The sequence below is a fragment of the Melospiza melodia genome, chromosome 10 (assembly GCF_035770615.1).
Source record: "Melospiza melodia melodia isolate bMelMel2 chromosome 10, bMelMel2.pri, whole genome shotgun sequence".
Lineage (NCBI taxonomy): Eukaryota > Metazoa > Chordata > Aves > Passeriformes > Passerellidae > Melospiza > Melospiza melodia.
Genome location: NC_086203.1, coordinates 27,930,463 through 28,052,358, shown reverse-complemented (window position 1 = coordinate 28,052,358; position 121,896 = coordinate 27,930,463). Strand labels below are relative to the sequence as shown.

The 121,896-nt window shown below is 43.6% G+C and overlaps 3 protein-coding genes across 3 annotated transcripts; 1 reads left to right on the top strand and 2 right to left on the bottom strand.

Annotated features, from left to right (window-relative positions):
• Positions 1–15,595: 15,595 nt before the first annotated feature.
• PPP4R2 (protein phosphatase 4 regulatory subunit 2) lies at positions 15,596–43,762 on the bottom strand. The gene is made up of 9 exons (XM_063165030.1): positions 43,640–43,762; positions 42,859–42,940; positions 25,596–25,766; positions 21,122–21,215; positions 20,280–20,317; positions 19,890–19,964; positions 19,387–19,530; positions 18,849–19,117; positions 15,596–17,913 (listed from the first exon to the last, which is right to left on the bottom strand). The coding sequence occupies exons 1-9, from the start codon at positions 43,671–43,673 to the stop codon at positions 17,600–17,602; spliced, it is 1,221 nt and encodes a 406-aa protein (XP_063021100.1). The 5' UTR covers positions 43,674–43,762; the 3' UTR covers positions 15,596–17,599.
• A 3,852-nt stretch (positions 43,763–47,614) lies between these two features.
• GXYLT2 (glucoside xylosyltransferase 2) lies at positions 47,615–68,624 on the bottom strand. The gene is made up of 7 exons (XM_063165029.1): positions 68,443–68,624; positions 62,249–62,438; positions 61,925–62,056; positions 55,945–56,196; positions 54,432–54,555; positions 51,421–51,593; positions 47,615–50,815 (listed from the first exon to the last, which is right to left on the bottom strand). Exons 1-7 carry the CDS (start codon positions 68,622–68,624, stop codon positions 50,633–50,635), a joined length of 1,236 nt encoding a protein of 411 aa, XP_063021099.1. The 3' UTR covers positions 47,615–50,632.
• Positions 68,625–72,226: 3,602 nt separating this feature from the next.
• Positions 72,227–110,322, top strand: SHQ1 (SHQ1, H/ACA ribonucleoprotein assembly factor). Its single transcript, XM_063165028.1, has 12 exons — positions 72,227–72,271; positions 74,153–74,335; positions 74,795–74,859; positions 75,309–75,431; positions 76,208–76,356; positions 77,034–77,146; positions 78,998–79,125; positions 83,609–83,763; positions 85,022–85,075; positions 86,911–87,034; positions 89,715–89,835; positions 109,155–110,322. The coding sequence occupies exons 2-12, from the start codon at positions 74,193–74,195 to the stop codon at positions 109,801–109,803; spliced, it is 1,824 nt and encodes a 607-aa protein (XP_063021098.1). The 5' UTR covers positions 72,227–72,271; positions 74,153–74,192; the 3' UTR covers positions 109,804–110,322.
• Positions 110,323–121,896: the final 11,574 nt, after the last annotated feature.

Genomic DNA, 121,896 nt, shown 5'->3' with positions numbered 1-121,896 from the left:
AAAAATAAAAGCTCATTTATAGCACATAGCATCGTTTGAAGAACAAACCACCATTGGCTAATCACAAGAATTCTTAGGAGTGGGAAAAAAAATAAAAGAGATCTGTAAAAATTATTTTTCCAGCATTTGCTAAAGAGTAAAGAAAAAAGTAAAATAATTAGCTAGCCAAAACCAGAGAAGTGGTGTTGACAGTGACTGTCTTTCCTTATTTGATCTTTTCTTGTAAAATGGTTAAGCAAACTCCTTAGCAAGTTAGAGTAAGGCAGAAAAGCAGGATGGGAGTTAAGTGCCTGCATTAAATAAACTTCATTATATCCACCACAGCCAGGGAGACCAACTGAAAGCCAGCATGTTAATTATTTATACATATTTATAGATTTTTTTTATATTTATATATTTTATATGTATGTGTGTGTATATATATATATACACTAAATAGCTGTGTCTGAATTGCCAAGCCAGGATGTCAAACCCCCAGAGGCAGGACACACATCTCTGTCACAGCCCATCTTCCAGCCCTTCAGAGGACAACCAGGATTCATCACAGGGTCCTCAGAGAGGCCAGGTGAAATCCCAGAGTTGCTGAAATCCACAAGAACACCCACATTAAACTCTGGATTCATTCTGCACCTCCGTTCTCCGTAGCAGCACAGCTCACCAGCTGGGCACTGCACACAAAACCTGGATTTCCTTTCAGTTCTTCTGACTCCAGTGGAGAACCACAGCCCACCAGCAGCCTCCAGAAGAAACAGCTCCCCATTTCTGGAAATGCTATCTTGCTCCACACATCACATCTTGTTCTGTTTCCTCTCTTGGCAGTGCTGCAGCCATCCACTGCAGCACATGTTAAATTAGGAGTGGAACACTTCACTGAAACACACTGAAACAAGTTCTGTTCCTCTGCAAACCCCTCCTGTAAGTGCACACACGCTTCCACTTCCAAACACAACAGCCACAGTCATTTCTTTCCCTTGCAGAGCTGGAGGAAGGGGCAGTTCACATCTTCTCGTGGCATGAAGTTTAAATGAAGTGTTTGAAAAAAGGTGTCTCGCCGGAGCTGTGCAGTTTCTGCAAAGGTGATCAAATCACAGCAAGTTTGGGTTTCAGTGTGAGATGTAAAGAATTGGACTGCATTTTCTCAAGTCTGCAAATCTTCTTGGCAGATTTGAGCTTTAGCTCAAACAGATCTGGCCTGATTTATATTTTGTTTGAAACGATGCCCAAAACTATGATTAAGTAAGGTTTCCACCAAGCCCCTCAATTCAGCTCGGTGGAGTGCTCTCATTTTTCCTGGGAGACGGGAGTTCTCCCTCCAGAAGGAGACAGATGTGCAGAAAACTTCTCGGGAGACCGTCAAGATGACCAAAAAAAGAGGTCCCAGAGACAATGATGCATAACACAGAGCTCAGCTTTGCATTTCTCATGATTTATATCCCAGCCGAGGAGCAGCTCACGCTGGATTTGCGCAGAACACAGAGGGACAAAGAGGAGCTGGGAAAGGCAGTTCCACAAATAAATTCCTGGTTTGTTTTCCTCTTTGATATGAGGGAGCAACGCTTGGAAAGCCAGGTGCTTTTTTTTGGAAAAAGTCAATGCAGCAGTGGAGGGAGCAGTGACTGAGCCAGCAGCTTTTTAATGCCCTTTGTTGTCCCCACCTGCAGCCCAAGGAATGCAGTGCCACAGGGCACCCTGACACAAATAAAAGTGGCAGTCTGCCACTTCATGTTAGGTTTTGCATTCATGTTAGCAAATTATAGGTAATCACATATAAAAACCCTCCCTATATCCCAACAGATTTTAAAGACTAACCAGAAAACTTCAGGGGTGATCAAAAACAAAACTTCACTTTTAGGACCCACTCTAATGATCGTTAAAAAAACTTTTTTAGGATGACTAGGCCTATACATTTAGGACTTACTATTTCTTCGTTGCACTGCTTCATAATGTGCTGCCAAAAGTCATAGTTCACGTTGAATTTTTTAAAAATCAGATCTGTTTAGCACTTTAATGTCATAATGCACGTTACACAGCAGAAGCTGAATTGCTAATTATCAATTTATGGGAAATTTTAGTTCCATGAAAAAGGTCATTTGCATATATATTAAATACAGTTTGCATTTAAAACTGCTGGGAAAGTTATGTAGTAATGTTCTGTAACAAAGTTGAATTTTGTATTATCAATACATGGGGGGAAAAGAACCAAAGCTGAGTTTCTCTAATACCTAAAGTAACAGGTTATTCAATCCTGACTGAAAATACAATTAGTAAGTGGTATTTCAACTTGACATTTTAAACCATTGTGGTGCATTAAGAGCCTTAGGAATAAAGTAATTTCTACAAAAAGTTTGTGTTCATCTCACCACAATATAAAGGCTAAATCTGGAAGGAGGGGGTACACACTGAGAACTAAGCTTCCAATTAAGAAATTTTCTGGATAGGAAAGTGACTCAGGGCTATGAGCACCTCTAACTGCACCTCAGCTTCAATACTAGCAGGAGTCACAATTCCAGACAAGAATTTCTGCAGCTCTTAGAATCACAAAATTTGGTCCCTCACAACATCGTCATCTCCTCAGGTGAGCCAAGCTTTCATTGCCAAACTGAATTCATGTCAGAATCAGTGTTACCAAACATGTGGAGGCACAGCCAGTGCAGCAATTTGTATTCACTCTGAATTGCTGCTTTCCAAAGAGCAGCCCACAGTTCCTGTGGAGAAGAGTCAAAATAATCCTAATATCCCACAGGAGATGCATCTTCCCCAGCCTCCAGCAAGCCATTCAGGGAAAAATCAGTGTTACTCCTGCCTGCTCCATTCCCCAGTGGGGACATTCCCCTTTGGAAGGGCCTCAGAAGTTCACATTCATGCTCAGAAATTCACATTCATCTTTCTCCACCCTGGGCTGGGGCACTGACCTGTTTCTCACAAACTGAAACAGGAGCTCCCCCATCAAGTCCCTTCTCCCTTTGCCAACACCAGGTGAGCTCTATTTGCTTTTTTAAACTAACCTTCACCTCAATATATCCATCCTGGCCAAGTCACATCCTTATAAATAGCAAAAGGAGCACTCTTATTCTTAAACCAGAGTTCAGAATCCCACCTGCTTTGCCTCAGAGGCTCAGGGTGGCATTGCCAGCAGCAGCACACAGGAGCATAACCACTCCAATTATTTGCTATAAAGGTGCCACACAGCAGCTCCCAGGAGGGCTGGAATTGCTGAATGCTGCAGTCTCCACGAGGAAGGAAATGCTGCTGTGGTGCTTATGTGAAAATTCACTAAGTTCCTGCCCTCAGGGGAATAGTTTCCTCCTGTGATAATGCTAAGCATAAAACACATTGAATTTTAGGGCTGGTGAAAATAAAATTGGTGTGAATAAATTATTATTTATATGAAAATGCACAGTCAGGACAACGACTACATATGTAAGGCCATAAAATTTAAGTATCTCACTTTGTTGTTTTAGCATACTGGGGAAAGCTATTGTCCATCTGCGGCCACACATTTATCCTCATTGTCTAGCAGGCTCACTGCCTGAGCAGTGCATTCCATTATTTAATGGAAAATGAGGTAAAACTACTTTAGGAGTAAGCTGTGAGTTGTTGGATGAGCAGTGAGACCCACTCAGCTCCTGGGGATTCTGGTTTGTTTCCCCTTTGCATTTGAACACTGCATTTCCCAGTCATCACTTGTACTATTACCAAGAATTTAAAACAAAGGGAACATGCTCTGCCAGAAAATTGCTTTAGCTTAATTTTCTGTCGTTGCTTTTCTTCTTCCTCACAGTCTCTGCTTCTGCTGAAAATTCTTCAGAGGCGGAGGTTGTGACAGAGATGATAAAGATGCAGAAGGCAATGCCTTTATAAACATGCTGTTGCATCAAGGTGACACAAAGGCTTAATGGTGTTTTAAATAAAGTTTTCTTGCTATTTTCAAGGAAAACAGTATCAATCTAAAATCCTGAAGTAGAAATAACTAGTGTGGCTTAACTCACAACTGGAATATAAAAACCTTTCCTTGAATTGAGAGTCGCCAGTAGGAAAACACACTTCCCACAGAAGCTTCTGGAAGGATTAGGATCACCCTGGCAGTTGCATGGGAAGAGGTAAAATGCTTCTGACAAGTTTCTTTGCTGGAACTCGATTCAGCAAAGCCTCTCAGCAGATGCTCCTGAGCCTGGCTGAAGCAGAGCCCAGGAGCGACACCCCAGTGACAGCTCCCCTGTGCCTGCCCAGAGGGGAGTCACCCCTGTGGGGACCCTGCAGGAGGGGACACCTGCCTGGGGGTGCCCCTGTGGGGCTCTGTCCCTGTCTGAACCCACCCAGAGCTCCTGCTGAACCACGGTGATGGAGCTGCTGCCCAAAAAGCACCAAACATCTGCCTAAAACCAGGCAGATTTCGCTCCTTCCTCGCTGGCGTCTCAGTGTCACCATCCCTGACGTGCTGCCCGCTGCACGCTGACAGAAATGGCTGTTTCTATAAGCTTAAAGAGACATTTCAGAGCTGGGTGTTTTGGCAAGCTTAAAGAGACACTTCAGAGCTTTGCAGTGGCTGCAAATTCCTTGTAAGCTGCACCGTGTTGTCTGCTGCAAGGACAGGTTCAGAGGAGTTCATCTGGGTAGCAGCTCACAAGAATTCCTGGTGTGCCACGCTGCTCAGATGAATCAGCCCCAGTATCTGAATTCTTCATTTCAAAAATCCCCCACTGAGACAAGCACTGCCTGGGAACTCTGGGCTGCTCAAGCACGCAGAAAAATTCAAACTTTCCCCATCTCTAGACAGATTCAGTGTTTGTAGGTCACAGAAACTCTCAGTCTGCTTCCAAAAGAGGGAGAAAACAGGGCTGTTGGAAAACCTGCTTTACACTCCTCAAAGCAAGACTTAAAAAACCTCTGTCCATTGATCAAAGTAGCTAACTATCAAATAACACATTGAACAGTCTAGAAGGGTGAGATATAAAGAGGAAATCATACAGTGGCCTATTGTCACCATGATATCTTCTGGAAAAATACCCTTGCCCAGGATCTTCTCCTGGGAAATTGAGAAGCCTCAGAGAAAAATGTAAATAAAAATTATCTGATTGCTTCTCCTGTGTTTGCTGCTTTGGAATGTGGTCTGGAGAGTGTTTACCAACAGGTGATTGTTTGATTGGTTCCATGTGAATTGTTTTTACTTAATGACCAATCACCATCAGCTGTGTTGGACTCTGAGGAGTCAGTCACGAGTTTTTCATTATCATTCTTGTTAAGCCTTCTGTCTGTATCCTCATTCTTTATGGTATAAATATTACTAACTAATAAAAATATTCCTAACTAGAGGGATGAATAGATAGATAGATAGATAGATAGATAGATAGATACATACATACATACATACATACATACATACATACATACATAATGATATAATGTAGTAATATTATATTATGTAGTATATATTACTAATATTATATATAGTAATATATATAGATTATATATATTACTATATAATAGTTATAGATATAATATTACTATATATATAGTAATATATGGTTATACTATAGTATATATATAATATATATAGTAAAATACAGTAATACTATACTAATATATATAATATTAGTATATATATAGCAATATGTATATTACTAATATAAATATTACTAATTATATTTATAACTAATACAAATATTACTAAGTATATAAATATTGCTAACACCATAAATCCAGAAGTTGAAATCCAAGGGCCCTCCAGATCCTGACTAATTCAATGTTTGGCTCTCCAAACACACCTAGACACACTCCCCAAGCAGATAATTAGTATAGATTTAGTACAGCATAATATAATATAATATAATATAATATAATATAATATAATATAATATAATATAATATAATATAATATAATATAATATAATATAATATAATATAATATAATATAATATAATATAATATAATATAATATAATATAATATAATAATAAATCAGCCTTCTGAGAACATGGAGTCAGATTGTCATCTCTCACCTCACCCTGGGGACCCAGCAAACACCAAAGCTATTGCTAAGGACTGGCAATCCAACACCTTTAATTGTTGTTTGAAGCCCTGGCTCAGTGGGCTCCTGGCCCAGCCCTTCCTGAGAGCCTGAAGCCCTGGGCACAAGCTGGACCCTCATTCCCAGCCCCTATCCTTAAATACCTGTCTGGATACAGCCTCTCTTTGTGCCACCATTTTAATTGAATACTAAAAAAATAATAGTTCACCCAATGCAAGATTTACTGTTAGGCATAAAAATAAAACGACAATAAAGTCACACACATAAATTAGGCAAGAAGCCCTCTAATCTGGTCTCTCCCACTGCTGCATTTTCTCTCTTGCCTCTGTCTCTTTCCTCACCTTCTTTGAAGTACAATAAGTTACCATTATCGGTAAATATTTATATTCACTTCTGCAGTGTCAAGATTTAAGATGAGTCTTCCAAAAAACGTTCCCATCTTTCCAAGACAAGACAAATATTTATCATATATGTCTTTTTGAAAGCTTGTGCCTTTTTGGGAATGAGTTTCAGGATTCTCTTTATTCTTGTCTCAGCAACTTTTAGCTAAGGAAAATAGAACAAATTAGGACTCTGTAGCCACATACACACTAGTTAAAATCAATAGCTTTAATTTTCACATTTAAACCTACAATTTTCATCTGACAGGCTCAGCAGGTTTTAATGCACACAACAATTTACTTTTACTGTTTTAATTGTTTTTAGTCAATCACTTTTATTGCTTCTCTGCATCTGACTAAACAAATTAATAGAGCTATGTTCATAAATGATTACCTTGTGAAATGGCTTGATAGATACATTTGCCAGGCTCACCTTCCATTACTGCCAACGTTAGTAACATTTATACCAAAATGCACATTTATCCAGGGCTTATAATTAAGGGAGGAGTAGAAGGAAAAGAATCCATTTCCTGAGCACCACAGTATGAAATTTCATGTTTCTAAGTCTTTCCTCAGGCCGAAAGAAAGCCACCAAGCCCTGCCTGCATAGCTGGCTGGAAAAGCCTTTTCTGGATCACAAAGAATCCTGTCCTGCCATGGACCTGATTTTCTGGGAGAGGAAAACACAGAGAACATCCAATGCACTGCTCAGGATGGCACAGTTCCGTGGCATGGATTCATTTCTGTGCTTTGTCCCTTGGCCAGGGGCAGTGGGGCTGCAGCCAAGGCTCTGTGCTCCCTCCTTGTCCCCACCCAGCCCTGCTTGGCCAGGCACAGCAATGTTAATAACCCAGACACAGAGCCCAGCAGAGCTGTGCACAGCCCAGCCTGCAATATTTACTAACTCACCAATCAAAACCAACATATTGCCCCAATATCAAGGAATTCTCCTTCTGTGGATGCTGCAAGAGTCATTTTTCACTGACTGGGAGCTACAAGGGCCTTCACCCAGGAGGCTCAAAACCCTGGACTCTGGATCTTCTATTTAAATTCCAATTTTATTTTACCTAATGAGACAGAACACCATAAATCCAGAAGTTAAAGTCCAGGGGCCCAGCGGATCCAGCCTAATTCAACGTTTGGCTCTCCAGACACACTCCCCCAGCAGATATTTAGCGCTTCACCCACAGCTAACGTACCAATTCTTCTGCACCCATTTTATCAGCACTGCTGTGGTACCCCGTGGATTTTGGGAGAGCCTGCCCACCCCTCTCAGTGCCTCTGAAGCACCCTGCCCTGTGAGTGAGTAAATCCCCCACCAAAGCTCTCCTTGCACCTTCACAGGGCTCCTTCTCCTTCCCAGCAGAGAACCAAACCAGCGCTGCTTCTGTGCAAGAGCTGAGAACGACCCCATGTTGGGCAAAACTGCTGACACCAAGCCAATTTCTCAGCTGATATTCCCACAAAACATCCCTCACATTTGATTTAAGCCTCCAGTGAACCCTCAGAAGCTGCCTGGGTCTGAAGCTGTGGGGAGCTGATAAAGTGCAGAGTGTGGTAGGAGGGCTTTTCACTGTTCCTTTAGAAACCTGCACAATATCTCATTTGAAAGAGCCCTGGTCTCTGGCTGAGGCTGCTAGGTGCTTCATGAATATAAACTGAATATGTGAATTGTACTGCTCCTTAAGCCTACACTCAGCTGTAACAAGAAAAATCATGAAATGCTTGTATGATAAAAATATATGTATATAAGCTGCAAAGAACAAACCTGTTTATTTCCTGAGGTTTGTGAAAAGTTATAATTAGGATTTGTTTTAGCAGTTCCGTGTTTCTTGAGTCAGTTCCCTGGTCTGGATCCACATCATTTTTGTTTTAGGTTGCCTGGTATTAAGCAGACACTTCATCCCCCAGCAGTTTTCACAAACCCATGCCTTGCTCCCCTCCCTGCAGTGAGGTAACGCAGCTGCTCCCAATCCTGTCTTTTTATCTCCAAAATGCCAAACTGAGCACAACCACCTTGCTAGGATGACATATCCCAGGGCATCTCCATTGCTCAGGACTCTTCAGTAAAGAGCTAAGGCTGGAAAAAGGCTAAACCAACAAATCTTGTGTCCCAGAGTACCCAACTGCTACTGCTCAGCACAGGGAGAGCAGAGAGAGCCCGAGGTGGGACAGCCTCTCCACCCACAGACAAATATTCCCATTTCCATCAAAGCCAGCCCTGTCCCACCACTGAATTCCAGCAGGGAGGATTCACAGAGCCACAGCAAAGCCTGGGCACATCTGTGTTCCCAGGGAAAGCAGGATCCCAGCCCTGTGCCCTGAGTGCCAGCTCAGCTCCTTTCTCAGCTTGCCTTGAATGGTAACAAGCTCCAAAAATCACTTTTGTTAGTGCAGACCCCCCCTGTGGCCACAGAACCTCTGCAGAGGTGTCCAAGGGTGACCCTGGGTTTCTCTGCACCAGACTCACACACACACAGTGCTGCTCTGACTCATGAGAGGCTTCACACAGCCCAGCTACAGCAGATCTCATATTGCTGTCAGATACTGACATCATTTCCTAAACACTGCTAAGAATTAGTTATAGAGTGTGATTTCAGGGCCAGGTTCCAAGCACAGGCAAGGGCACCCTTGCTGCCCCATGGATTGCAGCAGCCACCCAGCCAGAGCTGATCACAGCAGCTGGAAGCTTCCAGACACCACATTTTGCTGTTTCCCTCCACACACGCCAGAGCCTGGTGCTCTTTAATAACTCCTGGGCAAAGGCCTTTACAAATAAGTTCTGCTGAAATGCTGTTCAAGCTCACCTGTTCTGCCACAACACCTAAAAAACCTAAAGAAGCTCAGACCTCATTGCATTAACCCAGTGTGCAGCAAAACCTGTAGGTGCCACTCAATGCAGCCCAAAGAAATACAACAAGCAGCAAGTGGGCCAATAAGAAGTTCATATAAAAATAGAAAAGATATAAAATAAGATGCAAATAAAATATAAAAATATAAAAATAATAAAATAAAAATATTGTTTAAAAGTATAAAAATAATTATTAAAATTATAAAAATAATTAATTTAATTATTAAAGTAATCTAATTATTAATTAAATTAATTAATGCAATAATTCATTTAATTGTAAAAATTAAAACTATAAAAGTTCATACAAAAAAGTTCAATAAAAATTGGTTCACCTTAGGTCACATAAAATCTGCCTCAGAAAAATCAAGAAGGACACTGTCTTACTGTCAAGACCATCATTTCTTGCTCTTAAAATCAGGAAAAAAAGCACAAGGCATCAGTCTCCAGCACTATTATCAAGACTAATTAATTCTGATTTCTGGAGGAGGAGCTGCACTAAGGAACAGCCTGGCCCATGTGGTCGTGTTGGAAATAAAAATCAACATTTAAACTTGCTGAAGTGAGTGAGGAGTTCGCGGCCTGGCGGGGCCTTTGCCCCCATCCCCTGTGCCCCAAATGAGAAGGACTCAGTGCCAAGAGCACCCACCCAGCCCCTGTGCCCCACAGGGTGTGACAGGGCCCGTTCCCAGCACACCCGTGAATGCTTTGGCAGTGCCCTCTCCCTGCCCTTCACTGCACCCGTGCACACCCACAGTTCACCTTACAGCCTCCAGAGGAGATGGAGGAGTCACGTCCAGGCTGTAAATCATATCAGCCCACTGCAATTAAACACACTGAAATTCTGAATCCAGAAAAAAGGCAGCCTTGGTGATGATACAATTGCCAGCTACATCGCCCAAACACTCTGCTGCTGCCCTTCAAACGTGCTTCCCATTTACAAGCTCACAGGAGCAGCTTTACTGCCAATTCCTCCATTGATGGCACATTTTATTGACGAAATACAGCTGAGCCACCTAAAGCAATTTCAGCTACAGAATAACCTTTCACACAAGAAGTTAACCAGCTCCTCCATCCGTTTGCAGCAGATGTAGATTAGCAAACCCCACACAGACACACTCAGATCCTTTGAACAGCCAGCTGATGGCTAAGGACAGGGAAATGTTAAACACCATTTCATGCTTTGAGCTCTGGGAAGCAAAGCCTTCTGTACTCACAGGTAAAAGATCTGGATTCCCACTCTGCCACAGAATGTTCCCTCTCCCTCTACCTTTTCTCACCCACCTCCAGTTTCTCCTTTTCTCTGGTTTACCTTTCTCCTGCACTATAATTTTTTGTTACACTTCTACAAAGATTGTTTTAAACTTAAACAATGGTGATTAATAAATAAATAAAAGAAAAAAAAAAAAAGCTGTCCGCTCTTCCCACAAGCTTAAAAGACACCAGATGTGCACAAGGCTGTCCAGAGTGCAACCACTGGCTCTGGGGTGGTACTTTTAACAAGCAGCCACTCAAAGGGAGGCTGTGCAGCCACAGCTGACAAGTCCCCCATCACATAAATACTTCCAAAGCATCAGACTTCCACATAAAATTATGCCTCTCTTTCAAATACAGTTGTATAAAACATTCCCTCTCTATGACTTATGGAAGAAATCACAAGCCTTGAAATGTGCCAAGGTTTGGAACTCCAGTTAAAGAAACTTGCGAGGAAGAGAAAGTTTTAAATGCCGCTTTTATTGTCAGGCTTAATTCTGCATTGTCAGGCTTAACTCTGCATTGCTGCCAAGCCTGTCTGCAAGTGGCTTTGCCTGACCAGAGATCCCAGGGCTGACCCCTCTGGGCTGGTCCGTGGGTCACCAAGAGAGCTCCCCCAGCACAGCTGCTCTGAACATCTGCCCTGCCCTGCCCTGCTCAGCTCAGCCTGGCCAATAACCCCGGGGAGTTATTCAGGGAAGCAGAGAGCCCCTCCAGAGCCACACAAAGCACTGCAGCCTGCTGAGGGAGGGGAATTTGCTGGCACCTCTGCCCCAGTGCCAGATTCCCTCCGGGCAGGGATTCCTGCAGCAGCAGTGCCGCTGAGCCGTGCTTGGAGCTGAGCTGCAGCTCTCCAGAGAATATCACACACACACAAGGGCAAATTCCTCCCCCACGGCCACAGGCAGGGCCCTGCCCTGCTAGATCCATACATTTCCTAAATTCAAAGTTCCTGTTATTATTTTAAAATGCTGTAAGGATTTAAAACTACATAAAGGTGAAATTCCCGCTGTAAACACTCGAAATGATTGGGAAGAAAATGTTTGTGTTTAGAAGCTGGTTATTTAGAGTAAGTTGTCTCCCAAAGGTCCCACCTCTCCACAGTCACACACAGACACACAAGACAGCTCTCTGTGCCTCAGCCATTCCTCCAGACTGAGGAAAACCTGGTGAGGGTCTGCAAGAGACCCCAGAGAGCTCTGCAGTAATGCCCTGATAAAGCCAAACCCTGTGCTTGGAGAACAGCCCCTTCAGGATCACAGTCCAGAGCTGTATTTTCTGTGGGGTGTTGTAGCAGACAGAGGGAGATCTGAGGAGGAGGAAGCCTTTGGTGCAGGGCACACAGCTCCTCACCAGTCAAAGAGAATGCAGAAAGGAATAAATAATCAAAAGATCAGGAGTAGAAAGAAGTTGGTAAGGCTCTGAGACACACAGATCTGTTCTGGGAGTCCAACAGCACCAGGAGTATGAGGCATTTCTTTTGCTGTGTAAAGGGAATGTTGTTCTGAATTACACAATTACATAGAGAGAAGAGCCTAATAATAGCAGAATTCTGTTTTTCCACATGACTTAAGTTTATCCTTGTACAAGAGAAGAGTCAAAGTTTGCAGTAATTGCGTATCTTCTAAACAGAGATGCAGTTCTCCCAGGAAAATCCAGGGAAGCTGTGTAGATGCTGTGAGAAACTTAGACTAAATAATTTCAAAAAGTATTATTTCTTTTTCTGTAGCTATTGTTTATAGATATAGTTCTCTAGAGGGTGTTATTCTAGTTTACTAGTGTGAGATAGTGTGAGATATAATAGTGTGAGGTGTTTCTACTCTAATCAAGTATCACCTTAGTGAGTCACATTATAAAAAATCTGCTGCTTTCATTAAACACTTTTACGTTCTGATCCACCTGAAGACTGGAGTCTTCTTTCTGTCCCTAGCTCAACAGCATCAAAAGTTGTCTGTTTGGCCCAGGAAAACAAATAAAAAAGCAAGTTTGGGCATCACCCTCTAGCCCAGTCACATTGTCAAGGAAAACATGTGCCAGCCTCCCAGATTATTGGGGAATTTGCATTAATCACTCCTGGAATAAATTGAGGGGTGCAGCAGTCACCGACCAGGGGCTGATTCCTGGGGACTCCCCAGCAGCAGAACATCCAAAGGGAAGGTCCTGGCTGTGGAAGCTGCCTGAGAGAGGCGCCTGTGGGAGGGACTGTCCCTCCTGGCCGAGATTCCCAGGCAGATAAGTGACGCCAAGTGCCGCAGGAGTGTCTGTGTGTCTGTCTCCCCCATGAACAGCCATTCAGGGACGGAGAACAAAGCATCTCCTCAACGTCCTTCCAAACCGGGACAGGAGAAAAGCAAAACAACTCTTGCACCTCCCATCTCTGGGGCTGCTGCTCCTGGAGCATCTCCGTGCCCGTTTTCCCTCGGTGCGAGGTTTGTCTGTTCTAAAGCTCCATCTCCTGGAGCCGCGGCATTAACACAGGAGCGGCTCAGCTCCCGCCGAAACCCGGGGGGAAGTTCGAGAGGAAAGTTTGCAAAGCTGGGAATTTTAAAGGGGCTAGATTAAAAAATATGAAGGAGACCCTGGTTTCTGTAATGTGGAAGGTTGCCCGACCTTCCTGGGTTTGGTTTCGGGACAGGGATCTGTGGCAGCGCTGCTGTGGCAGCTCCTGTGATGTCCCAGCACAATCCCCCGTTCCCGAGGCGGCCTCTGCCGGCCGCGGATCCCGTCCCTGTCCCTGTCCCTGTCCCTGTCCCGGCCCTCCCTGCCCTTGGCACACGGAATGTTGAAAGAACAGAGCCCTGAGCTCCGACACGTCCATCATCGGGAAATGTTGCTCTCCATCACCGGGAAATGCCCCGCTCCATCCCCCGGGAATGCCGCTCTCCATCCCCCGGGAATGGCGCTCTCCATGACCAGGGAATGCCTCTCTCCATCACTGGGAATTCCACTCTCCATCACTGGGAATTCCACTCTCCATCACCCCGCTCCTGCAGCGTCTCGAGTTCCCCTCCTGCTCTGCCCCGTGTCCGGAGCAGCTCCACAGCCCGGGTTTCCCATCATGGGAAGGAGCTTGCACAGGAGTTTTCTCACCTCTCCAAGGAATCCTCCTCCTCCTGCTCGCTCATGGCCGTGCTGGGCTGTGTGACCTCCCTGCCAGGCCAGGCCAGGCCGTGCTGGGCCCGCTGTCCCCTCCATGTCATCCCAGCACATCCATCGTGCTGCTGGCCCACTCAGCTCTGCTTTCTCTCTCTTCTCTTTTTACACCCTGTATTTTGCTTCCCACGGGATTATAGAACTGCTTCAAGAAGTCCTTGAGGTGAATGAGGATGAAAAGTTGATTTAAAAGAGTTTACAAGTTACACAACATGGGCCTCCCATTGGTAATGGAGGGACGCCAGCAGCAATCTGTAACTCTTGTCTCACTGAAAAACACGACCTGAGACAGACAGAGCTGCAAATAACCTTTAAACTCATCCTAGAAGTGCACTGTATGCATGAAAAATGTCAGAGTGCAGAAGGGTGTTCTTTACAGTTGCAGTCAATAGAAGGCATCAATTCTAGCAAAACAAAATCTATTTATTTTTAATAAATCACTGTGTTGCCACTTAACTATTGCAACAGAAAACTCACAGAACCAAGACTCTATCAGGCTTTTGCCCGGGGTTGGTTATTTCCCCATCACATACAATTAACAAAGAAGCTAAAAATAAAAGCTTGATTCTTTTGTACCAGACCCAGGATAGTCATGATGCAGCTTCTCAGTGAACTGCTTGAGCAAAGGACAGCACACACAGAAAACAACTCACAGGCTGAAGCAGATTATTTTAGCCCATTTCCTGCATCCCCCAGGCCAGGCATCAACTGAAACACAATTCCAATTTACTCTTCCAGCTATGAGCATTTCCTGCTGAAATGTTTAAAAACAATACTTGGTGCTGCAGAGGTGCCCCAGCCTTGGAAACCTCCAGAACACAATTTTTGTATTAAAAATAGTTCACTTTGTGGGAGTCCACAGTAGATCCCAAAAGGATTTTCCAAAGAAACCCCAGTCAGTCCTGGAGCTGGTCAGCAGTGCAAAGAGCAGCAATAATCCCTTCCCAAAGCTTTGGGCTGGCAAGGAGCTGCAGGCAAGGACAGCCCCAGAGGTCCGTGGGCTTTGCTGTCCCCAGCTCCATTTGGGACACAGGAGGATTCCAGGATTTACTTGTCCTACAGCAAACCTCTCCCACTGGGAGCAATGCCCTTGCATGGTCTCTCATGCTGCCCATAAATCAACCCTGAAATCCAGCAACCTCTGCTCCATTCACTCAACTCAAAGATTTTTTGAACATTTTAAATCCAAATCCAGTCTCTACAACCCCAAATACAGGCTGTATTAGAAAGCTCTCCCGGGGGCAAGCTTTCAAGTATTCCCTGAGGTTTGGAAATCAAGGTTGACAGAGAACCTTGGATACCATAAGGAAATAAATTTTTAACTTTTTTAAGTATCAAGAGCAGAATTGAGTGCTGACTTCAACCTCATACTCTGAAGAACAAATTCCATTTCACTTTCTATTCTGTCATTTTTTAATAGGAACCCCACCCACAAACACCACCAAGCACACGCTGGTTGAACCTCACGTTTCCTTCAAGCAGAACCCTCCATTTGGAGTATGCAAACACAGCATCACAGAGTGCCAGAATAATTTGGGTTGGGGAGGATCCTAAAGCCCACCCATGGCAGGGACACCTCCCACTGCCCCAGGTGCTCCAGCCCCAGTGTCCAGCCTGGCCCTGGACATTCCAGGGATCCAGGGCAGCCACAGCACCATCAGTCAGGACTTTCTTCCCCACATCCAATCTAAACCCACTCCCAGTCTGAAGCCATGTGCTCTGGGGTGTGTAATTTAAACCAGATTTCATTAAATGTAGGGTGCACATTTAGGATTAAGATCTTTGCTGTGAGGTTGAAGCATTATTTCAACTTTTATTAGTCTTTAAAATAAGTTGCAGATACAGCAATGGATCCATACCTCCAAATCCCTCTGCAGGTCTCTGCAGGAGTGGCACTAAAGCTGCTCAAACAAACATCTGGAAAGGTCACAGGTGCTTAAAGAACAAGTTTATTGACAATATCGTCACAAATAAACAATCTAAAGAAAATTTCAGAAATCTCTAAACTTAGAAATTTTAAAATTTTCTCATTGGCAAAATATTAAAAAAAAAAAAGAAGTGTAAGATGTCACTATATTCTTAAACTTTCCTAATTTCAATATATTGGTTCAGTCCTTTAATTTGATAACACACATCCAACCCTTCAGCACAATGAAAATGAGTCAAAGTACAATTTTCCTTCTGCAAGGGGATCTCGATCAAGAAGATTTTTATTTTTTTTTTGCAAGCGTCTCCCTGAATCCTGTCTGCTCACAACTTGATAGGTAACATCAGCAAGAAATTACTTTATAAATAGTCCAACTGAGCCAAATTAATTCTGGTATTAACCAAAACCTAAATTTCCCCCAAACAATACAAAGCAGACCATGTAGTACAAGAAACTATCAGCATGCATTTTAGAGGTCATTTTTGTACTTCAGGTACATGAACTTAAAACCAAAGAGGGACAAGTGTGATAAAAATGTACTCAGATATTTCATAACATTAATATTTATTGCTTTATATGAATACTGTATTGAAAGCCCAAGCATTCAGTTTACACACAGAAATTATACAATTATATACCGTTTCACAATGGCAGTGAGCACTCATTACAATCTACAAAAAATCTACTTTACAGAAATTTAAAAATTCTAAATATCAAAAAGGTACAGTTGAAGAAACAGGTATAAATTTGGCAGCCAGTAATTGTGACTGGGAGGTTGCAGCTTGCATGTCTTTAAATATGGGAACTGGAAAATATTGAGTTTAAAGCAGTAGTTTGTGCTTTGAGCTGGTTTGAAAAAAATGTAACACTGGCTGTCAAAGTAACATGTTCAAAAATATTTAGTTCACTTCCAAAATGTTATACAAATCGTGGTGATTCCTCTGCACCCCTAACCCTTGCAGCTCAGGAACATGACCAGGGTCACATCTCCATCCTTCCCATCCCGTGGTGTGATCAGCCTGATGCCACCTGCAAACCTTGGAGGAACTCTGAGACTTCTCTACAATATTCACAAGCTCCAAGAAGCACTCAAAAAGGCAAATACCTGCTCATTTCTTCCAAGGTATTTTATTTTCAAACATTTCTTCTACAAAAGTTTAAGCTAATGTTTTGATTACAACGTTCTCAACAGAAAGCACATTTTCTCATAAATAAATGAACTCCTTTCACTCAGGCACCTCAGAAGTATACAAAAATGTTGTCATTGGAACAGTTTTCTTGGAATGTGTTTACTCTGGTGTTTTCAACAATGTTAGTATTTTCAGGGTTTCATATGGGCCAGATTTCATGTGTTTTGTTTTTCCAGAGGCAAAGCAAAGTGCCTTGAGAGGTGAACTCAGTCTTTTCCTATAGAAAAAGTATTTGCTGTATTTATCTTTTATAGAAACAGAAAAATATACCCTTTCCCCCTTAGAACACAAGGGTACATGCTGTGTGGATATGTGTGTGTGAAATGGAACACATTTGAAACACACAACAGAAGGTTCCTTGGTGTGTATTTAAATAAAAATCCAGAAACCAGCCTGAAACCCCGAATTTCACATGTCAAATGTTGAAACTGTAACCAAAAAGTGAAGTAACTGCTAGAGCTGTCAGAAAAAGACAAGACAAAAAGCTTTCTTGCTTACATACAACTAGGTGTGGTGATCTCCAAAAAAGTTGTCAAAATTATAATTACCTTCCAGTTTAAAAACTTTTATTCTAAATAAAAAAAACTATACACAAACCACTGATTTGACCAAACGAAAGTTCAGCGGTAAGCAGGACCTGAAGGAGCTGGTATTCACAGTTCTTATCATGTACAACTCTTTCAAGGTTCAATCCATGGAGAAGTTTATTTTACAACCTGCTTCTTTTTGTAAAACTAAAGGTCCACTTTATTACATAAAATTATTTATACAGTGTAAAACCGGAGCCTTATGGAAAATACTGCCTCTAAGTTTATTTAAATTAGTCTTGCTCCATAGGTTCGTCTGCAGCTTCTGTGGCTTCATCACTGTTTTCCATCGGGGTCTCTGAGGAGTTTTCTGGAGTTTCACTGGCATAGGAGCCCAGCTCTTCTGTGTCACTGCAGCCAGCTCCCCTGGTGGCAGATGCACTGGTGTCACTGTCAGCAGAGTGCAAATCCTTCTGTGCCCGTGGCTGCTCAGACTCCTCCATGGCACTGCTCTCCTCAGAGCTCCCTTCAGCCACGCTCGAGGAGTCACTGTCTTTGTCTGGATCCTTTCTGTCCGCACCAACGCTCCTGGGAGACATGAAGGACTCTGGGAACAAAAAGCAAAGTGTTACCAAGGGGTTTGCCCACATCCCCTGATCATGCTAATTTCCACTATGCTGAGCAGAACTTCCACAGCACAGCCAAGGGCAGGAAAAACAGACAAAGCCCAATTTTATTAGAAGAGGTAAAGAGTCAGAGCCACCTCTGTCAGGATATCCAAACTATCCCAACATACAATTTAAAAAAAGTTAGTTTATTTAACAGGTAGCTTCATTTAATTAAGTTTCACTGGATAAAGACAAAGTTTAAGAAGTAACTTTTTTTGGCTTCCCCACACCCTCCACTTGCTTTCAGAAGCTGTTTTTTGGAAATTATGAAGCCACAGCTGTTTCAGGTGTAAAGTCATCATGATCTACAGGAACATTGTACAAATACATGAGCCACAAAAATAATTCAAAGTAAACTTTGAAGAATATGTAAAAAATTAATTAGTCTTTTAACTGCAGTTATTTACTTTTTTTAACTTATGTACAGAGCCTGCCCTACAGTAAGATCATTTTTACTATTCTAATAGGATATGGAGATATTGTTGCTCAGCCTCCTCAGTGGAAGAACATAAATTTGTATCTGTATTTAAATAAATTCCATAATTAATACAGATAAACAGAGCTGTGACCCATCCCCACTCTGGAGAAAGGATGAGAACACCTGATGATAGCCTAACACAGGGATTCTTGAATTCCTGGTGCATCCTGATCTAATTCATGGCCTCAGAAGTTTTAAGTACCCCTGTGTAAATTTCAAATTGAGCACAGAACCAAGGAAAAGAACAGAATTGCTAAATTATGTAAAACTGAAGTATGAACAAGCAGCTCTTCTTTAAGCACAACTGGAGACCTTCAGCCATCCCACAGCCCTGGTCTCCTGCAAAGAAAATGCCAATTCCTTGGAAGCAAAAGAAGACAGTGAAATCTGAATTACCTTCCTCCTCTTCCTCTGTACAGTGCTGTCTGGCACAGGAAGCATCTTTTTCTTTATCCTGAGATGTAGAGGATGCTTCTGTCTCTTCCCCCATGCCTGAAGAGACTTCACTGGAGGCAGTTTGGTTTGGTGCATCTCTGGCTTCCCCCTCCTTGTCAAATTTAAGTCTTTTTACCTCATGTCCTTCTGCTTCTGCAGGATCATCCTCAGAGTGCTTATTTTTCACGGGGCTGCTCTGAGCACCTTCTGATTCAGACGCTGGTGGTTCACTACAAGCAACAAAACCAAATGTAGCTTTTATTGAATTCAAATGTTCTGTAACTTGTCACACTTTTAGAAAAGAGTAGCAACTCCTTTGATTTAAAAACATTAAGTGGTAACAAGAGAATTTGCTCCACTTTCTACATAACAAAACCTCGAAGTCATCACTCCTGATTTAAGACTCTATTATGCATCCCTTAGAGGGTCAGTCTTTTTAAACTATTTTTACAACATAAAACAAAAAACCTGAGCTTCAAACACACTCCTCCAGACAAACCTGTGTTTCTTCTCCTCTGTTTGCTGCAAGCTGGGCTCTTTATGCTCTGTGCTGTCTGGCAAACCGTTGGTTGTCATGGGAGCTGACAAGGAAACCTTCGTCCGACTCACGGGTCTGGGGGTCCCAGGGCCATTTACATTCGATCTTTAAAAATAACAATGAAAAGTTAACCCAGCCTTTCAGCCAGGTCATTTGTTCCTACTTGGCAGAAAGTAGTTATACCTCTTCTTTAAAAGATCAACAGAACTAAACAAACAGATGAAGGGCTTTGCTGTTTTATATTAAATAAAACATTCCTCACCTGCAATGTGCAGATTTGATAAAGAATTTAAATAACAATGAAGTTAAGAGAGATCAAAATACAGAGTACACAGCACACGTGCTCCTGCTCCCTCTAACCCCATTCCTCAGTGTCCCATGTCACACCTCATTTTCAAGGGTGCTTATTCCCAGAACTCCACTGCTTTGATCCAGTACAGTGAAACCCCTGGAGCCAAACTCACCTGTCAGTGTACCCTGGTGAGTTCCCGGGGAACATAACACCATTCATCCGATTTAAACTACTGGAATTGTTTTTCCTAACAAACAAAACAACAACAAAATATTATGAATAAAGGAACTTTAAATCACTTTAAGCTTGTTTGCACAGAATTTCCCAATCCCAATCTTACAAAGCCCCCACTGTCAGTCCCCAAGGGTTTTTTATTTATTCCCAAATTATTACACTTGCAGCCACCATCCCTGCTGATTGAACTGTTGATAACAAAAGCTGAACTCTGCATGTTTGGCTTTTAGACACAACTACTGACAGCAACAGAGAGACATCAGACACACACATCCTCCCTGTTACCAACACAAGCTTGAAGTTTCATGGAAAAGAGGATTATACTCACTCTGAAGATGGATATACACAGCTGACAACCATGACATTCTGTAATATACAAACACATTAGGAGATCAGAAACAGAAGCTTCAGCTCCTGACAACATTCCAGAACTTTTAAGAATTACAGGATTTTGGTCCTATCTGTTAAAATACCTCTGCTCCCTCTGACAAGGTCAGGCCATAATTACACTAAAATTCAAGATTTTATTAAGTTTGTTACTGTCCAGCACATTAATCCTCAGGCCTGAGTGTCTGTAATTCCTAACTGAGGGATCTCTGGAGAACAAAGTATTCAGAAATACTGAAGCACCCTATTGTGGAACCACATTCTCCAAGTCTCTTCCTGGCTCCTGAAGGATCCCACGTTCTGACACAAGCCATAAACTGCCAGCCAAGACACCTGTGTGCCCTTCTGAAGGCACACTCTGCTACAGCACAGGATTTAAATACTGAAACAAAGGACACTGGAGGGAAGGGGCGTCCCTTCCTCACCTCTGGATCTACTCTGAAACCAAATGAGGGAGGAAATTCCTGATCAAAAGATTCAGGGTATTTCTAACAAGGACTCCATACAAAAACTGCCAACCTGCACCAACTACAGGTGGAGCACTGCACAGTGATTGGGAAACACAGCAATTGCAGCCCTGAGATTCATTTTTGTCTGCAGTTATTTTTAAATTGTTTTTTGCTGCTGAAAGCTATGAAACAAACTCAGACACTTAGGAGCAGCCATCGGGTGCACTCTGGCTCTGAGCCCCAGGGAAAGCAGCAGACCTTGGGGAGCAATTGGGAAGTTATTAAGTGGTGCCTGTGACTGTGGAGCTGTGTTTTCTCTCACAGAAATACATACCTTTTCCACACCTCTTAGGAATTTGTCTGTTCCTGTGTAATTCCTCCTAGGATCTGTCAGCAACTCACAGAGTCGCTGGATAGTGAAGGGGATGCTGCAATGAAATAGATTTGTAACAATTTAATTTTATTTTATAAGTGCAACTGTTAGGAAGCAACAACATTATCACTTTCTCCCCTTAACGGAGAAGGTGGAACAAAACCAGGACTGAAATTTGTTACCATGAGCAATACTGGATTTATTTTCTCCTGTCTCATACAAAGCTGTTTCCTGTGCTCACCACCACAAAACCCAAGTAGAATCCTAAACACATCATCCCACATCTCACAGGATTCATTTAAACAATGAAAAGGAAATCAGATCACCAACAGTAAACTTTCTGACTGTACTATTCCAATACACAGAACAGAAATTGTAAGGGATTCAAAACAAATTTGAGTCATACACACTAGAGCTAAAAAAGTCTCAACTTGTAGTTTATTTCAGGTTTTACAAAACACAGTTACAGAAAAAGCAGTAAATGTTGGAATTAGTGGAACCATTATACTTCAGCTGTTACAAATAATCTATTTTGCTGCAACTGGACAATGTACTCATCTATCAAGGAACAGATCAGGAAAAATAAGTAGTAATAATAATAATAATAAGTGATGTGTAAGCCCATAGGAACCACATAAACACATTTTTGGGTTTGACAATTCTGCACTCAGTTTTCATCCCTGGTGAAATGAGAAACTGACCCTTCAGACAAGCAACACTTTACAAACAATTCCCAGTTACCTGAGGTGTCACACACTTTCAATCCAAGTTCAGTGTCACATTTTAACAAATTTCTGTCCAAATTATTTCAGTAAAATGATGAAGTACCACACATTTTTATAGTTAACTATTGGAAGCTGAAGCCATAAGCATTTAAAAGTTATCTAAGAAGAATGTTTGGTACAATACAATATTTATGAACCATGTCATGGTTGGGAATACAATTGACACCAAATCCAGAGCAGCATCAATCTGACATGTATGTGTGTGTACATCCCTATACTGCAAATTTTTGTCCAAATTGCACATTTATTATTTTCTGAGGAAGTCAGTACATGGTATCTCCAGCCTGTGTCAGGAGCTAACACAGCATGGATCTCCAGCTTGCTCATTAGCTAAAAGCCACATCAGAGATGCCCAGATCTGCACCAGCTCAGTGCAGAGAGGTCAGCACAGCTCCAATTCATCATCCCACATGACACTGCACTTCACTAAAAGCCAGCAGTACTCAGAGAGTGACTAAGTATCAACAAGTTAATTACGTTTTCCAGAACTGCCTGTACATTATGTTACTGAGGAAGTCCTAATCCCCAACAAACCAGAAAAACCAAGTGTTCCTTCTAATTCAGTTTATTACATGAAGGCTCTTAAGCTTGACAATAGTTTTGGCATTACTAATTTCCCTTACCTTGCTCTTCATGGGTCAACCAGCAATGTTTGACATCCAAATTCTTCATAAAATCATCAAGCTTAGAAGAGACCTTACAGATCAAGTCCATACTCACAATATTCAGATTCTGCACAGTGCCTTCTTTTAAGTCACAAAGAATTTACTCAATTTGTTCATCTTTCCATATAGATAAAATATTAAATTGATCTTATTATTTCTTGTGATGGTCATTTTGGTTTTAGGTTGGAAACTCATAATTGAAGAGATTTTGCTATTTTTTTAATAGAATAGACAGTCCATTCAAAAATCCATTTATTCAACAGAAACAAAACCATACAGATTTAAATTATTCTTCATCAGCCAGATCTGTAAGACATGCTGGGGAATCAGTGCCTGGCTAATTTGGGTTTAGCTGTACTTTTAGCTGGTCCCCTGGAATGCTGTGACAGGGAGTGTTTTGGAACATCAATGCAGGGCTAACTCCCCAAGAACAACAGAAAATTCAAGAAATGTGCAGCCTGCAACTGACTCCAGAAGGAAAAGCTGTAAAGCTGTGGTTTTGTTTTGTTTTTTTTTACTCTCTGATATAATAAGTTAAAAAGAAAAAGGAAAAGCCAACTCATTTCCCTCCAAATTCTTCCCAGCAAAGTGAACTTCGTGCGTTGAGCAGCAGATGGCACCCGGTGCCACACAATCACCCCTCTGCATGGAACTCCTTCAACATTTACAAATGCTTTCAGTTGACAAAACCCAAAGTTAACTTCACCTCAGAAACTCTTTCTAGTGAAAAAACTATTGTTTTAAAATAGTTCAACAAGGTGATTTTAAAAGAGAGGCAATTTAAATCGGTGTGAATCTATAAAGAAACACCAATGTCAAGTTTGTGAGCAGTACAAGAGCTGATTGTAAATACTCAGAAATTCAATTAGCTCAGCACATGAGCTGCATGAATAGTCCTGATCTAAGGTAACCACTTAAAATTCTATAGCAACACACTCAAAACTGCACTTCCAGCACTACAGTCCAGAGTGAATAACAAACCAAAAATTCATTTGGACAGGACTGAAGAGGGATCTGGGAACACTACTTATAGCAGCTATATTAAATTGTAGTAAGAAAATAACCCCAAAAATGAAATTTGGATTATGATTATTTTGTTCATGCTGTGAAAACTTCTCTATCATCAGAGATCCCCAATAACTTAGAACTTGGAACTTCCTTGTTTCACTAACAAAGGATAAAAAAAATGACAGAAGTTCCTACTCCAAAGCAATTGTAAGAGAGTTATAAAGAGAATCTGGCTCTGCAGACCTGTGCAGACACCATGTCAAATAAGATATAAACAGGTTAAAAGAGCCAGTTTGTCTCTTAATGTGTTCGTTCTTCAACTCAAAAGTTTTTACAAATTTGCCACTTTGAACAAACTCTTTCCCTCTCTCTTAGACAAACACTATGTCCCAATAATAAAGTCACATCAAGTAGGTTCCTTGTCTGTCCTGGTACCCTGAAATGACACCCACAGCCCTAAAGCAGCCTGGATATACAAATCTCACAACCCAAAACCTGCTGCTGCTGCTGCTTTTTGGGCAGATCTTGACATGATTCAGCTTTTACAATCACACCCTCCCTGTGGGGGTTACAGGACTTACTCTGCAATCCCAGATCCTGAATCACCCCCAGGCATTATTTCCTTTAAGGTAACTAAGGGATGCAGTTTGATTCCTCCGAGCCTGGCAGTTTCAGCGCAGAGCATGAGGCAGCTGAGCACCCTGAAGTGCTCCAGCAAAGGAGGGACACAGCACAGGCACAGCCCAAGCTCCAGACCCTCATGCAGAGGTTTGCTCAGCGCCCTTGGGAACAACAGCAGATAACAGCAGCCCATTCATGAGCTGTCCCTGGGAGAACATGACCCATTCTGTGGGCAATGAAGCATGAACAGAGAGCTGGGGGAGGCGGGAGAGAGGCAGACTCGAGCATAAAGGATAGGTTTGTTTTGAAATTCCTGCAGTGAAGCAGCCCGGTATAAATATTGGGGAGCTGAGAACAAGCTGAATTTCACATTCTTAGAAGTCTCCTACATGAGAGCAATCGTGGGGGGAAGAGGAGATCTGACTTAAAACTCCTAAACTGCAAATAAATGAAGTAGCATGGAACAATGCCAGTATAAATGATAAATACAATACTGAGGACCTGCCAGTAGCACCCCTGAACCTGAAATTTCAGAGCATCAGGAAAGGCAAGATTTAGAACATGCCCATTTATCAAGAAGCTGAGAAAAATGCTGAAAGTCTCTTAACAAGCACTGAGCACCACAAGCAGGATGACTCAGCTCATGGCAAGTTTGTAATCCAGTTTAACAACAAAAATACTAGGTAAGCTAGTAAAAAGGACACACCAAATAAGACAAAAACATCAGGAGCTTTATTTGAAAGGAAACAAAAACTTCCAAAATTAGAAAACCAGCAAAGGGCACAGATACATTTCGGTCTAGGACACTGTCATCAACAGAGCAAACACCCCATGTCCTTCATCAGTATCACTTCAGCTAGAAATCTGAATCTGGCAGAATTTAGTAATTCCAGCCCAGGTACACCTTTGCCTCCTGGTCACACCCTGCTTCCCACAGCATGGTTTCTTCAAAAGCCAGTGAACTGCCACAAAACAATCAGGAACTGAACACCAGAAGAACTCTGTCCATTTGGTATTTCAAAATGCACTAAAAGAAGTCTGACTTGACTGTCTATTTAATCTCTTAAATGCACACAGTAATATGATACTTCTTTGAACTGCACTGTGTAAAAACTAAACACATATTGAAAAAACAAAGTGAATGTCGGCACAGCATGTCACATGTCACACTTTTCATTCAGTGACACAATAATAAAGTTCAGAAACTATTGTAATGTATTTCCAAAGTGTATATTTGCTTCTGCTCATCCATTCAAGCAAGCAAAATGAACAGTCACAGAGACAGTACAAACTACTATGTTAAAAACAGGGGAAATATGTTTGTTATCCTGATCATAGAAAACAAAGGATACATACCCATTAAATCCAGTAACAATTTTCAGGATTCTTTCTTTCATCTCTTCAAAGGGAATATATTCCACGTTTGGATTGGGGGGCCCTCTTGGTTCAGGAGCTGAGGTTCTGAAATCATCCATGACTTTCTCCAGTTTGAAAATAAAATAGCCTTTAAACTGAGACCACTGAACCCTGCATAAAACACAAGCATTGAGACACAGGCAAGTTAGTCCTAAAGCCAAGAACAACAGTGTGAGTTTATGTTTGCATAGCAGCCTTCACCCTGGCATGCCAGCCCTGAGATAAACGAGGCAAGTAATGCAGGGCTGTTTTCCTTCCTGAGTTTAGAGCACGGGAGCTATTTCAACAATTACATGGAACAATGGAGCACAAATCAACTGCCACCAACAGCAGGGGAAGCCATTTCCTTAAAGAATCAATAACTATGGACAAGGCAAACCTAAACCTGAAATATACACGTGTCTATACAATGCAAGGGAGCCTACAGCTTCACTGAGCTCATACGAGGTGGAAGGGGAAACAAACAAACAAACCACAAAAACCCACACCAAAAAAACCCACCACACCAAACCATGAAGTTTTTCAAGTTTGGAATCCATAGAGCAACTATACACAGCATTATCTGCTCCCCTCACAAACCCTTACCAAAGGCCTTTTGTAACTCCACACACCTTAAAATCATCTCATGGTTCCTTTCATGGTACCTCTTTTTCTCAAAAAGGCAAATATTCCTGTATCACAGCTGGCACTTGCTGACAAATAACTGAGCAAAACTCTGACTCCCAATAAACATTCCCACACAGTAAGCTATTAAGATGGCTCCACGTTACCTCCTGCCTTACAGCTTCAAGTTTCATCATTGATAAAATTCCAGATTTTGACATTTTCAAGCAAACAGGTCCCTCTCACTGGGTACAAGTCCCTGCCCACCCGTGGCAGCCACAGGAGCCATTCAGGGCCTCCCTGGGATGTGCATCCCTGGGCAGCACAGGGAGCCACGTGAGAGCAGCAACTGATTCAGTTCAGGATCGATTTGTTTCTGTTCCTAAAGCAGGAGCTTGCACAGCTCCAGCACAGAGAAAAAGAAGAAACAGGGAATAACAAACCAACAATAAAGAAAGAGAGAAAATGATCTTTGACATTTATCTGTAACACACACGCTCTGGCAGGAGCAGGCTCAAAGCAAACCAGTGTAAAATGTGAGCCCCTGGACAGCCCTTCAGCTCCTGCTCAAGGCAACATTCAATATACAGAAAACTATTTAGCAAAGGCTCCATCTCTGCAGCCCTGCCCATTTCTGACCCCACACAGGGCTGCCCTTCTGTGGGGCTGACCCAGCTGTCTGTGCTGTCAACCATGGATGGTGATGTTTGCATCTCCAGCACCACCAAATCCCACACCATGGGCAGGGAAGCTCTGGCAGCCTGCCTGCACCACAACAGCAGGGCCACATCATCTCTGCCTTTATTTTCTCCTTTGTCTCAAAGAAATAATTATGAGATGAGAAGGGGGGAATACAGCTCAGGTTTATCTACAGAGATCCAAACACAAAGCCCTGTCTTTCACCAGGAATGATAAATTTTGCAAGAATGGGGGAATTCCAAAGAGGAAAGCAAAGCTCTGTTTTCCTTCACAAGAGACCTTTAGGCACCTCACAACAGGAGGGATCACAGGACTTAGTGAACAATAATAAAATTGAACAAATAAATAAACATCAGGGTCCCAAAAGGGAATGTATGGATTAAAGAGCACTACTGAGTCTAGCTGGATTGTCTCCAAGCAGCATTCTCCATCCAAAGCAGAACACTATAATGTTCCACTGTACACTATCAGGCATTACTACTGCAAATGTTAAATTAAAAAGCTGTACAATTCTGCAGTGTCACCACCATGAAACCAAAGTGTTAGTAACAAATCACAGATTTAATACATAAACAAACCACAACCACAGTAAATAACCCCATGACAGTGTGGGATTACTCCCCACAGAGCATCCCAAGAGCTTTCCTTGCCTCATGAAAGGGGATTCCACTATTATTCTAAACATTCCTTGACAACCCCATTTGGATATATTTCCACACTGTAAAACTTCAGTTGTTCTTTGTTTTCATTGTTACTTGTTTCTTGCTAAATAGTAACACTTATCTTTTCACTGACTATTAACCCATCAGTGTTTGAAATAAATCAACAACATGAGGTTTAAAATTGCAATCTCCTGCCTGAAAGCAGCACTCACCAGCTCCTTTACAATGCTGGAACTACAGAAAACAAAGATTGTAATGTTGTCCATATTGAGATGTTGAGAAAACTATCACTTGTATTTTAAACTACAAATTTTAATTAGCATTTCTCCCATTATAAAAAGGCTAAGAACTCACATCTGCAACACACTGAACTACTGACACAGAAAGCAGCTCTGAACCTGCACTCCAAACCACTTGCTCAATGGCTGCTGGCCAGGTGACACAGGCCAGGTGACACTGGGAGGCAGCAGGGTTTGGGGATAAACTCACCCTGCAATCAGTCACAGGGTGAGCACAGCTCGCCCAGAGAGAGCAGCAGCAGCTCCAGCCAAGCCAGCAGCTGTGCAGGGGCTGCAGGGGCTCAGACAGGCTCTGTGCTCCCCAGCACTGCTGGGCTCCCTGCTGCCCAGGCTGCAGCAGCAAAGCTGAGCTGCTCAAAGGCCACTGTTCCACCCAGGGCAATCCCAGACAGAGCAGCACTCAAACAATAAACACAGCTGTCCTGTGCCTCTCCTGACAGCAGTGCTGCTCAAATAATGAACTCATTTCTGACCAAAAGAACCAAAATTATTTCTGCAGGCACAGTAAGATTTTCTCAGTTCCCACTTACTCAGTGGAAGTGATCAGAAGTGAGTGTCACAAGAGCCAAGTCACCTTTCCTGTTTTACCAGTCCATGAAAATGACACGTACAATTGGCACCAGCTGAACTTTACAAACTCACGTGTCTCATCCCAACCCTTCCTAACAGTGGGTGGAGCTTGGCAGTACAAAATTAAGATTACAAGTCACATATCCTGCCAGCTATCAAAGCAATCTTTATCTACAACTCTCGAATTTTTTTCCCCATTCATGGAAAGACTGGTTGCTTAGAAATACAGACAACACAAGAGACAAACAAGTGCCAAGTATCTGTTTTCTAGGAAAAGAAAAATATTCCACATGTATCATAAGCTTCCTGAGAAAACCCCTTTTTTCTCTGCTTTGTTACACAATGTGAGAACCAAAAACCAAGAGAAAAGTTTGGTCAATATTTTCTATAGTTAGATCAAGAACCAAACAGAAGCAAAAGAAATTTTTTCTACTCTCTGCTTTATGTACAAGCTCACTAAGTTTTATACACTGGAAAATAACTGATAAACAAGATAAATTCTGTAAGAAAAACAAATTGAAGAAACTCCATGGAAAAAATACTGTTGATACTTTTTTTCAGAGCAGGCTTGTTTATAAATACTTGCTCTTCCCACTCAGCATTGCACATAATCAGCCTTTTCTTCCAAACCATGCTCTTCCTGCCACCACACCAGCTTGGGAATTTGTATCAGCAACTTTGAGAGCTTTCAGAGCCACTCAAAGAAAAAAGTTACTGAGAGCACTGCATGATCTGAAACAACACCTTCAAAAATAATACTTACAAAAATTAGCTGATCCCAAAATGTTTTAGTTTGCTGTACTTTCCTTTTAGAAAATGATGGCTTTGTAGTTCTATACATTTTCTGTACATCAAGGCACCTTTCACTACAATATCTGGGTCACCCTGTGTAAATGTACCTGCACAAAGAGCTCTCCTGGGCTAATGAGCCTGGAGTTCCACACATGCTCCAAAAAATTTAGGAAAAAATGTCAGCTCATCATGAGAGTCCTCTGCTTCCCTCCAAAGGGAAGATTCTGCACCATCCTCCCCTTCATCAACCTCAATGATTTGCCCTGGCATACAAAAAACCAAGAGGAAGAAACTGATTTCAAGTAAAAATCCCCTAACAAAAAAAAAAAAAAAAAAAAAGTCAAAGTCAAGGAATGGCTGAAGAGGAACAATCAATCCCAGCCCTGCAGAACTACAGCTTGTATCCATACAGACACCACCCAATCCAAATGTTCCCAGGGCAGACACAAATGTTGGTAGTTTAACTCAAAAATTTCACTGGTTTTAAAAAAGCACCTTTAAAAGTCAAGCAACAGAGTCCAACAAATTCAGTCTTTCTACCTTACTTAAACATTTGATACATGGTAAAAATGTGCCTCAAGGTATGAGAAGATGTTTAACACCCCAGTGCAGTCCCTGACCTGGCACTTTCATTGAGCATTAGAAACAGAAGAGAAAAATGGATGAAAGATTTCAGTGTTTGAAGACACTCAGCTGTATTTTCAAAGTCCATCAGGAAAGCAGAGAGCACCTGACCAAACAGCCAATCCTACAAAGAACATCAGCAAGTTTGGAGAAGATTTACATATAATTAGAGAGACAAGGTGACAAAAGGCTAGGAAAGGGTGAGGGAAGACATGAGACATGAAATGAGCCACAAGGGATTAAATTAAATGACAGGCTATGCAAAAAATTGCTAATAAAATTATTTTTTTCCAAAAATCTCACACATAACTAACAAAACCCCAGAATGGGATCAAAATTAGTAGATGAAGACAAGAAACTTCAACTCTAAGAGAAAAGCCACAAAGGAGGGATGGGGAACTCCAGAGTCAGAACATGAAACAGTAACACTGAGTCACTGAGAGTAGATGAAGCAGCAAAAATATCTCCACTGCACAGAGGAGAATAATAAAATACAACAACAAAAAGAAGAGAGATTAATTTAGACACAATCTAACACTGTCAGAGCAGAGTCATGGAAGAACACAACCCTAAATAGCTCTGTTCTCTAGTAACAGCAATCAATCTATTTCACACCTGTACTTGAATTACATGATTTGCTCTTGGAACTAATCCATTACTACAGATCAACAGAATTTGCCAAGCAACATCAACCAAGTTTAGAAATGCACCAATTCTACTTGCTGAACAGAACCTCAGCAGGGAACAGGCCACCTCAGACACAAAGCAGGGCAAAATCTGATGCAATGCTCTGATTTCAAAGAATTAGTAGCAGAAAGTTGCTTGCAAGGAATGACTGTGTCTCTGCTAACATGATTTGCATAGGATTCATCCTTTCAAACATGCATATCCAAACAAAATTGAATTTTACATGGAAATAATCTGATCATCTCATTCCCAGGGTGTAAAAGACATCCCCCCATTCCCTTATCTCCCTGCTCATGCAAAATGCTTGTCCTGGAGAAACTGTGAAAGCAGCTTTCTGTCTTGCCACAATGGTCACTGGGGAGGAGGAGACCAGCTCAGTATCTGCACTGCTGTGTGTCACAGAATTAACTGGTATTTTCTTCTGACCACTGGACAAGTTTTCATACTTGATTCTCTGGGCACTTGTTATAGTCATAGGGAGATAAGGTATCAACAAAAAGAGCAAAAATATTTAACAAAGTTGTTTGGGCAAACCCAAAACAAAGATAAAAATCCCTACTATTTTTAAGGGAAAACAATCCATGTTGAACAAATGACATGGCTCCCTCTCCTGTATTTAGCACTGCAAGGCTTTGCTGTAAAATTGGAGGCTGGGCTGCCAAGTCTCCAGGAGTGCAGAAGGCAACTCCACTGATTTACTCATGTCCCTTTTAACAACTGACATAAAACATCAGACACAGCCCTGGGGGAGTGCATATGGCTCATCCACTTTAGACAAACTCTGCAGATTTTAAGGTTCAAACTCCAGTAAGACTTACTGAAGCAAAGCAGGACAAAACCTAAAATTGACTGAAGAATGGAGGAAGAATTCAGAGTGCCTGAAACAAGGCTAACTCCAAAAATGAAAGTACTGCAGTTGTTCCATAAATCTTTCTGGAATTGCCTTACAGATTAGAGGTTTAATTAAGAAAAACATTATATTGAAGAGATGTTAAGCTTCCAGAGACCCAGCTATGTACTTAAAACATGAAGAGTCCCAGGAGTCCTGGTGGGATGTCTGTCTTCAGATTTCACAGTGTTTAAGTTCATTACAAAATTACTTGATTTAAATTTTAAAAGGATGCCATCTGTTTTGGAGAGATGCTGAATACCACACAGAACATAAAATGAAACCAAAGTGGATCTACTATTGATTCTGTTCATTGAACAGGCCATAAAAGAAATATCAGAACTTAATAAAAGGAAATAGTTCCCTCTCCACACTTCTCCCACTACTGGCTCTCTGACAAGCAGAAATTTAAAAACAAACAAACAAAGAACCAGCACAAAACAGAAATACCCCCACCAAATTAGTATATTTAGGATGCAAACATTTAATGTCCAGCTAAACTGATTTTAAGGCAATGTCCTCAGAACACACAAGGAAAGAACCAGAGGAAACCTCTGAGGGAGTCACATCATGGAACAAGAGATGTCAGTCACTGCTGTTACCTTTGCCCCTCCAATTTTTGCTGACTTAGATGACAGTCCGACAGACACCTGCTAGTAGGAAACAGGTGTTTTGAAGTGATTTGCCAACTTTAGTAATTGTTTCTTTTCTTTTGTGTCTTGTTCTAGAGCTCATAGGAGATGAAGATATACTCTAATACACAGTAATGTCCCCAGGCTGTCAAAGGCAAAATTAAAGTTTCGTCCAAAACAAGTGAATTCCTTCGCTATTCTGGTCAATCAATGGGATCTCCAGAACTATTTGGAAAGTGCAAAGGCAGAGAAAATGAAGTGCACTCAGCAATCACATACCCGCTCAAAGCCCTTGCAAGGCAGCGAACTTTGCAGCACGGCCTTGGTGCACAGCCCGCGGCTGCCAGCAGGGAGCAGAGCCCAGGGCAGGCAGGAGCGGCCCCAGCGCGGCCCCTTCGCCCGGGCTGTGCAAAGAGCGGCGGCGGGGAGGCAGCGCCGGGAGCCTGCCGGGCACTCTGTGCTGTGCTGTCCTGTCCCCCTGCCCGGGCACTCTGTCCTGTGCTGCGCTGTCCCTGCCCGGGCACTCTGTCCTGTGCTGTGCTGTCCCCTGCCCGGGCACTCTGTGCTGTGCTGTCCTGTCCCCCTGCCCGGGCACTCTGTGCTGTCCTGTCCCCTGCCCGGGCACTCTGTGCTGTGCTGTCCTGTCCCCCTGCCCGGGCACTCTGTGCTGTGCTGTCCTGTCCCCCTGCCCGGGCACTCTGTCCTGTGCTGTGCTGTCCCCTGCCCGGGCACTCTGTCCTGTCCCCCTGCCCGGGCACTCTGTCCTGTCCCCCTGCCCGGGCACTCTGTCCTGTCCCCCTGCCCGGGCACTCTGTCCTGTCCTGTCCCCCTGCCCGGGCACTCCGTCCTGTCCTGTCCCCTGCCCGGGCACTCTGTGCTGTCCTGTCCCCCTGCCCGGGCACTCTGTCCTGTCCTGTCCCCTGCCCGGGCACTCTGTCCTGTGCTGTCCCCCTGCCCGGCACTCTGTCCTGTCCCCCTGCCCAGGCACTCTGTGCTGTCCTGTCCCCCTGCCCGGGCACTCTGTGCTGTGCTGCGCTGTCCCTGCCCGGGCACTCTGTCCTGTGCTGTGCTGTCCCCTGCCCGGCACTCTGTCCTGTCCTGTCCCCCTGCCCGGGCACTCTGTCCTGTCCTTTCCCCCATCCCGTCCTGTCCCCTCCCTGGCAGCAGCACCCAGGGATCCCCTCCACAGCCCAGGACACCCAAGGACTGCAGGCCTGTGGAAAACGGCACCAAGGCCACGCTCAGCTCTTCCCTCGGGTGTCTCTGTTCTACTCCCACTCCCTCCACCTTTTCATGGTTTTGATTCAATCCTAACCTTATCCAGCACACCCAAATTTGAGATCTATTCAGTGGCTGTAAACAAGGATACCTGGACATACACAATTATACAAAAAGGGTGCACAAGTTAAAAATTTTAACAACTGCCTGTAAAACACAATTCCCAGCATTTTGAGACCAGCAAATGAAAAAACCCAAACCTGTTGCCATTTGACATGTTAGCTTTCATACAGGAATTACTCTTTCATTATTTAAGACAGAAACAGATTGCTTCTTAAACAGGTGTACTTTCAACTTTTTCAGGAAATACCACTGACCATTTCTGGGATAAAAAGCTGCAGCACTGAACTCCCAGTAAGAGGGAGATAAAAATCCTGAGCCATGCTGAGGTTCCCACAGGGATCCCATCCCAGGGCAGGGCAGGGGGGTGCTGGCCCACCAGACACTCAAGCCTGTCCTCTGTCTACACCAAAAGGGGCAAGGCTGTTCTGCTGCTCCCACACGTTCCTGTGATCCCACACACAGGGAGGTGAGGCAGATCACTGATCTAACCACAGAATTAATGCTGCAGATAAGGCTGAGGAAGGTGTGTGATGTGACTAGTAGGGAGCTAAGCCATTTCTTTAAGCAGCAGCACTCATTTATCAGGTAAAAGAACATATTTCACCTAATTCCACTCTTGTGTCAAAGATTCCTTGTATTTGAAACCTATTTTTCTATTTGTTGTGCTTCAACAGTTTTTTGATGCAATTCATTTTAGTATAATGATTTTGCACAGTGCTGCTATTTTCACCATTCACACAGTGCAGATTAACAGGGGAAATTCCAAACAATGACAAGAAATTTACACTGTAAAACCCCCTGAACACCAATGGAGAGTGGCTTCTGGCAAGCAAACACCTCAGCCTAACATCAAATCAAAGCCTTAAACAAGTGCTAGATCCTTTCTGAGTGTTTCTAAACAATTTCCAAGCTGAGGTGCTGCTGTAGGGTGACTTTCCTGGAACACTGAGCCGTGCTGCAGTGTGCTCCTGCTGGGAGAACACTGGCAAAGCCTCGTCCTGGGGGAGCGTCCTGTTCCCTTTCACCTGATAACTCATGTAAAATTAAACACTCACATTTTATCTGCAGCAGGTTTTACCTCATGTTACCTTTCACTTTAATTAAAAATATATTGAAGAGTTCAAAGGAGGAAAAACTGGTATTTCCCACAAGCACAGGAGGTGTTTTTCCATTTTCACTGATTGTTGTCAGCCTAAATCCAGCCTTTGCTCTCCTTGGGAGCACAGTGAGCTCCTTCCAGAACCAGGGAACTGTCAGACATTGGAACTACAACTACTTCAGTAGTGAGAGTGTTCACCTCTGCTGCTTGCAAATATCCACTGCTCTTGCCAGGAACAACAAAGATTAAGACTTAGTTATGGAAACAAGCAGCTGAAGAAGACATTAAAGCACTATCTGTAATCATCAAGGGACTAATTCTAATCTCTGCTGATAAATATTCAGCTGACTCTAACAGAATATAGCTGTCCCACAGAACAGAAACAAAATTTCAGGCCAAAGTTTTCTAAGAAGTACATCTGTGAACACAGTTATCTAAAACCAAACCCAAGTACCTTTCGTTTTCTTTTACTTTAAAGTCAAACACTGACCACAGAACAAAAAAGTACAAGATTACAACATTCTTCATTCAAAAATGAACTTCCTTGTAGCAGAGTAGAAGGCAATACAGGACAGCAATGTTGCTTCAGGTATCACCAGAATAACCAAATCCATACAAGAACAGTGTGGCTGTCACTGTTGGAGGAGCTGCAGCCACACTACCATAACATGATCAGATGTTTATGGTGTCAAGCAATAAAGCTGGGAGAGCAGATCAGGGAAATGCACCCTGTGCAGCCCCTGCTGGATCTCTGCTGCAGGGAGTCCCTGTGCCTGGCACCTGATGCAGTGCCCCAGAACCCCACAGGCCCCACTCAGCTCTCACAGCAGTTCTGCTGGCACCAAGGAAATTGCACTGCTTACTGATTCCTTCCAAACCAGAAACAAAAGCCACCCAAGTGGCTCCTCCACAAGGCAGCTCAGCTGGCACATGCTGAGCTTGGCATGCCAAGGTGTGCCCTCCCTCACTGCCCTAACCCACAGGCATTAGGGGTTTGTGCATCATCACACTCCCCTGCCACTTCAAGCCAAGCATCACCAGGTATTGGCATCATGGAAATTTTGTCATTGTCTTCAAGGAGCTTTATTTCTAAAGCTGAGACCTGCCAGACATGTATCAGCTTTGTGGAACAGCAGCATCAGTCTGGTTTATCCACAAATTGAGAATCCACCTTCCCCAAGCCAACCAGACTGTTTGTACCCCTCCTTCTGTGGGCACTATTGCCCTGTTCTTTCCTCCAGGTGCCACCAGGCACAAACCTTGCCAAAAGCTTCACACAGGAAGAGGGATCAAGGCTCACCAATTACAAAGTCAAAATAGAAAAACATCCTTGCCACAGAGAAGTGTAAAATAGAGTGAACAAGACCCAAATGCCTGGGAAAGTCCTTCAGATGAAATATTAACAAGTACAGCCCCCACAGAACAGAGATTTGAGGCCCACTGGAAAGTATCAGGGGTCACACTGAGGCAGCCACTACAGCAATGTCACTGAAAGGTGAAGGTACAAACCAGGAGAAACCCTGAGGGTGACAACAAATCCCATCAAGCAAGGCAGAGAAGTGAGCTTGAGGAGAAGGATGAGCACAGAATACAAGTAAAAGTGATCACCAGAAACACATGCAGCTGCAGGAACTACCAGAGAATGCATGGTGGGGGGTTTCCTGTGCAAAGTGACATGGACTGGCTGCCAAAAAGATTATCAGGAAATGTGCTCACAAGAACTGTGTATAGCAACAGGGAAGGAAGGCACACTAACACTGCAAATCTGAAAGGGCAAACAGCTCCATTTGTGATTAAAACAGTCCAATCACTCCAAAAACCTCAGTGCTGCAATCACAGTTTGCTTTCAGCCTTTCCTTACACGTGTTCCATAGAGAGACCAATGTTTATTAGGCTCAGTTCATCACACACATTTTACAATGGCAGTTGAAGTCTGACCTTTACACTGTAAACTCCACTCCCAACAGATATGAAGTGGCAGCACTTAAAATAAAACACTACAACAGTGTGTGCTTCCCAAAGCAGCAAGTGATTTCATTGATACTGCTCTCAAATACTGCAGCCACACAATTCACACAGACAGAAATTTTTTTTATAATAGAGGTAAAAGAACAAGGAAGCTAAATTAGTGTTGACAAAGGTACATCAGCAGGCTTTCTGACCAAAGATTCCTCTCCTTTCCAGACATCAGTGGAATGGGAATTAGTAGGGGGTAATTCCAGATGCTGAATGGAATGGAGTTATTGAGGAGTAATAGTGCACAACAATGCAAGGAAGTTTACTTACATCTCTTGCTTTACTGAGATCATGGAAATGGAACAGGCTTACACAATCAAAGGCACACAGAAACTGCTTTCAGAAAAACAGGATTGTGCTTATTACAACAGAAACCTGAGAATTGTTTTATTTCATGTTTTTTAAAAAATCATAAGGAATTACATTCCCCAAATAGGCATTAAGATTTCCAGAAAGTAAGTCCGAAATCAGAAAAAATGCTAGAGCACACATATTGAGCAAGACAAATGCTCACTGAATAAAAGCAGAGAACATAGTTAAAGGAAAAAATAGATTTAAATTTAAGCATGTGAAATAAGCCAGAGAACATATGGCTAAAAAAATCTATACATTTGTAACAAGAGAAAGGATATTACACAAGCCTTCACAGTACATAGTTAAAACGCTTAAACTGAGATGCAAACTTGTTCTTGTACGAATTCATGGCTACTGTATCTTCATTTACCTCTCCTAGTAAACAAACTATTTCACTGCCCTAATAAACAAATAGGAAAGTTAAACTGATTCAAAAAAAGCTTTAAAGTGTAATAAGAAAAAAGTTCTCTGCTACATAAATACATGAAACAGCATCAAAAGGTCAAAAGTATTTTTGCCATTATCTTTGGTGGAGCTGCAGTTACGTAACTTACATTTACAGTTATGTAATTTACCAAAGGCAAATCATCCCTGATCCACCTGACGGCTGCCGAGGAGGGAGGACCAGAGAACGCTCACTCAGTTCACCCTGAGCAAAGCGAAGCTGCAGCCCCAAGGCAGCCCCGGCTCCGCTGCAGCGCCTGCGGTGCCAAAGGCCGGCCACGCCCAGTGCCACAGGCGGGGCTCAGAGCCCGGCAGGGACCCCTGTGCTGGCTGGGAGCCGAGCTCTGGTGCTCAGGGCACCCCCTGTGCTGGCTGGAGAGCCGAGCTCTGGTGCTCAGGGCACCCCTGTGCTGGCTGGGGGAGCCGAGCTCTGGTGCTCAGGGCACCCCTGTACTGGCTGGAGAGCCGAGCTCTGGTGCTCAGGGCACCCCTGTGCTGGCCTGGGGGAGCCGAGCTCTGGTGCTCAGGGCACCCCTGTACTGGTCAGGGAGCCGAGCTCTGGTGCTCAGGGCACCCCTGTGCTGGCTGGGGGAGCCGAGCTCTGGTGCTCAGGGCACCCCTGTACTGGTCAGGGAGCCGAGCTCTGGTGCTCAGGGCACCCCTGTACTGGTCAGGGAGCCGAGCTCTGGTGCTCAGGGCCCCCCTGTACTGGCTGGAGAGCCGAGCTCTGGTGCTCAGGGCACCCCTGTGCTGGTCAGGGAGCCGAGCTCTGGTGCTCAGGGCACCCCTGTACTGGCTGGAGAGCCGAGCTCTGGTGCTCAGGGCACCCCTGTGCTGGTCAGGGAGCCGAGCTCTGGTGCTCAGGGCACCCCTGTGCTGGCTGGGGGAGCCGAGCTCTGGTGCTCAGGGCACCCCTGTACTGGCTGGGGGAGCCGAGCTCTGGTGCTCAGGCCCAGCAGGGCACCCCTGTACTGGTCAGGGAGCCGAGCTCTGCCAGCCCTGCTGTGAGCAACACGGGCTCTGCTGGTGGAATCCAGCTGCTGAGTGCCACAGGGAAGGGCCAGCTGCAGCCAGGGAGATGGAAACAGGCTCCTTTCTGAGGGCCCAGGATGCTCCATGGAAATGCTCTTCCCAGTGCACATGGTTAAGCAGTAAAACGGAGCCAAACTGAGGGTATGGAATTGCCGTGGCTGGAGATTTTCAGAAATGCTGCACAAAGCCCTAATCCATTTTATTTAACTTTGGAATTAGCTCTCCTTGGGCACAGGATCTGCCTGGATCACCTCCACAAGTCACTTCCAACTAGTCTATGATGACAGCACCAATGTCCAGATGTGTCCTACAATCACATGAATTAAACCTGGTTCAAGAAACTCTGCAACACCCACTTATGTTGGCCCTCCATGAAACATGCAAAGAAACAATTTCTGTTTTCAGGCCCAGATGAGGTTCAAATAAACATTTCAGAGCTTCCAAAAGAATTTCATTACAGGAAGAAATAAAACCAGAATGTATTTTAATGGATGTTTAAGCTGCACTGAGGGGAAGAACCAGTGTAACTGCATCACGTCCTGGGCAGTGCTCTCTGCTTAGGCCCAGAAGGATTTTACCATTAATCACTCCTGCCTACAAACTGCACTGCTCCAGATTTTGGTACTTCACCACTTTCTGGATTCCTTCACTGGCAGTAAGCTTCTGCATTATACTTCCCACTACAGTAAGCCATTAAAACTGCACTTTATAGGTTCCCTGCCCCAGGGCAAGAGTGAGGGAAATGCATAAAAAACCAACATAAAATTTTTGATTGCTTTAGTTTTCAAAGTTTTATTTTCCACTTTAGAAAAATCTAGTTTTCCTTTCCAGTCCAACACATTAGATTTTCTTGGTGAAGTACCTAAATAAATGGTTTTAAAACATTTTTGCTATTGAAGGGACAGAGTGGTTCTAAACCCAAGACAATTTCCTAAGAGGTAAAAGAAAACATCTTAAACACAGGACACAAGATCACAATTGAGAAGTGATCTTCATAACTATCTTTAAGAATTCTTCAGAAACAAGAAAAAAATGTCACTGTTGCATTTTACTTCTAGAACTGCAATGCTCTGATTTCTATACCATCCTTTAAAGCTCTTTCTACTTCAGAAAAAATAGATAAGTGGATTTCTTACCAAAAAAAAAGAACACAAAACCTCATCCTGTTTCTAGAGGTCTTTCAGACACAGCTAAGTATCAGGACTAACAAATTTCCTCCCTCTTCACTTTCCTCAGTGCTGCAAGTCACACTGATCTGGTACAAACTGGAGACAAGGAGGTTGTAACAAACTTCCCTGACTGTACTTGGTCTCACAAAGGAAATTCCAGTTAGCATCTCAGTAAAAAGTCAGGTTCATTGAGGAGCATGTTACTCTGAAAAGAAGAAAAAAATTCCTAAGATTCAAGACAACTTTAAAAAGGTTGAACAACAAACTTTATATTATGTTCCACCTAAGGCTGAGTCTTACCATGGCAACTGTTAAAAAACAAAAATATTTCATAGTAGCCAAGCAATCAGACTTTTGCTTCTGTCACCTCTAATCAAGGCAGTTTAGACTGGCTCCTGTAAATGCAGGCCATAATCTCACCAGCAATTAAGTGAATGGTTAACTCTGCACAAGAGGAAAACTTCAAAAAGATGAAGTGAATGCACATCATTGTATGATCAGGGCTTTACCGCACAGCACTGATAACACACCTAAGCTTACAGTGATAACAGAACCAAAATCAGCAATGTTTTTGTTCCACACCTCCCTCATAAGTGAAAAAGACCTCTAATTACAATACAGACACTGAGAGCCTTATCACAGGAGCAGTGGAGGCTTTATCACCTCTCACCCTTTGCTCCTCCCCTTCACCACCTCTCCAGGACAGAACACGAGGATCAATGAACTGAGCCTGTCCTGAAGAGCCAGGCCCGTGAGCAGCTCCTGCCCAGGCTCCTCAGCAGCCCAAGTGGAACAGTGACCCAGGGGCTGCAGCAGGCAAGGCTGCTGCCAGGGCACTGCCAGGGAGCTCAGAGCCTCACCCAGACCTGCGCCTACCTGCTCCCAGCAGCTCCTCAGATGAATAAGCACTTTGGAACAAGTGGGGGCAGGGAGGCGCCCAGCGACCTCACCTGGGTGAGCTGCCTGTGATCAGGCTTGGAGGAGAACCTCAAACATCACTTTAATTCACTTCATTACTACCTTTTCAAACTAATTTTACTGAGTCACCAAGATCTGCTGCAACCCTGTCTGGAAACACATGGAGGATGAGAGCATTTACCCCAGGATACAGACTGCAGTTCATCCTCTAAAAATCAGAATTCATGATGAAGTTAAAAAGCTGACAGAACCCCCATGAAGACCATGTAACTCTCCCAGAACTAACAACTGAACACAAAAATATTTCACATTTCACTTGTCCTGATTTGCCTCAGTACTTTTTGTTTGTTACATTAGGAACAGGCTGTGACTGAGTAAGATCCATTGTTGTTCAATAATCAAGTCTGCAAAGCACGGGTGTAATTACCCCTGACTAAACCATCCTCACTGCTTGTTTTATTCAAGCTATACTCTGAACTTTGTAAAAATCCCAACAAATGTCATGGCAAAATAGTATTTTATCTTCTCACTCCAAAGTATCTGCTGGTTTAGATTCATTGTATTACACAAAGTTATTTTTATATAAGGGAAAATAAAGACTATCTAGTGCATTTTAAACTTGCATGTATTTGGTAGGTCTGCCTATTCCAGAAGACTTGTGTTGTCAAGCTGTACCAGCTCAAAAGTACATTAAGTTCTTAAAAGGCATGTTGGCAATCTTCACATGAGTGATTCCCAGGAGATTTTAATTTTTTTACTCATTTTTTCCCTGATATTTTCACACATAACACATCAGTGAACAAACACACATCTTTGATGAACAAATACAGACTTTGCTAGATAATCTGAAGCAAATTTAGTATTATAAAACAGTATTTCCATGCCTACCTCCAGATTATATTAGGCACTTCTGATATTAACATCCAACACCTTTTAAAAAACGATTTAGTGCACCTGAAAGGTTTAAGAAGGCTGAAAAGAGCCACAGACCTCAAAAGAACCAAAAATAAAACTCTGCAAACATAGAAGGCAAGATCTGTACATTAAATGACAGACCCCAGTTCATGTTTAAATTTGTACAAATAAAAAAAAGAATAAACCTAGATTTCCTAAATGAAAATAAAATCAGAGAGGAAATCATTTTCCCAAAAATTTGCCCCTATAGAATCACTTTTTAAAAATTAGTTTGGATTATGCATGATAGTAGCAGAAACAATAAAAAAAAACCTGAAGAAATATCTCAGAATGGGGAAAAAATTTTAAGCATATTTTTAGTATGGGCTTACTGTGGTGAGTTTTTTCTGTATAATAAGCACTACCCCAAAACATGAAGCATTACAGTTGTGTATGTCTGCTGAGCATGAGCCTTCTATTCAAAGAGCAAAGTACATTTCAGAACTTGTTTTTCTTTCTAAACCATTAATCCAAGCAGCACTAGCAAGCTACCAAAAAAAAAGAAAAAAAAAAACCACCAAAAGCTACAAAAGCTCTTACAAGTTCGCGGGACTCTAGAAACTCAAACAAAGCCCCTGCGGTCACTGGCTGATCACAAAACACTCGCAAAAGCAAATCTCCCCTGCTGGAGCCGTAGTCTGGCACTAGGCCTCAAAAACAAGGAGACAGCCTGGGCGCCACAAAGTGAGCCACGCTACGGCAGCGCAGCCGGGGAAGCCTTTCCCCTTCCTGCCAAATAGTGAGCCCAAGGAAGTCAGCACGGCGATCCCTGCAAGGAGCGCGGCTCCCTCAGCTCCCGGGCGGCAGGGGAGCGCCGGGAGAGGAGAGGAGAGCGGCACCGGGAAACTCCGCCGGGGGAACAACCGCGGCAGCTCCGGGGGAACAACCGCGGCAGCTCCGGGCGGAACAACCGCGCACCCCGGCTGCGAAAGCGCCTCCGGATCGGCCCCGTCACCGGCAGCGCCCTGACACAATCGCAGGATGGTTACAGAGCTCAGAGAGAAACAATGTGAGCGGCTGATATCTTTATGTAAATAACACAATTAGAGACTGCGAACACAGTTATACAACAGTGTACGGCAGGCGTTGCGACAGCAGCTGAACTCGCCACTTACAAAACCTGAATCTCTGTTAAAAATTACAGGGAAAGCAACAGGTTTTTTTATTGTGCTGAGCAGGATCAGTAAGACCTGACGGACACCCCAGAGCAAAGCCTATACCAGAAGTCTCTCCTCATTAGATCAAACTATCAGCAGACTAAATTAATCCATATAAAATTAAATGGGACCTAAGGAAAGCTTATTCAGCTCGCTGAAGCAACCTACAGGCAAAAAAAAAAATCCTGGTAAAATCGCATTGACGTAAATGCAAGAATTGTTTTAAGTCACAACTGAGGACCACCAAAACAGTCACACTTACATCGTCTCTCCAGTCTTAGCAACATGACAAAGAAACTGATCCAGTATTGGACACACTTCCTTCTTTCCTCTCTTCTCAAAATCTGTTGGCATGAGAACGACACAAAAAGAATGGTAAAAGAAGACGGGACAGAACAAAAATTCACAATAATTAGCGATTTGCTTGAACTATCAGTACAGCTCCCACATAAACACTGTTGTGTTCTCACAATGCTCCGGCTGTTCCCATGAACTCCACCAGCTTCCCAGCCCTGGGAAACACTTATTATTTTTCCTGCGGAGAAACCGCACGCACCAGAGTGGCAAAAGTTGATTTGCAACTTCTTGTGAGCAGCTACGGCACAGAAAGAGACCGATTTCCTCAGGCTGAGCCCAGAACAGAGAGGGCTGGCGAGGGAGAAGGGGACGGGTCCGGGCTGGGCCGGGATGCGAGGGAAGGGGCCGGGATGCGGGGGAAGGGGGAGGAATGAGGGAGAAGGGGCGGCCAGAGCGGGGAGTCCAGGGCGGCAGCCGGAGAGCCCCGAGAGTCACCGATCCCCTCACGCAGCCCCGAGGGTCGTTGGGTAGGGAGATCGGGGGCTCTGCCCTCCGCTTCCCCACAGCGACCCGCGGGCTCTCCCCACTCTGTGGGACCCTCCCCAGCGAGCAGCCCCCTCCCCACAGCGCGGGGACCCATCGCCCTCAGCGAGGGGCGCTCCCCCCACAGCGTCTGAGGGACCTCAGTCTTCCCCTCCGCGCGGCGACACCGCTCCCCCAGCCCCCGCCGCCAGCCTCGCCGCCACCTTTCAGCGCCTCCTGCAGCCTCTCGACGTCCATGATCCGCCCGGGCGATTCCCCCGCGGCTCCGCGCGGCTCCCCCGCCCCAGTCCCGCGCAGACCGGGCCGCGCTCACAGCAAGACCCCGCGCTCAGCGACGCTCCAACATGGCGCCCGCGCCGTGCCCGTGCGCGGCCCCGCGGCCCCGCCCGCTGGGGGAGGAGCCACGGGGCGGAGCCAATGGGCGGTCCCGCGGCGGGGGCGGGGCTAACGGGGGTCCCGCGGCAGGGGGCGGGGCCGGCGGCCGTGAGGGAGGGGCAGGGAAGGCGGCGGGAAAAGCGGCGGGAAAGGCTCGGCCGCAGCGCCCGGCTGAGCGAGCAGCGGGCACGGTCCGAGTGGCGGGCACGGTCTGAGCGCGGCTCTTTTTGGGCTTCTTTTCGGGCTGCGGGTTATCGTCCTCCTCATGCCGGCCCCGCCGTGTGGATCCTCGGGGGAGGGAACGCGGAGCCGTTTCCCCTTCACGCGCCGGCCCCTCAGAGAGCTCTTGTTCTTTCCTCTCCGCCCTCAGGCTGAGGGTGACTGCGCTCCCCGGTTTGTGCAAGGACGTGCTTGTCTTTTTATTCTCAAGATCCCCAGTTGGAAGGGGTCCACCATCCAGTCCAGCTCCTGATCCTGCACACACTCCAGCAATCCCACCCTGTGCATCCCTAGAGCACTGTCCAAACGCTCCGGGAACTCTCGGCCTTGGGGCTGGGACTATTCCCTGGGGAGCCTGGGCAGTGCCCAACACCCTCTGGGAGGACCAATCTTTTCTTAATATCCCGCCCAAACCTCCCTGACAGCTTCAGGCCATTCCCTCGAGTCCTGTCACTGGTCACAGGAGTGAAGACAGAGATATTGGTACGTGTCCCCTCAGCTTCCCCTGGTGAGGATGCTGAAGATGCAGGTGGGGTCTCTCTCCCCTCAGACTCCTCCAGGAGACTCTCCTGCTGCCTCTCCCAGCCTGGCACATTCCCCGTGAGAATCCCCTCGCCCATCCCGTGCCAGCTCTCGGCTCTGAGGATGTGGAGCCCTGGCAGAGCTGTCACTCCTTGCTGGCCAAGCTCCCGAGGTGAGGCAAGGAGTAGACAAGGCTCCAGCCCAGGCACCTCCACTAACTGGGCAAGACTTTTCCTGTTCACCTTTTTCACCAGTTCAAATCACCTTTTCCTTCCATTCTCAAAGCTGAAACATTTAAATGTAATCCCAGGACACAAAAAGCTTGTAGGTAGTTTCATCATCAGTTTGTTGTGTGATCTCAGGCAAATGGGTGAGGCAATCACACCTGAGCTTCTTCATTAAAGAAACATAAATTATAATTACTCCTTGTAAAGTATTTGACACACCTTGTAATAAAAATGTACACAGAGAGGATGATTTCATTTTGTGTCAGTTCCCAGCCTGCCTGTGTTCACTGACACCCAACAACAAGAAAAATCACCTTGCTGGGGAAGATGTGGTGGTTTAAACATCCAAGTAAAGAATAAAGAGAAACTGTTTAATAATCCAGGGGTTTTTTTTTTCTTCCACTAAACTCACACAAAGCCTTGTTAAGATTTACGCTTCAGATTTAAAAACATACTTTTTGAGAGTTATAGGCTGTTCAACCCCTGGGCATGGATCAATAATTAAAATTATTTGTGGTGTAAGACCAGCAGCTACTTCTGCTCTCAGTAATGAAGCTTAGATTAGGTATCTAGAGAGCCCTGACCCAACTTGACTTAAAGCCGTTTCCCTTCACTGAAGTGTGACAGCAATTTGTAAGGTATTTCCACCCAGTTTGAACCAAAATTGATTGTTGTGCTTTGAAACAATCTGTAGCAATTCAATTCAGCATTCAAGCAAGGGAGATGCAGCAGAATCCAGTGAGAACAATAAGAAAATGACAACAATCTTATATTTCAAGGCCCACTTAGTTCTTCAGAAAATATTGTACATCCATACACATCAAAGGATTTAAAAAAGGAGCATAGAGATTTTGTTTGGTTTGTTTAAATTTATAGCTGCAGAACCTGAGTATGGTACAGTAACTTGACACTAAAAATCATGGATCTCTGGAAGTTGTTGTTTTTTTTCTATAAAGTATATCACAGCCACCTTGAGACAAATTATGATTCTCCTGTGAGAAAATGACTAAAAATCTTTATTGTGCTTTTAAAAAATCTGGAAGACTCGGGAGTATCGAAAGATGAGAACAGCTCACACACAGTGCCTTAAAAAAAGAGGCTGAAAAGAGAAAAATTGTATTTGTGGGAGCTGTTTCTTTTGAAAGATTACCCACAGGAGATACAAAAAAAACCAAGGAATGTGACAAACATTCCAGGCTTTACCTGGCTCAGCCACTGGCCCCAGCAAGTCCCCAGGGATTGTCTCCTATTAATCCAAGAGCAAACTGGCCAGCCGAGTTTTCTTTCCCAGCAGTATTTCACACCTTCCTCCCAGTGCATCCCTGTGTCAGGAGCTTCCTGACATCACTCCACAAACTCAGACTAAAACCAGCACTGTTTTCTCACCTGGAGCCTCAGGTATGAGAACCAAGGTGCCCTCTAGAAGTGCTGAGCAGAATGGGAAGGAGATCTTTCCCTGAAGGTGTGAACCCTGACAAAGCACCTGCTGTGCACAGTTCTAACCCTCACAGGAGGGAATTAACATTCTCAGGAGGATTCAGGAAAAGATGCTTTACAAGAAGAGGTCTTTAAAATAAAGAGCTATGTCATTTCTGTGTCATTATTTCAGCATTAATGACCAAAATTATACATACACACTTTTGGACTACAGCGGAGTAACAGCAGCAATTAAGGTAAGTTCACAGAAATGTGAAAGTCAAACCAAAATATTTTACCTCAAAAGAAAACATTAACAAAGTGCTTTGTTCATCTTCCATGCTGATTCTCAATTTGGTGTTTTGTCTCCATTTTCATTTCAAAGGAAGTGTTGACAGTTTGGTTTTTATTCTGATCCAGAATGAAAGCAGAATTTCCCAACATCACTCTTTCTTTTGAAGCTGAGATAACAATTCCTTATCTCGTGCCAGCAGGAGGTGCAGGCTGATCCCAGCACACAGGAGCACTTGGCCCAGGAGCAGTGGGGAATGTGATCCTGGTGACTGCCCCCGCCCACCTCTGGAGCTGTGCTCACTCTCTATTTACCAGCATCACATTTTATTGTACCTGATGGAGAGGGGAAAAGGATTCTCTGACAGTTGATAAAGTGTCAAGATTTATTTCTTTCTTTAGTTGTACTTTATTCCCAGCTTGGGAAATCTCTCTTCTCCCCACAGCAACACTGGCTGGAGCCAGGTTTGCAAGTGAAAACCCTGGATCACTGAGGAGTGTGACTGAGTGTGTAACACACCCCACACACCCAGAGCCTTCCCAGAACCCAGGGCTGGGGTTTTACAGCTGGCCCACCCTGCCCATCCATGTCAAGGACAGTTTTATTCTTGATTTCAGAGAGCTGAGGCTGAGCCCAACACATCAGCCAGCTGGGAACAGTGTCAGCACCAGGATCTGGCTGAACAGACAGCCCAGAGCTTCTGTCACACAGAGATGTCACGAGCAAGGACAGCACAGCAGTGACCACACAAGAATGTCAAAAATGCCCACAAGAAGGAGGGAGGGGAAATGATGCTAAATGACCTCCAGAGAGTGAAACGTTATGGAGAACCAGTAAAGAGTAAAAGATAAAACCCAGTTTCCTTTGAGAGCAGGTTCTGATCTATGCTCACTGTAACACAGCTGGAGCTGCAGCATGACACACGAGCACTTTGGGGGAAGTTAAATGTATTTGTCTCTTTATATCCAATTTCAGACTCTTTCACTACAGTAAAACTGTAAAAGAGGAACATTTATCTGTGTTCCCTGCTGTCAAACCCGGTATACACACACTAAAACATCACACCTACAAAACTCTATCCCAACCAGACCAGCACAAAATCTTGTGTTTAAAAGAAAACTAGCAAATTATAGAGCTTGCTTAAAATTTCATTTATTTGTATTGTAAGCCAAGGGATCATCCTCAACTCAGAAATGCACTGCTCAGCCTCCTTGGGAGCTGTAACAACCAGTGCATTTGTCAAAGAAAAATCCACAAGCAATTCAGTGACAGAGAAAAGGGACATTTTTTACACACATGCTCGTGCTGTGCACACACACACACACACTGAGCAGTTTCCAGTTTCGCTGTAAGCAAAATGCTGCTGAGCTCTATCCATTATACCACTGGAGATAACTAAAACACAGGAGAGGAAGGGGAAATGAGGACATAAAGTCTTTGTAAGTATTTACACATCCCATTATTAAGATAAATGAAGGCTAATTAACATGGAATTAGCCACAAGTATGAAATACAAAATGAATTAAAACTGGTTTCTAAGTAAGATGAATATTACAATCAAGTACTGTTAAAAATAAAATATAACATGGTTTTGGAAGCTGCAGTGAAATATAAATTAATAATTCTACTAACAACAAAAAACAAAGTTACGTAATTGTTTTAAAACACTTTGGAGAGCTCCAATTATTGCTTTTTTAGAAAAAGCCCAGCAGGGGGGAACCTCCCCCATTCTTCCTGCCAGCTGATATTACATTAACAAGAGTCTTCATGTTAAAGCAAGTACTTCATATATTTAATAGCTGTTGAGAACACAACTCAGTTCTTCCTAAATAAAATGTAGCACCTCCTGTGAACATAAAAAGCACTGCTTTCATCTCTTATCAGTTCATATGCAATAATGCCTTTATTTCGTAATGAATTCCACTCCTTCATTTGAATGTGTGTGTAGTTGCAGGGTTCTCTGGGCTGAATCACAGCTCACACAACCTCAGCCTCCCAAACTCCAGAGCACTGGGGCTGCAACTGTCTGGGCAGCACGACTGTGCCCTGCAGCCCTCTGTGCCTTGGAGACACCATGGAAATCAGGAATTCAGCCTGCCCAGCATGCAGCTCCACCAGCTCCTTAGACGCGGCAGCTTTACCCTGATGCTTGAAAATAAAGACCAAAAGCAAGCTAATACTTCATACAAGCTCTCAGAATTGCTGGCCTAAAGGTTTACCTGTCATACATTATTTTAGACTTTTTAAATCAGCAGCTTTACCTTCTTTTCTCCGCCTTCTGGTTCTGAAATCTTCAATGCTTATTTGGGTTACATTTCAAACTTCTCTCTGTAGGTAGAAGTGTATTCTTGCTTAAAAATTGGCAACTGAAATAGAAAATCCTACGGCAAGTTGGAAAGGCATCTCTGCTCAAGTTTAAATGACTTTCTGGCTCCCAGGCTCTCAATCACAACAGTCGAGTTAGCTGCCTCTGTCCTTCACATGTCAATTTACACTCCGGTGGCAAACACTGCGAGATAAGGGCTGGAGTCGGAGCACATTGTTTAACCAAACTGTGATTACGACTTGCAGCAGAGGTGCAAACAAGGTTTCTGTTCCTGTCACTCCTGTGAGGTCCTGCAGTTCTGCTGTCCCTTACTGCAGGCCCCTGTCCCAGTGCTGAGCTGCCTGCAGCCCTGCTCTCTGCCAGGCTGTGTCACACACACCCTCCCACTCCAGGCCTTGGGAAAAGCTTCCTGGGACTCCATCCCGTGCACAGGCTCTTATCTGACAGCCTGGGATGGCACCAAGGTCGTGTTTTCCCTCCTCTCAGAATTGCCACACAAGGAGAGAGAAATGTGTGAGACAAAAGGGAGACTCCTGGTGTTTTCTTATGAAACCCTGACTGGATAGGGGAGAATGCCCTAAACTGCAATTCCTCAGAAATCCTATTTTAACTTTGGGAATATATCCTTTCCCTCATCCACAGTCCCCAAGAATTTCTCTCTAACAAATGTACGATACATGTACAGGATATCCCACCTGTGCCAGTTTTCCTTTCATTAGGGGAAGGCTCCATTATCTCACCCAGCTCCTGCTTTGCCTGTTAGATACAAAAATGAGCAGTTCCAAGTAATGGCTGATGTTTTCTGCTCAACAGACTTGAAAAGTAACATCATTTTCTCTGCTGCTTCTTCCTTGAAGCACTCCTACACACACCCATGGGGCTTACACCTAGAAAATGCCCTCTGGGAGTCTGCTCTTGGATCACTGCTCTTCAGGAGTGAGTCTGCTCTTGGAGAGCTGCTCTGCAGGAGTGTCCCCACTTCCAGTTCCCCAGGGAATGGTCCCAGACATCTTTCAGCTACTGCAATTTAAATAAGCTCTTTGTGCTTATCACAAGATGATGATAATACCTTGGAAATTTAAGCTAAATGAAGTATTTTAAATAAACATCAAAGCCATTTTGTATCCTCTTCCACTTAGAGGCTATTCATTTTGATCCCAGCATAAAGGTCTCAACTTCCCCACCCCTGGAAGTGTCCAAGGCCAGGCTGGACAGGGCTGGAGTAACCTGGTCTAGTGGAAGGTGTCCCTGCCCAAGGCAGGGTGTGGAACAAGATATCCATGATGGTCCCTTCCAACCCAAACCATTCCAGAATTCTGTGGTCCTGTGATCCCAGAAAAGGAGTGCCAAGCAGAAATACATTTCCATGCAGGAGAGGGGAGTCAGGGGCAGCACTGGCCATTTCCCAAGGCAGGGATGGAAAACTGTCTGGCAGTGGAATACTGCTGTTACTGTGCAGGGAATAGCACTTAAAGAGGAGGATGGATCAACAGTACCTGGGTTTGTACTCTTCTCTGACAATCTTGGACTGTGCCTCTTGCAATTCACATTACCAAGCCAGAGAATACATTCTTAAACTGTAAGGGACTGGGGTGGCAGGCCACAATTTTTCTCCACAAAGAAAGGATTCTCCTGCTGTTCTCAGCAAAAATCTCAGTAGGCTTCTAGGATTTCCTGCTTTTTGTAATTTCAAGGGTTATTAGAAAATTGGAAAAAGAAATACTTTAATTCTGAGTTTCAGCAAGAGTTCATATTCTTCATTTATATCCTTCATGAAATGGAGTGCAAGACTTAAAACTTCTGTGTAAGAGAGCCACAGTTAGTATTTGTGGTTGGCCCCCAAGTACACAATGACACGATTTTCATACACCTTCTTCATTGTTTTCTCAATTTGCTTCAAAAACACTTGCGGAATTCTCCCACATAAAGTGTGCACTGTATCCAGAAACCTCGACTGCAGAGGGTAGTACAAGGACTGGAAGAGATTGTCTTCAAATGGAAACTAAGGAAAAGAAACAAAAAAGAATTTTTAGCTTTCAGAATTTGTGAAAGGGCAGTGTGCAAGTTCTGTAAGAGAAAACCTTCCACAGGTAGGGAATGTCTTGTCCCTCACCTGCTGAGTGTCACCAACCCCATCACTTCACATCCTGCCTGCTTGAGAGCGTGCATTTACAGGAATTTTATTCATGTAAGGATAGTGTAAGGAAACAGGAGTTTTGGCAAGCAGAGCTGTACACACACAACATCCAGCCTCTGCCTATGGATAAGATTCTGCCCTCTATGTGCCTGGAGGCCTGAGGTGCTCAGGGAGGAGAAGCTTTCCTGGGAATTTATGGACCAGAGTTGCAGCCCCAGCATGAGAAACTTCACTCCAGCTTTTCCTACCTTCAGTACTACAGCAAAGCAATTGATCAGCCTTCTTGATTACTATAATACAAAAAAAGAAACGTTTAAACCACCTAAAATGCACGAGAAGCCAAAACAACCATGTTGATTTATGCCTGGGGGGCTTTACCCAAACACAACCACCCATCCTGATGGCTGGCAGAGCAATGTGAGTGAACCCACCCCGGGGCACAGGGAGGGCTCTGTGGAGGCAGCACTTACATCCCGGATCACCTCGTAGAGGGCCTTGAAGGTGGGCTGCTTGTCGTCGTGGTAGACGCCTCTGTTGCCGTGCAGGATGGAGACGCCCTCGTCCTCCGCGCCCCTGCAGTTGCTGCCGTACATGCAGTGGTCAGGCCGGTAGTTCCACTGGCAGGGGAACACGTACAGACACTCTGCCCACGGCAGCAGGGCACGGGGAGGGACAGGAGATACGTCAGACAAGAGTTACAACAAATCAAACCAGCCTGGCACCGATGGTCGGGGAATGTCCACAATGCCAGTATCCCCAACAGAGTCACCTCCTTCCCTCCTTCCCCACTCCCCAGCTGCTGGTCCTGAACTGGGCTATTTGCTGGGTCCCCAGGACGAGGAGGAATTGAGAATCTGACTCCATGTTCTTAGAAGGCTTATATTATATTATATTATATTATATTATATTATATTATATTATATTATATTATATTATATTATATTATATTATATTATATTATATTACACTATATCATATTACACTATATCATATTACACTATATCATATTACACTATATCATATTACACTATATCATATTACATTATATCATATTACATTATATCATATCGTATATATTATATTGTATTGTATTGTATTATACGAAAACTATACTAAAGAATAGAGAAAGGATACATACACAAGGCTACAAAGAACGATAATGAAAACTCATGACTGCTTCCAGTCTGACACAGCTGGCTGCGATTGGTCATTAAGTCAAAACAGTTCATATGAAAACAATCAAACAACCACCTGCTGGATAAACAATCTCCAGAGCAAAGCAGCAAAAACAGGAGAGAAGAATGAAGTAATATTGTTTTCATTCTTCTCTGAGGATTCTCAGCTTCCCAGGAGAAAAATCCTTGGCAAAGAGGATTTTTCAGAAAATCTGACAGTGACACTGAACAGACAGGACAACACAGAATGTGGGACTGAACACGACCCAAGGGAGCCCTTCAGAAAGCTGCAGCGAAGAACCAAAGCAGAGCACACAGCAGGTGGCAGTGTCCAGCACCCTGTGCCGTAGCAAGGAGTCTCTGGAGTGACAGGAGCGACTGGGGAAGCACACACAGCACTGGGGTCATGAAAAATCCAGTTCCTCCTGAAGCCAGCAAGGGAAAGCTTACAAAGTACATCCAGGGTTTGCTGCCGCTGCTGTCACAGGGGCCATGACAATTTGTTACACAGCAGAGCATAAGGGGTGGTGTATTTTATCCACAGCTCTCCAAAGAATCATCATCCATTAATTTCACAGGTCTAGGTTATTTAGAGATGAGCCTAATTTCTCAAAAGGGCTCATAACTCCCCTTCTCCTGGTGATTTTTTATAAACTCCATGCACACAGTGCTTGCAATCTGCTTGTCATAAATCACTCCAGTCCCTGCAACCTTTCTGCCTCGGCCCTGGGGAACAATGAGTGATGGCTGGTGCCAGCAGGGCATGGCAGAAGCACTGAAGATTGAATTCTTCCCTTGGCCTTTCCCAGCTCCCCTGGAAGCCTGCAGCTGGTCTCGTGTGGTTCTTGAAAAGCAGAAGAAAAACTTTCTGACCTTTTCTTCCCTTCAGGCCTCTCCAGCAGAGTTGTCCACAAAGGGAGAGCAGTCTTTGGAGATGGGCAAAGGGAGCAGCTCCTCAGGCCCAGGGAGCAGAGCTCTCTGTGGTTTTACCTCACATCCATAAAACGGCACCTGCAGCACTCTTGGCCAATTCCCCTCCCAGCCAGTCTCAACAACCCAGAGCTGAAGACTTCAGAAAATCCAGTTTTCTGTGCTAATGGTACACAGTTCTTTCATTTTCTTTTCTTGAGCAGTCTGATATTACACAATTCATTAAAAATTCTTTACCAGTTCTGAGGAAAGGACAGACTGTGGTGCAGAGGACTCTCCACATGTAGCTTTGATAGAGAACACTCACCACAATATTGATGTTTTTCTGCAGTCTTTGTTTTTTTCCTGCACACTTCAGGGTCTGACTTCACAACTAATCTGGCTCCATGTTTCTCTCCAGAAGACCATGCTCCTATAACATTTGTTTCTTTTTGGAAACTAATTCCCACTCTGTTTTTCCCTAGGACTGGGGGTAATCTATGGGACAGTGATGTTTGACATCTGTCTGCAGTAAACACATGTTTGCCTTTTGCTTTGCTTCTCCTCACTCCAGCAGTTTGCCTGGATTTGGGTATATCCAATTACCTACTCTGTGACTCCTCAGAGAAAAAGAAATGGGAGCAGAATAAATAAAGACAATTCCAAACTTGGTTTATTCTTAGGATAAGTTAAGGTGACAAGGTCACATAGGAAACCAGGAGAAGCAGCAGGGATGGATACCCAGCATCCATTCAGAAGCATGAAATGAAATTCTCAGCTTCTCTGGGAAGTGTGTGCTATGCTCCAGTGTTTAAATCCCTGCATTTCCCACCAGCAGGACATCAGTGACATCATCTGGTGCCTGCTGAGGCGGGTCACTCAGCTCAGAGGCTGGAAGCTGCTTTAGATGAGATATTCCAATGGCTGTGTCCACTTTCTGTCTATATTAGCTTTGTTACTGATTTGCATAAGTATCACAGGTCAGTTGAATTTCAGAAAAAGTGGGCTTAGCTTTGCAGAAAGTTTGGCACTTTCACATCCAGATAAATATCTGAAACAAAAACATTTTTGCAGCTACACCCTGGTCCAGTGACACCTTGAAGCTCACACTTGACATGAACTTCACCCCTTCACTTCATCATTACTTTTACACCTCATTATTTTTTCAAACCTCCAGAAATCAGATTTATATATTCAATGGAACCAAGTCCAAGCCCCATTACCTGCAGCAATGTCAGAAATGTTTTCATAGGTTAAAAATCCTTTGAGGATACAGTTACAGAGTAACTCCATACCAGAGTATTTATGCATATTCAAAATAACAAATAGCAGTTAAAAAATCAAGCTCAAAATATTTTCCCAACACAGATAATGAAGACTCCAAGATCATTCCTTACCTGGGTTAAAGTAAAAAATTATATTTAGCAGATCCTGGTCTCCCCATGTGATGTAATTTTTGTACTTTTGGTACAATGGATACAACATTTCCTCCCAAGTCAAGCCACCTGGTATCAGACTGTTCTGCAGGGCAGGAAAACAAAAGCAAGGGGTTAAAATCATGATCAGTGCTGTGCTGTGGTATCTGACCCAGAGAGGGCACACACAAATCTCTAAGCTTTGCTAAGCCATGTTGGACATCCAGGTGAAAAGTGAAAAACAGCCAGGAAATGTTGGACCTGGACAGGGCTGTGACAGCAGAACTCACTGTGTTTATCTGGACAGGAAAACAAATCTCCTGGGCCCAGCTCTGATGTCAGCTCCTGCTAATCACAATCTTCCTATTCCAAGTAACAGGAGGGGAAAAAAGTGAAAAAGTGGAAAATGCAGGGACAAGGTGAAAACCAAGGTATAAAAGCAAGGAAAATTACAGACTAAACATCATTCTCCCTGGGAATTATGGTAGTAAGAGCAATGTTTGGGGTTTTTTTCCTCCAGCTGTTCCAGTAACAATGCGGGAAACCCCTGGCATTGTCAGAGGAACCCCTTGGGGTATGCAAAGTTTTAGTCATTACAGAATATGTGCTCAACAACACAGATGTGTCATGAAAACGTTCCCTTCTCACTTACACCAGTTCACAGAGTCACTTATCTGCAGCAGGATGCAAATTCTATTTACAACAGATGCAGAATTCACCAGCTTCTCTGGATATTCACACCAAGCTCTCCAGTTTTAAAAACAACACAGCTACTGCACTGAAGATCCGTGAGTTTGTTCTGTCATGTATCTTTTCACGGAAACGTAAGAAGCTGGGGAAGCCATTTTAAACACTGCTACCAGACTGCTTCAGCTGCAAGTTCTCACTGCTCCAGCCTTGAGGAAGTTCCATTTATTTTAATAATCACGTTCACAACAGCTTTTAGTATCCACTCATACATATTCCATATTTCTCTGATTCTTTGTATTACAAACTTCATGCAGAACACTGAGCTTTCCAAGATGTGAAAACATACAGTATTTGCAGGGAATGCCATGACTAAGGAGAGGAATGATGAGGACTCCATTGATACCAGAAGGCTAATTAATTACTTTATTATACTATATTATTCTATATTATAGTATATTACATGTAAACTGAATCTGCCAAGCACTCAACTCTGCACACCGCTGCACAACAACTTGTGACTGTCAGCCAACAGTTCCAACATAGACAAGCTTGGCCCTGATAGGCCAAGGAAACAAAACACCATCACTCTGGGTAAACAATCTCCACACTGCATCCTACTTTGGCACAAGCAGGCGTAGCAAATGAGACAAGAATTGTTTTGATCACTCTCTGAGGTTCAGAGAACGTGAACCCCAGAAATACTCTTGGGAAGACTGCCTTGCTTTTCTCTGTGAGGAGAAACACGGTGACACAAGCACACCAGCACACCAGCCCTGAGTGCGTGCAGGAGCTGCCCCTCTCTCACCTTGAAGCGGGCGCTGCGGATGCGTGTCAGGTTCATCAGCATCACGCCCGAGTTGAGGCCGGCGCTGCCGTAGAAGGGGTGCCGGGCGAAGCGGCTGTACCAGCCGATCTTGGGCATCTCGTGCTCGGGGGCCATGGCAGCCAGCTGCGTGGAGTTGAACTCCCTCAGGAGCTGCCAGATGTCATCGATGGGCCTCAGGAACAGCACGTCAGTGTCCACGTAGAGCAGCGAATCCACGTCCTTTAAAATCACCTTTGGGGTTTGTGCACAGGATGAGAGGCAAACCAGAGAGGCGAAAAACATAAAGGTTAAAGTAGAAGTCCCTTTTGCCAATAAACTGATCATTTGGGAGAGGTTATTGATTTATCAGCTAAATGTAACTACACAGAGGAACAACAGTTATCAGATTATTGGCTTCTTGTTTGCTGTGGGGTTTTTTTGAAATGCACAATAAAGCAGCTACCAGAGCACTGAGGCTGGATTAACCTTCCTATGAAGCAGCAATTCACTGAGCTCCCAAAAATACCTGCAAGGAATACTTAGTACCTGTTCAGAAATTACATGTAAATAAAATGTATTTACAGAGCTATTTTCAAGATCTCCACTGGCAGAAAGGGGAAGATTTAGATTTACCAGGAGACCAGAAGATTTAGATTTACCTTCATATATAATTAATATATACAACTGTTTCACATTAATCAAGATAACCCCATTGATCACCAACATATGTGCATCCCCCTGAAGAACAAAATTTGGTTGTTAAACAGAAATGTCACATTAAAATACACCAGGTTGTACTCTGAGCACTGTTACCAGATTCTGTATAAAGAATAACCCCAGTAAAGTTGGTCAGGTCAGAAGGGTGTAAGTGCAGATTAGAGCCAGGATATTTCAGCGGTTCCTGCTGACCATGTTCCCCCTTGTGGCTGCCAAAATCCTTACCACTCCTTCATTAATATCCATGGGGGCACAATGACCTGGTGCTTCAAGTCCTTGTAAAGGAATAAAGATCATTACCTACAGCTGACCACCAGTGCCAACTGCATTTTCATTGCTCTTCTTCATTATTTGCTAAAACTGTCCAAAATTTCCTTAAGTACTGAAATCTTCTTACTTTACGTACTGAAATCATCTTACTTTGGTCTAGCCAAAACCCCTATTTGCTTATCTCTCTTTCTTTGAAAAGCAAACCCAAAGGGCTTTGGATTTTCACCATGTGGAACACAACAATCATTCTCTTATCCAACTGCAGGACAAACTCTCCTATTTATGCAGGTGAAAAGAAATTCTACCAAAGAAATTGGGTTTTACATAAATTCTAATGTATTGTGACTGAGGATTACCTGTGAAATAAGAGTGAACAACATTAGGATTTATGGGTGGAAAAGTGGGTGAAAAATATCACCTCCTAAGCATGCTCAACAGGAATCCACTAAGATGCCAAATCCCTGAGTAAAGACTTAAATGAGATTTTTCACCTGACTCAACACATTGGGATTCAGACTGACATTTAGTCAAGTTTAACAAATCCCTGACCTGTATTTCTGACAGGATAACTACATGTTCTTCCTACAGAACAGGGCAGCCAGGAGAAGGAACTGTCTCTGCATTTTAAACAGAAGTTAGGCTTACAACAAACTCTAAGTAAACACATTCAACACAGTCCAGATCTCTGCTGGATGGAAGATTATAGAAATACAGCATTTTCTCACAAAAACCTCACAAACTACCACGTAGAGGTGTCTGTAAGTAAGTGACAAAAATTGTACAGTAATACACTAAGAGCTCAGAGTAAATATTGGCAGATGTTAAGTATCCTCAAGTCCAGTATTAAAAAACCAAACCAATAAAAAAAGACAGGTACTGTAAGAATAAATCAATAGAAGATTTATTTAGAAGTCTGAAAGGAAGAAAGGTTTTCAGTTTAAGGATATCCTGGGTATTATGTATTAATTATTCTGCAGCACCTAGGAGCCCTGATTCATAGGGACCTGCTACATGAAGTCAAATAAAATCAAAATGCATTAGAAAAAGAAAAATGACCCCCAAATTTAGTCTGAGACAGGAGGTAACACTGGAATATAAGCAGAGCAGACTTTGCCTGTGGATCCACAGCACACTGCAGACCATGCAGGATTTTTTGTCTAAGGGGGCCTTGGTAAAAAGGCAAATTGAGGCATTTTCCAGCAGGAAAAACTGACCCCAGTTCAGGGAGAAGTTTAATGGGTACCTACAGACCCTCCTCATCCTGCCCAAGCATAAGTGACAGCCTGGCCACTGCTTCTTCCAGCAGAAAAACCCATTCTTTCAGCAGCTTTCAAAACAAATAAATCTAAATCTGTGGAAGTCCATGGAATGTTATAATTTTCCTACAGCTTCAAGCAGGTATTGCAGTTCTTTGTGCAGTGCCTGCCAGCTCCTGACCCCCCCTTGCATTCCTCCTCTCAGGATTCACATGCTCTCCTTTCTGCTGGCTAAAAGATTCTTCCTCTCCTGTGTCCAAGGTGCTGCCCTGCAATGACACCCAAGTGGCTAAAAAAAGAGCTGTGCTAGCTCCTTTAAGCCCTTCCCACTTTCACATGTTGAGTGTTAAGACTCCTTTAAAAGCTGCAGATGTCAGTTTGAATTGCTCACATCTCTCCTGGCTGTGCCTTGGGTAGGGGGGATTTAATTTCACCCACTGCAGCTGTAGGAGTTGCTCACAGAGCAGGAACCTCAGTGCAGGTTAGAAGTGACCCACAGCGACCTGGAGCAGGAGCTCTGCCAGGCTGTGTCTGCAGGAGCTCATGGAGCTCACACAAACCATGCACACACACCTGACAGCCTGGGATTTTGGAAAGGGATGGCCAGAAACACAGCAGCCTGCTCTGCTTGCCTTCCCCTTGCTCTGCAGGCACTGACATCTCAAAAGTGTGATTTTTTTTTTTTTTTTTTTTTGCAGCTATATAGAGTATTCTTAGTAAATCTGTCAAAAAGTTCTGCATAGAACTGGCTATATTTAGCCTGGCACTTCTCTTAAATACTCAATTATCTGTAATTTGATTTCACAACTTCTGTCTCCATAGAGTCTCCCTGTGTTAGCAAGGTTGGCAAAGAATAACACACTCCTGAGCAAACGCACACTGGTGCACTGTGAAGCTGGGCTACCTAAGGGTTTGTGAGGGCTCATGTGGCAGCTTAGCACAGCTTTATGCAAAAGTAGGGACAAATCGCCAAGCTTAATGCTAGAGTAACAGTGCCACAAAGTTGAGTTACTAAACCTCATTGTGGTAAGAGATTAACTCAAGTTACAGCAGAGACTTTTGTTTAGATAAGGCCCTGGCATCTATTCCCCCTGGGCTGGATACTTGAGCATCCCTCAAGAGGAAAGTGTTATAACACAGGGATATTGCTAATCTATCTTAAAAGCTCTTAAGTAGATTAAGTGTTTTGAGAAGGGCTCTAAATGTTCATCCAAAAATCATCCAAAAATCCCTTAGGCATTTCAGGATACTTTAGCTGATTGTTTTGGTAGCTCCAGAAGAGCGGCACAGAGACAGCTGCAGCCAGCCCTGAGGGACCAACATCCCTGGGAGCAGAGGATGTTCCTCACCTGCTGTCCTAACACCCGTGGCAGGAGCACAATCCAGTTCCCAGTTTAATGCCCTCCTAGTTCAATGTTAAAGTTTCACTCTGTGCTTACAAAAAGATCTACATCTTCCTTCCCGTGTCTCTACAAATGCCCTGGATGGTTGTGCTGCTGCAGAGTGCAGCAAGAGATTGACTTGTGAGATTACACAGAGGCTCCATCAATGTCCCCTGCATCGAAGTGGCAAATGTGATGTCTCAGAATGCCTCTGAAAAATGCAGGATGCTGTACAGCCTTCCTGAATATTTCGGCATCCTGGGTAAGGTCAACAAGTTGGGAATGTGCACTCCAACCTGTGCCCAGGACAGAACAGTTCAGTTCTGCAAACTGCAGGGTCACATCCCACAGCTCTGCCTTCATCACTGGGTAAAAGCACTGAAAGGTTCTTACCCCATTTTCCCTGAACACATTCCTCAGACCCTCCTGTCCACTTTCACACGCCTGCTGGTGCTGCAGAGGAGATTTCTTTGGCAGGAAAGGCAATTGTGAATCAAAGACTCGCATTCCACTCGGGTTTAGCATTATCAGGAGCAAGACAATTTGCACAACTGAGAGCTAAGCAGCTGATAACTACTGCTCTCCTGGGGTCCTCCCGAAATCCAGGCACATTTCATGCTGCTGCAGGGAAAAGTGCTCTCAGTACAGAGAAGGGTGAAAAATACCCAAACTGATATTCTGCTGGTAAAAGTCAAACTAGTTCTCTAAACAGTGAACTAGTGAACACTTGGAATGCTCCGCTCCCACTGTGCGCTGACAGTTCAAGTGGGATATTAGAACGCAGTTATCAAACACTAAAAAACCAAAATAATGGCTGGAATTGCCCAGAAACAGCCTAAGGTTGTGCCAGCCTGTCAACTCGAGCACCAAACCTTGAGGGTCCCCCAGGACATTTGCCACCTCAGCTATGATGATAGCTTGTTTATTATACCCGCATCAACTCCGAGTCAGCTGCAACTCCTCTTGGACAGCCCCTCCTACACAAAGCCATAAACCTCAGCCTGACCACACACAGCACTTTGCAACTGCCCCTAGAGAAACAAACATCCACAGCTGCCCCCTCATTCTGCTAACACAACAAGCAACAGCCTAATATTCCTTAAAAGAAGTTACTGGAGGAATTCAGCAATGTCTGAGTGACAAAAGGGATCAGTAAAAGCACTGCCCAGCCTGAAGGAATCAGCATGAATGCATAACCTCTTCCTGTCATCAGAACAGTGAAGAGAAATAAAAGTTAAGTAATTCTTATTGGTCTCCCAAAATGACAGGAAGTATCCCAGAAGAACAGAGATTTCTGTTCACCTGGGACATCCCAACACTGTATGGAACAAACTAACACTTAGGGATTATATTCCAGGTGATGCAAATATTTACTCAGGGGAGAGAGGATCCCTGCTGCAGTTGGAGTTACTTCCAGCCCATCTGGCCCTTGTGCTGTTGATAGTCCACCCCTAAATGGCAGATCAGCAGAACTGCTGACAGCACATATTTTCTCACATATGTATTCACAGGCTACGTATCTGGACATACAGCTGTCTCTGATTGCTTCCATCTGAGAGGGGAAAGATTTCTTTGTCCCCCCTCCACTTCTCCTGAGACAGCCATGAAGAAATCTGGACCATGTGAACAGCTTGTCACTTCACTAGAGTCACCCCAATCAACAGCAACCCACGAGGTATTTTTGATAGATGTTCTCAGTTCCACAGAAATTGCTTTACGCAATTTCACTGCTGATATGCAAAATCGGTATCAACACTTCCCTTCTCTCCAAGTTTACAACACTGAGTATAAAATAACTTTTCAGTGAACTTCAAGAGTCCAGGATAGACCAAGCTCTTGCATGAAATCCAACTTCAAACACACAGGAATTATTATCTTAAGGGCAATTCTAACAGTCTTGGAAAAAATAAGTAAAACTCAAGGAAAAGGGAATGCTGAGAGCATCAGTTTAAGGGATAACATATGGAAAGGAAGATGGTGGGTAAAGAGGGCATGTTGTAAAGAATGTTATTTACTAAAGGCACCCAGCATCTACCCCAAAAGAACTGCCGTGACAGAGTTCTCACATTTTCTCTGGAGTCTGGAGAGTCTGGAGAGCCCAAGGGGCTCATGGAACCAGAGACAAATCAGAAACACACATCGTTTGTTAGCCAGGAAAAAGCCAGGCTGGATTTGTGCGTTGGTTTTTTTTTTTTTTTTTTTTACAGTGTCTTAAAGTTCACACTAAAATTATCTTTAAGCAGATGTTTCAGCCTGAAAATGGTTTTAATATTACACCAGCAAAGCAGCAAAGCTTCCTTTCTGTGGAATTAACCTTTTCCTGAAGCAACCTACTCAGGAATGCAGGTGCCTTACCGGAAGAAACAGGCGCTGGGCAGCACATGGTTTGAATAACTTCTTCCATTCCTGAGCATTTCCTACTGAGAAGGTTATTGGGTAAATGTTGAACTCAAACTTCTTTGTATATGAGGAAGGCCACTCCTTTAACTGAAAGACATGGTGGGAGGAAATCAGACACTACACGTTATAGAGCTTTTGTAAAAAAATGCATGCATAAGGAATTTATAAATGTGGACAGTAAGCAACGTGCTCAGCTGCTACTTGTTAATGTCATCTTCTCAGAGATTTAAAACTTACAACTATTTATTTATTTATTTACCAAATGGCAAAGAAACTCACCTTTGTCTCAAATTCAGGCTTAAGGGAATCCTCAGCGAAGATGTGGAAGCAGAGCCTCCTGCTGCTGAAGAGAACTGCTGATTTCAGCATGATCAGGGTCTCCTCCAGCCGGTCCCCACATGCCACCACTGCCAGATGCATGCACTGCAAGGACGGGGGCTCCTTTGGAGGTTTCTGCTCTCCAGGCTTCCTGAAAATTCAGGGAGAGGCACACAAAAATTACTGAGGTAGACAGGAAGAGAATCCCTCATTAACAGACATCAGGGTTGGTTTTTTTCTTCATCATTCTGCAAAGGATCAGGAGGGTTTTTTTGGTTAGATATTTACAGAACAAGCAAATAGCATGGTAATTCCCGTCCATGATACAGATCAACAGTGTTACAATTATAACATAAAGAAAAAGGCTATTTTCAGTTATTCCTACATTTCTGAGCTTGCAAAAATCACTGCACTACAGACACAGATGAAGCCATTTCACAGCACCTCCACCTTGCTCTGTGCAAATGACAGCTCTTTCCCCAGCCCAGAGGTCACAAATCCAGAACAGTTACAGCTACCCAGCCAACTTTCTAACACAATGCAGAACACACAACTGCATCCAGCAACTTCATTTCCTAGCCCATAATGGCTAGATTGGAAGAAGACATCCATACTTAAAAAAAAAAAAAAAAACCATTGCATCCATATGTAAATTGTTCTAACAGTTAATTAATTTTCTATTAAAGATGCATGCCTTAATCCTGGCCTGAAGGCACTGGCAGAGTTTCAAAGGACTGCTCTCCATATCACCCCATGGAATCCATGAGACTTTGCTAAAATAGAGATTTTTGAAAACAAATAGAGTCACATATCCCAGGTGAATCAGACTATATTCCAAGGGCCAAACTGGGATTTTCACTTAGCACCCACCTGTGTGGGCTTTAAATACATTTCATCCACATATAGGGAACACAGCAAGAGGCACAATGAAGCTTCCAGCTAGCCAGAAAATTCAGGTTCCCCTGGGTAGCTAAAGACCTTTTGAAAGCAGTCTTTTGGTTCTGAGCTTAGTGTGGAGGTAAAAATTGCATCCTCCAAGAATGCTTGCACCATGGTGTATCCACATTCCAGCACAGATGGCACTTAGCCTCCATCACACAGGATGGAGCTGACCAAGCCCCCAAATCCCAGGCACAGAAGTCATTCCTGGGGAGTTCAAAAGGCAAATCATAGATCACTGCCTGCTCTGGACATACCTCTGAGCAGAGCACATCAATCCCAGCCCTGCTCAGAGCGCACAATTACACACACAATTAATCACTGGAGTTAATGCTACAAACAGAAGTTCTAAATAAGGAGAAAAATGACAGTTTAAAGCTGTTATTATTTTTCCAGACACTGAAGTGCTGCTCTGTGTAACAGCAGCATTCTACCCTTCAGAGTAACCCACCTCTGTGTAAAGGAACACCAGGCACTGACACTTCACTGACTGTACACAGCAACACGTTTCATTAAGGGTTTAAAATCCTCTGCTTTAGTCCTAATTAACCCCCAATTTCATCAGTGTATAAATAATGGAATATTACATCTATGTGAAGTGGTATTTACTTTCCAACCTATTAGTGTAAAAATTGCTGAATTATTGAAGTGAATAATTAGCTTCTCATACAGATCACCTTTCCCCCTTCTCTCCATCTGTGTAATGTTTCCCCTTAATTGAGTCTCTAAATCAAGCCATGCACAGGCTGGGAGCTGCTTTGATGTAGTTTCTGGCAATGGAATTCACTGGGAGGGGGACTAAACCCTGCACTTTTATTGGAACATTTCAAAACCCCACACCAAAGCACTCAGCTTCCCTGGGCAGTTCTAGCCACAGTGAGCTCTGCATTATGCAGCTGTTCTGCAGTGAAAAATCCAGTATGTGCAGACAACACCTCCAAAGGACACACGCAGCAGAAGCAATCCCTGGTGAAAGCAGAATGCCTGGAAAGCCCATGGGAGTAGGGATAACAACACACATCCAACACAGACATCCTGGAGGAGAAAGCTGAGCCTTGGAGGTGAGGGATTCCCAACATTGCGGGGGCTCAGGAGCCTGGAGTGGCCTGAATTGGAATAAAGATCCCAGAAAAAGGAGCTGTTTGAACTACATCAGTCATAGACTGGGACACTGAAGGCAATAATCAGTGAGAGAAGTAGCAATGAGGTACAGAAGAACTTTGGGACACAATATTTTGCATGTCCTTTGTAAGTACATAAAGAAACTTAGAGGACAGTGAAAACAAAGGTGAGCTGCAATGGGAGATAGTTCCACAGCAGATGCATTTGACTGCAATTTCAACTTAGCCTTTAAAAATAACACTTATCCAGAAGCCTGAGAAGAGCAGGTGTAGAAGAGGCAAAGTCAAACTGCCTGGAGGGCAAACAAGCAGATAGATCATGGCAAAGAACATCCCAGCTCCCCTTCTCTGCCCTGTTCATGCAGGTATCCCATACAGGGCACGGACAATGGAAAGGGCAGGAGGAACAGCTGATGGAAGGACATCCCTTAAAGATGTGCAGGACACAGCCAAGCCGTCCCACCTGTAAAATGGGAACAGTTTTTACAGCTGTAAGAATTTCCCACCTCAAGAGACTCCCAAGACATCAAAAAGCCCAAAGACCAACAGAGTAACGCAATTATTACCATTAGCCAATTCTTCCTAAGGTTCACACTCATTCCTTTATAGTTCAACTTGTCTGTTATGAACAGTCTCTAGCTGGATTTTATAACCTAAATTAAATAATAAAGCACACTGAAAGCAATACAGAGACCTAGGCTCTAAAGTTTTAATATGTTTGAAAAGAACAAATACACAAACTAAGATTAAGCACTCCAGAAACCATCACAAAATACTTGCAGAACACATCCCCACAGAGTGGCTGAAGACTGAACTCGACAAGATGGAGCACAATAAAATGTTTACAGCAAAGACCTTCCAACAATACAGAACAACCCCCACCCAGTTGCTCACTCGTATTTTATTTACTGAATACAATTTCTGCAGAAAGGCACTGACACAGCAGGAGCAGCCTGAGTGCTCAAGCACAACAGTGTGAATTCCTAGGTCTTAAAGTTTAGATTACATGTAATTTTCTTATTAGTCACAGCCAAAGTGCCTCAAACATAATTAACCCAAAACCTGTCTAAATCAATCCAAATCCATTCAAAATAATGCATTCCCACCTCATTTCAGAGCCTGCCAATCTATTGAAGCCTTCAAATTTATTCCTGAAAGATAATGCATGCAGACACTTCCAAAATGCAATATAGCTGTTGATTTTTGAAACCTTCTTCCCATTATGATCTCATTTACTTTTGCAGCACAAACAAGGGTAGATTTAGGCATTGTATCAAAACTGGTGATTCACTGAACAGGCTCCTTCCCTGAGAGCCACCCCGGAGCCAACGTCCCAACAACAGCTCCACGATGTGAAACACATTTTCTTGCACACTTTGAAACACAGATTTTTTTAAATCAACCTTTCTCACTTTGCAGCACTTGCACAAAACCAACTGGAGCTGCTGTCAATCCAGAAATGGTTAAAGTTTCAACCTCCTCCTACCACTGACAGAAAGGGGAAAAAGCCACACAAAACCAGAATGGATGTTTCTCTCTCCTATTATGAAGTGGGTTCTTTATGAAACAAGTATGAAATACTTGGGGTTTCAGCATGTTATTGCCAAACTCAAGCCAAACTTGCATCTGTGTGCACAGAGGCTGCACAGAAAGAAAAAGTATCTTGACAGGTTGCCATGCAAGGGATGTTTTGCATTGGAAAAGTTACTTTCAGGGAACTGAATGTGCTGGAGAAGGTTCACTTCCCTTGCCTTGCCACGCTGGTTTAAGAGAGAGCATGGTCACATCTGCCCTTCAAATGTAAAATGATCCTCCTTCTTTTTGATACTTTGCACACATGGGTTTGGCACGTATTTCAAATTCTTTATATAAAAAAGTCTTACTGAAAGCATAGAACTTGCTACTTCCAACAGGAATGAGCAGTAAAAACACCATAAAAATCAAGTTTTCAAAGCTAACCAGAAACTTACCTAGATTTGTCAAAATTACCTAATGACCAAAGCAGGACACATGAATGTCATTGCTAACATTTGTGAGGCATCAGCCATCTAATGACATGTGCCTACATTAAGCTTTATGTACAGCTTCTTTTGTTAAAAGAATTCTGCACTGCTTAAAACTTAAAATCTGATGTATTCTGATATTATGGGACTACAGAAAGCAGTATTACAAATCCCAGTCAAAATACAATTCATCTTCCCTGCATGATGCTGATTCTCATGAAGCAAACACAAATCCTAAGTTACACCTTTGTTTCTCAGCTGAGCTCAAAACTTGCATCCTCTGACAAACCACCCTGACAAAACTGAATTTGAATGTTTTTCATTCAAGTTCTGTCAATCAACTCTGCAGTCTCATACAAGCCTGTACACTGTAAGATCCTACAGTCCTAATTAGATTTGCTATCCTGAATGAATCAGTTAGATAAAGTGGGATCTCTTGCATCAAATAAAAAATAATGTGCTTTTGCTCATAAGGAGGAACTGAAATTATAATCATGGCCTGTTTCTTACAATCCAAATTCAAACCCCCCACAGTGCTTTCAGTTTAGCTTGGATCAGGCTTTCTAAACCAAGCAGATCCCACCACCTGATGCCTTTCCATCACCTCCACTTCAAACCACTTATGTCACACCCTGCCCACAAAAATTCTTTTTTTATGGATACCCTCACCTGAATAAACTGCAGTAGTAACTAATATAACACAGAATCTTTCAGGAAATGGCTGAACAGGACCTACAGAATTGGGCTGCTCAGTTTTACAAACTCCTGCTGGGGCCAAAGGTGCAGGATGATGCAGGAAAAAACAACCACCAAGCCTCACAAACATAATTCTGAAGAAAATTCACACTTTGAATACTAAATTCCTCCTTTTTTGTTTTTTTTTTTTTTTGTGTGGTTTTTTTTTTGCTATTTTGTTGCAGACCTTCTAAAAAGGACTTGCAAAGTCAACAAATAATCAAAAAGTTAGATAATGTCAAATTGTGAAACATGAAGATGCCACTGCAAAGCGCTTTGAAGTGGAATGGTTGTTTACACTCTCTGGCAGTTCCACACTTCCCGGGCTCCCTCCTTCAGTGTTCTTCTTGATTTCCATGATAATCACAGAGATATGCCTTAAAGAAAAATGACTTCAGGACGTACAGTTGCTAGTGGAAATAATCCTGCTTTAATACCGGCATTTAAATTCTGTCCGTGGCCCACTCTCAGCCCCAGAAAACATCTCCTGCATTCAGTGGGGTAACAATGCTGGGAGAAACCAACTGCTTTAATAAGTTAAGGAGTAAGAGCTCAAGAAACGGGAATAGTCTTTCATTCAGAACATCTCTGTGAAATCATGAATCAGAGACACAAAGACATACCAAGTTAATTAGATATATGAGGTCACACTGACCATAATATAATTGGAATGCAAAGGGGAAAACAAGTCCTCCACCCACTGAAAGCTGCCCTTTTTCTCTACTAATTAGTTTTTAAAAAAAAATACCCTGCCTGTAAGGTGCTGGGACAGGAAACACACCACACCACGATTTAAAACACCTTTAAAGTTCTGCTGAATTAATTTACATTTAAAAAACATTCAAAACAAAAAGCTGGAAAGTTTAAAATCTGCCAGTGCCTCCGCAGTTCGGAACCCGGCGGCAGCACACGGAATGAGGAGCCGCATTCCCTTTTCCCTGGCAAACCCTGGGAGCGCACTCCGGAGGTGACAGCAGCCCCTGAGTGCACACAGCAGCAGCACAGTGCCCACGTCAGCCTCCCACACAGGGCCAGGAGCGAGGGAAAAGCCGATATTTCAGAACCTGCTCCCGGAGAGTAGGGAACCCCCGCCCGGGCACGGGGAAAACCCTCCGTGGCACCTCTGACAACTACGCTGCCAGGGGAAACGCGCACGGAAAGTTTGTACTTGCGAACCTCAGCAGTTCGCAAAGGGTCTTTCATCGCCCATCGCCAGCGGGGGAAGAACATCTGGGAGAGGGAAGTGCCCGACGGGACACCGAAGGGACACCGCCGAGGGGAGCCGCGGGCGGGCACGGGCACACGGCGGGCGGGGATTCCCGAGGGCAGGGGCCGGGGCACGGAGCTTCCCCGTTACCTGGCGCTGGCGCTGCCGCCGCCCGCGGGGCTCCTCCTCGGGGGGCTCCGGCCGAGGCGCGGCGGGCGGCGGGCGGGCGCGGAGGGCGCGGGCGGCGGGGCCGCGCTGCCCGCCAGCAGATAGAGCAGCAGCAGCACGGCCAGGCACAGCAGGGCCGCCGCCACCTTGCAGGGCCGCCGCATGGCCGGGTCAGCACGGCCGCATGGCCGGGTGCGCCCCGCGGCACGGCCGGGCCAGCAGCGCCGCACGGCCGCGTCCCGCCGGCCGCATCGCCTCAGCCCGGCCCGAGCGGGGACGTGGCCGCACGGCCCGGCCCGAGCGGCGCGGGGCGGGGCGGGGCGGGGCGGGCCGCGCCTACCGTACTGCCTGGAGTAGCGGCCCGGCCCCGGGAGCGCCGGGCTCGGCCGAACGCCGGGCTGTGCCTCAGGCTGGCTGGGTGCTCCTAACGCGGCACCCACTGCGGGTACTCAGAGGGAGCTTTGCTTTCACGAGAGCGTGAGTGTGATCAGGAGAAAAACGAGAAGCTCGTCTCGACAGCGCCTTTCCTCCGCCGGTGCTAACGGGGAAACCGAGCCTCCCTCGCCTTGCTGCCCCGGTTTATCCCTTGCAGACAGCGCGCACTCCTCATTGCATCTGCACCCAGGGCAGGTGAACGAGAAAGCGCAATGCTTGCAGGAGGAACAAGGCGTTCACTCACTTGTGGGAGGCTTTGTCCCCGTGTGACCCATCGGAGCCAGTCTGCTGTGGGACATCAGCAGAAATCACAACACTGAATTTCACACAGGTAAATCCTGCTTGGGGTCATAATCTGATTTACGAACTGAAATGTACAGAATGACAGAAATAGACCTTGAAATGTACAGAATGACAGAAATATACATTGAAATGTACAAAATTACAGAAACAGACCTTGAAATGTACAGAATGACGGAAATATACATTGAAATGTACAGAATGACAGAAACAGATCTTGAAATGTACAGAATGACAGAAATATACATTGAAATGTACAAAATTACAGAAACAGACCTTGAAATGTACAGAATGACAGAAATATACATTGAAATGTACAAAATTACAGAAACAGACCTTGAAATGTACAGAATGACGGAAATATACATTGAAATGTACAGACTGACAGAAATATACATTGAAATGGACAGACTGACTGAAATACAAGGATTCTTGCCGCCCCGTGGAGCTGGAGAACAAGCTGTGCAAAGAATGGAGACGCCAAAGAGGAGAGAAGGGAAAGTGGAGCCCCACAAGTTTAGTACTGGAGGAGCCTCGTGTCCCTCATGGAGCCCCTGAAGTGACTCTGGCATTCACTTGGCAGTGGAACTGTACAGCCTTTTACACTGTCACATCACAATGTAAATTACAGTGCATTTTACACTGCTCACACCACATGCCTTCGCCAGTGGTGTCCCAAAATGTACTTTGCCTCAGCATCAGCCCAAATGCAATGAACAACTACTGTTTCAAGAGTTTCATCCAACTCGGATTGTGGCCAGATATGAAAACGTAAATTACTTCATGCTAAGAGAAAATAGCAATACTAAATGAGAAACTACAGAAAAACCACAATACATAAACATATGCTCTTTCCCAAGAATATATGGACTATAATAAAACCCTACCAAACTTTATACTTAATGAAAAAGAATACCAGTGGCTGACATCCTTGAGCTGTTCAAATGTGTGATTTTTGTATCACCAATACAATCACTTTCTTCTCTAGATGTATCAATTAAGCCCTTTTAGTAATTTTGTTTTGGATTACCATTTCCAAGGTTGCCAGATTTACTCATTATTATTAGCAATGTAGAGCAAATTGTCCCTATCAATTGCAAAGCTTCATGTTTCTGTTTCTCAAGCAAACAGCAAGTTGTCATAATTACTTGCCCAAAACATTGTAGATAATGCATTTTAATTCTTCTGTGCTCCATTAAATACATACTAGCCAAATTCCCTTCATCAGAGAGATGCACTAATAGATGCATCTTTGTACATTTCCAAATAATTTTTTTTCACTGCAGCTCTAAAAAAATTCAGTATGTATTTTGCAGAACAAAACAATACACATTCCTTGGAGATGCTACTTCACCCTTTACTTGGACGGAAAAGCAGAATGGCTGATGCACCACTTTCTTCACTAAAATCAATATATAAATAATTCTGTTACAAGGAAAGTATTAGCACCCCAAAAAAGGCTGTGAGTTCTTAGGCTCTTAAAAACCAATTCTGAGGCAGGCTTGGAAAGTGTCAGTGAGACAAGAATAAATTCTCAGATGAAAGTTCTTTATCTTTCACAGGCTTGTCCTGCAAATTTGAATTTATCCAGAGAAGATGGTGCCTACTGGTTCATAATCCAGTTTTCTGTCCAATATACTTATTGCAGATTACTTTGTAAGGTCTAAAAGTTAATTAGTGCTGAAGTTCTCTGGAAATTCATCAAAAGTTTCTGAGGACATGACTGAGGCCTTGGTCCAAAACAAATCAGCATCTGAAAATAGATCTCATTAACTTCTTAACATGAAATAAAGCTTTTTATATGCCATACATCTTCAATTTCTGCACGTGAAAAACTGGGACACAAGTTTAGGCTGAATATTAAAACCATCCATCAATTTTAAATCAGTGGGGAGAACTATCTATTTTGAAGCAAATTGTTTAATTTTTGTGCAGTACTTGAACTGCTGGTTCAGTTCAGTACATATTCAGTGGATTTCCAGTGTGCAGGATTATCTACTTTTTTTTTTTTTTTAAAGAAAACTTTATTAGGAGAGGTTACATAGTTATGCTTTTTTTCCCCTCCAGGAAAATTATTTGAATGCATTTCAGAGAGGGCAGTAAGGCAGTCAGCAGCATTTTAAAATGTAGAGAATTATCTAGAACCAGAATACATCTCATGGTCCAAAGGCAGAAAAATTAGATTAATTCTATATTAGGTGGTACATTTAATAAATTACACCTTTTATAAATAAATAAATAAATAAATAGTTACATTTAATTATTTAAAAAGCAATTGTTATTACTTTTAATAAATTACAGCTCTTGGATCTTCCTGTTCTCCTTCCTGCTGTATTCGTTTTGATCCACCAGGATCTGTCCCCTGTTCACCCTGTCAGTGTTTGCACTAATCCAGTAGTTAAAAGGAGCTTTATGTAATTGGGAATTCCTCCTCTGACAGTGCTTGTGGGGTCACTCTTCTGTTTACTCATCTTCCACCTTATCTGCAGCGAAGGAGAAGGCAGAGGAGTGTAAACATAACAGAAATAGCACATTTGTTCACAGGAATAGTACTGGATTAACTAGCGGGGTCACAGAAAGAAACAAACCATCACCTTAACACACTCGAGTTCAATTTCCACACTCAAGTTCAATTTCCACACTTCTTTATGAAAAACAGCTGCTGAAATAAAATACGCTCAGTCTGTGTACGATGTTTTATGCAATCACAGGTAAGAATGCATTTATTTGTCCAGACGATGGATTATGATTTTCACCCTAAACGACCCAGCTTTACACTGCCCACATCCGTACTGCCTGCTAATCACTCCCTTTCCAACAGCTCCTGCAAACATCAGGAAACTCCACCAAATTTACGGGCAGCAAGAATTTACAGCAGATCTTTAAATTTCTGTACGTTTCCCGCAAAGGAACGGAGTTACAAACACCGAGCAGCGGGGCAGAGCCCGCCGGGCCGCTGAGGGCCGGCCATGAAGGGCGTGCCCGTAACGGGGCGGGTCCGCCCGAGTGCGCGCGCGCGGCTCCTCCCCGGTGCGGGCGGGCGCGGGAAGTGGCGGCCGGAGCGGCGCGGGGCTCAGTGAGTGACGCGGGCGGGCATGGCCTGGGCTGTTCCCGGTGCTATTCCCGGGGTTCTCCCGCTGCCAGCCGCCTTGCCCGAGGGCTCTGTCCTCTTTCAGGGCTCGCTGCTGGGTGGCTGAGGGAGGGTACGGCCGCAGGTCGGCGCGTGGCCCGGTGTGACGCACCGGCGGGGGGCTGTGTGTAGTTTTGGGCTCCTGAGTGTAGGAAAGACACGGAGAGGGTCCAGCGGAGGGAGCAACGCTGATGGGGAGTCTGGAGCCTCTCTCTGATGGGGAGAGACTGCGGGAGCTGGGCTTGGTTAGGCTGGAGAAGGGAAAAATGAAATTAATGTACATAAATACCGCCAAGAGGTGTCAGAGCACGGGACTAGACTCTGTTCAGGGGTGCCCAGCGATAGGACGAGGGGTAGCGCCCGTAGAATGGAACGCAAAAAGTTTCTCCTCAACGTGAGGAAGGATTTTGGCATGGCGAGTGGCAGAGCACTGAACAGGCTGCACTCCCAGGGAGTGTGGAGTGTCCCTCTCTGAGGACATTGCAAGCCCACCGGGGTTCCTGTGTCACCTGCTCCAGGTGACCCTGCCTTGGAGGGGTCCCCAAACCGAGCAATTCTGTGTTTCAATGTCTCGCATGCACCATCCTTGACCCTGCCCTGCTCGCTCTGCCTTGCCCTGGTGCACAGGAGAGGCTGGAGATGTGATTATTTGGGATATCTGCGGTTCTGAGTGTCGTGTCCCAGTGGCTCCTCAGCTGTGAGATATCGGGGGTTTGGGGTGATGAATTTGGGCCAGGGATGCTCCAGGTGCAGCAGGAGAGCCGGGCCTGGTTTTGGAGCTGCTGTTTATTTGTGAACCTCTGGGTGGGGAAAACAAAAATGCACACTGGCAAGTCATCCCTGAAGAGTCCTAATGAGCTATTGGGGTTTTGGTGCCCCTTAGCTGTGCTTATAGTATTGGGAGAAGAAGAAAATCCACAGGAAAGTGCATCTGGTGTACAGGTGTAGGTGTTCTACAAGCCAGGTGTTTCCTATTTAGATACAACCTGGCAGCTTCTCAGCCTGGAATGGGTGGGAATGTTACCCCTGGAATTAGGTGATATTGTGAAATGGGAAGTTTTAATGTTTTTCATGCATGCTAAGTAAGGCTAATTGACCATATGAGGAAAAAAGGTGCTCAGTTAATTTAACCTCGTTAATTGTTAATGTTTTCTGGCTGTTCATAGAATTGTCAGAATGGGGATATGTTTAGTAAAGGTAACTGAAAGTGAGTGAAAAGTAGTTGTTTCCCAAATAATAGTTCTGTTCTGGTAGTATTTGTTTAAATATTTAGAATACTTTTTGTTTAAAAAGCTAATTTTCAAAGCTGTGTGACCTTTTGTAAACACACCTTCCAAAACAAACAAAAAATCCTCAAACAATTCATAACTGGGTTCTAAATTTAACATGAGATGAGAAGCTATTGAAAGGTCAGACAGTTGTATATTAGATAAATTGTATTATATAAATTCCTTTTCTTGTGCTAAATATATACATACATACATATGGTTCTGAGGGAATATGTTCTCAGGCAGTCACCTCAACTGCCCTTGAATCTGTTGCTCATATTCTGGCTAATATGTGTGTGAATTATAAAACACAGCTCTATTTGTTGGAATTATTACTTGTTTTTAGGATTTTTAATAGTGATTTGTGTTCAGTTCACTAGAGAACTGCAAAGGTCTAAGATCTGCTGCTGTTGCTGTTGTCCTCTGTTTTCTTCTTGAGCATGTGGAGGGTAATTAATGTGGGAATCTGAAATGCTCTTACAGAATTTTGGAGAGGCATCACTTGCTCTCCCAAATTGGAAGCTACAATGATCCTGTTCTTCTTTTCCTGTTTCTGCAGGGCCACACAAGCAGTGTTTGCTTTTCCTGCTGGATTCATCATGATAACTCCAGCTTTTGAGCTGACCCAGGACCCGGATTTCCTTACAGTGAAAATCAGAGTGCCTTATGCCAGAGCTTCAGAGTTTGACATTTACTTTGAAGGGGAAGATTTCAAGTTTTATGCTAAGCCATACTTTCTCAGGCAAGTAGTAGAAAAAGTTTTCAAAAGTTGGTCTTCATAGTAGGAAATGAACTTAATTTTGGTCCCTTCAGAATGTTCTTCATTTGCAACTTTTATTCTGTTGACTACAGACAGCTCAGTTCATGCAAAGATTTGGGTTTTTTTGGATCTGGCCTCTTTGTTCCTAGGCATTAAATCATGTTAAAGGGAATTGAAAGAAATACTTTTCTAAATTTACTGTACAATGGCTTTTTAATTGTAGCTGGCCAGACAGCTCTCTGGGTGTAAATTCTGTAGAGTGTGTCATTTGCTGGGAGGAATCCAGGGGGACTGAACTGCTTGGATTGCATTACTGTGAAGAGGAGTGTAGCTGAGTCCCTTGTGCTGCTTTTGGAATGTGCCTTACATTTTTATAGGCTGAGACATTAGCTTGCAGAATTAGTCAGGCTTTCAGTGAGGCATCTCATTTTTTGCCTGCAGATTGACACTTCCTGGAAGAATTGTAGAGGATGGCAGAGAAAAAGCATCTTACAATACAGATGAAGGTATTGGTATCTGTGTCAAAAAATGTTGCTATTTCCAGTAATTTATGCTTAAAAAAAAAAAAAAAAAAGAGATAAAGCAATAAATTTGTTGCTTGCAGAACCTTTATTACATGACTTAAGACAAGAATCAGATTGGTGAATGTAGCTTCTGTGGATTGTTTGGTGTAAGGATTAAAAATTAAATAAAGCTTGCTTTCTTCTGTTGCTTTTTGTTTATACAGTGTAAGTCAGGAGACTTCAAGTAGTTAAATATTCTCTTTCATGTTTTATCATTAAAATCCTGAAATGTTGTGAAAAATAAGGTTAAAAACATGCATGGGGATCAATGCAGAATAAAATGTTACCTGCATGTGTCCTACTTCCTCTGAGCCTTTCTCACAGAGGAAGAATGCACATTTGCCTGTCTCAGATATTTTAATGCAATAATTATATTCCTACTCTCTTTTAAGGTACTTTTACAATTCAGTTGCCCAAGGAGGTTCCTGGCCAATATTTTGAGGGGCTGGACATGCTGACATCTCTTTTAGCACCAAAGAAATCAAGATCAGCAAAACCTTTGGTAGAAGAGATGGGTATGACAAAATCAATCTTGTTTATACAAGATGATACATGTGTGTAATGAAACAGTTATTGATCTATAGAGGGATACATGTAGAAAAGTACAATATTTTTATTATTGACTAGTCCAAGGTATGAGAAGGGTGTAAATAAATAAAAGTATGTATAAGAGCAGAAATAAATATCTTGCAGATCATGCACATGTCAACTTTAGGGGTTTGGTTATGTTTAAATCTTTCCAAAATATGCTTAAAATGTGCTTTAAAAAATGCTGATGTTCTGTAGGGCTTTGTACCCCTCTAGTGGCTGTAGAACACACACACAGTTGAGTCTTCTGCTTTCTACAAACTACAACTGGACTATTAGCTCAAGTGAGAAGCTGATTAAAACCACAGGTTCTGGTGCATGTCTTGCTTAACATCAGTATTTAACAGACAAAAATGTTTGACTGTCTCTTTTTAATTCCTGCCTTAAATTATTGATAACATCACTTGAGTTCTGTCAGAGTTCTCCTAGGGTCAAATGCTGATCTTACTGAATTCAGTGGAAGATGTTTTTCAGTCTGAAGGAGTGCATTTAAAATTTAGTGTTCCTGATGGTCATTTTTGGAAGTTGGGGAGTTTGAAGCAGGACTTCTGGGTTACAGATTTGTATGACCCAGAGTTGAGTGAGATTTCTTAAAAGATGCAGTAAAATAAGAAAGGCAAATACCAGTAGCACAGTAAATCTTTCAAGGAAATAGCATGCATTTTTTCTGTGTAATCATTTTCTTTTTCTGACCATGCTGTAGATGCAGCTGCCTCTGCTGAGCTGTGTGAAGAGAATGAAGAAGAATTTGACTGGGAAATGGAACAGATTCCTTATGAAGAGAGCCCTCCACCCCTGCAGCACCCCTATGGGTTTGGGAATTTGCGCTCAGGGGTGTTCCAGAGGCTGCAGGTGGGTGAACTTTGTCTTCTCCTGTCCTACAAGTTCTGGGTAACTCTGTAGGCTTCCTTGCTCACAAGACAACAACTTTGGAAAAGGGCAACTCAGTTATGTAACTCTAACTTGCTGTTGTAGGAATTACAGTATTCCCAGGGCATGGAGCAGGATTGCTGTTTATGAGTAAAGTATTTATATTGTATGGACCTGCATGCTGCTTTATTACCATGAAATTTGTGAGGAAATTTCCCAGCAGGAAATGGGATGGGAAATAACTACCTAATGATGTTTAAAAGGGCACTGCAATTGCCTATTAATTAATATACAATCACTTCAGAGAGTGAGAGAGTTCTCAAAAATCACAAATGGTGTGTGATTCTTGTCTTTGTTGGGGTTGTGTGCTTTTGTTTAACATTGCAAATTTATCATGATGCAAAATAACCTCCCTGTCTTATGATAAAATGACCTGAATAGACTTGATAATATCATGAGTTCTAAGGAGCTTCAAATAATTGCATTTCCTTGGAATTTTGATGTTTTATTTGCATAGTGGAGCCTGAATTTGGAGACTGAAGCTTTTCTAGGGGAGCTTTTCAGTGCAATTCTGATAAGCATCCTCCTTAAATTCTTCCTGAATCAATCTTGTGTGCCATACCAGAGGCTTGGTTCTATGACTTTGTTGCCATTTGCAGGATGAGCTCAGTGATGTTATTGACATCAAGGATCCAGACCAGACTCCTGCAGAGGAACGGAGGAGGAGACGTTTGGCAGCTGAGGCTGCCAAGTTTGAGCCTGATCATTACCTGTGAGTGCTGATTAGTGCTGATTAACCTCACCTGGCCAGGTACCTCTGAAACACATTCCCTCTCACAAATGATGGTTTGAAGATCACTTCTGGAAAGAACAGCTTTCCTTTTGGTCTGGTTTTGTCTCATCCTTACCTTAGTGGGTATTTTTAGTATGACACTGACACAAAACATTGCTCATTTGTTCTGGGGTTACTCAATTGTTTAATTACTGTATTTAAAGGGGGCTGCTGTCAGCTGTTGCAGAACTTTGTTCCATACTTCGCCTCTTCAGCAGCTGAGCAGCCACTCCCTGCTGGCATCTTGGGTTGACAAAATCACAACTTTTTTCCACCTTAAAGAAAGAAGGATTAATAAACCACACTTGTCTAAGAGGGGGAATTTGAGTTTTGAAGCTATGAAATCTTGTCTTTGCCTTCATCATGTAAAACTTGTTTTACAGCAGAATGAGGAAAATGTCCAAACCAAAACTTTGCATTTCTTTTATGCTTCATTCCATGTAGTGAGGTGAAAATGATTCTTTGTGCCTTTCAGGTTGGAGTATTTCAGGTCAAGTTAGGTTCAGATAAGTAAAATAAATGCAAGCCATGAGATTTATTAATTGATTCCTGCAAGATGGATCTGGTGGGAGAAGAGGGTAGTCCCCAGTGGGGAGAATTGGTACTGTGGTGTGTTTTGTGGGGACAGGAAGGCCTAACCCATTTTGGGTTGTGTCAGAGGGTAAATTTGCAAACCTGGATTTTTTCCTCAGTTGGATATTTCAGAGGCATCCTCATATCTTCCTGTAACACAAGAAGTGCTTTCTTGAACTACATTTCACTAGAACTGAAGTAGTTCCTAACCTCTAATGGGATGCAAATTGCAGTAATTTCAAGTTTCAATTTTAGACTCTGTGTTCTGGCCTGGTAGAGCTACAACATTTAGTTTAATGGCTGTGTCTTGGTTGTTTCAGAACAGATGATACCAGCCTTTCTTCAACAAAAATTGTTTTCCTGAGAAAAACAGAAGCTCTGGTAGAAATGGGGGCAAACAACTGTTCTGGTGGCCTTGAGGAAAGTGTACCCTGGCTGATAAGTTGCTTTGACATTGAAGGGAGGCAACAAAAAAATCTGTCAGTGTGAGAGAGAAGCAGATTGCATTCTGTGTTTAGGTTTTGTGTGGTGATGAAGAAGGTATTAAGAAATTTCCTGTGTTTTTTTTTTTTTTTTTTAATTCTCAGTATTTATACCATTGTTTGGCTTGAAGAAAAAGTTCAGCTGGTAATAGGAGGCTTAGAACTTGAATCCTTTAGGATAAATCCTCCCAGAACTGAGATTTTCACCACAATGGCTTTGTGCTGAGATGGAGGTGATCTCCCTTCCAGAATTCACGTACAACTCTTCTTTTTCCACCTTGCTGCTGCATTTCCTTGCTTAAGTCCATCCCCATCCCTGCTCCACCTTTACCCTTCAGCTGCATGACTTCCTCCCAAAGACTTCCCTGGCTCTTCAGTGGGAGAGCCACCCAACAAAGTGACTTGTCTGAGAAGCCTTTGGAGCGTTTTCCTTCAGCTGCATCCAGAACAAATCAGGTTGGTTCAGCCTCATGTGATGCTGCAAGCTCATAAATTCCTGGGCTTCTGGGTGGCTCAGGAAAGGTGGAGGAGGTAAGGAAGGAATACTGAAACATAGGAGAATATTGTGCTTTCTTAGATAATTATTATTTTCTGCTTTAAAGTCAAAGAACATATTTCTAACATGGAAAATAACCTGGGGCCAAGTGAGATGTATTCTATGGATGTGTTAATATCTACCCACATATAATATGAATTGAAATAAATAGCATATGAAAGTTCTTTTTATTTTCCCTAGAGCTGATTTTTTTGAAGATGAAGCTATTAAACATCTTTTAAAGTACAAACCCTGGTGGATTGATGCTCATAGAAAGATGACAGCCTTGCAGGGAGGAAGTCATCAGGAACATGACAGTCCTGCATTTGGTGAGAATATACATATATATAAAAATATATATACACACATCTGTTGCTTGAATGCTAATTGCTGTGGTGCCATGTTATAGCTTATTGTTCTTAAAGCAAATTTATTGCTCTATTACATTTAATATTTATTACTGTATTACATTACTTTATGTGTCTCAGGAACTTTTTATGAAAGAAAACTCTTTGTGTCCATTTAGAAACCTAAAGAGATGTTTGCAGGGTGAGTAGGTGACCTTGTGGGAGCACTGCTAACAGATAACTGAGACTGCCTCCCTGCACACAGTGATTACTGAGAGCACTGCAAGTTACTATTGAGCATTTTCTCCTATTGTTCTTTGTTCATTTCCTATGTTGTATGAAAATCTGATATTCCTAAAGCAGATGATGATAATCCCTTCACCAGGGGCTCTCAGTGCACTGATAATACCTGCACTTCCCCATTTTCTCTGGGAGAAAAATAGAATTTGGATAGATGTTGTGTATTTTACTGTGAATGTAATCTGATCTTCATTCCTGCTGTCTTTTCAGCCTCTGAAATTGTTAATTATGTCCATCATAAACACTTGATTTAAAAAGCAGTGGACAAAGGTACAAGAGGCTTGAGAATACAATAATGAGGGCTTCCTTTGTTTGTTATTTTCCATTCACTCCCTAGTGAATGAAACACTACTCCTGTTTGCTTGGCTTAAGGAATATAATTAAAATGAAGAGCTGCTGGATGATTTTTTTTGATAAGGAATGTTTCTCCTCCAAATTGAGGTACTGAGGAAAAACATGTCTGTTGTTGGGTTTTAGGGTCAAAAAAAAAGGAAAACTCCTCAAAAGCCTAGTAAGGCTGCTAAAATGGAAATTACACAGAAAAGGGACTTCATAAAGGATCATCTTTGCTCTAAACCATTTATTATAACAGATATCCATTTATTAATAAGAATGATCAAAAAAATCTCACCTTCATGGGGCTGAGTGGAGGGGCTCATGCTGTTCTGTCAATCTTGAGGAAGTTTAAGTAACAAAAGAGGCAATCTGGAGTTTGGGTGATGTCAATGCCAACAAACCCACCCATTTCCTTGGAGAAATCTCCAGCGTTGGCAACATTTGTGCTGTTGGAGTAAGTGACTGCAATCAGTGGAGGTTCCCAGCCCTGAGAGAGCTGTGGTGAAGGAAACCACCATGAGAGGGAGTGCAGGTTCTACTTGAAGCTCTCCTGTGCTGGGGAATGCAGGGGGGCAGGAGCTGCTCCAGGCTGTTCCACCTGGGACTGAGCATCAGCAGGATGTGTCCCCTGGGGTTTGAATTGCTGCACCCAGCCAAGAGAATGGTGCAGTTAAACAGCAATTCCTCTCTGGCCTGTGGGAAGGAAGGGCTTGGTTTTGAATAAAGACATGTTGCTCCTCAGGTTAAATGTAAAAGTGAGTTTATGGTGGGAAAATGACATAAAAACTAGCATATTCTTTCAAAAATTATTTTCTTATTTAGAAACACTGAATAAAGAGATTTTTTTTTGTTCCTTTTTCTGACTTACATTGATATCTTTTCAGTTGTTATCTTTATTGGCTTCTTGGAACCAAAATCTTGATTACTTTTGTCTTTATAATGTCTTTGGCTGCAAGAAGTAATTAGAAGTACAGATGGCCTTTTTTATTTTTTGTATGACATTGCAATTAACTAAAGATTTTCTTTGGTTGATTACTGCTCTTATATTTATCCCTGGTTATTTCCTCTTTGTTTTTACATCATCAAGTTCTTCTAATGTCTCATTACCAAATTTTTTTCTCTTTTTGGTTCATCTCTTCTCATTAACATTTAAAGTTTTCGTCTCTCTTCTGTCCTTACTTTGAATCTATTTTTATTTGACCTTTTTACTTTTTCTCCAGCTTGTGTGCATGGTTTGTGTATTTTGCCTTTTTAAAATTTTTCCTTATCCCAAATGTCTTTTCTTTTTGTCCTTTTTGTACATCTTGCTGTGCATTCTCTTGTTCACACTTAAAATGTCTCATTCAAGTCAAGTAATACTCCATAAAGCCTTATTAATTACACAGCCTTTCCCATGAGGGGATAACATTTTTGGAAAGCTTCCTTGCTGCTGCTGCTGAAGTTTACATTAGTGTCTTGCTTCTACAGATTCCAGATGAAAGGGTTTGTATTTTCTAACAGTCACATTCAGCTTGGTTAAGAGTTCATTTTTATTCTACTTCCAATTGCACTACTGGAAAAAAACTCCTCTTTAGGCAACACAGTAATCTTCAAAGGCTCAGGCTGACATATGTATTTAATCTAACATTTATATGCTCCAAGGATATCTTATTTTGTTCAGGGTAACCTCTCATGCTTACAGTGACTGTTCTCTTTTTTATTTCTTTATAGAAAGAGAAGCAATTTCCTCTCAAAGTTCCACCTTTCAGTAAGGCTTGGCTCAAATATATGCCATTACTGGTGGATTCATAAGTTTAAGATGGATTACTTTTCTTTTTTTATCAAATTTCTGTCTACCTGGTTTGCTCAGTTTTTGGGGCTTTGCATCTTGTGTTTCTTCCTGGCTCTGCTGCAGAGCAGTTTTTGTTATTTGTGAGGAAATTCTGCTTTTTATTCATACAAAGCTCCTAATGATTAGGCTCCACTGTAAAGTATCCCTGGTTTTAAAAGGCAAGATAAATATCAATGATTAACTTGATTCTGACTAACCTGCTCTCTGCTGACTATTCTCCTCCTCCATCTGATGTTGCTCATTCCTTAGCCTACAGGGGTAGATGCACACATTTTAAAACCTTACAATTGTAACATAATATTTCAGTTTAAAGAAAAAAAAAAACCGTAAGGAGGGTTCAGTTCTGCTCAGTTCTTTCCCTTTGGGAGAGCTGTGGGATTCAGGACTTGGCTTGACAGGATCATGAAGTGAGGCTCTGCTCTCACCAGCAGATTATCAGAGGTGCTGCCTGAGCTGTGCTTTCCTGGCTGACCACTGAGTCAGCTCCCTGTGTGGGTCCAGCACATTTTATCTAAGTGCCCCTAACACATTTAGAGCTGCAAGTGTCATGGCAGTCTGCAGATAGAGATCTCCCAGTGATTTAAGTGGTGTTATCACAGTGTAAAATAGCAGTAGGGCTGTAACAAAACACCCTCTGGCTGTCAGACCTCATCCTCCCCTCAGAGATTAAACTCTGCTTCACTGACACTGCTACTGGAGGACAATTTGAAGTATCTTCTTTTTCAACATGAGGAATGGCCAGCTTAAAACAAGTAAAAGAGGTGATTAAAATGTAAAGGTAATGTCTGCAGCCTCATCTGTCAGAAACTTTGTGAGATGAATGTCTGACTCCTTTAGATGTGGGTATATTAACACACATTTATATTCTGGCATGGTTTTGCCACTGGCAAATGCACAAAACAATTTTAAATCAAAGTTACAAAAAAGTTGCCAATTTAGCTTACTTGATAAGTAGCAGCAAGTGCTGCTTTGCATCAGATTAATACTGATGGTGGTACAGATTGTTAGCTGAAACTTGGCAGTGTAAGTGTACAAAAGTGTACAGGCTTAGTACAGCAGAAATGTAATTACAATTTTAATTGTTCTGATAATTTCACACCATGTACTTAGAAGTACAGGGAAAACAAAGTAGGTGGTGGTTTGGACATGTTAATAATGAGTTTCAGGCTTGGATAATTAATTTTCAAAAACTTCAGGCAATTGATAGAATTTTTTTTCAGCATTGAAGTATTTTCTCAGAGAAAGATATTTTATTTAGAACACCTGGCACTTGGCAGCAACTTAATGAGCATCTTGTAACATTTACCTTTGGGAATTGTCTAGTCTACATCTTGTTTGCTGGTATGTAATAGACCTGGAATTTCTGTGTTTATTGTCCAGTTGTAGATGCTTCAGAGTTTGAATTTTAAAGGAAGAAAACTTTACTGCTCTATTTCATTAATTTCATTGGGAGTTTCTCTGGTGTTTAAAAGTGAGTTATGGTTCATATTTACACTGAAGAATCAACTTCTGAAGAAATTTACTGATAGAACAGAGATACATCATCTATAGTTGTGATTCAAGGGGTGATATTGACCTGCTTAGCATGAACAGAAAAAACAGAGTTAGAACTGCCATGCTCTTTCTAAATTGCCTCTGGATTTTTGTCCCATACAGTGTGGGCTTCAGAATCCTGATTTTACTTGGACCCTGATTGTGCCTTTATCCCTGTATAAGATATCCAGGCATCCACAGAAACCCTTGGCACCTGGAGAGGGTCAAAACCATGAATGTGTACATGCAGTGCTGTGCTGGAGCTTGACATTGAAATGAATATACCACAGCTTAATAAAAGTTAAAAGGGAAAGTAAGAGTGATTTAGGCTTTTTCTTTAGTGATGGGTGACTTGTGATTAGTTACCTGCTCCTTTTTAACACACTATTGAGGTAGTATTACCACCTATTAAAGTCAATGTGCCAGCTTTAAATTCATAATCAATTATCCTTTTACTTTTTATAGTTGTCTTCTCTGAGGCAGAGAGAGAGCAGATGAGGAAGTTCACAAATAAATCTTTTCTTCTGGATAAAAGGAGCCGCCGCCATGTGTATCTTGGATTAATTGATATTCTTCTGGCATATTGCTATGAGACCCGTGTCAATGAAGGGGACAAAAATGTGAGTTAATAAAAGTAAAAAATAGAACATGTTTTAGGAACTTAGTGCTGGAACCTCTACTGCCATTTAGGGAACTTACCTTTTAACATGAACTTATTGCCAGGCATTAAACTTACGTGATGAAGTTAAAATGAAGGACTTTATCTCTAAATTTGGTGCACATGGGGATTAGCAGGATTTCTAAACGCCTCTGTTTTTCTGCAGCAGCACTGGAATAGGAGAGATGGGGAGTAGCAGGAGATTCCAGACGATTCTGTGCAGTTCTGATTTCTGTTATCTTGGTTTAGGCAAATTTAACAAGTAATTGTTCTTTTTTGCTCTGCGTGGATACCTTGCCCTCTTGGAATTGCTTCCCAGATACAACTCTGTGCCTCTCCTGTGCTGATACTAACCAAGGAGTGGTGTTCTCAGTGCTTTTAACCAAAATATTGGCACATGTCATCAGAGCCATTCTGGCTTAATCAGACTGACACACAGGGCATGGGCTGAAGCATGACGAGCAAAATGTCCAGACCTGCTGGTTCACCAGAATAATCTGGGATTGTGGTTGTGTTGCATATTAGAGCTGCACAGAATTGCAGATCTACCAGGACCACAGTTGTGCGATTCTTTATTGGTTTTGCAGTAACTGTATGATGTGTGTGGAAAACACACTGGAGTTTTTTCTCCTTTCCCTCCTGTCCTTTTTTTTTATTCCTATTTAATAGGAAAACCAAGACATTCAGGCCACACAAATCTTTACTAGAGCCAGGATTATAGATCAAGGCTTTCTGGCTTTTTGCCCCAATCATCCCACTGGACCACACTTCCACTCAAATGCTATGAATCTGTCACATATTAAGAATAATGACATTTTACATGTACTGCTGGCTTCAGGGCCCTCTCTGCAAGCCAAAAGGCTTGAGCTTTTTTCATGAAACAAGGCATTTGAGCTTGGCTTTTGTTGATTCAAGTCTCTGTTGCTTTGTGCAAAGGGACAGAATTCCACTAAAATACCATTTCTCTGTGTATTGTTGTTATGTTTTAAAGATTTTGTGCATGGGCTGGATCATCCTGCTATGGAAAGCAACTCAGTCATTCAACATCTGCATTGCAATATAATTTTAATGCTGTCCTGTGGCCATTTCAATGCACATAATGTAATTACTGCTTCTTATTCACAAAGGTTCTTAAATTGCTGCCAGAATGTTATCTTAAATAGTTTGCCAGCAGTGTTGGATTAGATAATACTTGTTTTACTGTCTTCTGTTAAAATCAGGTTGAATCATCTTGGAACATCAGGAAACTGAGTGCAACATTGTGCTGGCTGGAGGTAAGGTAAAAGTAAAGTTTGTGTTGTGTTTTTGCTGGGTTACTGGGGTTTTTTTGGTGTTTTGTGTTGTTTCTGTGCCAAGTTTGTTCCTTTAGGATTGAAGATTGATTGTCCTGTTTTTGATGGTACCAGAAATTGATTTCTGAGCTCCAGAAGTTATTGGGCATGTATTGGTTTACCTGCCCCCTTCTTTTCAGCCCTACTCTTGGAATAATAAAGGTTGGAAAAGACCTTATAAATCCTCAGGTCCAACCATTTCCTGCACAATCACCACATTCACCATTAAACCATGTCCAAGTGCCACTCCCTGTTTGAGCTGCTGCTCATCCTTTGGAACCAGCAGAGATCAGAGGAAAGCCTGTATTCCATCTCTCCAGTTCAGGTTGCTCATTGAAAGCACCCAGGCCTGTGCAAAGAAATTGTTACAGGGCTGGGGTGGGAAGGACTGGACCTGAAATCCATTAATTGTTAAAATGCAGGAAGGTGGAAAGGCCTGTCCAGCTCTCAGCTGAGTCTCCTGAGCCAAGCCTCACTCGGCAGGATCAAAACTGAAACTGGACAGGATTTTTGAGTCCAGTTCTTCAATCTTTTCCACTAGTGTTGAATGTTATATTCAGTTCTAACTTGTCCTGTGACAGCAGGTTTTGAGTTCTGCAGTAGCAGGTTGCAAAGGAGTGCAGTAAAAATGCCCTGTCTTAATTTACAATTTTTTTTCCTTATCCATATCCTAACATAGTGAAGGAGTTTTCTGCATGTGCTTACCCTCTGATAGGGCAGTTCCTGTGCAGCCTTTGCCAACAGTGTATTTCACACCTAGAAAACTCACACTCCTGGCACCAAACTCTTAATAACTATCTCTGTTAGATAAACCATTAGGGCTGGGAGCTTTCATCATTCTGTACAGAAAAGAATGGCTCAGCTCTGGTTTGTTTGAGCTGACTGCCATTTTCCTGGCCATGACATGTACACACCTTAGCCTCTAAATATTCAATCACAAACCATAAATGATTTAAATGCTTGCTGGTGATCCATTAAAGTGAGCAATGGGTTGAGGTAGTCACAGAATGCAAAGAAATGCTGGCTGTCAGCAAAGTGCTTTTATTAATTTTAATAGATTGACAGTTCAAGATGAAATAGGTTTTTTTTTTTTAATTCATTAATAAATGGAGCATTTTGTCTTGAAAAGTGAAAGCTGGAAGGGAAATCACTTTTAAAAAAGTCTTTAATAACTCCTTAATGCCTCTGGCCTGAGTAAATTAGAGGTGTTCCTCACTCATGAAGGAGGACAATGAACTGTTCTCCCCAGGCAGGTATATTTATCCCTGTCCTGAATATCTAGAGTTTTCATGAAAAGCAGAGTCATGTATCATTTTTTAAGCTCTTACATGTACACATGTATTTGGTTAATATCATACGGATTTAATTTTCCTTTATTCTTAAAAGGCTTTTTATAGCTTCTTCTTAATATATGTAATAATGTGGGACAGATGTAATTTATTGCTTTAATCTAAAGGATGGCAAAGTCTTGACTGAGATGTTTTATTCCCATGTTCTTTAGGTTTTTTTTTTAATCCCAAACCACTAAAATGTACAGGACTTCTGTTATCTTGCCATGCAAACTCAGTGTGCAGTGTCTTGTTTCTATTTAACATGTACATTTCCTATCTGTTCAAATACAGATTTTTAGAGGCGTAATAAATCAAAATGTGGGGTTTTTTCCCCCTATTCTGCTATGGCTTTTTTTTTCTTAAGGGAAAACAAACAAGCACACAGACTAATGCAGGTTTTTCAGTGATGCACACAGACTAATGGAGATTTTTCACTGATGCACACAGAGTTTCTCCAGCATCCATGATGTCCTGGTGTCTTTTGGAAGAAGAGTGCTGTGCTATCCCCTGTTCAGGCATTTTGAGCTGGTGACATGTGCCCTCAGTGACACAGTCATGATTCTGCAGCTGGGTGAGTCTTTGGGGACTGGGAGTTGCACAAAGCATCTTTACAGCTTGCCTTGTTAAAGTTACCTCAGCTTCTCTATTTACATGAGTTCCTTCTTTGAGAAAAGCATTAGATTTGTTTTTTGGACAGAAGGATCCCTGAGAAGCAGTGCTTCAATGGTTTATTTTAAATGCTTGTAAGTTGCAGGATTAAAAACCCACACAAATGGCAATATTAATCTTTACTACTGCCAAAAACTGTTGCTGATTGAAAATCCCATTGACATTTTAACAGTCAGGGAGTGAAGTTTTAAGGGGAAGATGGATGCTGTCCCTCCTCACTTATCTGCACTGCCTTATGTTGCTGTTCATAAGTGTGAAAAAGAAAATTCTGATAACAAAACTGCAGTGATGCAGTGCTGACAGCCTTTTTCTGTGGGGGATATAGTTCATGTGAGGTAAAAAATTTGCTTTTATTTTAATGTCACAATGGAAAATGGTATTGCAGTGAGCATTCAGTGATCCAGTGAAATATTGCCTGGCTGGGTAAGTTACTATACCAGGATATATTAAATTAGAAAGTTTGTAGATTTCTTTCCTTATGTCCCAGAATACTGTTTCATTAAAAAGTGAGAAGAACAGCAAAGTTCAGTTTATCTGTAGATGAATGATCCTCTTTGAAAATGTGGAAAACACATAGAAGTCTGTGGGGAAGAGGAATGTAAAATAGAGATATACGACTTCAACTTTCCTTCCAAATACACAGGAAGAAAGCTGGTAGAATTTCATGATGGTGTAAAATCAGATTATCATATCAAATGGCACATACAGAGCTGAGGTCAGATTTTATCCTCATTTTGAAATAGTCTGTGGGAAGGGGACTGGATTCTGTGTCTGTAAAATTCAGGTTTCAGGCAGCTCTCAGCAAGGAGCTCCAGGAGGATCCAGTGATCTGCAGACACCTCCTCTGACCTTCCTGCTACACACATTGGGAGCTTTTTTATTTGTGCTTTTAAACACAACTAGTGGGGTTTTTTGAATAATCAGAAAGTAGCATCTGTACATAAAAAGCAGTTTATTTATTGATCACTGTAATGCAGAGCTGTAACTGTGCAAAATCTGTTAAATATCATGGGCCATGTTCTGAAAGCAGACATTTGATAGTTTGCCTGATGCAGGATTCCCTGTTTCAAGTCTGGCAAGATTTGCAGCCTCTCATTAGAGACCCATCAAGCTACTGTAATCCAAAACTTTGAATTTATGAAGAAAGACATTTTTAGTTGGGAATTAGTGTAACATTCACTGATGTACATTGTTACTTGGCAGATGAGTAACAGGAGTGGATGTTGGAAATGGTTTGGGCTGACAGCTTGACAGCTGGAACCTGAAAAAATCAGCAAAATTTTAATTCCACACATCATTTCTTTGTGAAAGAGCACACTTCTTTTTAGTCAAAATAGTGATGCTTGACAAGCATTGATGGGGATACAATTGAAAAGTTATTAGTTATATTTGGGGTTTTAGGTTTTCTTTGCTGACTTGGTTTCCAGAACCAGTGGGTTTATTCTGTTCTGTTTGCCATGGCTTTTTGCTCTCTCCATTTCCTCCTCCTTATTGCCATCTTCCTCACCTTTAGCTTTCATTCTCTGGCTGTATCTTTTTTTCAGCATGGAATTACTTACAAATAAGCAAACAAATTTTGTGCTTGAACAGCAGGGGGAGTTCTGATCTTTTTTGTTTCTTTTTTTTTTTTTTTTTCCTCCCTCTCCTCTAAATCTGTAAAATGTAATTTCATCCCTGTTCAGGTTTCATAGCCTAGGAGGAGCCAGCCTCTTGGGAGAGGGTTATTAGATTCCATTTGCAGTGGTGGCTGTTTTCATTTGAATGTGGGTTTTTTTTTTCCCCACCATTAAACGGTGAAAATAATTTTTTTTAAGGGTTCTAGCACTTAACCCTTTAGCAACTGTCATCAGGAAACCGAGGGGGGAGATTCCAGCTAATTGGAACTTTGCATAGGAAGGAAAAGTCAAACTGACAGCATAACAGTCCACACTGGTTGTGTACTGAGAACGCATCTTTAATGTTTCACTGTGTTTATTGACTGTGTCAAATAGCTCCTTCCTGAACACGAAGTGAGTTTTTTCTTTCATTTTGCATAACTATTCTGGGACTAGCAGAAGCAGGAAAAGCTCTCCCTAATTCCAGGCCCTGGTGGGTAATCCTTCCATTGCCTCTCCCAGTTCCCTGTGCCTGGCCCTGCTGTGAGCTGTGTGTTCCCAGCACTGGTGCTTGTGTAGGCACAAAGGGAAAAATGCTCCTCTTGAGAGATGTGATGGGCCATAACTTCTTGTGATTTGTGAGCTGCTTTTCAGCTTAGTTTGTTTCTTTCTAAATAGAGTTCCCTGCCTGTGTGTGCTGCACTTTGGAGCAGGGGAGGAGCTGGGGGAAGGGGCTGCTTCAGCTGTGGAGAATTTCATGCATGGCTGGGCCTGCAGAGATTCCTGCTGAACCCAGGGCTCCCCATCCCCAGGGATGGGATGCTGGAGGACACAGTAACAGGGCTGCTGTTCCCAGCATGGGAATCAACCCCACTTTCCAAGGAGGTCGTGGATACTGTGGGTATTAAACCGTCAGGCGGGACAGGATAAAGATGATCTGTTATTGTGAATTTCTTGTGAATCACAAAAACAAAAATCTGCTTCCAGGGAAAGCTGCAGTGCTGAAGTGTCTGCTGGACATTCACAAGATTTTTATGGAGAGTGACCCTGCTTACATCCTTAATGATCTCTTCATTACAGACTACTGCATCTGGATCCAGAAAGTCAAGTAAGTTCTTCAGTAGTCACTGATGTGGGAGATGGTTTTAGCACGCTTCATCTGTGAACAAATATCAGTAAAATAAATTGTCTCCTATACATGGGAATGTGATCAGTTTTTTCATTTAGTAACTGTGTCTGTCCAGCAGTTCTCGATACAGATGCAAAGACATTCAGTGCATTTTTTTAATACAGGGATGCCATTGGAGAAGGGAACGAGGAACTGGATTAGAAATAAAAATGTGAATTTTCATTAATATATTAATAGGAGTTTTGGGGGAAAAATAGCTTCTGGGAAAATCTCATTCTATAGTGATCTTTCCTATGAAGAGAAATGTTTATGTAGCACTTATGTAACTTCAGGATAAAGGCTGGAAGGAGCTTTCACTTCAAAAATGACAGCACATGCAAAGCATTCCCAGCTGCATGGAGCATTGATTTATGGGCTGTAGCAGTTGCACCAATTGATTATTAACACCAGAACAAGTGTCACAAATCCCCATGTGCTCTGTGCCCCTGCAGCTCTCCCTGGCACTGTGGGAAGCTTTGGCTTCCACTACTTGAGAGGAAAGACAAAACCCCTGCACTTCTGTGTCTCACCTGTGTTCTTTTAATGGACTCAGCATGGCTTATTCCCAGAGTTTTGGGTAGCTTGCAGACAGACTGGTTGGAATACCAGCATGTTTTAATGGCTTAAAACCAAAAGTTCCAGTAGGAAAACAGTGGGAAATGGATTAAATTATTAAAGCAAGCTGCATGTTCAAATCTTACTAAGCTTTATGTTGTTCTTGTCAGATTCACTGTTTTTTGTATTATTTTTCCTTCCTTTTTATATCTTCACAGCCTTCTCTGAAAGCCACAAAAGGTGTGAGTTGGAGCAGGCATGACTAATATACACACAAAAAATGTCATTGTCTGTTAGTTAATACAGCAATGCAGACTCCTGAACCAGTGGCTAAAATAGTCTTTGTATTTACCAGGAGACTCTAGGGGATAAAATATCTGAAGTGCACAAGGGAGTGAAGGGGATCTAGAGGGAATTTGGTAATAATTGTGATCAGAAGGGGGAGTGAGGCAGAATTGAGGCAGCTTGCACAGGCTGTTACATTTAGGTGTGACCTTAGCTGTACTTCTTGGAGAATTAAAGACCCTCAGTTCACAGCTGTTCATGATGGTTTGTAATGTTGATTCTTATTCTCTGTGTGCTTTCAGTGTCTCTGTTCCTATAGGTAACAATATAGAAAATACCTTGAAACAACTGGAGGTGTTTCTAAATATTTTGATTCATCAATCCTGCTGAATTCCTGAAACAGCCAGTTCATTTTACAGTGTCAAATTTGAAGAGGCCTTTTTCAACCACACCTGACATGTGTGGGAAATTCACCAGGTATGGGGAGATTGAGGTTGAAGTTGAGTAGAAAAAGTGCAGTAAATAAAGGAGAAAGTTATTTCATGGGTCTTTCACAAAGAAATGAGTCATTAAGCAGTAATACCTCTGCTGCCCATATCAATGAATATAATGACTAGCAAGTCAGTCATAAACCCAGTTTTCTTTAAATGCAGCCCAGGAAAATGCACAGTAGCTATAAGTGACTGATAGATTAACACATTTCCTCCCAGACTCTCACATTATGTCCCAGTTAAGCAGAACTGACAGCTGCTGGAAAGAGGGCAATTAAGCTATCTTATTGTCAGAGTGACATGGCACAATGGCTGTCTGTCATTAGAGAGCAAGAGAGAGAGAGAGGAGCTGCAGAACCCAGTCCTATTTTTAGGCCTGAATCAGGACAGCATTTAAGCATATGCTGCAGTTATTGCTGTGCAGTTCAGCAGTGTTTGAAGTTCAGCAAGTGCAAAGGGAATGGGAACGCTTGGTTTTGTTCCTTTATGTGGAAGGGAACAGCCGAGCTCACTTGTCACTCAGGACATGCCTTGGCAGGGTGGTGATTTGTGTGTTCAAGGCAAGGGGACCCAGCTCCCCAGGGTGAGGCACCTGGAGAAGAGGGTGGTGTATCTTCCCTTTCAGGGATGAAGGCTGTGACACCCCTCTGGCAATTCCCTGTGAGGCCCTGGCACAGCTGTGGCTGCCCCTGGATCCCTGGCAGTGCCCAAGGCCAGGCTGGATGGGGCTTGGAGCAGCCTGGGACAGTGGAAAGTGTCCCTGCCATGGCAGGGGGATGGATTGAGGAGAGCTTTGAGTTTCTTTCCCACCCCAACCATTCTGTGATTATATAATTGCTGTTGTGGTGGAAGAGTTTTGGGAGGGGAAGGTATTACTGTGATGGTCTTTCAATGTTAAAGCTATTTCCATCTCCAGTCAGTCTGGATACTTCCCCTGTTTTGCTTCTTAACTATTATTTGCTCCATCAGGCTTCATTAACCTCCTATGTCTCCATTTCCTCCTGTCCTTTTGTGGCTGAGGATAATCTCAAAATCCATGGAGGGTTTTCCTTTTCTTCTCCTCTTTCCCTATAAGCAACAAACTCCTGGTGAAGGTTGGGGTCTCTGTTTACACAGTTAAAACAGAATGTAGGTTCTTTTTAGTGAAGAATATGGGCACTTTAAAAGCAGCTGGAAACAAACTCTTCAGCTCACCTGTGCTGGCACAGATCTCTGGGTTTAGGAGGAAAGTTTGGCACAGGCAAAACCATAATGGATATATCCAGTGAAAGAGAGCACTCAGTCCCTCAGAGCTTCATCAGTCATCTTCCATTCCAGATGAAGAGAATCACCTGGTAGGTATGAGCTTTTAAATATGCCATGTGGAAACAAAATCCTTATAGCCAGCAGAGTGTCAATAGCTGATTACAAATTTGGTTTGAGATCATAGTTTGGCTGTGGGTAAATTAGATGAATAAGTGAATGTGTCATTGGGCTGGCAAAAGCTGATTTACTTTAAGCACAGTGTATCTGGAATTAGAAATGATGAAGATGCTGAATAAAACACACACAGGTGGCTAATAGTCAGTTGGGGATGGAGAGTACAAGCTAGGTCTGGAATTCTAAGGATTTTTTTGTTTAGATTTTTTTTTCTCCCAGAAAAATTACTTTATTCAGGTGCCTGTTACTAAGAAAAAAGTAGATTCCAAAATGTCTTAGACAATGGAAGATACTAGCAAGTGTAGCTGAAATGTCATCTTTGTGCTTGCAATCTTAAAGGCAGTTTCACCTGCTTTCCAGGTCCTCAGTATTTCCCTTCAAGCTGCTTGTGGAGTGACTGTTAATAATTCCATCCATTGTGGAAGGTGGCATGTAAATCCTTTTAAGTGTTGTTAGGTTTTAAAGACAGGGAGCATGTTGCTCAGCCAAACTTCTCAGAAAAGAGGGAAAAGTAAATGTTAACCTGGCTAACAAAAGCTTGACAAAGACCTATGAAGGCAGCTTGTGGTAAATCTCAGCAGGTGGTGTCAACATTTCTGTTGAAAAGCCAGATGCAGCCAGATGGAAAATTGTGTCTTTAACCCCTGAGGTCATAATGACATGTCATCACTTCATTTCATCCCCCTGCTAAGTGAGCTTATCATCCACCCTGCTGTCACTTCTGTTATTGCTTTCATTTCCATAATAAAATTAAATTTAATTTGCCTGGTTTGCATGCTTTTGTTCTTCAGGTCCAAGCTTTTACAAGCCACTCTGATACATATGGCAGCCTCTCCAAGGTGAAATTAGAACTGAATTTTTCTTCTGAGTCTGGGATTTTCTCCATCTTTCACACCTTCCTTGAAGCAGAAGGGGGTGAAGGAGAGGAGAAGGGTTTTTGGGGAACCACTGGTTGGTTGATGGCTGCAATCTGGGCAGCTGGGACCAGGGCAATCCAGGTGTGCATTTAGTGCAGGAGAGCTTTTCCTGCCTCCTGTCAGGAGTCTGTGTCTGTGACCCCAGGAGCTGTGTCCTTTAGAGAAGCCAGAATAGTTTACCCACTGTCTCTTGCTGTGCTGAGGTTCCTTTGTGTGGCCTGATGTCTTTCTCCAGTGTTTTGTGCTCCCCTTTGTGCCAGGCTCTATTCACATGGGTTTTTTGGCTGCTGTTTGTTGTACATATGTGCCTGCTGGCCATGACATGGGTGGGAGGCTGAACAGCTTCCTCCAGTCCTTGGCAGTACAGGCAGTTCTGCACCCCTGCTCAAGGGAATAGCTCCAGCCCATGGCAATTTAAAGGATTTTTACCTAATATTTACGTGCATATTTAGCTTTAAAAGTGTGCCACTTGTAAGTGTGTATTGTCTGTGTTCCTGAATTGGAGGTGAAGCTCTGAGTGTTCTGGCAGTTTCCCAGGGTTTGGTGCTCTCAGTATTGAACCACAGAGTGGTTTGGATTGGAAGGGACTGCGGACATCATCCAGTTCCAACCTTTTGCCATGGGCAGGGAGGCTTCCACAAGACCAGCTTACTCATCCATCCAGCCTGTTGTAAAGTGGTTTTTTTCTCATAGTTTTATAGGTATGACATGTACAGGAGAATGTTTGATCCCATGTATGTTTTCTACTTTCTAACTTAGCATAAGATTATAAAGATCATTGTTTGTGTTGTATTTTGTAGTAGCTTCAACACGTGCAGTGAGGGAGAGCTGCGAGCTGAGGCAGCTGAGCTCTTAAATTGCCTTGCTGTGTTCTGTGCAACTGTAGCTGCAGCTTGCTTTGTTATCCTTCACAAATACGTGCTCTGCACCCCGAGACAAATGTGATGGTGCTAATTTTGGTGACTGTAGGTGTAACATGCCTGTTTGAGCATGGACTCCTTGATTTAAAGTGAAAACCAGGACTCCTTGTGGCATTTATACAGTCTCTGTAGAAGCTGCTGTCTTCATTAGTACTAAGTAATTTAAAATCAGATATTCCTGAGTGTGTCATATTTGCTTCTCCTGGTTTGCAGGTGAGACAGCCCCTGAAAGGTGGGTTGGCCTCATAGGTCTGTTTTCCTTTTCATCTCCTCCTTACAATGGAAGCCTTGTCCTTGTTACACTGTAATTACCCAGTCTGAAGCCAGCAGGGAGTTGCTGCTTGATGTGTAGGATGTGAATTTCTCCTAAATAAATGTAGGATTTATTACATTCACAGCATGTCACGGAGGTGATGAGATTGACTGTGATTATTCAGGCCCCCTTTTCTTTTCCCCAGGTTTTCTGAATCCCTTGTTTAATCAATACACTGTAATGCTGCCCTGATGCTGCAGAGGCATGAAGGAGTCCAGGACTTTGAGAGAGGAAAAAAAGATTTGTGAGATACAGGATTTTCACTGCCTGTCTCACATCAGATCCTAAAGTGCACAAGGGAGTAAAGAACTCAACTTTTAATATTGTAGTTTCAGTCCATTGCATTGGATTTACCTCGGGCTTTTCCTGGATTTGGGAAAATATTTTGTAACATATAAACATCTTTAAGCTTCTGCAGTCAAATATGATCTTTCAGTGAATGTAAATAGAATTTCAACATGCATTCTAATGGTGTGTTAAAATAATTTGTGAAATGGATCATTTATCCCCAAACAGAAGAAATTGGATTTGGTTATTATTTGCTAAAATCTGGAAAACTTTGAAAAACATTTCAAAGTGTGTAAAAAAAGATCTTGATTGTGCCACTTTTGCAGCTGTTTCTTCTTGGCATTTTTGTTTTCTTTTGTGTTTTGGGGTTTTGAGAAGCTCAAAACACTTGAAAAGACACAAGACATGCTTTTAAAAGTCTTTTGTTATTTGCTTTTTTGCTGCTTGTAGGGTTGATATTCATGGATTAATAGAATGGATTGGGCTGGAGGGGAACTTAAAGGTCATCCCATTCCACCCCTGCCATGGCAGGGACACCTTCCATTGTCCAGGTGCTCCAGCCCCAATGTCCAGCCTGGCCCTGGGCACTGCCAGGGATCCAGGGCACCACAGCTGCTCTGGGCACCCTGTGCCAGGGCCTGCCCACCCTCACAGGGAACAATTCCTGCCCAATATCCCATCTAAACCTGCCTATACTCCTGAAGTGCTATTTCACCTATATGGCACTTTCACATGTTCCTTGGAAGGGTTTAATTGTAACCTTTGAAACTCAGGACTGCTAAATGAGGAGTGAATGGAGTTTTTCTTGTAGTCTCAGCACTTCTACTGTGAAAATACTGAGTTCAGATAGGAGAATTCAGGAACAAAATTGTCCTAAAAGGTTTTCAAATGGTGCACTGCTAATGTTAGTTTATTAAATTTTTGATTTGTGATGAGGGGAAGAGGGAATGTGTTAACACATAATAAGAATGAATTAGTGCTTTAAAGCATTCTCAAATGTTAGAGGAATATGCTAATTTTCAGCTGTTAACCTCTTGGATCCAGCAGCCCTGATTCCAAAGAACAAAGGCATAAGCAGTAATATATTCTGGATGAAAATCCTGCCTCTTGGCTCTGTGGGATTAATCTGATTTGTACAGCACGTTTAAAGCACTTCATCCAGTTGAGGCGTGAGGGGAATGGCCCTGGTGGTGCTGTGTCACAGGGCATGGGCAGCTGTCCTGCTCTGCCTGCCTTGGGCTCTGCCTTCACCTTCATTGCATGGCAGCCTTGCCTTAGTGGGGGCTGGAGGAGTTCCAGGTTGGATAAAAACTCCAGTGTGCAGAGAAAAGCCAAATGATTTTCATGGTGCTGCTTTGGAAGCAGCTTTGCCATTCGCATGAGTTTTTAGCTTGTGTTCTGCTGCAGCCAGTTGTGTTCACTTATCAGGTGGTGTAACAACCCCATCACAAAACCCCTTAACTTGATCTGGTTTGTAGTGAGAGGATTATATTTTGGACTGTAGCTTTTTAATGGCAATGTCATTGTAGGATGCAATGAAGCCACATCATTCTCTTCCCATACTCCCTGCACAACAAAACCCCTCCTGTTTTGAAGATTTTTAATTTGGAGTCTATTCTTTCCTTTGCTGTTCTGCTTTGGCAAGAGCCATGCAGGTACAACGACAAACCCCAGAAGCTTGGTGCTGTTCGTGGTCACACCTGGGGCTGCACCCTGACTGCCCTGGGAGGAATTGCTGCAGCAGCTCAGGACTACAATCCCCAATTACTGCAGCTCAGGACTACAATCCCCAATTATTGTAATTCCTTCTTAGCAGGTTTTACAAGCTGGCATTGCTGCTGCTGGCAGGCAGTTCAGTGTGCAGCACTGCTGGGAGCACTCGTGCTGGGCTGGGTTTGCTTCCCATTCACTTCCTTGGTGGCCTGGAGTGCTGAATTTACTTTGAGCTGTCCCAGCTGCTCTTACCAATAATGAGTGGCTGCTTCAGATGGGCTTTGAGATTAATTTAATGCATATTTAAAAATCTGTAAGAAAGCGCATAATCTGTCCTGTTATATTTTTTTTTTTTTGTGGCATTAAATGTTATTTATTTATTTAAAGGTGTAAAATGAATTGCACAGGCTGCCCCAAACAGGCCGTAAGTGCTTATTTGAACAATGTGCATTTTAATACAAGTGAGTCTAAAATGACACACTCACTAAAAGCTTGTAGAGCACAGTTATGAATTGGAGAATAAAAGACAGCTGAGGGCAACAGCTTCAAAAATAGGTTGGGTCATGCTTGAGAACAGTTTGAACCTGAGCAGGTGAGAGGGTGAGTGCACTTCAGCTGGAGAAGCAGAGTAGTATCACTTAGAAGAAGGAAGTGCCATGACCTTAAAATGCATCATTTGTAAGGCTGTTAAAACACTGATTCTAGTGCTTGTTCAAAAAGATGTTGAAAAATGGAGAGGATTAGGGGGGAAATACTTCATGAATGTAAATGTCTGAGTGACCTGTGTTACACCAAGATGCCAAATAAACTCAGGAGTGCATTGGTAAGAAAATTAAAGGTTGATTAGGACTTGTCTACAAGTATGATGGGAGAGTGATTTCAGGTTTTAGCCATTGAGTTGTATTTAAAAAAAAAATATCACACAGTCTATTTGAACAGGAAAAATTCAGACAGCAATAAATTTTCACATTTTCCTAGTGAAAAGTAATTGAGTTGACTCATTCTTCCTGTGTTGTTGGGTAATTCTGTACAGCCTTACTTGTTTCTATCAAAATTGCACAGCTCAGTTAAACACCTTTTGGTTCCAACCTGAGTTCTGGGTCTGATTCAGGAAGTTTTGGAGATTCTGAGCAGTTTATTATGCTACTAAAACAGGAAATGCTATAGTTTTCCTTAAAACTTAGGTAGGACTTTACCAATTAATCAGAGAGTTGGTAGAACTTCCAAATTTATTTATTTATACCACAGTTCTTGGATTTAAGAAGAGTAACTAATAATTTGCAGGCACATTCTGTGTGTCTCCCCTTTCAGTGTTTTGATGCATGTTTTTAATACAATTTCTGTTGGTTTGCTGCCAGTGCCTCTCCTCAGGTCCTGCATCTTGTTTAAGGCCTGAGCTGTCACTTCAGGTGTCTGCAAAGCAGGCGGTGCACACAGAGCACTTGTAAATAACAATACCCAGCTAACACAGTGCACTGACCTAAGAGCCTTAAGGCAGAACACTGCCCTGAGGGCTCAGAAAGGTGATAGACAGATGTGTATTTTACCAGAAATTCCCTCTCATGTATGTTTTAGCAAGCCCTGTAAAACATGGATTTTTAACAAGGGATTTAATCTCTCCTTCCAGCTGCTAGCTGCAGTTTCCTTTGATGTTTTTGCTCTCCTGCCCTCTGTTTTTTCCTATTTATTCCATCACTTTTCTATAGCTCAGCTTCCTTCAGGCTGTGTCTGAATGCACCTTGCTGTGGGCAGAGCAGGCAAAGAAGAAAGCCATTTTTTTCCCCCCTCAGGCTACTGCTTTGATTTTCCAAAGTTGTTGGGAGGCAGTTGCTGTGTGCCTGCAGAAGGGTCAGTGATCAGTGTCTGCTCAGGCAGCACAGCTCAGCTGAGAGCGTTTCTGCTTGGATGAGGGGAAGGATGAGCTGGTGCAGTCGTTCCCTTTCTGAGCGGGTGGAATGTGCAGCTCTGCTCCAAGGGGGAGGCTGAGCTCCAGGCTGGGAACATCTTCCTGCTTTGTTTGCAGCCAGCTTAATAATAATCATTATGTCTATGAGGCATGATCATGGAGTCATGGAGCAGTTTGGGTCGGGAGGGACCTTTAGAGGCATCCAGTCCAACCCTCCTGCAGCGAGCTGGGACATCTTCAACTCAGATTGCTCCGAGCCCTGCCCGACCTGACCCTGAATATTTCCAGGGATGGGGCAGACACAGCTTCTCTGGGCAGCTTTTTCCAGTGTTTTATCACCCTCATTGTTAAAACTGTTGTTATATCTAACCCAAGTGGGCCCTGCTGCAGTTCCAGGCCATGCCCCCTTGTTCAGTGGTGCCCCAGAGCAGCTGGGAGCAGGTGCCCGAGCACACCAGGGCATGTGGAGGAGCTGGGAGCAGGCTGCTCGCTCCAGGCCCTGCAGAAATCTGCTTTCCTGCCAGCAGCCTGCAAGATGCTCAGGTCTGGTGTCTTTTCCTGGTCAGACTGAGGGTGAGGGGGCTGCAGGTGGAGTTTTCCCTTCAGGTGTTCCTGGTGTCAGGAATGGAGCAACGGAGGAGTTAAACTCTGATCAGCCCCTCTGTGTTGTTTGGTGGATAAATTCCATTGTGAAGGGGTAGGATCTTCCATTGTGAAGGGGTAGGATCATGTTGGAGTAATGTTTGTAATTGTGCCTTTAAGCCTGTTCCCTGCCATTGTTGTTATTTTTGTAATGCAGGACTTTGCTAGCATTATCCTGAGACTAAAATTCACATTTTCTGCCCTGCTGTGTGAGTACCTTTCATTCTCATTCTGTAACACAAATTGTCTGATTTGCAGCATGAGAAGAGCTTTCTCCTAGATCACCAGCAGTGATGGTGAAGAGCAAATTCTAGGTAATGGCAGCAAAGAAACTTGAGGGAAATGGGGCTAATACAGAGCAGTTCAGTGTTCCATTTCTGTAACACAGCCAATATTGCTATCAATTTATAAAATCTCTCTCTCTGCATCTGTTTTGTGGTGAGTTATCTATTCATCTTTCATTATTTGTGTTTATCATAAATGACTTTGGAAGCTGTGCCATTATTAGATGTTTGGACTGGCTGCAACTTACTGGAGCTGTTTTGGCAACAGAGCTCTGTTAAACTATTCTTAAAACATACAAATACTCTTCAGTTTCTTTTTATAGTGCAATATTAATTCCAAGTCTGTTTTCTCTTACTAATATTTTCATAACATCATCTACATAAGTAAGCTGTACTTGATTTCTTTTATAATCCATGATCTGTTTGGTTTCAACTTATCAAAAAGACCAAGTAATGAAAGTAAGATGTTATATTGGAAAGCTTCATCTTTTTTTAAAATATTTATAAATGTGAAGTTCAGCTCATGCAGTATTTAGATTCATTATGAAAGAAGCACTGTGGAATTTCAGAATAAATAAGGGGAGAAAGTCACTTGAAACATTCAGACTTATTAACATAAAAGAAGTCACTTAAATTGAAACACTGGTGCTGTTTTCTATTTGATTTATGGTTAACAAACTGTAATACTTTAAGCTATGTAGATAGCAGTTCATGTTTACAAGACTGCCAGTTGGATTGCAGTGTAAGTACATCACTCTCTTGCTTTCAGAATCCATGTAATGCCCTTTGAAAGCCAGAATTCCAAGATTAAAGCATTTTATGTTCCCCTTAAGCCCTCTGGATTCTCCCCATCAGCCCTTGTTTATGGGGCAGGGCTGTGTTTTGTCACCTGTACAAAAGGGGGGTTTCTCCTGCCCAGAGTCATCTCCTGGTGCTGCATTTCAGCTTTTCTGCTCCTGGTGCTGCATTTCAGCTTTTCTGCTTTCTCCAGTTGAAGTGGGGGCATGCTGCTCACAGGGAAATGCATTTTCCAGACTTTTCAACCCAGCACTGATTTTTCAGTGAGGTTTTCCTGTTTGCAGTGAAGATTTGCTGTGCAGGGAACGCTTTTCCAGTCTCTGCTTTGTCTGGTATCTGTGAGGAGAGGAGGAAAAAAGACTTTATAAACTTCCCAACCCAATTCTTGTGCTGTTGTCCCTTCCCCACATCCCTTGACACCTCCACCAGGCACGAGGTGCATCCACAGCTGGAATCAGCATGGCTCAGCTGGCTGGTGGGTGCCTGCCTGGCCTCCTGCAATAGCTGTGTCCTGCCAGCCTTGTCCCAGCAGGCTCATTATTCATCCCTCTCCTTATTTTAATGAAAATATGTAGGAATTCAACAACCTTTAAATTCTAGTTGCTCTTAAATTTGGTAAAGTTGCCTGCTGTTTCCAGGAGCTGTTAGAAGGGAAATGATGACCAGTCAGTATGGACATGGGCAGTGTGACTGTGCAAAGTTGGGTTATTTAGGCTGAAAATCAGAGTCCATCATCTTGAGGGATAGAAACCAAGAATTCCTACCTGCAGTTGTATGAAAGATCTTGCACAGACTGAGCACTTATTTTTTTGAGTACTGACTTGAAGTTTAGAAATTAAGTAGTCTTTGATGTGCTGGGGAGGAGATTTGTTTCTTTCCTATGAAAACAGTGATTAATCCAGGACTAATTCCTGTGAACAAATGTTGTGTTTTTGCTGTTGTGTTTACACTCATCTGTCTTTTGTTGCAGATAAGGTAGAAGATTAGTTAAAGTTTAGGTCAATTTTTACCTAAGTTCTGAAGAAAATGATCCTGTTTTTCCTTTACTAACATTCCTCCATTATCTTCTGTACTCATTGATCAGAGCTAATGAGATTTTAATGGAGTTATTTATGGCTTCTCCCTCTTACTATAAAAGTGTATCATAAACTGAGCACATGAAGCTGTTGGATGGTGCTGTTTGTTTTTATTTCTGTTAATTCTACGACCTCTTCTGGGATTCCTTCACATCTCCTAAGGCAGGTAGGGTATGATGAGCTAACCTGCTAATAAAGGCTGGAAAGAAATTTAGTAGATGTTACTTACTCATCTTTCTGATGATTATAAAATATTTTCTGTGCTCTTCTGAGTGAGGGCCTTTTGCTGCCATGGAAGGGTTCAGGTGTGTATTTTTCAGTTCATGCCTTAAACTTCATGGTAGTATTGTGCTGAAAGGAATAGTTGTGTTCCCAGATCTGGATGAAATAAAATCTGTGCACAGATTGCCCAAACTTGTGGGGAATTGGGGTAAAAGTCTGTAGTAAGGTACTTCAACAGCAAAAACTGTGTAAAGTTAGTTGTTGTCATGGTCTGTAATACAGCAGTGTGCATGACAGGCAAAGTGGGTGGCACTATTAATACTTACCCAGATTATTTTCTGCTCTGAATTTCCTTCAGAACTTCCTTTGGAGTATTTTTGTTCCCTGATCCTGAACTTGCTTTTTCAAAGCTAATTCACTATGATTGGAGGTCACTGACTAGTGTATAATTGAAGCACTCATTATAAATAACCTTGAAAGTGAAATAATAAATGGTGAAATATGTGAGATGCTATAAAACACACTCTAAAAGTGTAATTGAGCCCTAGTCTCTTGTCTCTGGGCAGATTCTGAGGCTCAATTCTTTTGTAACCCATGACTTTTTAAAGAGTGGTTTGGGCAAGTGGATGGTGCCTTTAGTGTGATGAGTTTCTTATTATTGCACCTAAATGTCCATTTGTAAGGGTTCTTCTCCTGAACTGGAGGGGTTTTGTGATCTAACCCCATTGCTGGACCATTTATGCAATTTTGTGCCTGTTGACTGGAGCTGTTTCTGCATTAATGAATTCTGCTTTAGTATTCAGTGCCATCATCATTATTGCTCCTGTGTCTTACCAGTCAGGCCTGATCAAACCTAGACTCTTTCATGTCTTGAATATTTTATTAAAATCAAATTGTGTGTCAATTCTGTATCATAAGGATTCAGTCTTTTTTTTTCTTTCAAGCTGCCTGAAAGTGCACATCAGGTGTGGAGGGATGTTTCTCATTGTTATTTGCCTTGCTGAAGGAATTGTGCTACTTTTGGGCTAAACCCCTGAAGTTTAAGTTCTGTTACAGGTGTTTGAGAATGTGCCTTTCCTCTGCTTCATCCTCCACCCCTGGCTGTCAGAACGTGCTGATCAGTGTGATCTCAGTTTCCAGCTTCAAGCTTTCCCCAAAAATCACCAGTTTGGTTGCTCCAGTAGCTGTTTGGGACTAGATAGAAGCTGCATCTGAATTTAGAGCAAAGCACAATTTATTTTCTTCCTGATGGACTGGTTGGGTGCTTTGCCAGCTGTGTCATTCTTGTATGAGCTCACTTCTGCTTCTGTGTTTGGCTGTAACTTGTTGTGCCTTCTGCTTTGAGAGAACCTGAGCTGCAGACTTACTGCCATAGGGATGTGAATGTACACCAGGATCCTGACAGAGTTCCATGGGGAGCTCATCTGGCATTATCTGGAGACTGGAACGATGCCTCTTCATACCCCTGATGTGTGGGCAGATAAGGCTTGGGCTGGAGGACAGTGATGGATGGAATCCAGCAAGAGCCACTGTGAGCAGGGGAAAATGAGACCATCTGAAGCATGTGGAGAGCTGTCCCTTTGCAGGTGCCCTTTTGTTCACCAGGGACAGACCCTGCAGAAACACCAGTCATGTCCCTATTGCAGCCTGTCCTCAACCAGTCCTGGTGGCAAGGCAGAAAATTTCATTTTTCCTTATAGTTTAACTGACATTTATGTCTCGCAGATAGTAAATTTGCACACTCTCTGTATCTGAACTACTGAGGCTCTGGGATAATATCTGGTGATGTCTGAGATAACATTAACTCTAGAATTGTCTTAATACTTGCAGTGCCTCTGGCTAAATGAATAATTGTGGGAAACTGTAAGCAGTGCTGCCAGGTATGTAATTTGGAACACATTTAAAGTGGGGGCACTGGTCTGGTTGTATTGCTTGATATCTTATCTGTTTTATCAAAGAAAGAGGCTGCCTGTGAAACTTTCTCTGCTAAGTCTGAGTTTTGCCAGGCCTCGTGGAGAAAGGTGGTGTAAATATAGCCTGATGCCTTCTCTTTAAACTTGGTAACTCCTTGTGTGTTAAAGATATAAAATTAAGGCTCTTGTGATGCAGCAGACAGGGGAGCCTTTTGCTTAATGCAGCAGCTTTACTATGAGATGGATCCTGTGTGTCCAGAGCTCCTGCTGAGTGGAGAGAAGTTAAACAGCAGCTCTGCAGAGGGTGTGTCAGCCCTGCAGAGGGGCACAGCAGCCCTTTGAGAGTGTGTCAGCAGCCCTGCAGAGGGGCACAGCAGCCCTGCAGAGGGGCACAGCAGCCCTGCAGAGGGGCACAGAGGCTGCTGTGCTGTTGGGAAGTTTCGCTGATCCCGAGGAGCTGCAGGGCCGCGCTCAGCCCCGTGCGCTCCGCGGGCACGTCCGTGCTTGACTCTGCTGCCTCTGAGACTTGTTTATCTTGCCTGCAAGGCTTAAAGATAATTAATGGAAGTGCTTCACACTCTGAAACGGGGCTTGGCAGCCCTGCCACCGTGGAGCACTGGTTCCCACTGGAGCACCGAGTGGGCCCTATCCACATGTGAGCAGCATCACTTTTAGTTCAAGAGCAGGTGGGTCCCATTCAAGCAGCAGGCTGGCCAGCAGAGCTGCTGTCAGTGATTGTGACACTGAGGGCCCTGTGCCAGGCCAGGAGCAGCTCCATGTGCCCTGGCAGCTCTGAGCTGTCACTTGGCCAGGATGAGCCAGGGGAGATACCAGGGAGGCTCGGCTGGGTTGTGCTGTGTCTTACACCTTGTTTACACTGAGTACTTCACAACAGGGGGTGTTTGTGTGCGTCTGTGAATGCAAAGCCAAATTGATGAGCCAGTAGAAATAATCCTTCTATTGTTTACAAAAACAAAAGCGAGCTGGAGCTTGTGCCTGTGCAGGAAAAGTCGCTTTCCATTCCACAGATTTTACTGACTGCAGCTTTGGGAGGCTGTGCTGCCAGTGTGAATCTTTCACAGACCCATGGAATGGTTTGGGTTGGAAGGGACCCTAAAGATCAGCCAGTTTCAACCAGGGACACCTTATACTGTCCCAGGATGCTCCAAACCCTTTTCAGCCTGACCTTGGACACTGCCAGGGGTCCAGGGGCAGCCACAGCTGCTCTGGGCAGTGACACTCACTCCCATGTTTGCAAATCATCTGCAGAGTGCTTCAGATCTGTAATTCCCCTGCCATGATTGAGTATGCGGCACCACCATCATTCAGAATGAGGAGCAGATTGCTGATTTTTGTATTTTCAAGTTCTCTTTGAGTTGTTTGGTCTTTTTTAACATAACTGCTAAAACAAGAGTTCTGCATGTAAGGGAAGTACCAGGCAGATGGGAAGGTCTGAGTTATTAACACTTTCTTTGAACCTTTTTCCTCACATAGTGCTAGCTGATGGACATAGTATACAGAAGCATAATTTTTTTTTTGTTCATCACTGGTGAAAAATGAGAGGATTTTGTGGCTGGATGTACCCCCCTTACCCAAGTCCTGCATTTGTTTTTTACTGTCAGTGACTGGGTTGATTTTTGTCTTCCAGCTTATGTGAAATCTTCCCTGAAAACAATCAAATCCCTGATGTCTGTCTGCAGTGAGACTTCTTCCTCACAGCTCTATGTTCCAGAGATAACAGCTATCTTGCCTCCTCAGATCCTGTGTTCCCTGTACTCCCTGGAACAGAAAGCAGAACTGGAGTTTGGCTTTACCTGGAGCTGTGTCCTGCTCTGCTCCCACCCTGCTTGTCCCCATCCTGCAGTCAGTGCCATCACCAACTTTTCTCTTCATGCTGCCACAGGTGGCCTTTGCTGTAAACCTCTAATGATCTCCCTTGCCTGTTGCCGTAATCCTCTTTTTATTTTTCTCAGAGTTCTCTCCATCTCCCTTTATTTGCTAAATCTCCTTTGATTCTTTGTTCTTTTCAGCCCAGTTTCACTCCTTTATAATCTAAGATCTGTAGAACAAGATTTTTTTCTTCTTCTAGCACCTGAAGAAACTCTCCTGTGCCTAGACAAGGATTACTGTAGTTCTGTCTTGGAATTTTAATTCCAGACTACATGGACAAGCCCCGAGATGCTTCTCTTATCTGTTCCTCAAAGCTATGCATTAAACAAAACATGCATCTGATCAGTTTAACCTGTAATTAAACATTTTCCTTAAGCAACTGACATTGTGATAACTAATAATTATCATGTGTAGCACCTTTAAAACCCATTATGCATGTTTATGTAAGAACACTATTACCATAATAATAAGATATCATTACCACAAATGTGCATACTGAATGAGCATGTCTTAAAGTAATCATGGATTCCATTAATCATACTTGAAAAATTAAAGTATTTGCTGTCTAATCTCTCAAACACTACTCAAAAGGTTTTGGAAACAGCAGGGCCTGTTTACTGCAGGTCTCTCATACACAAGATCTCATTGCTGGTGTCTCATTTTTGTTTTCCTGAATTGTTGCTTATCTTTCACCTTGGGAAACCATCAGTTCAGAGACCCACAGTCTCCCTTTGAAAGCATTTCCATGCTGATTTTATTCTGCTTGCCTTGTTTTTTGTCCAGGGAGTGCTGCCACCTTTTCTTAAGGCTGATGTGAAATGCACTCCTGAAACTTGGTTCTCCTTCAAATTAGATAATTGCCTTAAAGGAGATGAACTGATGGCTAATTGTAATTCTCTTAGTCCCTTGCACAGGGGCAGAAAAGAAACAACTCCATTCTTCAGGTGTTCTTTGTTGGGGTTTTTTTAAATACAAGATTGCAGAGTTGGGGAGCAGAATTTTTTGGGTTTATGTATAAAATTGTTAAGGGCTGACAATTTTGAGTTTGTCTCATATTTAAGAGTTGAGATCTGTAGATTCTGATGGAGACTGGATGAGAAGAGTGAAAGTTGGGAAGAAACATTTGACCTACTGAGAAAACTGAAATGAGAATTTTTGTAGTCTGAATATTTGGGCTTGGAAGGGACCTTTAAAGGCCATCTAATCCAGTGAGCAGGGACAGCAAATACCTGATGTGGCCAAGAGTTTTAATTGTTTTAGGGAGGTCATTCTTTTATCTGTCAGCAGGACCACTCTGAATTTGGTAGCATAATGTGTGTTGAGTCAAACAAGTTCATCACTGTGTGTTTTCTTCCTTAACACTTGGCATTAGGTAATGCAAAGTGTTTATTAATGCCAAAAAAGCACATTATGTCATACAACTCCTTAATACTCTCTACAGTTATGTGATGTATTTCTGTATCTTAATATATAAACTGCATTATAAGGAAATAGTGAAGTAGGGGGGAGAGGATTTTAAGGACTGAGAGTCTGGAGCAGGGGAAATGGGCATGAAAAGGCAGAAAAAATAGGCAAAAGTTAAAAAACCCAATAAAATTACAGAATAGAGTTATAGATTGTACATACAGAAATTGACAGATACAATGGAAGTGTGGGGAGAAACAGGATTTTGAGAATTGCTTTTCTGTCATAATGGCAGCAGTGGAATGGCTGGGACAGGCAGTGGGAACTGGGGGGATTGTTGTGGCAGGGGGTGTGTGCTGGGTTGCTCGTGGTGCCAGTGGGATGAAATGGGACAAAGCAGGGCTGGGGCAGGGCACAGCCAGCCTTGGCAGCTCCCGTGGCCATGGACAGCAGCAGGGGAGGAAAAGGGATTGAACCTTCATGGTCTGAGCACTCTCACAGGGGAAGGGCACGTGCACAGGCAGTTAGGAGGAAGGAAAGAGGCTGTTGGAAAAGCAAAGCAAAATGCTTTCTGAAAGGGATGTAAACTCTTGTGACCTGGGGTATAAACCAGCTCCTCCCCAGATTTCCCTGCAGCCACTTGTTCTGGTCCCACCTACCTGCAGGGCTCCACGAACCTCTCAGTGCATCACTTGGCTTCTTTTCCTTTCTCTTTTCTGATGGAGCAGGGAGAATGCTTGATTTCTTCCCAATTAAGTTGGCAACTTCTCAAATCCCCCGTAACTTTTCAAGAAAAATGCAAGTCCTTGACAAAAAAAAATGGAAATAAGTTGCTAGAAAGAAAACATTATTCTAATAAGTTTTTAAAAATTTGTGCCCCTTTTTTATTAGAGGCTGGTAGGATCATGTTGCATTTAATTCTTAGCTTTAAACTTGAAAATTCTAGAAATGTTAATTGTTTTCTGTTTCTTTACTTCTGGGAAAATTATTTCACAGTTTCCTGGTCAGTGGGTTGAACTAAGGAGGTCTAGTGTGTTTTATTCCAAGTTTTTAAAGCATTTAAATGTTGCCCTGTCTGTAAAACGTGTAAGAAGCTGCACTGAATTTCCCTACAATTCGTTTAGGAGCTAAAAAAAAAAAAAAGTGGAAGCATCTATGTTATACTGAGTAATTATGCCCCCTGGGAAATGGAATATAAAGATCTTTAAAATCATTGAAGTGAGAGAAGAAGCACTTGAGCTTTTGCCTTGCAGGAGCTGTGTATTACATCCCCAGCTCCTTGCTCCAGTGTCAGTGTGTCGTGCCTTGCAGGTTCACAGCCCTGGCAGAGGAAATGAAACCCAGTCAGTTACTGCAGGATTTATAGCAGCCCTGCTGCTGCAGGAAGTGGTGAAAAGCTGATTGATAGTCTGAGGCAAAACTCCACAACAAGACACAGGATATATGTTTGGGGTTTTATGCCCGTTTTCCCCTCTGCCCTCAGCCCCCTCCATTTCAGTCTCTGTTTATAAATCCTTGGTGCCCTTTCCTGGTAAAGCACGTGCTGGCTTCCAGCACTGGAGGAAATGGATGGGGCTGCACCACAGATTTGAAGCCAGTGTGGTGTGTCTGCTTTATTAGGGGCATCTATCTCAGTGGTCCTGCACTCCTGCTGAATTATATTTCAGCTGAACTCCAGGGGAAGGGTGAAGTACATCTGCAGCCAGAGTTACTGAGCATCTCCTGTGATCGTGGGAGAGCAGGCTGGGTGGGAGAGGAGGAGCCTGGATCACTGATCAGAATGTTCTCCTGGTTCATCTGCATTTCACAGAGATGTCTGGGAGGGTAGGAAACCAAAATTATTTTGCTGCACATAAACTTCACCCAGCCAGCCCTGTGCTGCAGAGTGTGCTGCTAAAGACAGCAAACCTGAAAAGGGAATTTCTCCTCCCTCACTGTGCACTGCTGAAGCATCCCACAGCAGGATCTTTCGGGAAGGTATCCTCAAAGCCTTTCAGTGGGATATTGTCTAACCTTGTGGGAAAAGTTACCCTAAATAATTGTAATTAGGAATCCTTCTGATTGTAAAAGTGGATGTTACAGGAGGAAAAACAATCAGGGCTGCAGAAGAAAGTTGTTTGCATACCAAGCAAACGGAAGAAATGTTTGAGATTGGTGTTCTCGTTATCAAATGGGAAGGTTCTGCTTGTCAGGTTCAATAACATATCTTGTTCTTTGTTAAAGGTCAAAAAAGTTGGCTGCACTCTGTGAGTCCTTGCAGAAAACCACGCTCAGCAAGTCCCAGATGGGGCTGGAGCTGGAAGAGCTGGAGGCAGCAGCAGTGCTGGTGCAGGAGGAAGAGAAGGCGTTAAAAGCTGCTGGCACAGTTTCCAAGCAACAGCTGCTTTGCTCCGAGTCGGAGACAAGTGACTCTGAAGAATCCAGCAGCACTTCATCATCTGAGACAGAAGGCTCTGATTCAGATGAGCAGGAGTCCTCGACCAGTGAAGATGGGGAAATAAATTCTTTGCAAGGCACGCTGCAGGAGGAGAGGACAGCTCCACTTATTGGCTGTAATGGATTGAGGCAGGGCACGGACACTTGGGCCGTGGAGGTCGGCGGTGGGAAATCAAAGGTTCCCTTGCCATCTACGGCTCCTCCTGGAAAACTGATAGAAGAATTAGAAATGCAAATCCAGTCTGCAATGAGACTTTCAGAGCAGCCTGAAGGATTGGCTACTGCAGGCTGCATTTCACAGGAACAAGAAGGAAACCCTGTACCCGAGCCTGACAGATTTTCAGAGGATGCTGCTGGGAAGGGAAATTTCTTGGAGGTGTCTCCCAAGCCCAACCCGTTGCTTTTTCTCTGCAGCACAAATGAAGATGAAGACTAAAGGACTGTGCAGGAGCACAATGTGACCCACGAGCTCACAGCTTGTTCTAGAATGAGCTGTCCCAAGGCTGTCCTGTGCTGCACAAAAATGTTTTTCTTTTTTTGTTGGAGGACAAGACTGCTTTGAAAAGAATTGATAGGACTGTGTGATACTCTCGCAGTTAATTTTTATTTTTGTCCAATTCAACAGTGTATATTTGATGGGAGAATGTATAATTTCAATAAACTTCTAGGAAACTGTTTTCATTAAGCTTATTCAGTGATAGAATGATGTCCTAATCAAATAAAACTGAAATGACTCATTTTAATTTTGTCTAGCTGTTGGGATTTACTTGAAAAATGTCCTCATTATGTTTGGATAAACTTGTTTATGCCATTGTAGCTATTTTAAAATGCTTTGTAGTAAACCATTTCAAATAATGGTTATAAGTTTAAATAGTGATGCCAAATTATTTTGAAATATATAAATTCTGTATTTTTTGTACAAAATAAAGGAAATTTCTATGCCATCTATACAGGAGCCAATGGTTGTGTCGTTCATGTGTGAGAGATAAAGTTTATATTTCTGCAGTTCCTCCTAAGCTCTTTCAGCAGTTTTGTCATGTGTTCTCTTTTTTTTTTTTTTTTGTGCTGTTTTTGAGCAGTTTCTGTGTGTGGACACTTCTGTTGCTGTTTAAAGAACAGAAATCCCAATGATTTAATGTTTTTCTGCAGATGCTCTCAGTTCCACCACAGCAGGGTTAACCAGTGAAGGAACAACACCCTTTGTGGGTCTTGGAGCAGGACTGAGAGCAAACCTGGCCTGGGTAGTCCTGGCTTTGTTAGTCTGGCCCACAGCTTTGGCCAACTCATTTATCCTTTTTTGCCTTTAAAATGTTGAAATAACCCAGTCAGGTTAACAGAGTTTGTTAGCCAGTTTATGTTAGGGTAATCAGATGGCTGCTCCCAATCATCTCCTTTTCTGTTAGCCAATTTCTGCAGAAGGATTTGGGAAGATGGAGCATGGACCACCAGGTGTGGCTCAGCAGGAGCCCAGACCCAACAGGAGCATCTGATTCACTCCTCTGCAGAAGCAAGTTTTGATTACTTTTCAACCTTTTTTCTATTAAATTGTACAGAAATCCTAAGCTAAAGGACTTAGTCTTCCCCAGTGCTGTTCCCTGCTGGAAACCAGCAGGTGAGCTCTGTTCCTGCAGCAGCTCCTGCTCAGTGAGAGCTGCCGCCCTCACCTGCCAATATTTTTTATTTTTTTATGTTCTTAAATACCTGCTGCTCTCTTAATCAGTCTCTGTGCTCTGTTCCCTGGGGGAGAAACCTTTCCCATCCTGTGTGGCAGGGAGCACTTATTCTTCTAAATGCCAGCAATAAAATCCACACCAGAGCTGCCAAAGTCTGAGAGGATGGGGAAATGCACTTCAGAAGAGAAGAGCAATGGTCCTGCTCTCCCCAAATTCCAGGGATGAGCTCAGGAGCTTCTGCAGCTGCCCAGGGGCTGGAGAAATCTGTGTGAAACTCTGTTTTCTGGTTGTGGAGCTGATAAGGGGTGTTGATTGCTGATAAGGGATTGACTGATGGCAATTTGAAGTGACCTCTGTAGGGGTAGGGTGTGAGGTTTTTGCCTGAAATTCTGTGATCAGAATTCCACCTGAGGCTGAACTGCCCAGCACAGTGGAGGGTCAGGAGGAGCAGTGCCTGTCAAAGGGAAGCTTTGCTTCTCCAGAAAGAATGCACAGAGACACTTCCAAAAGAAAAGTGGAGCTTTAATACTGTTTAGCCAAAATTGAGGCTTACTGAGTGTGTGAAGTATCAACACTCGGGAAAACCAAACCAAACCAAAAAATGACAAAAAAACCCCAAAAAACAAAACAACAACAACAACAAAAAACCACACAAACCACCCAAACACACACCAAAAAAAAAAGAACAAAAAGAACTCCTAAGAAGTCACATTTATGTAAAAAGGAGGCCTTTGCATCCAGAAGTTGCCTAGAAAAGGATGGAGATGTCTTAGGGACATTCTTGTTCATGCAGTACTTTAAGGTGTTAAAAGCAACAAGTGAAATGCTGGAAACCATCAGAAGGAGCTAAACAGAAGCGGGTTTTGATTTTTATTCCTTTTTCTCATGGGAACAGTTCCACATTTTCCTCTCTCTCCAAATCAAAAATTAGAGCTGAATTGATTAAATATCTTTTTTTTTTTTTTTCCCCCTGGCTTTCCTTGATTCCAAACAGATTTGTGAAAAGCTTGTAAGGGCTTTGCTGCACGTCAAAACGAGAAAGCATCGATTGGACTTGATTTAGTGCAATAAATGATAAATCTGGGCACGGCATTGATTCAGAGGCCCAAGTGAAGGGGCCGGGTGACCCTCCAGCAGTGCCACAGCTGAGCGCTGTCACAGCCCAGCCCGTGGCTCAAGGCTGCAGAAAACAAACAGGGAAACACGTGTCAGGCAGATAAATGGCTCTGCTGCTCGGAGCTCTCCGTGGAGGCCGTTTGTCTCCAAGATAAGGAAGAATGCACTCCAGAGCCAGGGGGAGATAAGCTGGGAGAAGAAAATGGATGTGGAGCGGCTGTGGTGGCACCTGGGCGGGGGCACAGGGAGCACAGAGGGTGCCCAAGCCCTGCAGGGACAGGGTGGGCACCAGGGAGGTGTCCCATGGGAACCTGCAGGCCCTTCCAAGGCGTTTCAGCAGTGGATGACATTTATACCTTCACAGCAAACAAACAAACGTGTCTGTGGCAGCTGTGTGAGTCACCCAAGTGTTCCCTGAGCCTCTCGTGGATCTGTTCCTCCCCCTTTTCCTGCTACGTGGGCACATGTGAGGCATGATTTGGCATTGACACAACAGCTCTGGGTTTGTAGTACTGTGGTGCCCATAAATCAGGCTATTTTTACATCCTTAGGTTGTGGAGAAGTAACAGTCCTGCTTTGACAAACACTGAGTTTGGTGACCTGAGATCAGACCAGTTGGTTTGCATTTCTTTAAATGTTTTCTCATATCATAAGGCAGCACACAGCAGCAGCTGAGCACAGTTGGTGGCACTGTGAGGATGCTTGGAGACAAAAACAAGATGTGTGTCCCTTAGGTGGGGAGTAAGGCGTTGGCAGAGCTCCATGAAGGGCAGCTCTGACCCAAGAGCAGCTCATTTCTGTGGGAGAGGTGATAAGCAGGGAAAAGGACAAAAAGTTTCAGGTCTAGAAAGCAGCAAGGTCTGGTAATGTAACTCCACAGTGATCCCAGGAGCTCTGTGCTCAGTCTCTCTCTTTAATGCTGATGTGTTGAGTGACTTAAATGAAATAATTTTCCCCAGTTTCACAGAGGTACCAGGCCTAACTCAGGAAGGTCCAGACTCTGCAAGGGGAGCACAGAAATAGAGTAAAAAGGAGTAAAACTCAAATCTGACAGTGGAGATTTCTCGGTCTGCTACTGACTTGTGCAGAGCAAGGGTGAGAAGCCAAAACCTGCAATTTCTGATGTATTATTAAATATGTTTCTGTGTAACCAAGTGACTTGAGGCCATGGGTGCCTTGGGAGCTGTGGTGCTCACCCACACCAGCTGCAATCACTGCTCCTCCAAACCCCTGGAAATTTGGCAAAGCTGACCAAAATTAGATCCCAGAAATCTCCTAACAATGTAATGTGTCTGAAGGCTTGGGCTTGGGCTTGTTCCACTGTGTGTCAGCAGCTCCATAAAACACCCTGAGCCCTCTGCCCAGGGCATCTCAGCAGCCCCTGAACAGGGCTTTGGTGGCTCTCTGGGACAGCTCCTTTTCTCAGGCAGGGGCACAGCTGACTTTATCCATAACCCAGGGCAAAACCTGGCTGTGTGCAAGGCCTGGAAACATTTCCTCCTGGTAGGAGGATCACCCTCCTAGAAGAGCCCAGAAATGCAAAACCCTCTCTCACTCATCACTGATTTGCCTTGTACCCCTGTTCTCCATGCAGAGCCCCCTTCCTGAGTGTCACCCTGCTCCACAGGGTAACATCACTGCTCACAGGGTGCTCATCTGCAGCACACTCTTTAATTCCACACATTTTATTTAATATTATTTTTTATTTTCTCATTCTGCCCCTGGGATGTGGTGGGAGCTCACCATGTCCTGCTTCCCACGGGGTGGGAGCTGCAAGGGCTGAAGGAGCAGAGCAGAGAAGCTGCTGAGCAGGGAGCAGGGAGTCAGCACTGAGCTTAAACAAAGCTGGGGAGCCACAGGAGGAGAATTTCAGCAGCTCCTTCTTCAGTCAGGAGCCAGCTGTGTGTGCTTGGCTTCCCAGGGAGGGCAGGCACTGCTGCTGTTTGCATTTTGTATTTTGCAGCCTCCACTTTTGCTTTTGGTCTGGAGTCAGTGGTGGGGTGGAGGGCTGCAAACATCCCTCTCTCTAATTATGGATGTGTGAGGGATTTGGGAGCCTAACTCATCAATGGTAATGAGATGTTTAAAGCATAAATCAACAGAATATCAAGATGAGAGTGGGTTCCCCTCAGCTGTGCCCCAGACAAGGTGGGTAAGTGACCTGCTGGCTGCACCCTACCTGCCAGGGCTGTGATTACACTCCATCTCCTGCCCGCAATTTTTGGCAATTAGGCAGAAATGTCCCATTTCCTGCCGTAAATAAATAGGGATGCGTGTTTTGCCTTGATGTAACTCCACCTCCCCTAATATGCTGCATTGTCCATTGATTTGCCTAATTATGTGTATTACAGCGGCACGAGGCGCTGGCAGCAGCAGGGGTCCGTGCTGGGGAGAGGAGGAGGAGGAGGAGGAGGAGGAGGAGGGTGATTGCTCCATCTGTTCTGCGAGCTGAGCTGCCGGGAGAGGCTGGGACCGGAGTGGGAAATGGAGGGAAGGAATTTCCATCTAGTGCAGGTGCCTCTGGAAGAGGAATCCCACTGCCAGGTGCTGGCAGGCGGCTCTCCTGAGCTCCCCACGTGCTTAATTACCCTACAGCGAGTCTTCCCATTCGAATTAGAGCAGGCAATTGCTGCTGGAGCCTCGGAACGAAACGGGGAGTGCAGCAGGGCTTCATCCATCTCACTGCAGCGACCTGCGCTCCCCATCCAGCAGGATTCATGCCCCATTCGGCCGAATTTAAAAGCACTTACCTGGAATGAGATGATTAATTTAAAAATCTGAATGCAGGAGTGCAGCAGGCAAAGTCAAAGCATGCGAGCTGTGGATCTGGGCTCCAGAGGTGACATTACAAATCAGCAAGTGCTGCTGTGTGCTGTGGGTTTGGGAAGAAGTTGCTCAGGACTGGGGGAGCCAATGCAGGAAGAATCCAGGAGAATCCAGGAGAATCCTAGGGGCACATAGGATGAGCTGTCAGGATTTGCTGTCCTGAAAAAGGAGCTTTATCCCTCCACAGCTGATTCTCCCTGCCAGGATGGCTGATGGATCAGGGGTGGCAGTGGGGAATGTGCTGCTCATTCTCCTGCTGCTGCCAGCAGGTAACTCAGCAAATCAGCTTGTTAGTCCGACTGGAAAATACCTGAGGGGTAAAAACTGCCCAGAACCTGCCGTGTGCCAGGCAACAAGCCGCACACAGGGGCTGTGACATCCTGCGAATAACACACCTGGAGGGGGAACGCTATCAGAGTTAAAGTCGTGCTGTGTATCCTGCAGGGTTTTACATTGCCTCAGCAGTTTTCTGTGGTTTCTGCACGGCAGGGCAGGGCTGTGAGGAGCTGCACACAACCTGTGCAGGCTTGGCTGTGTCCAGGTGATCCTGCAGCACCGTCCCAGCTGCATCCACTCAGGGAGCATCAAAGAGCTGCGGGGGTCACGGTCGGGAGCTGTGAAACTGAGCCGAGGTGCCTGGCACGGCTCCAGCCCTTTATCCACGGTGTGAAGGATTAGACAAGGATTTGCCATGGGGCACCATGGAAAGCTGCCTTTTACCTTCACATGTCCGACAGCAAACCCCACTGGGCTCGGTGTGGAGAGAGGGGAGGCTCTCAGAGAGTAGCGGCAATAGCATTGCCTAAATATTTGGATACATTTCTATTCCATGAAGATCCTGGTGCTAACGCGATTATGCTCTGAAATCCTGAAGGTTTGAGCTATGAGTAATTGCAGTGATGTGCCTTTTCAGAATGTATTTATTACACAGCAGGTTTGGACAATGCTCTCAGGCACAGGGTGGGACTCTCGGGGTGTCCAGTGCAGGACAGGAGCTGGATTTGGATGATCTGTTCCGGTCCCTTTCAGCTCAGCATATTCCAGGATTCTGATCGCTGAAACAGCCCGTGAAGCCTTAATACCCTGCTCTTAATGACCCTAATGGAAAGTCCTAAATCATACTTCGATTATAACCTGCAGAGCTGTTGGGTGTCAGTGCAAAGCCAGCACGGGCAGGGAAGGGCGTGTGTGTGTGTTAATCAATTTGCTTTTCAAAGTGGCTGAAAACAGAAGCCTGAGGAGTTCCCCCTGCGAGGTGCTTTCCCTGGATGCTGCTCCTTGTGCTAATGGTATCCTCTCACCAGAGAAAACATCCCTCTCCAGAGCTGAAGTGGTTGGCAGGAGCTGTAATTAAGGTGTGAAGAGACTTTCCACACAAGAACCTGCTTTCCTTCCTGTGCTGGGCTCCTCCTTGAGAACGGAGACTCTTTGGCAATTGCCTTGGAAAGCCTGTTTGTATTCCTGCTATTCTGTTTGGATTGCTAATCCTCCAATTTGCACCTTAACTCCCTTAAAATAAAACAAGGGCAGAAATGTTGTCGCGCTGATTTGTAGTAATAAGCGTAAAAGAACAAAATATTTATAATATAAATATTTATAATACAAGTGTTTCTGGACCAAAATTTATCAAAACCTCATTCTCAAACTGCTATTAATATATTTTTTAAATACTGCTAGTTGCTAGAACAGTATTTCTGAGGCTTAGAAATATGGTTTAGATATTTTCTCTTAAAGAATTTCTGGCTTTATTAATTAAGTAGAGATTTATATGGGGAAAAGGGAAACTAAAGAAAACAGTGAGGAAAGTCACAGACCAGTCCATTAAGAGAATCTGTTGGATTTTGGTGAGTCATGGGAAGATATTTTCATTGATGATGTGAAGCAGATCGTGGTGCACGTGTCTGTGGGAATGCAGGAGGCTTTGTGCAGGGAATGCCCAGCCCTGAGTATGTGTCTGCTCAGGGATCCTCCTTCCCCATGGGCTCTGACCCAGCCAGGCCCTGCAGAAAGGGCTGGAGCTGCAGTATCAGCTTTTCCTGGCTGCTAATGCTGCTTTAAAGGAGTCCTGAGTTCCTTGAAACTGGCTGGGTATTTCCACTGGATCCCACCCCAGACAAATCAGGGCAGGGCCATCTCCAAGCTGGGATACCAGCACGGGATGGATGTTGGATAGATCAGGGCAGGGCCATCTCCAAGCTGGGATATCAGCATGGGATTGATATTTTATAGATCAGGGCAAGGCCAGCTCCAGGCTGGGATATCAGCATGGGATGGATGTTTTATGGATCAGGGCAGGGCCAGCTCCAGGCTGGGATACCACCACAGGATGGATGTTGGATAGATCGGGGCAGGGCCATCTCCAAGCTGGGATACCAGCACGGGATGGATGTTTTATGGATCAGGGCAGTGCCAGCTCCAGGCTGGGATACCACATGGGATGGATGTTTTATAGATCAGGGAGAACGGGCCGGATGAGTGGCAGCGGTGGGGAAAGTGCAAACACCCGGAGACATCCCAGGCTGGGAATGTGGTTTGAGTGCTGGACTCCCCCTCACATTACACACACAATTGCAAGCTGTGTGGTGAGCAGATGGGAGCTCCAGGGAGGCTTTAAGCTGGCGGAACGCGCGCGAGGGAAGGCAGGAGGAGATATCCAAACCTCCCTGGAGAGCGGGAGCCGCAGGCCCGGCTGGATCCGCTCCACGGGCCTGCTGGGCTGGCTCCACTCTGGGGAGCTGCTGCTGCTGCTCTGCTGAGGGGAATCCATACTAAAGATGCCACAAGAAGTGCCTGTGAAGGCTGGCTGTGTGCTCAGCCACAGGAGATGCCATGAGCCCATAGGCTGTGCAGGCCTTTCCTCAGCATTCCCTGAGCTCCGCGACTTCCAGGCTTTGATGAGATCTCAGGAAAACCCCCTGCAAAGACAAGGACACCCTTTGCTTTTCAAACTCAGTTGTGGCTGCTGCTGCTCTGTCCCAAGCCTGACTTTGTGTCCTTCCAGCAGCCTGGCATGGTGGAGTCCATGGAGAAAGAGGCTGGGAGCTCAGCCAGAGGTGAGACCGCGGCTTTCCGGGCCTCGTCCCTCCCTGCTAAGTTTGCATCTTGCTTTGGGGAATATAGACAGGAAAAAATGGACACATCTGGCTTAAAAATAAGCTGCTGAATTGCAATTTCCATCGGCTCCAAGAGATGCCCAGCAGTGGCCTCTGCCCGCTGCGGGTGGGGTGGGAAATCAAAGCCTGGAGATTTCACAGGCGACACAAGAGCTCCATGCAAAACTCACTGCACAACTCGAGGAAAAACGTCTGCAAGTCGCCAGCCTGAATTTTCACTCCACCCTAGTCCAAAACCAGCCCCAGGCAATTCTTTGCCGGCTGAGATTAATCCGTGGGCGTCTTTAATCTGAAATGCTAAATCGGAGCAGAGTTTCAGTCTGTGCAAGCCCGCCCGCCTGCGCCGGGACTTCTGATTCTCTTTTTCCGTTACTTTTTCCCTATTGCTACAACAATTAATTAAGAATGGTTCTGCTGAACCCTGTTGATTCATTTGGCACTTGGAAGCTTAATGAGGTGTGAACCTGCAGACTGCGGCATCGGTGTAGCTGACACGGTAATTTATATCAATTGCTGTGATTAGTCCGGCTCCTCAATCACCGCGTTGTTTCTCCGAGCAATCTGTCACAGCCCGGACGGGGGGACCTCAGCGCTGGGTTTCTCTTACACTGCCAGCAATGTTCTTGAGGTGCTGCTAACGAGGAAAATACAACTCGTGGGATGCTTTGAGAATAGCAAGACACGGATCGCTTTGGTTGGAATGTGCTTTTCTCTCCTGATGTGGCTGAGATCAGCCCTGGTGGGCAGCTGTGGGGTTGGGGTGCAGGTACCTGCCCCAGCAGCGTTTTGGGACGGTGTTCTTTCCAGGTCAAAAGGTCCTGTTGCTTCAGCCTGTCAGGAGCTGGCTGTGAAAATCACTCTGTGGGCTGTCGTGTTCGCTGTGCTGTGACGAGATTATTCATCAGCAACTTGAACTTCTGCAAATTCAGCCCAGGGCCGTTGGAGCCACCCCGGATCCCCTTGCCCATGACGTGGGGTCGAGTAGAGCCCAGCAAGGGCTGTGTGACCTCTCTGCAATCACACCTCCCAGTTACATCCTTGGTGATGGCACTGCATCTTATTCACTTCCATAGTCCAACAAAAATCATGGAATGGGTTGGAAGGGATCCTGAAGACCATCCTGTTCTATCTCTGGTGCCATGGCAGGGACACCTTCCACTGTTCCAGGCTGCTCCAAGCCCCATCCAACCTGACCTTGGACATTTCCAGGGACCCAGGGGCAGCCACAACTTCTCTGGGCACCCTGAGCCTCCCCACTCTCCCAGGGAAGAATTCCTTCTTAGTGTAAGATCTAAACCTGCCCTCCTCCAGGTTGTCACTACAATCCTTGTGAAAAGTCCCTCTCCAGCCTTTTGAGCCCCTACAATCACACAAATGCAACTGTTTTGAGTTTTGGGAACAGCTCGGTGTTGAGGCATAACAAGAAAGAGAAAGACAAGCTCCCTTTTGGCAGCCTGGGTTCAGCAGAGCCCCACAACTTAAATCATCATCTCTGTTCCTCAAAAATACCTGCTCTATGGGCTGAAGGTCCATTGCCTGCTGCTGCATCATCTCCAGGTGCCCCTGTACACACTGCCTTGTTTGTTGGGTGAGGATGGTGCTTTGTGGGCCACCAGGGAACCATTGGCACATCCTGCCTGGGTGTTGGGTTTGTTGTTGCTGAAATGGCTCCCAAGGTATTAAAAAGTCTTTTTTTCCCAGCCCCGTGATCAAGGAAGAAGTCAGGATTCCTCAGCTCTGGTTCTCAAGGTTGTTTATTTTCCCTTATCTATGACATTCTTTCTCTGACCTGCTGAGATCTGTCCATCAGGTCAGGTTGTGGCACAGTGACTGCCCTTGGGGTGGTGTTATCTTTTTATACTAAAAACGTGTACTTTATTTACAAGAATTTTCCAATACCTATCACCTATGTTAGACAGTCTGTTTCTACTCTAAACCAATCCAGAAGTGTCACCATCCCAGCAGAAGATGGAGGACAAGAAGAAAAGAAGAAGAACTGGACACACCCAGATTCCTCCATCTTGGAGGAACCCGAACCCTCATTCTAAATACCCCAACATTCTACTTTTTCACCCTGTGACAAATTCACTATCATTCTACTCAAACCCTAGTGGCTTGTAACTCCTCGCACAAAGTTGGTAATTGTTTCCATGGGTTAAAATCAAAGGCACAGGTGGTTTTGACTTTGACTCTGTTCCAAGGTCTCTGAGCCCCTGCCAGGGTCTGGAGTCCTGCAGGGCAGCCAGAGGAGTGTCCTGGGCTGAGATGGCAGCAGTCCCTTGGGGACAGCGGCTGGGATGGGATGGCAGCAGTCCCTTGGGGACAGGGCTGAGATGGCAGCAGTCCCTTGGGGACAGGGCTGGGATGGGATGGCAGCAGTCCCTTGGTGGCAGGGCTGGGGACAGAGCAGTGTGGAGCTCACAGGGCCATGCGGCGCTGGGTAGGGGCTGTAAATCAGCCCTGCTGATGGGGAGGGCTTTAAATCAGCCTAATTGAGCTGCTGGGGCTGCACTGGAGCTGGTGCTACTTTTGTTTATTTTACGCCTGGTTAATGGGAAAATAAACAAACCACCCCCCCAAACTGAAACCAGAAATGGGAGAAACTGAGCTACACCAAAATAAACCAGCTTTGAATTATTCCCTTCAGCTGGATGTCTAAACAGGAGAATGGGTACGTGAATAAATCTAAAACGCTGAACAATGCAGGTAAAGATATTTTTAATGTTCACAGAGCCAGCAGGAAATCGTTACGTTGATGTTTCTGGAAAAGAAAAATCAGCATATGCAATGTTAACGCTTTCAAACTGATCAGTGAGGCACGGGCACATCATTTCTGTACCACTGCAGATGTGTAAACTAATTTTAACACCCTTTCTATTTCCAGCACAGAGTCCTTAGAGTAAGTGAGCATTTGACCTGTAACCACTGAGAGTAGTGTTCACTTTGGGGCCTGTGTGTAGAGAAATATAATTTATTTTAATGATATTTAAGCTAATGAGCTTGGCTAATAGGTATTTTTTAAGCCCTTTATAGGGGTTCAGTCATGGGACAACACGCCACTGGGCACAAATGCTCATTTACTCTGCAAAATGTCAGAGAATGGCCCAGCTATTAGTAAAGTGCATTCTGTTTGATTTTTAAGAATATATTTCCATAAATTACTGGCCCTAGAAATGAAATAAATCAGCCAGCTATTCAGTGAAATCTTAAATGTTAATTGAGAGTCGTGGGAGTGGCTGGAGCCAAAGGAGGGAAGGATGTGGGGGATCTCCCTGGGTGCTGGGTTGGACAACCCCGTGGCTTGTCCAACATCCCCTGGATGTGCTTACCTCACAGCTGTGGATTTACTTCTGCTGCTGCTGGAGGTTCTGGCAAGAGGCCCCGCCATGGCAGGTCCGCTGGCCTGGCACCCCGGAGCAGGCCGGGGCAGTCTGGGCCTGCTCTCCTGAGCAGTTTGGACAGCCTGGAAATGAAAAGTGAGTCCTGAGGGAGGGGGAGGAGGATTGGGAACTGTGTGGGGACCAGAAGGGTGATGGTAAATGCGTCACCTGGTCTGGGTGTAGGCACTTGAGTTGCGCCATGTGTAGGCTGCAGTCGGCACGTCTTCTTCCCGGCGCACCTGGTTGAATTTGGGGTGTCAGGATGGTTCCCTGAATCCATTTTTGTTTGTTTTGCTCAGAGCCAGCTAACCAGTGTTTCCTCTTGGGGGAAGATGTTTCTTCTGGCACCAACTGGCGCCAGTTGTGTTCTCAGCTCAGCAACCCTGGAACTGGGCAGGGGAAGTTTGTCTGTGATGTCATA

Coding starts and splice junctions, on each gene's coding strand:
- PPP4R2 (XM_063165030.1), bottom strand. CDS start 43,673: ATGGACGTCGAGAGGCTGCAGGAGGCGCTGAAAG. Junction 19,965..20,279: donor TGTGTATATCCATCTTCAGA/GTGAGTATAATC, acceptor TTTGTTTGTTAG/GAAAAACAATTCCAGTAGTT. Junction 19,531..19,889: donor TCACCAGGGTACACTGACAG/GTGAGTTTGGCT, acceptor TTATTTTTAAAG/ATCGAATGTAAATGGCCCTG.
- GXYLT2 (XM_063165029.1), bottom strand. CDS start 68,624: ATGCGGCGGCCCTGCAAGGTGGCGGCGGCCCTGCTGTGCCTGGCCGTG. Junction 62,439..68,442: donor GGCGGCAGCGCCAGCGCCAG/GTAACGGGGAAG, acceptor CTGAATTTTCAG/GAAGCCTGGAGAGCAGAAAC. Junction 62,057..62,248: donor AGCCTGAATTTGAGACAAAG/GTGAGTTTCTTT, acceptor CATGTCTTTCAG/TTAAAGGAGTGGCCTTCCTC.
- SHQ1 (XM_063165028.1), top strand. CDS start 74,193: ATGATAACTCCAGCTTTTGAGCTGACCCAGGACCCGGATTTCCTTACA. Junction 77,147..78,997: donor TTTGAGCCTGATCATTACCT/GTGAGTGCTGAT, acceptor TATTTTCCCTAG/AGCTGATTTTTTTGAAGATG. Junction 87,035..89,714: donor AGTCATGATTCTGCAGCTGG/GTGAGTCTTTGG, acceptor ATCTGCTTCCAG/GGAAAGCTGCAGTGCTGAAG.